Raw genomic sequence first — 144,179 nt, 5'->3', positions numbered from 1 at the left:
TAAAAAGAATAAAAAAAAACAAAAACCATCTGCAAAACATGAGCAGTATCTGAAAGCCATGTCCTTAAGAAATAAGGGAAAAGACCTGATGTGGATCTGACTCTTCAGTTGATCCATCTACTGTTCATCAGCCTCATCAGAATTTGTCTCAGCGGAAGAGTAGCCGTCAAGAAGTTATTCTTGAAGAAGGCAAACAGGGAAAAAGGCTAAAGTATGTCAAATTACAGAAGAACTGGAATGAAAGTCAGTGGAACAGGTCTTATGGTGTAGTGAATTAGAGCAGGGCAATATGACCAAAAATATTTATCACGATATACATTTGAAAATTTGTGATAACGATATAACTGACAATATAATTGACACTAGACAAAATACTTTACAACTCCACAATTTTATTAGTGCAAAAACCCCCAAAAAACCATCAATGTATTTTCACTTAAACAAGCAGCTGTTTTTTTTTTATGTGCATTAAAGTTATATAAAAATTTAACAGTGCAAATGCAAATTCCTTGCTGACAGTTTAACCAAAAGGCATTTCCAGTGGAAACTGACCGACATATCCTCAGCATAACCATGTATAATATCCACAAAACTTAAAAAGAGGTTATACACACCTAATACGGTAATATTATGTTGAAACACAGTATGTATCACTCCGCAAGGCTCCTGCCTACGATAGCCGTAATGCTCCGACAATCCATCAAGCGGCGCGGGTTCGTAGCTTAGCAAAGTCGTACTGAAACATTTGACAGATTTTCGAGCGCCGTGTAGCACATACAATCGTTTCGAGGTCAGTAAACACAACCAGAATTCATACATAAGGCATGAATAAGGCATTATAAAGGGCACTGTCGATTTTCAGAAAAATCAAAGGATTGATTTTAAGTGTGCCGTATTTTCCAAAAAACACGGTAATAACGACGGCCCGCTAGCATGCTCTACCAAAAATAGTGCTTTGTTGTGTATCTGATGGACGAAAGCTAAACCAGTTCCACACCACTGAAGTTGCAGCATTTTTACAAACCAATTCTGGTTCATCCGTTTCATTCAACGATCCGCTTTCGCCCTTCTTATTCTCCGTCGCCACCATGCTTTTTCCGCCATGTGCGTATGAAAACAAAGGCACTGCGCATGTGCGTTTTACCCATATTCTATCGCGATATTTCATTTTCTTATCATTGCCCAACAATATACCGGTATTACCGTGAACGGTATGATATGGCCCACCCCTATAGTGAATCCAAATTTTATTCACTAGCTGATGTCAGTATGCACAGAAGAGGTTAGGAAAAACGTGTCACAGCGTGTTGTATACCTATAAAGCAAGGCCTTTTCATGGTTTGGAGCTTCATTTCAGCCAGTGGTGTTGTAGATCCACTGTTGTTGTTGTAGATCTAAAAATTGACGAAAATATGAATTCAGAAAAGTTCAGACAGATTGATTCACCATGAAATACCGCCTGGAAAGTACCTGACTGGCAAAGGCTTCATTTTTGGTACAATAATTATCCCAAACACATTGCCAATGCGCTGCACAGCAAGAAGGTCCTGAGTTCAATTCCACCATCAGACCGGGGTCTTTCTGTGTGGAGTTTGCTTGTTCTCCCCGTGTTTCAGGTGGTTCCCTCCAGGTACTCCGGCTTCCTCCCACCGTCCAAAGACATGCAGTTTGTGGGGATAGGTTAACTGATTAATCTAAATTGCCCATGGGTGTGAATGTGAGCGCGAATGGTTGTCTGTCTCTGTGAGTTAGCCCTGCAAGAGACTGGCGACCTGTCCAGGGTGTACTCCGCCTCTCGCCCTATGACAGCTGGGATAGGCTCCAGACTCCCTGCAGCCCTGAAAAGGATAAGCAGAAGCGAATGAATGAATGAATGGATGGATATTGCCAATGCAGAGAAAGTTTGGACCCACATTCTGGACCTCAACATTACTAAGCAGTGTGGGATCATCTTGACAGAGGAAAGACTAAAAGGCAACTAGCATCCAAAGAAGAGCTCTAGAATGTCCTTTAAGAGGCCTGGAAAACAATTTCTGAAGACTGCTTAAAGAAAGCTTGAGAATTCAGTTTGTGTTGAAGGACAAAGGTGGTCATACTAAACACTGACCTTCAAGCTTGTTAAAATTGTGCAGATTCTGTTTTTGTCCTTCCATGTATGTTTGCATGTTTCAATACATCACACACATTTCCCAATTTCATAGCATAATACAAAGAAATACAGGTTAGCTCAAGAATATTTCACAGTACTGTACCTAAGCGACCAAAGACATATATCTATGTCTCTGGTAGTTTACACCATCGCTACTATTCACTGCTGCGTACCCTTTATTTATTCACCTTCAATAGTAGTCATTAGTGTGCAGTTTCATTCAGGCAGGCAGGCAGGCAGGCAAGCAGGCAGGCACTATATTGTTCCTGTGGGAAATTTAGGCAGGAATTATGATTGTTACCTTATGTAATAATGTAGATGCTTCTTTGAGAAACAAAAAGGGGATTTAAAACCACATCAAAGGAGGAAGTGAAGTGCAGTTCCTCAATGCAAGCAGAGAAAAATAGCATTAACAGCATTTATACTAAGCACTGAAAGGGTCTTTCCTCGCTGTTAATTAAATTTGTCAAGCTTGGTCTCCAGCCTGATAAATATAATAACACATTCAGGGGTATTAGGAAACCCTCAGTGCTTGCCGCTACTTTCCCCATTATCTGCTTCTGGCCTTCAAAGAGAGAGCTAGAGACAGAAACGGAAGGACTTTATGATAATGGCAGGAAGGAAGTAAGAAGGGAACATGGGAGGAAAGACAAAAGAGGTAGGGGATAAGACAAGCGCTTGCTGTGTCTTGTCTATAGTCCGATCTTATTTTAAGCTGGAATTACTTTTCATTAGCCCTCATCACAGACTTATTATTCGCTGGAAACCTGTCATTACCTCATTTCCACTCTTTCGCACATTTCTTTAACTACTCCAACACATGCACACATAAGCTTCCCATATCTTAATTAACGAGAAGGAATGTACGATCTCTCTCATGGGAGAATAAACACAAATAGCCTCTTCAGAAAAAGACGTGTCAGTGTCTAGCTTGTGTGGGAGCCACTGCACTAAAGAACATAAGGTGAGAAGGGATACGAAACAAGGCATTCAGTTTTATATATAGCATCATCACTCTAAGGAGAAGTAGTTTAGGAAACCATCTAAACAATATAGACAGGAAACACAGGCGATGCGAAGATACCAATAACCACAATCAAAGCCTCCCACGGTGATAAATAGCACCACATGAGTGCAATAATAGCGTTATCCAACACCTCCAAGCTTGGAAGTCACCAGTATCTGACAGTATTGAACCCTTGCACCTTCTCATTAAGAGCTCATCTCATGTTTCTATTTATGACACTTGCTGAAGTTAACTGTCACTCAGTCAGTCCCCTGCAGGAGCTACAAAATTTATGTTTAAGGGCAAATACACAGAGACACTGGAAAACAAGGGGATCAATAGGACAAATAATCAATAGTGAATGGTGGCTTGGAGATGGGTATCTAACTATCATTTCTTCACTTTCAGTTTAGTGCAGGAAAAAAACTCTATTAAATATTTTCATGTCTCTTTGGTTAGCTGAGACTTCGACTGAGCGCACCGTGCTGTATATGATCACCACATCATCTATGAATTTAAAGTTCATATTTCTCCAGGTACAGTATGCACATGATTAGCGTACACAATGTTCTAACAGCAACACGAAAAACTGTACTTCTCTGCACAGGACACTGGCTGTGTGTGAGTTGACAGCAGGTGAAAATCATGTTCAAGCATATCAATCTGAGCATTTCATTTTCGTCAAAGATTATTTGACGAAACAAACTCTAAAGTGAACAGACCAAAGACTGTGTTGTACTGATGGGTTAAACGGGCTTTTATCTCGCATTTCTCATAGAGGATTGTTTGCTGCAGGCAGCTCCAGTTGCACTGCAGAACCAGAGCCAAAGCTAGCCTTCGGCCATAATTACCTTTATCGTTTAAGCAAGGAGAGTCATCAAATATGAATGGGAAATTGGACAGAGCTGTACAAACAAAGCACGAGTGTGTTCATATTAAAAACATGTTTATAAATAGGAAAGCAGCCTTGCGAAAGGGAGAGAAAGAGGGAGATTAACGAGGTCAGAAATCACTTTGTACAGGAAAGCCAGTGGCCATAGTTACACTGGTTCACACTGTTTATTAGCGTGTTTCTCTGTGTGTGGTTTCTCTTCAACTTCATAACAGACAAGCATACTTGACAGTTTATTAAAATACACATCTTTTTAGAAAAAGAAAAAAAACAAAACAAAAAAAACACTGTTTCTCAAATCTCCATGGGTACCATTATAAGCCCAAATTGTATTTCCTTTGAGTAACCTTGCCACCATAGAAACAGACAGTGATAACAAAACATTATTAAAATTACACTTTCGGATTTGTCTTAATGCTCTTTTCATGCTCCAGGTGATCCAGGAGAGAAGAAAGACAACTGCTACCCTAAGTAAAAACCCTTAGTGATCCCTTATGTGTCAGGAGTATCAGAACAGCTGAGACGCACTTTCTCTAAACACCGCGTCTCTGTGGCTTTCAAACCCCAAAACACGCTGCGCTAGGGCTGGGTGATATGGCCCAAAATTCATATCTCGATATTCTTTAGCTGGATGGCGACATAGGATATATATCTCGATATTTTTTTAAACCCATAAAGTAAGAACAAAAAGAGAGTTCTTATCAAAGCTGTGTCCCGGATGTCACACAGGCACTTTTATTAACATACAGCATAGATGTATGTTAATATACATGTATACATGTATGTTAATATATCAAAAATTACTCAGAAATAAATAATCAGCATTTATTAAATAATAATGCTCCATGAATAAAATAAAACAATGTTGTTTTCGTGCATAACAAAAAGCTCACAATTGTGCAGGCAAAATGTAAACTAAAAAGATGCTGAGCATAATAACAAAGACAGATTTCACAGCTGCTCTGTTCCCATGTTCTACTGCATGACTGATAGCTTTGAGTTTGAAATCCGCTTCATAAGCATGTCTCTTAACAGGTGCCATTTTGGCCTCCTTATACATACACAATACGGTAATATTATGTTGAAGCACAGTATGTAATACTCCACGAGGGTCCTGACTACGGTAGCCGGGATGCTCCGACAATCCATCAAGCGGTGCGGCTTCGTAGCTTACCAAAGTCGTACTAAAACATTTTTTGACAGATTTCTGAGCGCCATATACAACATAAAATCGGTTCGAGGTCAGTAAGCACAACCAGAATTCATACAAAAGGCCCACTGGATTATAAGGTGCACTGTTGATTTTTGAGAAAATTTAAATATTTCAAGTGCGCCTTGTAGTCCGAAAAAAAAGAAAAGAAAAACGTTATATGAGTTTTGTAAGGTGTTTTGTTTCGGGGCAGGAGGCTGGGATACAGACTGCGAAGAGAGAGTTTCACACACTCTTAATTCTGCATTTTATGGCATTGTTGTAAATGGTGAAAATATTAGTAGTGCCCGAACCTTTAGTCGGAACGCTTTCCTGACAGAATACATTATTCTGCTGCTCGTCTGACACTTTGAATCCAAACCATCTCCAAATAATAGAAATAATAACGATAATCTCCAAATGTTTTCTTTTTACCGACCAGCTCCTCTTTGATAGCTTCCGTGTCCATCTTGTCACTGCCTGCAGGTGAAGCGATGGGGGAGGGGGAGTTGTGTTCAGTGAAGGAGAGAGGTGGTGCAGAGTAACGTTGGGTAAAGACAAAAGTGGACCACAGAGAGGCAAATTTGCAGCTCCATAAATATAATTATGACGCAACATAGACTATATCGATACAAACGATATTGTCACATCTTATACCTCAAATAAAAGTATATTGATATTTTTTAAAAACACCCAGTCCTACGCTGCCAATTCCGTGAGAGGGGAAAGACCATTTCTGAATTGAGAAGGGAGCCTAAGGGTACATCTTTCACCATCCATGCTGTGATTTCAGCCATTCCCCAACTCTCTGTCAATGGTACTTATACCCCTTGATCAATGATCAGTGGTCATGACAATTTGCATATTAAATATCAAGAAACTACCAGCCCATTGTCCGTCAATGGTGCTCATTATGCAAATGTACTGTTAATAAGGTTGGGGAAACCTGCAGTCATGGATGAGTGACGAAACATTTCTCCCACTGAAAACGTTACATCCAGATGAACAGAATCAACATTTGGGACACTTTCAGATTGTTTTTCTCATTCTCATTCTAATCTCTTCAATCATATCTAATCTAATCATTCCAATCATAAGCTGTGAAAAAGCTCCATGCAACAAGTCACAAAATTATAGAATAGAATAGAATAGAATAGAACATCTTTTCTGTCATCTTAATAGTACAAAAATTACTCACAACAGCCATAACATACTGTTTGAAAATGACATAAAACTACATAAAACAAATAAAAAGACAAAGTAACCATTCTCCCAAATAGCACAACCCATTATCGCACAGAGGACATTCATGTGGACACTGCAGCACTTAATGCTAATATAGATATGATGGCTTCCTGCTGTGTTGAGTTTCCCAGAAAATTTTGTTCCGACCACTTCACAGCAGGTGTCTACTTTGTGTATACCTGATGAACAATATGAGAACACACAATCTTATAAATGTAAAAAATAATCTGTAAGAAAAAAATAGATGCAATACAATATACAGCACAAATGATTAACTTGATTATCTGCATGTCTGCTTGTTTGATTTGGCAAAGATTTCATCCCAGTTGCTCTTCCTGACACAGCCCTCTGTATTAATCCGGGCTTAGGACTGACCCTAAGAGTACACTGGCTTGTGTCCCCACCGTTGCTGGCTTATACATTTATGTAAATATTTGGAACAATAACAGAATACCGTTACAACCTGTAGCTCTGTACTTGTAAGAACTTGGATACATCTGTGACTGCGTAATTTGTCCTTGCCAGAAAGGACATATAATGAGATGTTAAAGTGTCCACTGCAGTGCACAAACACAGTTAGTTATATAATTTAAATCACTTTCATAAAAGTGATATTTTGGCTCTGAGACTTATTTTAGATATTTTAGTAAAATCACACTACATTATAATCTATCACCCACAGAGAGTGATTCTGGGTAAGCAGATAAGAAGGAGCTATATTGTTTAGAAACAATCTAAACATTTTTATCTTAGCATCCAGAACAGGTTCTCACTGAAGGGGACCTTATCTCCTGGTCAGTTTTTTCCCTCCTGGCTGCAAGCAATTTTAAAGCTATTTGCTCCTATGCAAATCATCCAATTTGTTTATAATGCAGCAGTCATAGTGACAAGATGATTAACTATCACTTATTTAATTTCATTTAATTTATTTGTCAGTATTCCTAGCTTAAAGTTACTGCATTTATATATTTATGAATATAAATGCAAAACCTCTACTCTGTACATACAAGGTAGATTCTTGCTGTGAAAGGCTGACAAAAGATCACAATCATAAATCAAGTACGTTTTTATTCATTGAGTTACTGAACTTTCTAAACACACCTCAAAATCAGTGTATTAAGGTGGCCAAGAAAAACTCCAGCACCTAGAACTCTATAAAACATTTATTTATTTATTTTTTCCTTTTATGCTTTGGATTTTGCACAGATTTAAGAAAAGAGAAACCGTTTAATATGATATGTCTTAATTTGTGAGCTTTTTTATGTTTGGACATAACCACACCAGCTGCACGTTGTTTCCAGTCTTTAAGCTATGCCAGAGTCAGCAGCTCAGCATAAAGCTCCTGGCTCCAGGCCTTGGAAATATTGTTAGTTATCCCACAGTAATCAGGCCAAAATGTGACAGATGCACTACAGAGTTTTCCCAGTCCTCCTGATTACCCTTCTGCCAGTAACATTTGTCTGCTTTAGCTGGCTGAAATGCAAGCCAGCATAAAACAGAATGGGAACTTTCCTAAGATGAATAGGCCGTATTCAACTCCCCCAGTGAAAGTCAGTGATGTGTTCTATCTGGTCTGATGTTAGCTAGGGTTAATGTAATTTTAGTATTACTTAGACATGAGACACAAGGAGCAGATATAGTTTAGCAAAGATGAAAGGGGCATATCTCCCGGTTTAAAAGTGAAAGACATCAGAGAGCAGCATCAGTGATACCAATAACACCCCCAGGCTTCATTTCTTAATAACAAGTCTAATGAAGATGTATCTGTAGCATGTGTGTGGGTACAGGCACGCACTTTTATGTTTAACGAGTAGGAGTATTTCCAAGCACTTACTCTGATAAATTATCTCTATATAACATGCAAAAACGATCATGTCTACATTTGTAAGTTAATATCATATTGTCCGCGTTTACCAGCGTACCTGATATATGGCTTTGTGCGCTGTATGTAGTAAATATTTGATAATCTCCTGCATGTATAGCAGTCTAACTGACATAACACAACAAGTGTTATAGTATTCATTGTAAATTATAAGCTTCACTTTCACTCATATGCTCCCATAGTTATTCATTAACCATGCGAGAGACTATTAAAGCAATGTATTTGCAAACCATCTGATTAGACAACACAAACAAAGTAAATGTCACATCAGCTCCGTGGTTAAGGAACCTTAGCAGCTCTTAGGTTGACTGCTCATTAGTTTACTGCTAATGCATAAATCCTGCATAGCACTCTGACTCACAGGGTGCGCAGTGTAAACAAATATGTGAAAATCAGCAACGTAAACTCACACACGCAGAATACAAATCAAGCTACTTTATGTTTCTGCACCTGAAGCCGTTGCCTTCTCTTTCTCCATTTCTTGTTACATAGATGGATTACCAGTCCAAAACCAAAAACCCAAACAAGCAAACAAACAAAAAAGATTAATTAGGAACAAATGCAGATGTGCAAGAGGGAAGAATGCCAACGCACATGTTCTAAACAAACTTATGTGTTTACAGCTTGCACTTCCCTATTTTCAAAGACAAAGCCTACCTACGGGCATCCACTGACAATGGGTAAGGCAAGGAAGAAAATCCACAGATGTGAACAGACAACCAGTATACATCATTGGACTGTTCAGATTTGCCAATGGCTCTATGCACACAAAAGACTAGATTATAATACTGACGTGTTATAGTATATTTACATGCTCCAGATGGTTATTCATAAATAAATGACATTTAGAAAAAAAAGCATGCATGCTTGACAGAATGACTGAGCCGACAACCTCATTATTCACTTAGAAGAAAATGCAGAGAAAGCAGCAAAGCACAGGGAAATATAAACAGGAAGTAATTACCAGGGCAATAATTAAGAAAGCAAGACATCACACACTACTACTGTATGCATGATCTAAAGGTTAACAGGTATTTTGAACTTACACACCATAGTTATCACCATGCAGTATAGACAAGTCACACATTTCTGTGTATACAAACACACAGGCACACACACTCAGCTGAAGTAATCATTTGTAAGTGCTCATAACCCCCCCAGGGAGGAATATAACAGCTGATTAACCAGCTATCAGGCCCTATGAAGACCGACTGCTAATTTATGACAGCCATTACCACAGTCAGGTAGCCAATACACACATGCAGAGACACACAAACACACACACTGCTTGTACACATAAACAAACAATTGTTCACTAGACCTTCCTGTTATAAATAAAACTTTGATGGCGAAAGCAAAAATATACTTCAGTATGTTAGTGTCTTTGTTTTACACAGGATACAAAGTCTAAAAATATACCTTTAAAACAAGATTTATAAATCATATCATTCAGAAAACTCACATAATTCTATGCATAGTGACATAGTTTCTAATATAATAACAGATTCTACACTCAAGGGCCAGGACTGCACTATTTGCCTGATCTTATAAAAAAAACCCTATGTGCTAGATACAGCTCCTTCAACACATTTGTCACATACTACAAATCAGATTCTTTTTCAAATCAGATCAGGGTTACTTATATATGTGTGAATCATATCTGATCTCCTGTTTTATAGCAGCACGAGTCTGATCAGATATCACATGTGATTGTAATTTCTCAATTTTCTGTGCAAGCACATATTGTGGCAGCTTTTGACAGCTTTTGAGAGAAGTATTCTGCTTCTTTTATTCATTCAAGCTTTGTGAAGGAAAAAAAAATAATTTAGACTGTGGAAAAAAAATTATTATTTCACAGAAAGTAAGGCATATTTTCCAGGACGTAGGTATTCTTCTCTTTCTTTGTCAATCAAGAGAAAACTTCATGATCATAGCCTCAGAGGATTCAAGCTAAGATCCAAACCTCTTTCAATCCCCAGAGACACAGCAGATAAACAATTTTTTTAATGTAGAGCTGTGGAAAGGAATCTGCCAAACTGATGAAAAAAGAGAAGTGTCAAGAAAAAATTGCTTGTGCAGATATGAATTCCACATATCCATTTACTGATGATTTCATCTCTTCACAGTAACACTACAAATGAAGAAAATACAGACTGACTGTCACATTTTTCCTGATTTACAAAATTTCTTCAGTAACAAGGATAAGAATCACTAACACGCAGACAAGTCTACCACAGACCTTTCCTAGCCATAACAGATGAAATGTCTTTTTCTGTCTCGACCAATCACCTCACCCCACCAACTGAGTCGTATTCCACTGGCTGAAGAGAAGACTAAAGACTTCGAAACAAGCAAGATCTGAAGGTGGCTGCAATGATGGCTTGGAAGTGTGGTGTGATGTCTCTGTGTCATAGACTTCAAACACTTTATGATTGCAAAAGCAGTACGATGAGTGTTTAAGGTCAGGCCATCTGGCCAATTACTCGTAGAGCAAAACTTTGAGCATCCCCCACATACTTCTTTTATACTGACGTATGCACACAAATATCTGGCACAAGTATTCCTTATTTGCAGTAGCCTTTTTTTCAACCTCAGTGTACTGAAGCACAAAGCTCATAGAACAAAAACGCATTTTATGAATACACAAATATAAACAATATGGGCTGTGCTACCAGTAGTGAAGGATGCAATGGATTTGATCCTAAAAGAAATGATACAGAACTTTCAAATTTCTTTGAAAAAGTGAAAAACAATGACATATATTCACTTCTTAAAGATTTTGCTTGAAACACCAACACCCCTTTTACTGTAAGTGCACTGAGTTGTGTCTTTTAGTACTGCCGTGCTTTGTGGGGATAAATGAGATTTAAAAAGGGGGTGTTACCCCAGTTCGATCAGACCTCTGTTGTCACAAGCCTCCCACTGACAGGTAGGAAAAAATGAGTGCACTACTTTGTTGTGTGGCTCTTGACTTGGCTGACAAGCCTTTGGCATCAGCAGAACTACAGAAATTCAAGGCAGGTAAATGTACTCTGTGTACTCCATGTACTGTAAACATGCACTCAATATGCAATGCATGCTTGTGTGTATTTAATACTGTTGTTTCATTTTATTCTTTCTTCACTTTGGCATGCATAGAGGATGAATTTCATTTGCATTAATGACATAAATATTATGGTCTTTGGTTCACATTCATACAGTTTCTCTCATGCAAACATAAAGGGAGGGAAACCCAAAGGGTGTTGCAATACAAATTATTTGAATCTCCTTTTGGTACTAGAGGAAAATCATTAAAAATACAGAAAATACATGTGCTCTGTCACTGCTGTAGTTATATTCCAATTATGGAAAGCTGCAGAAGTTTTGCTTGTTTGTCAGACCGCTGAGAACAATCCTCTCGTGAATAACAGTCAGCTGGAAAAATCATACAGAACCACAAGTCTCGCTGCAGCTTTCAAAACAATTCAATAAAGCCCGGAGGGAAACTAACTATTGCAAAAGAAATTGGAAATTATAACAATTATTTCCTTGACATCACATGATATATTGAAAGAGCAAAAATACTGCAAAAACACCCTAAACGATGTGGACTTTGGCTACACCCGCAATTTCTTTCCCATGAAGTGTGCATTACTATGGCTAATAGTTCTTTCTTGTTTTTGATGTCTATGCGTCGTTCTTACAAGGGGTCAGGAAAAAATGTGATTCCCCAGACTGGATATTTCATTAAAACAGGAAGCTTTTAAATAATGTGGGCTAAAGATTGATGGCCACACCACATAACATATTTATTAAGATACAACTTTACCTTTTTTTCTACTGCAATTAGATTTGCAGCATTTTGGGGTATTTTATAAATACTGCACATATGCTTTAAGCCACTGGATGCTTACTGGTCATTTTTATACCCCTTCTATCCCAGTTTTTTGTATTTTTGAATACAAAAATAGTCTATTACAGCTTCTGCCTTTACTAATAGTGTCAGTTAAGTAGAAAGATAGACTTAATAAAGTGAAAGTCATGAGTAGAAATGTGCTGACATGTTCAGCTTGTGTCGCTGTGCTGAGTTGGGCGGGGGTCCCCTCATATTCAAGGCACTGGAAAGAATTTGGGTCAAAATAAAATGCGGTTTATTTGCAGTTTACTGTATGCATCAATTGTTTTGCATGAAATTGCATTAAATTGTTTTGAGAGGTATTTGCAGATAGTAAAATGAAGTTACCACAACAAACACTGGAAATCAAGTCCAGTTGGTTTTGATCACGGCATTGCTCGGATGTTTTTGTGTGCAGCTTGGATTCTCCGTCTTCATTTTGGCCAGCTTTTCATATACTTTTCATGTGACAGCAAAGGCACCTAAAGCGGTAATGCTGGTAGCAAATGTCACCTTTTTGTCACCATGGCTTACTTCTTTGGCTAACCTCCTGTAAGATCCGGCAATGGATTTTTATAGTAACACTCGTTCACTGTGTTCTCTCTCGCTACCAGCACTTAATCCCTGATTCATGACTTTGACTATGAACTTTTATCTATCCACCTCTCATAGTTTTCCTTCTCTGCATCTCCACTCATTTGTCTCTCTTTCTGCTGCTCACTCAGGCTTCTAATAACATTGTTCCACTGGGACTAGATAAGTGTGGCTGTTGTGATAAGGAGTTGGGAGAGGGAACGATGCAATCTGTCTCCATCTCCTCCCACTGTCACAGCAGTTCAGATCCACTAGTGGATAGGAACATCGGCTCTATTGATGTGCAGTACAGCATGGCTGGTATCTGTGATCTACAGCGGATGCAGTCTTTCATCGACACATACTTATGTTACTCCCTTGCTTAACCATTCACTGCTTCCATAACCATTTCTAACAGAGAAAGTTTAATTATGGAAATCTTGGTCGGCGAAACTTTTTCAAGGGTTTAATAGGTTAAATATTTATTGAATTATCCTTTTTCAAATGTATAATTTTGAGCTAACCTTGTATCTGCAGGGTGTGTAACACCTAATCCAAATCCATGTGATATTTTACCTTAATTTATTATTGCTCCAAGTCTGCCCAAGATACTCTGTTTGCATCCAAAGGCAAGGATGTGCATTTCCAAACCAAATTAGTTATTGATCGTGGTATGCTGATAGATTCAGCTACTTTTCAAGCATTAATGCCATTTATCTCAAAGAAACACTTTTTGTATGAAACTGCTTACACAATACGTGCACACACGTGCTTACACAAGCTGGGACACATTTTCCTCTCCTCATTAACTTATCTCTAGTGTAGCTGAAAAACAAGTAACATGAACCATATAAATTTAATTAGCGCTGAACACTTATAGCTTTGTCCAGCTCTAGCAGACAGTACAAACAAACAGCCAGATACTGTAAAGCATATAGAAACACGCTTAAAATAATCTTAAATGCTCCCTTACTTTTCCCACTGAGTCTGAGATCTTTAGACTGTGGTTTCTTTAAAAAAACAAAAACAAACAAACAAACAAAAAACCCACCAAAAGAGTATTTTCCAAAAAAGCCCTTGGGTTTCTTTTGATGTCCTATGAATTTTTTTGTGAAGCAATCTGTTATATCTATCTTAAAAAATGCATTTTTACTTGCTTATTTTTATAGGTGTAACATTTATTTGACTTATTTTGACTAATTAATATTAATCATTTCTTCTTTACTCATCATTTACCTTTCCTCAATCTGGTACAATAAGAGGTAGCTTATGAGCACATTCTTTGTTATGTTTTATTTACAAAAATACTGTACATCTCTGAGCACAACGTGAGCAAACGCTAAACAGGACAATATAACACGTGCCTGGCTTGCTAGCCATCAGCTTCTGATCTTTTAGTGCATGGCAAGCCTATATCTTCACTTCTACCAGTGAAAGGCATAAATTACTTGTGTGACCTGGTCTAAAATCTAACAGATGTTTGTGCACGTTAGAGATATTTCCCCTCCTTGTCGTGATCAGTGATCAGTGAGTCGTTACTCAAAAAAGTAATGTAATCCATAGAACACCTTTCTTTAAAGTAATGCATTAAGTACATTTCACTGTAAAATGACCTGAAAAACATTGTCTAATGTTTCATGATTACCATTTAACAATATAAACCTATAGAGGCTGCAGTCCCACACACCAAAACAAATCCATGTCCTAATGAGGACACACATGCCCTTTCTTTTGGTATTTAGTTATGAACACAAAGCTGACAGCACAAAGTAAAGGTGAAAACCAGCACAGGGAGACATCAAAGTGATCGCCGGAGTGATTCTACTGAAGAAACATAAACTGCCTGACTGCTCATCAGTTTGTTACCTGTTGAAGTTCAGGGCCTGGCTGCTGTGCTGGGGTTAGCATTCACTGGGGTCTGCTCACTCTGCGTTGTTGGCTAGCTTAGCGTTAGCATGCTGTCTTTTCAGATGGTTGCGAAAAGACGAAGTTGTGTTGAAATACAATGTAGTTTTTTCTGTCCTGGAGGCAGTTTCCACTTTTTTTGTAGAATAAAAATAAAAGATATTTCCACAGACTCCGTCACTATTTTCCTCCTCTGGCACACAAACTGAAATCAGCTGATTGCAGTACAAGTGCCGATAAGTGGGATACTTATCGGCAAGCAGCCTAACAATTCCAAGGAATTGAACTACTCTCCATTCCCATCCCTTCACAAAAAACAGTCAGTATTTAGCAGCCTAACCAGTGTATGCTAAGGCCTCACTATTTCTACTTTGAAGTATTCAGTATAGAAAAAGGGGGAATGTTATGGGTGAATTCATAATCATATAAGTTTAACAGTTCGTTATCTGGAGTATGTCTATCTGCGAACCAAGAAGTCAGACTCTTTGGATTTCCAGTTTCATAGCAGGCACTCAGGAGTCTTGTGATAGCAGTCACTTTTGACCAACCCAACCAAGTTTCTTCCATCAAGAAAATATGCTTTTTTGATTCCACAAGGGAAATTGTTGAAATTGAAAAAATAGGACAGTCTACAATAAACAACAAATAAACTATGCCTTATACTATATATATGAAAACAAAACAAAGAAAAGTAAAAATCAAGTTAGCTAAAAACAGTAAAAGTAAGACTGACATTGAATGTAAGGGAGAGGTGCAAACTTCATTAGTAATAATATTTACACTATAAATCTAAGAACAGACGCTTTCTGTAAAATAGGATTAATAGAAAGTGAAATGGATATTTTGATCAACATAAATTGTCTTAAAATATTTAGTGAAAAAATTAAATGTTTTACAGCAGAGTAATGGGATTTTGGGACATCTGTCCATGCTATCTGCTCGACTACATTTTTGTTTCCTCAGAGTTTCGTTGTCTGTTCTTCTTCTTTTTCTTTTCATCTTTCATTCTACCTTGAGTACCAGCTAGAAAGCGTTCTGCTCTGCTGAATTTCTTTTGAATGACCACATGGCACTCTACCACCTGCTCTCATTACTTCTATACTGATCTTATTTTGTCATTCGACATACTGTTATTATTTTATTTATTGGGGCCTAAAATTGAAGGGCATTGCAGATCAGAAATTTGATCCCCTGTTCCTGAAATGTGATATCAAGGGCTTGAAAATCTTGTCACCTATCTGACGACACCTGCTCCATAGATAATTGCTTTCAAACACACCAGTGTCCTGCTACACTTAAAGTCTCGTCCTAAAACACAAACAGACATGCACACGCACACACACAGACACTCACGTACAATTTCAGTCTTATAGTCACAGCAGGATTTTGTCAATCAACCAGATCACCAAGTAAACATACACATAGCTTTTTGTTTATTTTTCACTGTCATTTGTCTTTGAACCCATTTTTGTTTAGCTCCAGCTCATGCCTTTCTGCCTACCTCCTTTCTTTCTGGTACTTACATTTTCATCTCATCTCCTCTCCCTCACCACTTCAACTTGTTACTTCAGCTTTCTTAATTTGACACATGACTTCTCTTATCCACGCTTTGGTCCCCTTAACGTAACGTGTATGTGTCGCTGTAATTTGGACAGCAAACAAGTTGTCACTGAGAGAAAGACACTGGTGTAACTAATACAGGTCCAAGTGTCTAGGTGAGACATCGCAGTGACTGACATTGACCGTATTTACAGCAGTCATTCTCAGTCTTGACTTTGTTTTTTAAAATCTGAAGCTGTGCATACATCAAATAAAATGAAAAAGTTACTTTTTTTGTTTTACACTTCAGAAACAACAACAACAACAAAAAGTAAATGCAAACACAGTGCTGAATAAATATGTGAAAAAATTTAGTGCATTTTATTCCACTTTCACGGTTAAGAGGATTTGCTGCTTTGTCCAGATAGTCTACAGTAGGTTTATCAAAACATCTAAAAAGACATCTGCCTGCTGAAGTAAAGAAAAAACTGAGTACTACAAGTTTTTTCCTTTAAAAACCAAACCAAGAGATTGAAAGATGATAAAATATTACATCAGAAAAGTTTGGTTTTGATTCTGTTGGTATTCACATAGAATTATTTGGATTTTTGCAACAAAAAATATTATTGAAGACTTCGTATTCATTGTTATAAGAGCAAAATGGTGCAAGAAATTAAATTTAGGCTCAAACACATATTTTCCCTTATATTAGTGTAAAAAGAGAAAGATTACGACCTCCACTCAACACGGCTTTTTAAGTGCTCCAAGACAATATCACCGAGCAAGAGACGAGAAAAAAAAGACAATGTCTGTGAGGACTCTCCTGCTGATCTCAACATGAACCACTTCTTTTTATGTTTTTAAACTCCCTGGGTTATTCTGCTATTCTAAATTCTTGCTGCTCTAACTGTGTGTTTTATTTAGAGGAATTAATTTTGCTAAGTAAGATCTCATTTAAAATAATTCCTTTTATGATTGCGTGAAGAGATAATTAAAATAGCAAGGTGCTGTAATCTTTTATTTACAAATATTATTTATAATATTTAAATTAAAGTGTGCAAATGTAAGTCCAAACCAAACTCTAAAGTAAAATCACTTCAATGGGAATGTGTGCAAAACATTTTTTTTTCTTTCTGAGTTTAGGTTTTTTTTATTTATTTATTTGTTTTGATAAATGTATGTATAAATCATATCAAGGGAATTCAATTTCACACGCATTCTAAGCTTTAATCAGGCACAACCATCTCTAGGGTTTACAGAGAATGGACTCAAAATAAGAAAATATCCAGTGCGTGACAGTTCTCTGGGTGGAAATACCTTGTTGTTGCCAGGGGTCAGAGGAAAATAGCCCGCCTCTTTAGAACGATAGGAAAGAAACAGTAATCCAAATACTATACATGTAACAACCAAGGTATAAAGAACAGCATCACTGAACACATGTGTTGAACCTTGACATCACATCCATCCTTTTTCTGTGGGTATCTGGGTTTGGGTCATGGGGGCAGCAGTCCCAGCAGAGAAGCCCAGACTTCCTTCACCCCAGCAACCTCCTCCAGCTCATCCAGGGGGACTCTGAGACGCTCCCAAGCCAGCCCAGAGATATAATCTCTCCAGTGAGTACTGGCTGTGCCCTGGGGGCTTCTCCCAGTAGGACATGCCTTGAATACCTTACCTAGGAAGCATTCAGGAGGGATCCTAGTCAGATGACCGAACCACCTCAAATGGCTCCTTTCAATGTGGAGGAACAACAACTCTACTCTGATTCCCTATTGTATCAAAGAGCTCCTCACCCTATTTCCAAAGGAGACTTCAGCCACTCTTTGAAGGAAACTAATTTCTGCTGCTTGTATCTGTGACCTCATTCTTTTGGTCACTACCAAGAGCTCATAACCATGGGTGAGGGTATGAACACAGACAGACAGGTAAATTGACAGCTTCGCTTTTATGCTTAACTCTGTCTTTACCACAGCAGATTGATACAGCATCCACATCACATGAGATTGACATCGTCTGTCAGTCTCATGTTCCACTCTCACCTCACTCATGACAAGACTCTGACTCACTGCTGGTTATATGAACCAAGCTCACTCTATGGTTATACAGGGACTTAATGGCCTGTAATAATCTTAGTGAATCAGGTCCTACTGCCACCTGATTCACTAAGCACCAAGCCTTTATGTCCCTACCAGTGAGTTGTGGGCCACCAGAAACTCGCCCTTGGGACTCTACCCTGGGCCTGGTTCCAGGGTAGGACCCTGGTAACCCTATTCCAGACAGGGTGTGCTGGACCCTTGAATTGTTCTTCTGCATAATGGTTGTGTGAATCTTTGTCTGGCCTCACACCCAGGACCAATATGGTCCATGGAACACCCTAGGAGGGGCAAATTGCCCCTGGCAACATGGGTCCTAGGATCACTGGGATACACAAACCCCTCTACTGTGATAAGGTGTTAAATCATGGAGAGGCCTTTACTTTAATGAAAACTGACCATAATTTCTATGCCACAACATGTTCGTCCTCTATGGCCACAGTTTACACAACTACTAATGGCTTCTTCCAGCAGAATGATGCATCATGTCAAAAAGCTCAGTTAATCTCAAATTGGTTTCTTAAACATTACAGTGACTTCACTGTACTCAAATAGCCTACATAGTCACCAGATCTCAGTCCAATAGAGCAGTCATTCTCAAACTGTGGTACGTGTACCACTGGTGGTACGTGCCTCCCTATAGTGGTACGCAGGAAGTCTCCAAAAAAACAAAAACAATTTAAGATTAAATAATAATCCATGTTCTGATTGAGGGATTTCAAAAAATTTAAACGTACAGCTCTGCTATCACTTCTGACATAAATGAAGACAGAAAACTAAACAGCAGTGATGTTTGTAGGGTTACTGAAGTTTGGCTAGCTGGCATATAATGACATGCTACGTACATAGCTACACAGCTATGGTTAGCATAATATAAACAGTAAAGCTGGAAGATGAACGATAACTTTTTTCCACTCTATAAAAGTTAACGTGAGGGTTCCCACTGGCTAGAGACAAATGCAGTTGCATGGCAGGATCCTGTAAGTGGACCAAACTTCAGTCAGGAGAACAACTGAGATAATCTATCCACAATACGAGGTTAGTCATTAATATACTGCTGCATGGGCTGGACTGTAGTTACATCATAAGGTTTTAAAAACTGAGCTTTAAAATGTGCTATTGATGAATAGTGGTAATAAAAGCCAAGAGAGGCTGAAGTTGAATAGAGTCAGTGATCACTGACTGTTTTTAGGGGCTTGTTCAGATTAAATGGAACAAGATACAAAGCATTGAAACAAGTTAAAAACACAACAGCCTTAATAAACACAGATTAGTTTGGACCCGGAAGCATACATACGTCATCACTTAAAGACCAGATATCCCACCTGCTGTGAATGTTTTAATGCAGTACAGTTGTTATTATTATCACTTGTCACATCCTGTTTATGACAGTTAAAATAAATAACATTCACATAATAGAAATAAAATTGTCTCGTGTAAACTGTATATGGTGTTAAATAGTCCTATATTACTGTACTTTAATGTCGCTCATAAGAGTGGTACTTTAAGAGCCATATATTTTATGAGGTGATACTCATTGTGAAACGTTTGAGAACCACTGCAATAGAGCACCTTTGGGATGTGGTGGAACAAGAGATTCACATTATATATGAACTAATTAAAGTACTAATAAAGTAACTCTTCTACTTTCTCGTGAAGGATGTTTTGTTTATAATGCATATTATTGCTGTGAAGATCCTTTAAAATACACAGCATGCACTCAGAGGAAATCATGGAGTGTTTTAACAAACATACATGAGAAGCGGTTGATGATCTCATCTCAGTAGGCATACTAAGGTCAGACAGCACCCCAGAAACTTACTTTATGGTATCTAAACTGAAAGGACTGTAAGACATCTGTAGTGTAATCTGTGGAAGTTCCCCTTTTCTCACTTCTGATGTGATTCTAATTTAATATCCATCAACTGAAATTTTATACAACATTCATATGTTGTCTTGCAACATATGAAGCCATGACTTTCTATTCATGCTTTTGTCTGTTAGCACCTTTCTTTTTTGTTCTCTATCTTCCTCCTTTTATCTTTCTGACTGTTGTGGAAGATAGGAGATGGGTATGTACTTGCCTCTCAATCTAAGAGAGCCAGGATAGTGACTGCACCTTTGTGCTCCACGCTCCACATCAAAGTAGTACCCACACTCTAGCTTACGGGAAAACACAGGAGAGAACCATCTGGTTAGAAAATAAAAATAAAAACATAACCAAAAGGTCATTTGGCAGCCTTTCATTAATACAAATACAAACAGAGGGTCAGCACCACTGTACAGAATGGATAACCATGTGTACCTGTATGTTAATACACTGGATGACAAAAAGACAGAGCCTGCTGATCTGTAAACTCCTGAGTAATTAATAAGCCCACTGTGCATCACAGGGAAGTGAGAAGAATAGAAAGAAGCTAGAGGAGGAGAAGAAGGAGGGGCACCAATGAGAAAGCTGTGTTTAATTAGACTCATACAGAGGAGTGGCCATCCTGTTGGATCTGCCAGTCCTTTATGATCATTCTGCTTGAGAGAAGTACATGCAAATGAAAAGAACAGAAGAGGAAACAAGCGCCTTAAAAGCAGCAAGACTGGCTATTATAAGTTTTATGGGCACATTCACAACATCCTGGATTTAAAATTATTTCCCCCATATCATTGCATTTGCAAATTCATGTCGTTGCATTTGTAATGTCGTAATATTGCAAGCATATTTTATTGCGAGGTTTACAAATAACATTTTAAGATGGTGATAATCTAAACAAATAACAGCTGGAGAGCAGAAATATAGTGTGCAATGCATACACTTCCAGGTGATTAGCCGTGAGTTAAGGTCTGTATTGCTCTGATACAGGGCAGACAGAGCTCAGCATCCATCTGGCAGCCAAGCACACACAGATGGAAGGGGAGGGGGGGCCCTCTGAGGCTAAGGGACCGCCACTCCTGGATCTAGATGCCCTGGAGCTTTTTTATGAGGTGTGACTCGGAACTCACACCAAGGCACAGACTTCTCTTTCTCTGTCTATTCTTTATCTCCCTCCAGGTTGCAGTCATTCGCAACAGTGTGTGTCAGTTTATCAAAAGTAGTCTCCCTCCCTCTCATGTCCACATGCAGTTCAGATATCTCTCTATGCCCTATTCCAGAGAATTTATTTTTTAACCTTCTCTGGTGGGGAAAAACTGTAATTGTTATATCAGCTCCATTTCCAGACCTTTTCCCTTTTCCCTTCTAGTTTTGACATATGAGAAGAAAACAGAGGTGGAGAGTAAAGAGGCAAAGGAAATGAAGGACGATATGAAATAAAATAATATGTAAGGAAGGATTGTGATATCTTGGAAGAAAAGACTAAAGGAAAGTGAAGTAAAGATCTTGGAGGTAGGGTGGATGATCTGAGAGCAGCTCTTTTTTCCCTTTGTGTGTCCTGCTCAGTACTGACAGACTTGTTGATGCAACAGATTGGTATCACAGTCCGTCACCAGGGGAGACAGTGGCCACACTGCGTGACTGATAACAGAAACACCCTGTCACTGACACACCGAACTTTAGAATCATACACACTCAGTGATAGTTGTGTGCACGGAGATACACAAACACAGAGCGCACAAGAAGTTTGCAAGCTCTTGCCCTCAGAAGAGAAAAAAAATCCAAAATGACTTCAGGAGAGTGAAAGCAGGAGCGAGCAGGGAGCGGAGAGCAGCAGGAAGCGAATCAGAACGGGAGGTGTCAGAGGACAGTTACCTTGGCAACCGGGCCTCATGTGACAACTGCCTAATCAGTCGGTGGACATGGTGATTCTCCTGAGATGTATGCTCATTCTACCAGCGGATCAGTGGATCAGCTATTTCATAATAACTTTTTACAAAATCCCTTAAGAATCCCAGAGGCTTTTGACTCACACACTGGACACTGGATAAAAGTTTAAAATAATATAAAACTTTGTAAATAATATTTTGTTTAATCTGCTGGGAAAGAATGTGTTTAAATTAAAATTTAGTAGATAGGAAATGCTGTTAAATGGATTGCAAGATGTAGATGTGTAGTACACATGGGACATTTGATATGTTTTAGAGTCATAGCTCAGATTTTGTTTGTACCTCTGAAACGTTACCATTGCAACCACCACCACATCACACAGTTTGTTCATAATGGAATGGCACACCTATGTCTACATATGTGCACAGGGCATTTTTAGAAACTATGTAAAGTCAGAAGCTAAGAAGTAATCAACAATAGTTTTGTGTTCCTTAACATCACCACTTGTTATGTACCTTTCTCCAGCAGTATACGTGATTACAAACAGGTGGAAAGGGAACATAGGTGAAACTGGTGAGGTCCGAGATTGCATTGACAAATGAGGGGAAGAAACAGCAAGTAAAATCCAAATGATATATATAAATAACTATATATGATGAAGATTAAAACTAAAGATGAAGACAGCCACAGGGGAATGCAGGAGGCAGGAGAAAGGAGGAACTGGATAATAGTCAAATAATAGTAACAATAATAGATACAATACAAAAACACTCATTAGCAGACAAATAAATAAGCACAAAAGATGATGATCACAAAGTTGGGGATGACATTGATTTTTATTATTATTATTAAAAGTATTTATTTATTTGTTTGTTTGTTTGTTGTAATTGTTATCATCATTGCATTGCTTTAGATACCTTACTATGCATCTTGCGTGGGTATTTATTAACCATGCAAAAAATGCAATTTTATGCAAATGATCCAAATATCCCAGATGTCCAATATATATCTACAAAACTACAATTGAATGCTAAATGCAGATGGTTATCCTAGTTGGAACAATTTGGTTGTGCTCTGTATTCGAATAAAGCTCAAAATGAATTTATGTTGCAAATAAATATTGGATTGGAATTTTTATTTATTTGTTTGCTTCCATATTTTACTAATCATTTTTCAAAAATGATCTAACAAAAATGTAGCATTACTGTTTCTGACAACAAACAACAAAAAACTATATTGGTTGAATGGGCTACTAAATAGTATTAAACTACTTTTAATGAGTTTTGAATTCTATTTGATCGTTACATCACTTGTGTTCACAATAAAACAAAAAATGGAAAAAAAAAAACTAAATTAAAGATCTTCATAAATTATACTAATAGCTATTCATGCTAGATGGGATGGGGTGGGAAATGAAAGCAGTACATAAAACAGAGGTCAGTTGAAAACCATTAAAGCTACATTTTAATCTGAAAAGTGAACTCATACAGGCAGCATCATTATTGTGCAGCAACAGTCATTTGTGTTACTGATGCCTGTGTCATTTTGTGATGTGAAAGCCACCATCACCACATTCCCCAGTGAGCCATCCACTAGAAATCACTATCATCTCCTCAGCAGAAGTCGGAGGTCAATAGAACTTTTTGATTGCGACAGGGCCATAAAAGCTGACATCACAGCTACATAGAGAGAGACATTTAGATGTGCTTCTTTAAAATGAAGACAAAAAAACCATTCTAACAGTTGTGGCAACACAAAGGGTGACTAAGCCCAGATGCTTTCGGTTTTAGCACCACTTAGCCCTTCGGGGATTTTAATTTTGTAAAGTGAGGTCCTGATTTTTAGTGCTGTTGCTTATTGTAATGATTCTCCCCTGACATGGGGTGAGGCAGAGGTCAAACCCTTGAATGATAGCACAAAACACACACATGCAAGATCCATCACTAAAAAATAAATGCAGTTTTGCACCACTATGTGAGCGTGTTTGCATACAGAAGGTGTATATATAAGAAAGACGTGAAGAACAGCAAGCAGCTCATGGCTCTTTCCACCTGCTACATCTTTCTTCTGATAATATATCTTCTCCTGTCGGTCTCCCGCCACCGGCTTCCTTCCCAGTCTCCTCTTTTTCTGACATTGTGTCATTAGTAGATATCTGATAGCAAATTTAGTGCTACAGACAACACACACAACCAATGTGGCATCTCATGTGACATCCAATAAGCTCACAGCATCACCAATTAGGTGCTCGATGTCAAGCTCACTCATTATACTCTGCTGCTGCCTGCCCTGTTGCTAGTGGTGAATGTCATGCTCGTTAGTCAAACTTTTATAAAGCGTGTTTCAGGACATGGATTGAGCGTACCAAACTTTCATTTCAACCACCAGTGAGCTGTGCGATCAAACTAAGAAGGAACTGCCAGCCTCACAGCTCTGACCGTTTGGGTGGGGAGATGGGCTAAAATTTTTGCCCTTAGTCTTGATATATACCTTCCGTAAATTCTTAACCACATAATTTATAACAAAAAATGTTGTCTTTATTTTTCAAATAGAGGTGAAACTTTTTCTTCTATGTTATTCTGCACATACAGCAGTATAAAGGCTAAGCATTTATTCTTGCTGTTTTAAAGTATGCTTGTTGCAAATGGAAACCAAATTGATGGCAGGGAGACATTAATTTCAGACAAATATTTTAATCAACCAAAGACAAGACAAAGGGAGCTTTGAATGTAAAGACTTGGGGTCACAGTTGCACAGGATAGATTAAATATATTTCTATAACTCTGGCTCTTAATTGCTCAACAGTTGCAAAAATGTTCATTTTCTCTCTTCCCTACAATCAGATGAGGGTATCTCACAGTATCTCGCGTGTGTACGGTAAACTTAAAGCTAAGATAATGTTGGTGTTAATGTCAAGAGTGAAAACAGAATAGCGCTAAACCACTGGGAACAAGTTTTTTTCTTTTTCTTTTCTTACTTTTTTCTTTTCTTTTTTTGGTGCTAATCCATTGAGAGCTGGACCGTTGATCAGCCGACATCATTATCCCAAAAGCAGTGATTTTCAGCAACTCTGCGGTGTTGCTTACTCGGCTCCAAAGATTTGATGTGAACAGCACTGACCATTTATCCACTCCCCTACCACCTACACTATCCTAATTAGGAATTCTGGTGTGTGGACATTTGTTTTTTGGGTTCCTCTTGTGTTATTTTCCTGGCAGTAAAACAGTTATAGCAGTATGGCGATCTGTTCAGGTGAAGGAAATACTAGTCGGCTTCCTCTGCTTAGAAGGGGAATCAGCCTAAACGAAATGACACATATTAAGGTACTGAATTAATTACTATAAGTTACTTGGTATGAACACTGAAGTGTTTGCATGTATGTGAAGTGCTTGTTTTTACACGCTTCCCTCTGAAGGAGTGCTTCTCATTGTGGTAACTTGCAGCACCCAGGGTGTGCAAAAATGTACTGCCATTTCAGCAAAGATGAAAGATACATTATATGTACTGCCAGTGATGTTTTAGAGGTCAGTTGCTGTTTTGGGAAACACAATGTCAGACCCAGGCAACCTAGACAAGGATTATCAAGCCCCAACATGCACCTCGGCAGCATTAGTGCACCCCTCTTTAGCTACTGCCATCTACAAGCTATCTCTGCTGCTGTCCTTGTTCACCTAATGACTGTTTTTGTTTTCAAAGGCTCAAACACTGCCCAGCGGTTTGTAGGCTCCATAGAAAAAGTGACCTGTGGACCTTGTGCAGACCTCAATGGGACAGCAGAATGCTTGCCAAACCTCTTTTCAGCATTCAAACATTATTTATGATCAAGGCTTATGGTTATGCTTTTTAGTCATAACACCAGCACAAATGACCATCTCCCAGGCCCTAATTTTTAAGATGTGTTCAAATACCCCCCCACATACACACACACCCCTCCCTTTTTAGTTAGGTAATATCCTAAATAGCTTGTTTTTCTTGTTTATTTCATTTTATGTGCAGAGGATCTCTTTGCCAGATGTAGATTTTTGTTCCTTTCTGCCTTTTATGTTGTGATGGAAGTAGTGTGGAAGGTTGGTGGTTTGACCTGTGACTCCTCCAGTCCATATATTGTGTGTGTGAATGGAGCTTGTAGTGGGGTTGTCAGTAAGAGTGGGAACACTTTTTGTTCCCCAAACCCAAAAAAGCTGAAGAACCTCCTGCAGAACCATGCTACTAGCACAGCTAAAAATCTAACCTATCACTAAAGCTCACTCATTAGCACTTTAAACACTGCTGGGACTGCGAAGCTGCCAGGCAACCAGCTAAGATGGCAAGAAGTTGCTCTTCTCAGTGAGGGGTTGCTTCCTGTCTGGTCCCCTGCTGTTGCCTGTTCACAAGGGCACCTATGTTTCAGCTCGCTGCTAACAGAGATGTTCATATCACAGCAGTTCTCAGGAGCTACCGCAAGTCTTCTTCTACACAGGCTTTAGTTTGTTCATTTTATGTACTTTTAAAACATTCACACATCATCATCACCCTGTATTTACAAAATAACTCTGATACCAGTGCTGTAAATATAACACTTTCATGATGTCTGGGTATGGAGTTCATTTAATTGGGCTTCTTCTATTAAATTATTCATGTTATCTGTTTTTGTGTCCTTTATCACTCATTTTTCTCACACTCCAAGATCCATCACTTTACAGATTAGAAAGTGGTTTGAGGTATTTAACAGAAAACTATGAAACATGCCATTAAGTTCCACCACCAAAGCTTTATAGTTATCTGCACCATGAACGCAAGCCAGTGATTCGAAAGAAAGCAGGACAGTCAGATGCTTTTACTTTATTATTTGTAGTATAGTATAATCAGGTGGAGGCAATACTCAGCTCCAGCACATCCAAATTAACCTACTTTGTTCTATTATGTATTCATCAGCTTGGCTTGCTCATTAAATCAAGTCCATGATCATTCCCGCCCATTTAACCCCTGCTGCTCACCAGATCCAAAAAAGTTTTGTAATGATGAATTTCCTGAATCATTGTTACACATACTCTACTTTTTTCATCATCTGACACTTTGCTAAATGTAACTTGTGGTTTGCATTGATTTCTTGTCTTACTTTTGCTCACACAAAATTTCACCTTAGCTGGGAACTGGATGAAATAACTATTGCACAGAAAAAAAATCAATATTTCCACTTCCTACTTTTACTTGTTATCACTTAATGTTCCTGTACTGTGAATGAGTTGAGAAACTGAATCACATTAACCTGATGTAGTTACAAATGTCTGCAAAATGGTAAAATATAAACGCAAACAGGTGGTAACAAATTAAAGGGAAAAAAAAAACACTTAGCATAGCATAACCACTGTATCCCCTCACTCTTTAGTTCGGGTTTCCCCTTAGTCTGTTACTTATCTGGAGATGCCGTGTCTGAAATATGTCATTTGTTCTGCAAATACTGGAACACTGTAATACCTTACACCTGCCCATTTTTCAGCATCAAACTCCACCACTGTAGCTTCTGCAATTTCAGTCAAACCTCTGTGCTGCAGTGAATCATACAGTAAATGTGCTATATAAGCAATACACACTATCAAAGCTGTAGGCACAGATGACTGTTTTACATTACATTAACATGCAACCTGGCGAATGATCCCTGAAAGACAGAATGTGAACAGCACGGTCGCCTTTGATGAGCTGTCAGATTAGGGATTATCAGGGAGCCCCATTAAAACTCACAGCACTGTTCCACTTTCTGCTCCCCTATCAGCTCTTTGCAAAACCTGTCAGAGAGATGGAGAGACTACCAAGAGTATCAGAAAGAGGGCAAAAAAGGGGCTGATACGAGTGAGAGGGGGGGAGTTAGAGCAAGGCAATTACAAAGAGGCAGGAGGAGAAAAGTGCAGCAATAGGAAAAGATCGCAGAGTGAAAAGGAGGGAAGGATTGCTGATAACTAGCATGTTATCAGCCTTGATTTACAGAGTTGTGTAGGTTATTCAGCACTCTGTGTTTTAAGCTTAAATAAATACAGTAAAGATCTCACCGCTGGTACATTTCAACACTGCCCTCTACAGGCTGGAATTTGAAGTTGATATTATATATATATATATATATATATATATATATATATATATATATATATATATATATATATATATGTATAAGTTGGGAAATATGAGTGGATTTTGCATACTGCAGTAATATTCAGCTCTACAACAGCTCTCTCGCAAGGACAAACTCTTTAATGTGACAAATATTCATAGTGTTCACTGACCTCAGCTGACCTCAACCCCAACTACTGCATACTTCTGGATTCAATTTAAACACCTTAACTGGAACAGGCGAAAAGTAGTTTACAACACTGCTGACCAAAGGTAAACTGCTGGAATGGAAAAACTGTCCTTGAGCCAAAGTTTTATTTTGTAGTGGGAAAAAGTCATCAGACCTCATTTTAACCATTTAACTGAAGGTTCAACACAAGACAAAGAGTACGATATTTTGTAATAAAAACAATATTCTACTAAATAAAAGTTTATCACTATGTTATATTACATTCTGTTATCAGTCATTTAAAAGGTGTTTGTCGTGATTGTGCTTAATATAGAGAAACATGTGCACAACGGTGTGCCTCACATCACTCTATCTAGTGTTTATTTACCTGTCATAACTTAGCTGAATGGCTGCCATCTTGGGTAAAAAATAAAAGATGTTGGGAATGTGCCGAAAGTCTCTGTCACTTCGTGGAAGCTGAAATCACAGGTACAAGTGAAAACCAAGAAACTTGTACTGTATTCTCAATGGGACGACTTACCTCACTAGTCTTGCGCCATATCAGAAGAAGATTTTCTTCTTCTTCTTCTTTTTTAACTAAAAAATTCTAAGAGTAAAAAACTTGTTTGGCCTTACATCCCCAAAGGATTAACAAAAACCAGCCAGTGGTTAGTGATTAACATGACTTGAAACGTTTACACCTTAAAACAATGTTTTACTGCCCCCTAGTGGGTTAGGATTATAACCGCATTTGACGCTCACATCAGCCTGTCAGCCTCTGCTAGTGACAATAAGCACAGTAGCTAGTATATCTTTGCACTGCCATAATTTCAACAGCGATGACAGTGCTCAAGAAGGAATTGTCTGATCTCTAATTTGCTTGAAATTAGTTGCAAATGAGCTTGCCAAGACTGCAATAGATGTCAGAATTACTGCTTTTCAATTATCACCTTCATTACTTTGCCATCAACTGCTCATTCATTATGTATTCTGACAGAGTTGAGCTGCTCAGCCATGTCCATCATCCTGCAGTCAGACTGATACAGAGCTGAGCTTCAACAGCATGGAACAGCCCCCAGCCCAGTGATGCTGTCTACACCAGCAGCCAGTGTGGAGAGATACCGAAAAGCCCACAGTGCATTTGTAATTTACCGCCTATTTTACGCCATTCTAAATAAACTAAAGAGCCTTTTATGTCCAACTGTGCTGTCCCTGAAACTAATCACTTTAAAATAATTCACCCATACTTAGAAATCCTTGATGGATTCAGCTCTGTGGGGAATATTTAAAGAGCTACGGTTTGTTTATGTCTTTTATAAAATGTGTGTTTAGACTTTGTGTGTTTTCATTTGTATGGGTGTACTGATTCATTAGACGTTTCCTTTTATGTGAATGACAGGATCGTGTCCAGATGCTCCTCCAACGCCATTCCACATGCAAAAGCCGTATGACAATTTAATTTAATATTACAAGGACAATTTCATTTACATTTTGTACCAATTTCATAGTTAATATCTAGGTCTTGAATTAAAAAACATGATGTCAACAGATAAGTGGTTGTGTATTTGATTTAATGGTGCTTCCTTTAGTAAAGTGAATGATGTCATGTGCAGTGTGACACCATGTAATTTGATCATTCCAAAGCTTAGAACTGAACTACATCACCAGTCAAGCTTAAGTTCTGTGCCTATAGTTTATTAGTGGAGACTTAAAAAAACCCCAGCCACAATTACTCTTAATCTTAAAACCCCCAACACAATTATATGAGCATCTTTCCTTCCTTTTCTTTTATTTGTATTTTTTTTCATATGGGCACCCCTTGTTATGTTCTTGGTCCCCCAGAAATGCCCTAGGTGAATGAATGACAGAATTACAAGCTAAAAAAAAAAAGAATGCAAAAAACATAATGTGTCAATAATGCTTTGTGCCTTTGTTGAGGGCACACAAGCACATCCATGAATGTGACTCAGAGATACACATCTAGTTAAGTTTTTTTTTTTTCAGGTTTGGGATATACTTTTTTCATACTTAAAACAATTTAACACTGATAGTTAGTGTGTGTTATTCACAGTATCATCTAAGGAAATGCAGCCCTGAAGCTTTGATGTCAAGTCTTCAAGATGCACCCATAAATATGTCTCCTAAGCACATAAGTTGCACTAGTTAATATGACATCCAAGTTATAGTACCAACCACAGTGACACCTCTAATAAAACCTTCATCCTTAAAGTGTCTTTAGAGGCAACACTTATTATAACAGGAGTTGTGTGTTTGTGCTTTTGATTGGTTTGTCCATCAGGAGACCTAAAGGAGCCACAGTGGAGGATCATTAATTTGACGTGCTTCTTGCTGCCACAGGCCATAACTAATGAGTCATATTTCCAAACAGGTTGCTGAGGCTTCTCTATTTCAAAATGCAATGTTTGCAACACTTCTCCATTTGGGCACCTGACTTTACCAACGTGTAATTTGGCAACTTTACACTCGTTCCAGAAAAGTCTTAGCATTTTTCACTGTGAAGCAGTCTGTTAATCAGTCAAGCAGTGCTGTCCTATTAGTTCCTATGAGAATTCACAGCATATCATTTACCCTCACCACTAACCCAATCCATCCTTTTTTGCATAAATGAGATACATGACTCTGGTTTGAAATCACTCTGTGGTCACGGGGCTGTGGTTCTGTCTGAAAATTCACACTCCAGACTGAAGTATAGGAGTACAGGACTGAGTTTAAAAGGTTATTCTCCAACTTTAAATTGGCCATAGAGAAACCTGGTGGTCAGTATGACACCAGATAATGGCAGTATTAATAAGGAAGAGGAGAAATATCTCCATTGTTCTTTACAACCTACTGACTGTCTGCACTCCCGCAGATAGGGCTCAAAGAGAACCAAGAGGAAATACAATATGAGATATTCATCCACATCTGCCAATAATGGAAAAAAACAAAAAACAAATTATAAATGATATTTTCTAACATAAGGCCCTTCTGTTTATTTAGGACTACAATTGCAACTAATTTCTATTCAATAAATGCAGCTGCCCTGTCTGCACCTTTAACAATTAATCTTAATCTTTTCATTAAAATGTCACTACAGTAAACGAAGAAAGGAAGACTTGCGCTCCCTCCTGACTTCACTTACTCATAATCTGTCAGGATTTTGAAGGGTTTAGTTGTGTTGTTTCAGAGTACGTTAGGCAGATCCCAGGGGTTAAAGAAATTAAAAAGCGAAGCTACAACAGGCCTGAAGGCTGTAGTGTTTTGTTTTTCTCTGCTGTAGGAGAACAGAGGAAATCTGCTCACCACCCTAGGTGCATGTTGTTTTGTTTTCTTCTTCTGGGCCAGTACAGTTCTTGAGAACCTGGATGCTGTACACGCACTGCCCCAGCTGAATGGATGATCTGGGGCTGTTCATTCATTATCCATGCTCTCTCTATCTCAGAGAAAAAATTCTTTGGGGAACACCTGGATTGGTGTCTTGGAATATCAATACGGACTACAAATTACTCAACGTTAACTTTGAAAAGTGCCTTCCAGCAAAGTTTGCATCTCTTAGGTCCCCTGCTGCTTATAGTACATTAAAGATGGATGTTGCCAACGTGATATCATTGCATCGATTTATGCAATACAGTGAATCTTTGATGATACAAGACAACCTCTCCATTTTCCACATGTAAACACAGAAACCGAGTCTCTGCAAACATCTACCCTGAAAGATGTTCTCAATGACCTTGTCATGTATTCTGGATTACAACCCAAAATGCAGACTCTAAAAAAACTGGCAGCCACCAGTGTTATCCCCCAGCCTCGTAGTTGTTACACCTATGGTGTGAATTTCAAAATCCTATGTCGCCTCGTTCTCTAGTTGTTGCATTCACAAAGTTTTAAGAAAACTTGACCTCTGACCTTGGTGTCAAGGTCAACAGAATTTGAACTCACCTCAGATTTTTAGTACATGCACTTATGGTATAACTTTAAAAATTCTAGCTGCCTTCCTTCTTGAGTTGTCGTATTCGCAAGATTTTCAGAATAGCAAGAAACAGAAATGCAAAAGTAGTAGGAAAACATGAGGAACACAAGACAACCGATACACAAATAGTCTGACAAAGGGCGTTGGCAGGCCTATATATACACACCGATACAATGATGGCTAGACTTTTGACCAATCAACGGTCTCCTTCACTGTAGACTTGTAGGCTAATGACATCTAATAAAAACTGCAAAAAACAAGACACTAGAAATAAATGACAATCAAAATAAAACAGGACGCCACTAAACAGGGAATCAATAAGACTTGACAAGAAAGAGGATGACAGAGGGAAGGCAAGACTAATAAATCAAAACATAAAGAATCCAATAATAATAACTGTAAATATACTGACTGAAACTAGAATAAAATATCAAGAAACTGATAATACTAGAATAAATACTGGTATACACAGAACCTCAAGTAAACTAGACATAAATCGGAAAACTACAAACAGTAACCTAACTGAGGAAGCAGTACAAGGAAACAATCCTGAAACCAAAAACCTTCCTATATTTGCATAAACCATGACCAACTTAAAATGCTGTTTACATATCTACAAAAAGCCAAAATGCATGGAAAAGGCTGCATTTGCCAAAATACTCTTGCAGGTGTGGACAGGGTCTAAAACAGCCTTTCATAAGACGCTATAATCATGTTTATTTCCAATCTGAAATATGACCATTTTAGCATGAGAGTCTATGGGTACTGACTTTTGCAGCCTGCCCCAAGTGGTCATCCAAAGAACTACAGTTGTTGGCACTCAAGCATTGGCTTCATTTGTTTTACAGTCAAATCTCTCTTAAATTAAAAAGCTGTTAATTCATGAAGCTAAAGCCAAGATTAACTCATTTTACCATAAAGAGTAGAAGCGGCTCTAACATTGGTAACTTGGTATTTAGCCGGCAACTAAAGTATTCCTTAGGTAGATCTCTCTGTGAAAACCGGTGATGCAAAAAAACCCAAAACAAATTCCGAACTGGAAATACACTTAAACATTTATTTTTATATTTTAAAGAAAGGTATAAAAAATTGTGACCAAACCATGCAGAAAGTAACTCCCAACAGAATTCATACAGAAACACAAACTCAACATTGGGGTACACACAGCTTTGATGTTGTACAATGAGTTTCACAGTTTGTTGACTCTATTTGAGTTTATTAGACTTTCCTATTTGTTGTATCAGTGCCAAAGCCTCGTGGCAACAAGTTCCAGTTTAAAGTCCTTTGGGAGGACACAGTAACCTTTGTGCTTTATAGAATTATTATTTTCTCATTAACTTCAGTGTCAACAATGCTGAAAGCCGTATAATGAGAAGCTTTTAATCAAGTGTGTCGGAGGGATGGTTTGTGTTTGCTCATTCTTGTAGAAGCAGAATTGATTGAAAAGCTGTAAGATGGCATTTAGCTTCACTGGGAATCATCTAAATCGCCAGGAAAAAGGTCACACAACAAAAATAGCCTTTACTGATAGGTAAAATCAATTATATTAAGGCAACAGCAACATTGAGACAGACAAGTAGGCTGTGTGAGTCAGTGTATAATTGTGGATTTAGCTACAGGTCTTTGGTTTTAAAAAAAAGCATAGTACAAATAAGTAAAGAAGACAAGAAATGAAAATAATACATTTCAAAAATGGCTGTCGCTTCCTTTGGGTGGATCACTGGGCTTCACTTCCTCTGATCTGGAGCTCTGCCGAAACAAACACACATAATGTAAATACAGGGATTTTTCTTAATGGTAAAAATGACCTGAAATGTGCTCAAATAAAACATATCAGCGGGTTTTGAGCTCCTGCTTGGAATAATTTCAAAAGAGACTCATGCTGGAGATAAATTTTCAGTGCTACTTCTGTTAAAGAAAAGATCTGAGATTTTCTGAAAAATATATTCGTGCATTCCTACTAAGAGGTAGTATACAGCTGACATCACTCATGCCTGGACATTAAATATGAAGCCAAACAGCAGCCAGTGAACCTACCTTGACATTAAAATTGGAAATAGTTTAAACCATATAAAGAATTAAGTGTTTTCCTAACTTTGGGACCATCCTTGGCAATAGCTTGACACAGATAAGTAAATGGGTGAATTTCTGTTCTTTTTAACTGAAGCACTTATTCTTGAATCTAAACCCAGTTAACTTAGACAGGTTGGGCTATTACTCTACCTTGGACTTGAATAACAGGTTGATGACACCCTTTGAGCGTCTATCTGCTGTTCGGTCAGAGGTTGCACACACAGACATGCTCTTACTATCCCTCCTGGCTCTGGAGGACTCCATCTCCTCAGCCCCTCCTGCCACTGACAAGGACAGGCCTAGAGAGAAAGAGGGAGAGGGAAAAAAACCGAATGTAGTGTTTGTGTCCTCGTGATTACAATTTTACAGCAGATCTCGCACTGTAGCCAGGCGATTTTTTGTGACTAATTGGGCTCCCGCAGCTGTTCTGCCGATGACCTGTGTGCCCTAGCAACACTGGGGGCCTGTGAGTGCTGTATCTTCAGTGAGGCAGTGTAGCTTGTAGTAGTGTATTAACACTGCAGTGAGTGCTGTCTCAGCTGATTCAGTGAAGGCAGGAGGCCAGCGAAGCATCAGTAAATTGTGGCCTGATTCACCATAGTGCAAGGATGTGTAAATACAACAATCAGATATAAACCAGATGCAACTATTACATACTTCTGAGAAAATACAACATTCAAACTGATTTGCTGCCTTATATCAGAGTGTGTCTTAGGGCAAGTTGTTACTGTGCATTCCCCAGCATTCCCTTTTTCTATTGCACGCCATAGCATGCCAAGGTATTTCTCCTATCATGACCTTGCTTGTGCTCTTTTTTCTTTGAGTCAGCTTTCCAGAGCAGGAAAAATGCAGCACTTCCTCTTAGGTCATGATTTTTTGATTTTGTGGTCTTTGTGCACCTCAGTCACAGTAATTCCATCACACCAGGTGGGTTTGTGTGTCACCTGTGATGGCAGGCAGGGATCTTGAGTTGGCATTGGTCAGCGCCACATTTACTTCATTTGGCTCAGACAAGTTGGTGTCACTGCGGAACTCCTGTTTCTTGGACAGCTAGAGGGAGACAAAGATCACAGAAAACTCAGACTACACTTCACAGAAACAGAGTGTTTTATTACTTAAACATGTCTTTACATGCAACCTTCCCCTCTTTTCTGTCTTTGTACCTTTTTCTCACATTTTCCCCACATTGCTATCCATCATCACTGATTCTCACCCGTTTGCATTCCAGTGTACTGGTCCGTTCTCTTTCCTCTGTGATGAAGATCATGCTGCTCCTTTTCTTTTTCTTCTTACTCTTCCTCATTTTGACCTCTGCATCACCCACTGTCATCACGCTCCCCTCCTCACCTATACTAACACTGCCACTGGAGCGTGGCAGGGTGGCAGAGCTCCAGGAGTTTGGAGACTCAGGAGGAATGTCCCTGGGAGGAGGCAGGAAGGTTTAGATTAGACATTCAAAGGAAATCTAAGCTTGTTATCATATTTGTGTGACGCTTTTTCCGTAAGACTTCATGTATACAGCTTAAAATGAGTGTTATCGTGGGGTTCTCGTGACACAGTAGGGCTTCGAAAATGTGCATGTTACCTGTCTGCATGTGTCTTGGTTGGCGTCCCACACTCGGATCCCTGCAGTGAGGAAATCGAGATGACGGACTGACGAAATGATCGCAGCATGGAGCGTGGACGAGTAGACTTTCTCTCATCCAAGTCCGGCTGGAAAGAGAGAAAGACAAATGTGAACAATATGTAGATTAGCCGAAAAAGATATCGTAGAAAAAGTGACATCTCTAAAAACAAAAAGAACAAGAAAAAAGTAAAACTGAGTCTAATCACTCTTAAAATGGAGTATCATCACTCTGCTCCAGTTTTGTTTAATTTCTCCTGAAAGGCAGTGCCAATTACAAGTTAATGACAACATTTGCCCCCGTTAAAACCATCCAAACCCTGTTCTGGTTGCAGAGAAATTTAAAAGGTACAAATCCCACATCAACACTCTTCTCACAGCGTTTTCTGAGGACTTTGATCTTTAAATTCGCTTGGGTCAGCTAATTTGCAGCTTAATTAGCCCTACACTGCTCTACCACAGCAGCTCCATGTCCAGCTTTGCAGAAAAAAAGATATTCTGGATTACGGAAGCATCATATTTTAGTAGAAAAGTTAGGATTTTCCTACATTTTTCTTTCAGCTTACCAACTCTCTCACGCCGTACTCCTTCTCCACTTTCTTTTTCAGCTGTTTGAAACACTCCTCCATGCGCTCATGGAAAGGACGCAAGTCCTCTGTTACTCTCTTCCCATGGAGGGAGATTCCTCCACCTAATAATGGGATCTGGAAATAAAAATGTCATGGTGTCAGCAGAAAAACACACACACACACACACACACATATATAAAAGTAATGACTATATATGTTGTGTACATGTATTTGAGAATGTGTATTAAGTACCTGCCATGCGATGAGGTCCTTGAGGCGAACCAGCTTATCTCTGTCCTCCTGGTGCTGCTGGGTGTACTCTTCAGTAAAGAAGGCCTGATACAGAGGAAATATTATATAACACTCATTTAAAATATGATAAAAGTCGGTTGCTATTTCGCCAGCTAGCAAAAATGGCAATTTACTATCATCCTATGTGGAATATTACAATACTGAATGGTGTGTGTGGAGGCACTTAAATGATAGTCAGATAAGTACATTTCATTTAATGTCATTTGGACTGCAGAAATTGACTTTGATTATATTCAGTGAGCCTCAGGAGGTGATAAAGAGTTTCTTCTTAATGGATTTAAGTTCATCATGAGAGACGAGTCTTGCATGAGAGCATTTCTTAAGCTCTGATATCTGTTAAAGGACTTACTTTGTTACGGTGAATCTCCGTCCTTTTTGCAACCCCTATTTGGCTGTACATGGTATTTGTTACAATAGATGGCAATAAAAATTCAATATAACAGCTTTATGCAGTGGTTCTCAAACCTTTCCTCTCAATCTGATTTAATGAAAAACAATGTGTATCTAAAAGCACTTAATTGCTACATTTCAAATATTTAAAGTTTAAATATTTAAATTTAAAATTCAAAAAAAATTTTTTGTCGACATCCTAAGCTAAGTACTGAAGTTGTATTACAGCGAGGTTTTCTAAAAGAACTAAAAGCAATAAAAAAAGTTTACTTAATATTTAATAAGAAACATCTGTAGAGATCAAACTCTTTTCCAGGCGAAGTCTTTAAAGACTGCTTTGTTTCAGAGTCACGAAAGAAAAAGAAGACTCAAACAAATATGTGGTTCGCTTTTGTTATATTTTGAACACATATCCATTTCCTTTAGTCTGCCACAAAATATCAAAATCTGGCTTTATGCTCACAGTAAATGTGACTGTGCTTATTACTTTCAGTTGGCTTTTGATGATAGCTAATTGTGACTTCAAAATATTGAACACAAAAGGTATTTACTGAACTTAAATTTTGTATTAAACTAATACAAAATGCAGGACTGATTCTTTTTCTTTTTTTTTTTGAAACAAACACGTGTTTAACAAAACACATGCACCTCATCCAGTTATCCAAGGTTTCCTGCAGGTACTAGTTTCTCATTTTAGAAATCCTGGTTTAAGCTAAAGTACTTTGTTTCCCCAAAAGGTTACCACAGCAGATGGATCTGTATGTTTGGCACATATTTTTATGCTAGATGTCCTTCCTGATGAAACCTTCCAATGTAGCCAGGGTTGGAATCAGGTCTAAGGCCACACTAGCTTGTGACCTCCTGAGGCTGGGATCTTCTGTGTGTAAGGTGAAGGTGTTAACCACTACACACAATTTGTAAATGCAACTTTTTTTGCCAGCTGGTGAGCCTCTGCCCCTCCTACTTCTGAGAAACTCACTAACAAACTCTTTTTAAGCTCAGTCATGTTACTGGCTTGTTGAAAATTAACCTAATTAGTTACAAAATAATCCTCCATCTGTTTCAGGGTCTGTTTCTGTTTACTCTTCCAGCCTTTTGTTCCCACCGCTCCAAAGTTTTTGAGATGTGTTATTGCCATTAAGTTCAAAATGAGTTAATTTTAAAAAATTAAATGACAAAAGTTTTCAGAATCACGGCTTTCTGTTGTTGTTTTTTTTTTTTAATTTTATACAGCGTCCCAACCTTTTTGGAACTGGGTTTATAATATTAGTGATGATCTTTGAGAGTTTACCTTTTCATATTTCGCAAAGCCACCCATGACAGCTGGGTCAACGATGCCGTTGAGCAGCATGGAGAGAGGATTGATAGGAAGGCTCCAGTCAGACTGGTATTGGTTAATCATCGTTAAAATCTTCTCATTTGTTGACTCCATGGTCTCTATGGCATTCTCCAAAGGAGACAAGGTAGTCTGGAAAGGGAGGCAGACACATAGTAAGAGTAGAAGAAAAAGGAATGAAGGTGGATGGATGGATGGAGAGTTTTCAGATTGGATGTGGGAGACGTATAATAAAACTTTTAAAAATGAAACACAAAAAACCCCCTGTAATCAGTGGTGTTGAAGTGTGAAACGCATTGCACTGGAGATAATAACTTACAGCAAACATACAAGTCAAACATGGAGAACAAACATGGCCCTGTAGACTTACATGCTTCATGTCAGTTGCCTCAAACCAGCGCAGGATCCCAGGCAGCTTATAGACAGTGGTAAAGGTTGTGCGCTCAATCCACATGGACTAAAATAAAAACAAAAAAAAGTATAAAAACAGAGAAGCTGTCAGATAAATCTGTACCACTTGTGAATACTCTGATATCATATCTTGCATTGAAGCCTGAAATCTTAACAGACACTTGCTGCACAATCTCATTTATTCTAATCTAATCATACACCACAGTAATACCTGAATCTGATGCTGCATCTCAAGAGCTCATCTGAAACCTTTAAACACAAGCCTCAGCATATGAAAAATCCTGCCTTTGAATAAAATCCTATTATTTTATATATTAGAAACTCGCAGTTTCAGACTGATAACAGTTCTAGTACAAAAGTCCCTGAAGTGCTTTCATGGTCCCTGTGGTCACACATTTCATTTTAAAGACATAACTCACAGCAAACTCATTGTTTGGGTCCACGGGTCCTTTCCTCACAGGTCTGGAATAGTGAAAGCGCTGCACATAGTTGGACTTATAGAAGCTGAAGAGGAAAGAAATGAGTCAAACAAAGACAACAGACAAAATCATGCAAAAGGAGGCACAATATACATTAGGTGTACATATTTAAAACCTCCAGTTCATTTTTAAGCACTAGCTTGAATGGCACTAACTTGATGATCTGGTCAGGAACGGGTTTGTTCTTCAGGCGAGGAGGGATTTCGAGGACTGGCTGCACTGTGAAACACTGGATATCTGTTTCAGACTGCTCAGAAATAAACATAAGGGATAGATTCTCAGTATCTCTGTGAGTGTACAAACTCATAGTGGAGGGATGTGTTCATGCAGAAGTGCATCAAAAGGAACAGGACAAGTAAACTAAAATGAAATTTTAGTTTGCTACACACAGATCTGATGGTTGGTTAAGATTTACTGTGGTTCTGGGCAAAAAGGTCCCTGGATATTTAGTACTTTCAAATGTGTTCAGTGACCCAAATACTTAATAATCCCGAAGGTGCTGCATGTGAATATTTTATGACTTCTATGCTAGTGTGCTGGTGAACACTGTAGACCATGCAGAATATAAAAATTTTCTTCGTTCAATATGCATCTCCATATGACTGTAAATGAATAAGTGTGTAATGCTGCTTGAAGGATACACTGAAGTGGAGAGTTCTTGATATCGTCCCCTGGCATGGTGGTTGTGTTGAGACGCACAGCGCTGGGGAACTGGCTCATCAGCTGGTTCTGGAAGTCCTCTCTGCGCTCATACTCCTTACCACGGTGGATAAACACCTTGTTCTGAAGCCAGGGGAAATAAACCAGTGTTAATACTGATAATAAAGATTAAAACCCAGCTTATCTTCACAGGAAAGTTCTTTGCCTATTTAAATGTCCTTAAATAGGGCAGAGTCCACCTAGGAATGGCAGACACTGAAATTCTCTCAAAGACTCAAAAGTTGTACCTGATCACCTTTGACTGCCCTCTTATAAGCTGAGTACTCACTTTGTCTTACTCCTTACCACAGCAGATTAACACACATAATCATAGCAGAAGCAATAATCATTGCAAAATTATATTTCTGCAGCCTGTTGCAATCAGCACATCCAAAATGTTTCCGGAGGGTATCGTGTCCCACTCTGCTAGATACCTGCTGGTGCGTTTAAAAAAAAACAAACTGTAAACAGCTAAGCTTAACTGCCAATAACGTTTTGTTTTTTGTTTTTAATGGAAGACAGTTAGGATTTTGTAAATGGTGTGAATTCCTTAATATCTACTTTATGAGTGTTTCTGGTAATAATTTGAAGTATTCTCTAACTGAACTGTGACACACAGCAAAATACAAACCCTGAGGAATGGAGGGTAGCCCTGTCCATAGTAGCCCACTGCAAAGTAGTCTGGTTTAGGCCTCAAGATCTTCATAATATTTTCATAGAACTTGGCTTGTTTTTCCTGTAGAGACACAGAAGGAAACAGAGGATGTGTCCAAGGGAGACTTTCAGATGTGCACTTTGGGCAGTTTAATCAGCTCATGCCAATGACAAAGCTACCCTCAGCAGAATGCCGGGCCTGTGAGGGTGATAGATGTAGTGAAAAAAAAAAGCACACCCCATCCAAGGGCAATGTCTGTCATTTATATAACCACATAAATTCAGCATTAGCTGAGAGAGCTTCTGCTGCAGTCATATAAAGAGAGGGAGAGATTTTTCAATTGTTGGGAAATGTGTGATTCTCTTCGGGGAGTGGAAGGAGTTATTTGAGTGAAGGGGAGATAGAGGAGAAGGTGGTGCTAAACCAAAAGTTAGTACATGGGAGAACCACTTCTTCTGTTGTGCAGAGGCAAGAGATGAAAGAAACAGAAGTGTGATTGAGACGACAAAGTGAGGGCCAGGAGGACTTTGAAGTAGCTGAAGACTGCTAATGAAGAATATATGAATTTTGGGGTCATATATTTATGACACACCATAAGCTCAAAAAAAGCTTGATTTAAAGGAGTATTTGACATGCCGAGTAAGCTTTAAAAATAGCTGTTAATGTTTGAGGGTACGGACAATGTCACAATATATGTAGAGGCAGTGTTGGGGAGTAACGGAATACATGTACCGCCATTACGCATTTAAAATACAAAATATGAGTAACCGTATTCCGTTACAGTTACCGTTTAAAAAGGTGGTATTCAGAATACAGTTACTTTGCTGAAATAAAGGGATTACACGGCGGTATTTTCCTGTTTCATATGTTCGGCTATGCCCTCTCTATTTTTGGTTTCCACGCCCCAAACAAAACAACCATTAAGAAGCTCTAATGCCTGTGTCTCAATCTCGCGGCCCATTTCACCTCTACTTGCGGCCCACATAATGATGTGAAGAAATATTTTAAAAAATTATTCACAAAAATGATTTAATATGAATGCAATAGGCAGAGTGTTACAGGCATAGCCCTAAAGAATGTAGCTTCATGGGCAGTGTAGTCTGTGCTGCAGGGAGAATGGACTGCCATACCCGTTATGTGTCTGTGAGCGAGGGAGGGAGAAAAAGGAGTCGAAAAGTACGAGTTGTCACCGACCAGAAACGGGAGATGGAAGCATGTAAATATAATAATAACCACTGCAGCCAAAAAGAGTGCCTGACGAGCCCAGTTGTAAGTAAGCTATTAAGACTCAACTGTACACTGTGTTCGTGTTTTCCTCCGAAACAATAAGTTCTGTTGGAGCAGCCTTTCAACGCCTCTCTCTGTCTCTCGCTAGCAAAGTTGACCCAGACAACAAAGTAAAGCTAGTTTTCGGCTACAAGCCTGACACGAACCCGATGTATTAGCCGGAGGTCCCTTTACTACGGTTTGGAGCCGCGGACCTGTTTTATATACGCGTGAAACAGTTTTCTATACGAGATCGCTGCAAAAAGTGCAGCCTTACCTAATGTCCACCCTACTGTTACTCATTTTATATTAAGATTTAAAAATCTAATCGGTATTGGTATGGCGAGTAACCTTCAGTAAAAGTAATAAATCACACAGCAATAGTACATTCATGTAGTTGTAAAAAGCATGATAATATATTAAGTAATCCAAAGTATTCAGAATACGTTACTCTCATTGAGTAACGTAACAGAATACGTTACAAAATACATTCTGGGGCATGTATTCTGTAATCTGTAGTGGAATACATTTTAAAAGTAACCTTCCCAACACTGTTCAGAGGTTAAACTTATTACTGTGTGCAATTTAGAATTTAGATATGGGATGCTGGACAGTTTACAAAGATTTAATTTCAAATTATTTTTAAACTGTAATATGATATGCCAAGCACCAAAGTAAATTACTGGATGACAGTACATATTTATTATATTATAGGATGGCACTCCCTTAATCAAAGACGTGATAAATAGCCTGAATTCTCTTTCTTTCTTTCAAACACCACCTTAAACCTCCCAAACATCTAAAACATCTATAAAAGGGAAAGGGGAAAAACATGCAATCATGAATGCTACACAGAAGACATGAACCCCTGTGATTGTAATGTATTACCAGTCTCTTGCTGAGCAGCTCGTAGTCAAAGATCTCATTTTCGTACTGCTCTGCAAGTTCCTTACACAGAGTGATGGCCTCTTCCCACATCTAAGCACACAAAGGAAAGAAACAGAAGTGTCCTTCATTACACCATCTGCTAATAAATCGGGCACAGCTGTCGTGGTGGGAATTCATATCATGAAAATGTCTGTGTCCAAGTCTCTGTGGAGTGGAAGGAAGTCTCTATCTCAGCTTCAGAGAACATGAGACACTCGGGGAGAATACAAAATGAATGTGACACTAACATACAGCACAGTGATCATGTGTGGTTGAAGGATATCTGTTTTGATATCTCCGATATCCTCGAGTGAAGCAAATAAGAAAAAGAAGATAAAAACGAACAACAACACACGGATTTTCATTAATGCAACTGAGCGCTAATTAGCACTCAATTAATCACTCAATATCGGCACAGCTAAGCAAATTCTGACATCCTCTGAAACAATACCGACCTTGCCCTTGTCAAAGTAATCAATGATTGTATCGTAGAGAGTTTCTTTGAGCTGTCGCTGCGTTTGGGAGCCGTGGAACTCAAACTGACTGCACATGTCATCTGACCACTGCAACAGAGACAGAGAGAGAGGAAAGAGATACGGAAGAAAAGACAAAGATAAAAACAAAATGAGATATTTCCGAAGGGAGGCCCAACTTGATATTGCTGAAACAAAAGAAAAACTTTGCCTTCAGGACTACTCTAATTTCTGCTGTGCCATTTATCACAGAGGAACAAAGGGAGAAGAAGTACTTAAAGCTTACAGTTTCATTGTTGTAATAAATCAATATTAGTCCTAAGCGGAGCATGTGCAAAAACAGCAGCGGAGTGCCCATTTATTATATAAATGAGACAACTGTTTATCTTCTATTACATAAATTACACAGAATTAAATTTAGAAAAAAAAACAGTACATCATGATTTTTAAAACTGTCTAATCTGCTTAGGATAGCAAAGATTATAGCATGCTGTGTGTTCCAGCCTGTTGTTTCCAGTAGTGTGACCGGAATGACAGGACTGACCCTGCAGATAAATGGAGATTATAAAAAATGTTAAATAGAGTTCAGCTGCTTTGATGTAATGAGACACACAGAGGAGATGACGAGCAGGAGATGCTCAAATTCATGTGTCTCATAAAAGAGTTGAAGCGACATAAGAGGTCAAACAGACTCAGACTCATACATGCACATCCTCACATCCTCACACACACACACACACACACACACACACACACACACACACACACACACACACACACTGGGCAAATGCACGGCATCAATCACCATAGCGATGTAGCTGCAGTAGATGACGCAATGCCATAAACTAAACTCGGCGCTTCATCATTTGGAGGCCAGCGACGTAGCAACCGTTTATCAGCTAATGCAAAACTGTCTCAGTTGTGGCAAGTGATTAAGAAGAACAAGACACTGGGGCCAGCATTAAGCAACGATATGTGTCTTCATATGCGTGCATGTGACTGTTTGCCCCACCTTGAGCAGACGAGAGTGGAGCAGCAGTGTGTACGCCGCCTCTGTGTAGTTTTCACACTCCAGGTGAAGGTCCCTCAACTTGTAAAGGTACCTGAGCACACACAAGTACAAGAAAAAAGAAAAAAAAAGAAGGCACACTCTTTAAACAAGAGAATTAAACCTTATTCCACTAGATGCCACTGTTGGGCAACCTGAAGACCTGAAAAGGAAGCATTAGCCCCTCTTTCTCTCTCTTTTCTCTCACTCTCTAACCCACAAACACACTGATAGATACCCTGAAATATGTACTAAGCTTAGCAAAAGGTCATTTAACACTCATGCACACACACACACACACACACACACACACACACACGCAAAAGAGCACAATTTAGCATATGTCTTATAATGGTCTGACAGATGCTTGTAGGCCTATAATGTCTTATAGGCCTGACAAGGAGAAAAATGAGATTACTTCTTGTCACCTGGAGGACCGCCTTTTACTGCTACCGCTTTTAGTTTTGATCTGTTTTGTTGTATCTATATCTTGCATCTGTCAAGACAAAATTTCTCCACAAGGCCAGAGGCTGGACTTTGTTGCTAAAGCACTGATGACAAAGCAGGAAAAGAAATGTTTTCTGGATGCTTTTAAATGAACAGTCCCATATCTGCTTGCAAAGTAAGGTGTTGGCTCACAGGACAACTGCTTATTTTGTCTGGCTAAATGTTGACAGTCTCACTTTCCTTGTTTTTTATTCTTTTTTTATGTCACACCTGCTATTTCCTTCCTCACACTTTCAGATATAACAATTTTCTGGTTGGAAATGTATCTGGCTGTAAGTTGTTTATGACAGTCCAGTCATTGGATGTGAAATCAAACAGAAAAGGGAACAAAAAAACAGAAAAGTTTCAGTCCAAGTCATTTGCAACTTACATTAATTACTCAATCTGTTTGACTATTATTTTAGAGTCGTGTTCATCTCATTTGTTCTCTGGCATCCTGTTTTTCACTTTCTCTAGTTTCACTTTACTCGCACGTTTCAAAACTGAAAGGGTTTTGATGAGCCAAATTTAGCAGTAGGCATCCTTTTTATTCTTCTATACTCGGTTTTGTTTGATACAAATAAGTAAGTTTCATCTTGTTGTTTGCACCTGGAATAGAACAATATAAGAAGTGTCCTATTTCCATAATACAGGTTATGGAAGGTTATGAGTGTATAGCAGTATCTTCATGCTGTAAAAAAAAAAACCTGTAAAATATCAATAGGACATCAACATTTCTATTCTATTACAAAGGGAATGGATGCATTGCTCACAGCTCCTATGTGGTAGAATTGTCTAGCTGTCTCACATTCTTATGAGACAGCTACACAAAGAAAAAGAAATTACAGAAAGCTACAAGCTTCAGTGACTAGTATGTAGCACATATGGCGAATAGCACTACGTGTATGTATAGCAGAATGAAACTTGGCGAAGGGAGCAGATTCAGTTTTCAACGTACTGCATTTAGAGAAAAAGACATTATCATATGCACCAGGGATGCAAACCAAAACAGCCAGATGAGTCCAGTGCAGTTTATTTTCATATTTTCTTTCATAGGATTCTGAAATGATGACAGAGTTTAAATCTAAAGCTTGATCATGTGCTTCATCATTGTGGCTGATTTGGGTTGTACGCAGCAGCACAAAGGGAATTTTAATTAGTTTTGGGTTTCATTATCCATTGTTATGTAAGCGCACCATTACATTGTGACTAATTATATAACATTGTGTCTATTTGCATTAAAATATATTTGTTGGCTGACACCAATAAACCAGCCAGCTAAATGTTACTGTATTATCCACAGAGCTGACAAGGCAGTTGATCAACCACTGACTTTCACTCACATTCACACATACGGATAACTAATTTGTCTAAAAGCCATACTCAGAAGTGCACTGCGGGACCTGACTAGATCTGTACTTCCTCTCCTCCTCTCTTTCCTGTCTGTCCCGCTCATTCTCTCGCTCTCTTACAAATGGTTCTGTCTCTCCCTGTCTCTCCACCTCTCCCTCCCTCACACTCATCATGTCTCTCTCTCCCTCCAGTCAGGCCGAGCTGATCCTGTGGATTTTGACATTAATTCAGTGGAACTCATATAATCCCTTGTCAGATTATAGAGCCACACACACACACAGACACACACACACGAACGCATGCACAGACATGCACAGCATGCATACAACACAGACATGCACCATTTAAGTCAAATCCAGCAAGTAAATACCTGATATACATCGCTTCACGATTGATGTCCTTGTAAAAGTTCTGCAAAGACAGAAGGAGGGGTTGGTTAGTGTAGTTTCTGTGTGTATGTATGCCTATGTTCGCATGCATATGCATATATAACTGATAGAGGTTTTGAAACTCTATGCTATATATTCTACGTTTATATTATACTATATTATACACCATAACATGCTGTATCACACTATACTATCCAATAATATGTGCTATACTACTCTATACTATACTTTACACTACACTACAACACAACACTATACCACATTATGCTACATTACACTATCCTATTTTATACTATACTACAGTACTATACTATAATACTGATTGCTTGTGCTTTAATGTGAGAGCGTGTGTGTTTTCAAGTGTGCTAGATAAACTGCACAAACTCCCAGTTTAATTAAGTTTAATGATATCTACAGTGAACAGAGGAGTGGAACGAACTGATGTAACCTCACCTCCCATCACTAGCACAGGCCAATACACACAACAGCACCAACAGACACATACACATAATCACAAATGTGACAAATTATAGTCAATTTTTCCACAGTATACCATCTAACCATTTTATATTGTCAAGGGTAAGATTTATTATTTATTGGACAATGAATTTTAAATTTAGGGAGCTAACTTGTTTATATAGGGTGCCCATCAAGAAGACAAGTAAAGATTTGCAGCAGTCCACCTGTCTTTTAAATCTATAGCAACACAACTTTCAGTAGAACTACAGCATCACTTTCTATGGATCTTTCATAGAGAACAATACAGCAACTGAGAGTTGTTTAAAAAAAATCTACACATATGTATGCCTAGTATATTGTAGATATAGTGTACAGTATGTGTACTGAGTTGATATCTGTAACAACGAAAAAGAAAAATGAAACCAAAATGATATACTGCAAACCTTTTGAGAGTACTTCTTAATATGTTCAAATAAGTTTGTTTTGTTTTGATAGTTCATCTGCATGAAGGAGCAGAATAAATATGCGTGTGATTGCGCCTGTGTGTATAATTCCTTAGTGAAGTTAGCCTGGGGGGTACGGATAGGGGAGAGCACTAGTGCCTGCTTGTGGGCAGAGAGGATTTTTTTCAGCTGGCCAAATGAATGAAACAGAATAGCTAATGGGCAACTGCCACAGGCTACAAACTAAACACTCCTGCCATGTACCAGCAGCCTCCACCTTGGGTGTGGGGGATAAAGCATTATTATACATTATTATTCAAACACAGATGCATCCATCTGTCGAATTATGATTTTTTAAATGTTTGCATCTTGGAAATGAAAGGAAAAGAAAGAGTCTTGCTGAGGTATCATACGATTTAATCTGGCGTGGAGAAGATCATATGGTGGGTAGATGGCATCCATTACTAAACCTAAGAATACCGTGGGGGAGAATCTGATTAGGAGATCACATAAGAGAAAGGACGTGGAACAGACAGGAGCTGATGCAACCCAATGCAAACAGTAGGAGACCAGACAAGGAGATGAATCTTCGCCTTTAGATCAATCAGCACCCAAATTAAATGGGGAAAAAGAAATAGAAAGGCCTTGGCACATAAGACAAGAAATAAAATCAGTGTTTCATAATAAACTCTTCATTAGATTGGCTGCTTTGGATTCTATATAAAACAAAGTTTCACATTATATTAGTCTTTCAATTACTAATGGATTTATTGGTGTTGATGTGCGTACATCTAAGATCAGCAACTCTTTGCTATGAGACACTACACCAACAAGGTACTGTATATTACAAGAATCACAAGGTAAGTAGCAATAAATGCTAATCCATGATGACACAAACATATCACATTTAGACACTAGAAAGCTTATGATGATGATGCTAACAAGACTTTCAAGCGCTGGCAACTTTGCCAGCTGATTTCAGAGAAGGTGGTTCTTACCAGAAGATTGACTGTGCAGCTCATGCGGTTGTTGCGGCTGTCATCGCTCATCACGGTGCGGTAGTCAAGGAGACGAATGAGGAGCCCCTTCACCAAGGAGACAAAGTGCTGCACCTGTGGCCTCAGCGTGGGTTTCTCAGCAGCACAGTCCAGCAATCTGGCAGACATGCTTCCACAAGTTAATCATCAGAGACCTCTGAGAGGGTTTTACCTTGTTATTCTGGGTTATTCAGTTTGTCTATTAATGTACTGGCAGAAGACCAGAGCCAAGTGTGAAATGCTGCTCATGAGAGTTAGCAGGAAATGGATTGTGTATAGTGAAAAAAATGTACAATACTTACATGCTCTCCAGTAGCTGCATGTAGCGTTCATCTCCTCCACCACCCTCCACCTCATGGTCCAACTTCAGAATGATCTCATTCTCAAACTGCCGAAGATTTTATTATTATTTTTTTAAAGTAACTATTATATTCTATTGTATTCTATTCTTAATATACAAACATCCTTAGAAGGCAGACAGATAACAAATTACAAAGCTCTGGAGCGTCATCATATGCTCATATCACATCTTTTATTCTTTTTATCAATTGTTTTTCAGGCTTTCTCTTTCAGAGTAAACATCAAACAACTTTGCATCACTATCTACTGAGTCATCAGATTCCCTCTCCCTGCCTACCTAATGAGTGATCTTTGTTTGTCCTTTTGTATTTAAAACAAAGAATAAGTGTTTGCTTGGGTAACACCTCACAATAGTGCTATGTGCATACAGTCCAAGTAACAGGGCAAAATATTTTCTGTACCAGAACAAAAGGACATTTATCACTCAGAGCTTGATTAATAGCATAAAAAACAGCACTGAAAATGGGGAAAGCAAAGAGTGGGACAAAAGGTAGATGAAGAAGCAAAAGACGGGAGCAACAGAAGTGGAAATCAATTATGCATGCAAGCATAATTAAGGTGTCTCTTTTACTTTTATCTGCTGCATTACAGGAAATCAATGCGGGAGCACAATGTGTATGTGCCACAGTTATAGATTTTCTATTTGATCTGTTTTCCTTGTCTCTTTTTTTAATTTTAGCATGTATTCACAGATACAAATGCATCAAAGTCTGTCTTCAGGTTATTAATTTCACAATCCATTAATGCAATATATAAGATTTATTTAAGTGTTTTTTGTATCACGATTACTTTTTAAATGGCTCGACTGTCTTAAGTTTAGTATGTATACTAATTGCTTGTGTTCCTATATGTGTGTACCTTGCTGAAGTTTCCAAAACGTGCATGTTCACAGGTGATCATGTCAAAGAAGATGGGAATAGTGGCCCTTCTCAGCTCTTCCTCAGGGATCAAAGTCATCTCCAGGATGGGACCCACCATGCCGGGGATGAAACAGATTTTATGACTGCCTGAAAAAACACACACATAGAAATAAACACACGTAATTGCACGTATCTGCAGACACAGCATTTTTCACTTACCCTGAGGTAACACTACAGGTTTCTGTCTGGCAAATACAAGAAGTATTTTTCTTCTACAGTAAGAGCTTTAGCTCTGTGCAGGATATAACCCTACTCTTCTGTACACATCACAGAAAACTGTGATATTTTTAGTGCACTGATATATTCAGATTGATGTCTGTCAGTGTGAAACACTGCTGACTCATGAACCTTTCTATCCACAGTTTATGAAGAAGAAAAACTACACATTACAGTACAGTTCTTACCTAGTTTATACCAGATGTCACGGATTGCAAAGCCAATAAGCCTTCTCATATCTCCATATCTGGAATTCAGAGTGTGGGACAATAAGGAAGGAAAAATACACAGAAAGAGAAAAAAGAAGACATTAGAATGTTAGTTTGGAAGCAGTGTCCTAATCAATACTGTTATTACTGAGTGGAAAAGATAATGCTCACCTACTCTTACTCAACTTGATCTAAATTAAATGCCTATCTACAGGTAACACACACTTTTAATAGGTAGTGGAGTCTATACAGCAAACGAAGAATCCAAAATAGACCACAAATCAGTGGGGAGAGTAGGTGTGGTAAATTGGGAAATTAAATAGCTCTTCTCTCACTTGGCCAGAATCTTGTTCCTCTTGGTTGGGGAGAAATGCTGAAGCTGCAGGGACTCCTGGGTAATAAAAGCAACTGCCAAGTGGAAGTAGTTATTCCACAACTAGACAGTGAGGAAGCGTGAGGAAGGGAGGGGATGCAGAGAAAGATAGCGTTAAAGGGGATTCAGACACAATAAGAAGGATGGCATCAATATGAGACAAAGCTCGGAAATATTGCACATAAAAATACAGTTACCTGGACTTCAAAGTCATCGTTATTAAGGAACTTTTCTTTCATAGTGTCAGCATATGTATTGATGGCTCTTAGGAACACCCTAATGAACAGATATAAAAAAATAAATAAAAAAGACATGTCAATGAAGTAAACTTTGCTGTGGCTGTGTTTGATCAAGCTGAATGTTAAAAAAGGAGAATACGAGTAAAAAAAGAATAAAAGGATGGGATTCTTTAAAAAAACCACAATGCAGCTTATTTTTTGTTTATCAAAGAATTCAGCTCTAGAGCTTAAAGCCACAGCTTTAAACTGTTATTCCAGACAAAAAAATGCAATATCGCATTCAATTCAAATCTTCTGTCACAGTGATAGATCATGATTGCAAGTTAACAAAGTGTGCAGGTGTATTGGCGCGATATGGCCTTATGGATTTCTAAAGTTAAGTAGCAAAACTACTCTCAGGCTCCCTCTGCTTCAACACTGTCTATCTATCACCATTATACAGAGCCAAATGCCATTCCTTCTTATTCCCCCTCCTTCTTTCATTTTCTTTTAAGTAGGCTTTTCTTTCTATATCTGCACATCTTCATTCTAACCCCGGTCTGCAGACTCCTTATCAAACTGCCTTTTCCTGTACCTCATTTTCAATTTTTCCTATTTGCCTTTTCGTCTGACACAGCTTTAGCCTCCCTTTAGCTTACATCACAAAAAACACTGATAGCTTTCACTCCATCGGCTCACACACAGTCATATTTGTCACATCAGCCGTTTTCATCATCGCAGCCTTGATCCCAGCTTTCCTATCGCTAACTTATCCCTGTGTGGGTTCATGTGGATGAACCAGTCGACTGTTGATGTCGACTTTTTAAATGCATAAGCCATAGCTCATGGGCAAACACATGTGGAACCATGCAAGAGAAGACTTTCAAACTGGTTCTGTGCATGTGTGTGTACATATTTGCAATATGTTACCTGTTCTGTACCATGATCATGGCCATCCAGTCAGACGGATACACATGTTTCCCAATCAAGTCCTTGAAAAGGAGGAAGGACTCCATTAGGAAGTCCTGCAATAGAAGAAGACAAGAAGAACAAGAGACAAATGAGAATATAGAACTGTACTACACAGCAATATGCAAAGTCTTGAGCCACCCTTCATTTATACTTTGATAGGAAAATGAGACATTTTGCTGCTGCACAAAAATGACAGATATAGCAAAAATGATACAAATTAAAACTTATATGTCCAAACAGGTAATAATTAACTTAATTTCTTTTTTTTTTATTTGTCAGAAGGTTCAATAAACACTCCAGTTTAAAAAAATCCAGTTTTCTGCCATCTGCGGATATGTGTGTGAGACACTTACCACTAGATCAGTAGTTCCACTGAAGGTTTCGATGTATGTAGAATAGTGTCGATCATCCATCTGACTTAGAATAGCTGTCATGCAGGCAACAACCCTCGACTACAGAGGTAAAGTGTGTAAAAAGAGAAAGAAAGAAAGAGATAACCCATTACTCTTAGCCTGAGAGCTACACATCTTAAGCCGTAAACTGAATCATCCATCCATACATCCATCTATTTTCTAAACCACTTATCCATTTCAGCTTTTGCTTGGGGGCTGGAGACTATTCCAGTTTCATAAGGAGGGGTGTGTTACTGTACACCCAGAACAGGTCAGCAATCTATTGCAGGGTGCTTTTGAGTCACTTAAGGTTATCCATACTGCACCAAGTCTGAGGCATAGCTAAACAGAAATTAAACTGTCTGCATCAACAGCTCATTATTACCATGGAATTTTCAGATTATCATAATCACTATAACCAAACCCAACCATTGCCAGGAAGGCTGGCAGTGTCTGTAGTTTCTAAATTACATTCTATAATTTACATCGTGGCACACTGCCACAAGGTGAGATTAAAAAGAAATACCTTCTGAATTACTCGATCACTCCAAATAACAAATACAGAACTAAACCGCTCAGACTTTCTGATAACAACAAATGAGAAAAGGTACAATGAACTTCAGTAAAAATTCATTTTAACATAGTTCATCTGATTTACTTGTTGAAAAGATAAAGAGACGACAACCTTTCAAACATCAACAAACGCAAGAAGAAAAAAAAAGCAGTTCAGACAAAAGTTCAGTGATGTGGTCAACCTTAATATCACCACAAAGGGGCTTTATAGTGTGATAACATGTGATGTTGTCTAAAAATCGTTAAGCAAAAACAAAACAGAGTTTGAATGTTTCATGTTTGTGAGTTTTTTTTTAAATAAACTCATCAGTTCATGCACTTAACTTGAAATATAGCCCAAGCTGAGTACACATAGACACACGCTGAGTTTAGTATTAGCAAGCATCAGCGATAGAAGATAGAAAGAGTCCTGAGACAGAGCAGGTGGAAGAAGGAGCTGCGACTTCTGTGAGAAAGACAGACATGAAAGATGAGGCTAGGCATGAAAAAGAAAAAAAAAGTTTTACCCAAGTTAGCTTTAAATCTGTGTGAAAAGTACTTATACTGAGGAAAAACTCTCTCGAGCTGGATTAGAGCAGAAAATTCATGGAAAATTTAGAGCAGATCTTTCCACATCCAGAGGCTGAGAGGGGGAAGGCACTGAGAATGGTAATGGTCAATGAAGGTGAGGAAAACAGAGAAAAAAAATACAGAAACTGATCTGCATCGACTTGAAGAAAACATGAATAATTACTGGCATGAAAGAAAATGTGAATTTATTTTAAGGTTTGGGCATATTATATATGTTCCTAAAGGCGTTGAAATCTTTGCTGATTTAGTCAAATCTTGTCAATCTACACTCTTCCTCCTTCATGTTCTCCACCAGCTGGACTACTGTTGCATTTTCAATCATTTTAGTTCTTGATTTCATCGACTCTGTTTGCCAGGTTCAATTTTACTTCTTCAAGTTGTCTGTAAATAAATCCTCACTCCACATAATCATCACACCACTGAGCCTCAAAAGGGCCAGAACATTTTTAAACACTGGTAAACACTAATATGTTTTACCTTATATGCCCTTGTTTTGTTACACTACATATAGATTATTTTATGATCCTCTATTCTTCTGCTGCTACACTGAGTTCAGTAAACATTCAGAACAGGTATTTCTGCCACCGGGGTTTGTGAGAAATTATCCTTCGGAGTTGGTGGCAGAAAAGGAGACACGAGACAGAGATTAAGGATGATGGATGACTAATTGAAGATGAAAGATGAATGGCATCTAATGCGATGACAGCTTTAATTTGATCAAAAGTGGCAGGGTTTGTGTTTGTGCTTGCCTGCATTCTAATAAGCAACGATACTTTTTCAGTCATGTATGCAAACAAAACTTAAAAGTTCATTAAAAGTTCATTAAAACATAGCTGCGAGCAGCAATGAAGGGGGCAAGCGGTTCAGCAGGGCACAGTCACCATGGCAACTTAATGTGATCGTGTTAGAAACGTGACTTTAAGCACTCATAGGAGAGAGACAGTCTTCACAATGGGGTCCCGAGTCTTACGTTTGGATGTAATAGCTCTGAGCATTGCTGAGATATGACCTTACTACCACATTTGTAAACTTGCTGCTGATTTCAGTTGACTGTGACTGATTATTGCCTTTAAATAATAATCAAAAAATCTAAAAAATATGTCAACTTTGGTTATCATGGGTTTAGGGCTTATCAGTGACAACTTTGTGGAAAACGTCAAAAACATTTTCATAAAAATCAAACATCTCGGCATAAGCCACAAAGTTCAGCAGTACTTCATTTGTTAAAAAGTCATCCACATGTTTTAAACTTTGCAACTTTAAACCAGTGGCAGTGCAGGCGTGGTCAACAATGCGAGGGATGTTTTTTATTAAGCTGGTTGTTTTTCAGCTCCTGATAGCAGCAATGCTGGTGACAGATGTGTAAGAAATGCAAGGACAGAGACGCCGAAGCTGCCAAATGATCAAACCATTCTTCCATTGTGTTAGTCTGTTATGTGCTGCAAAACTGGATCACCTGTCAAACCGACTACATGATAATCTTCTGCTATTTGAGATGATGCGATAGTCTTTTTATTTACTTGCAATATTGTTCCTTAAACAGTAAAATACAACACAGCTGTGCTAGAGCACGTACATTTCAATTTCAAAGTAGAGAAACAAAAAATAAATGAATAAAAATCTGCAACTTTGTGTGATCCTACAACACTTTGCAAGTGAATTATTCTTGAATATATAGGATTGATTTTTATACACAACTTGATTACAGTAAATCAGTATCACCTTTTATATTATCTGTTAATGCTTATACATGACGACACAAAGTAAATGTGAGTAAAAAAGCAGTACACATACAGTCAGGTCCATAAATATTGGGACATCAACACAATTCTAACATTTTTGGCTCTATACACAACCACAATGGATTCCAAATGAAACGAACAAGATGTGCTTTAACTGCAGACTGCCAGCTTTTATTTGAGGGTATTTACATCCAAATCAGGTGAACAGTATAGGAATTATGACAGTTTGTATATGTGCCTCCCACTTCTTAAGGGAACAAAAGTAATGGGACAATTGGCTTCTCAGCTGTTCCATGGCCAGGTGTGTGTTATTCCCTCATTACCCCAATTACAATGAACAAATAAAAGGTCCAGAGTTCATTTCAAGTGTGCTGTTTGCTTTTTGAACCTGTTGCTGTCAACTGCCAGGATGAGATCCAAAGAGCTGTCACTACCAGTGAAGCAAGCCATCATTAGGCTGAAAAAAACAAAACAAACCCATCAGAGAGATTGCAAAAACATCAGGCGTGGCCAAAACAACTGTTTAGAACATTCCCAAAAAGAAGGAACGCACTGGTGAGCTCAGCAACACCAAAAAATTAGGAAGACCACGGGACACAACTGTGGTGGATGACCAAAGAATCCTTTCCCTGGTGAAGAAAACACCCTTCACAACAGTTGGCCAGATCAAGAACACTCTCTAGGAGGCAGGTGTATGTGCGTCAGAGTCAACAATCAAGAGAAGACTCCACCAGTGTGAATACAGAGGGTTCACCACAAGATGTAAACCTTTGGTGAGCCCCAAAAACAGGCAGGCCAGATTAGAGTTTGCCAAACGACATCTAAAAAAGCTGTCGCAGTTCTGGAACAACATCCTATGGACAGATGAGACCAACATCAACTTGTACCAGAGTGATGGGAAGAGAAGAGTATGGAGAAGGAAAGGAACTGCCCATGATCCTAAGCATACCACCTCATCAGTGAAGCACTGGGGTGGAAGTGTCATGGCGTGGGCATGTATGGCTGCCAGTGGAACTGGTTCTCTTGTATTTATTGATGATGTGACTGCTGACAAAAGCAGCACAATGAATTCTGAAGTGTTTCGGGCAATATTATCTGCTCATATTCAGACAAATGCTTCAAAACTCATTGGACGGCGCTTCACAGTGCAGGTGGACAACGACCCAAAGCATACTGCAAAAGCAACCAAAGAGTTTTTGAAGGGAAAGAAGTGGACTGTTTTGCAATGGCCAAGTCAATCACCTGACCTGTATCCGTTTGAGCATGTATTTCACTTGCTGAAGACAAAACTGAAGGGAAAATGCCCCAAGAACAAGCAGGAACTGAAGACTGTTGCAGTAGAGGCCTGGCAGAGCATCACCAGGGATGAAACCCGGCGTCTGGTGATGTCTATGTGTTCCAGACTTCAGGCTGTGATTGACTGTAAAGGATTTGCAACCAAGTATTAAAAAATGAATGTTTGATTTATGGTTCTTATTCTGTCCCATTACTTTTGGTCCCTCAAGAAGTGGGAGGCACATTTGCAAACTGTTGTAATTCCTACACCGTTCACCTGATTTGGATGTAAATACCCTCAAATAAAAGCTGACACTCTGCAGTTAAAGCATGTCTTGTTCGTTTCATTTGGAATCCATTGTGGTGGTGTATGGAGCCAAAAATGTTAGAATTGTGTCGATGTCCCAATATTTATGGACCTGACTGTAGTTTGTGGTCCCATAAGGAGGTGCAGCATTTATTCATCACAGCACTTGATAAAAGGCTTCTGCGGGTTACACATGTGTTTCCTCACTCTCAGCCCTTTTAAAAGCTCTCTCTCTCCTCAAGATGCAATTAAGGACTTGAAAGATCGTTCATTGTGACAAAGGAGAAACAATTTAGGGTCTTGGGAGGGGAGAGGACTTGAGGATGCATAAGTTAGCATAATTAAAAGCACCCTCAGAATCCAGGGACTGTCCCTGAACGCTGTGCCACATTTCTAAACTTTTAACATGCAGTCCTTGGGGTTGCCAATAGACTCTAAAGGCAGGAGGAGAAGAAGAAGAAAGGAATGAAAGATGAAATAAAAAGCATACATATGATGGGTGCCTACAGAGCTTAGTCGCTAATAAATATCTTACTGAGAATGTATGTTCTTGAATGTGCGTGTGTGTGTCTATGTGTGTGTGTGTTTGTGTGTTAGTGCTCAGGGTATAACTACCCCCATCCTCCACCCAACCGTCTGCACTATAGTGACACCAGAGACCCCATCACCATACTTCCTTCTTTAATCTCGCTTCCCTTCTTTCACATTTCTCTTTCCTCTTATGTCTCCCTCTTAAAAGTGCTGGGAGATCAGTTTAGTGTGACACCTAAGTACAGAGTAAGTGCTGGAAGAAACACTTAAATGAGGAAACAATGATTAGTTTGTGCTTAAATAACAACTTATCTGTCACTAAAATTAACTCCTGTCATTGAAAGTAAACCTTAGTATGAGAAAACACTGTTATTGACAGCAGTGGCAAGTCTTTAAATTATGCATATATAGTAATATATGTAATTTAGTAGGAAACTCTCCCCAATGGTGGTAAAAACCAACAGACAGGATCAAGAAGCACAATTAACTCTATTTTTTTTCACCCCTCACTCTTCCTTTTTTGCCTCCTTAGAGTGCACTGCCTGATCAGTAATAGGATTAGGAACACACACACACATTTACTCAGGAAAACTACTCAACAGCTCATACATTTTTGGTTTAGTGTTCACTGTGCTGGTGTATATGTGGATGTTACTGTTTTGAAGTGTAGGTCACGTGTCATATTGCCCTACTTCACTCTAATTGGTGTTCTCTGAGGGGCAGTGCTCTCAATCTCCTTTAACGCCATCTAAACACGACACAAATGCTCAAAGGGCCAAATATCTAGCCATCAAATGCTCCTGCGTCCTCACACATGAATGTGTTTCATCAACACATTGTTGCATGCAAAGACGCATGGAAGGTATATTTTTGTTGTGTATAATAATAAAACTGCAGACAATCACACTGTGTATGACAGAGAGAGAGCTCAGGGCTTGTTGAGGCAAAGGCCTTACACAACAGCTAAAAGATTACTGGCAAAACATGGCACAGACTTTGCCAAGGTCTGAGATTTCACTCCCTTCCTCCTGCATCCTTTGCTTTCCTTTAATATGTCTATCCATTCTCTCATTCTGGCCACTGCTGTTGGTAACAAATTCACAGCTGTAATTTCCGAGTTGCTTCCAAATGACAGTTACCTGACAAAGCAGTTTGTATCCTGATAACTTTCACTGCATATCATCTGCTGGCTGATAATGTGTTGCTGTCATTACTGTGGTGACAGCGTCAAACGAAATGTTTTTACTGATAGTGATAGCAGCGATAGATCTCAGTCAGCATTCATCCACTCAACAACAGATGATATGAGGCCGTCTAAAACGAGAAGATAAGATTTACACTCTCAAATTACTAGTTTGAAATAGTAATTGAACCCAGATGTTACACCTGCTTACAGCTTTCAGTTTCAAACTGAAATTCTATTGTTTCTTGAGCCATAATTAGCAGAAAAAAGTGTGAAACATGAAATTTTTGTGTGGAATTCCAGCCACCAAATGACAGAATTCCTGGTTGGTCCATTGTAAAGCCAAAATATAAACAGAATACAAGTAGGATTTAATGGATATATGTTTTATGTTATTATTATTTGTAACTAATTTATGCTTGCAGAGATGTATGGAGATGTGTGTTTCGCGTCCATGATTGCTAACCAAACTAATCTAATACACCAAAAAAGAGGGAACCTTTTTTCTTAAACATAGCAAAAAATTTTGAATAACAGGATTTCACCACAACATTCACATTTACAAATGTAGTCCAGGCTTGTATCTTAGGTCTATTTTTACAAGTCTCTTCTCTGAGCCTAAATTCCTGCTACTTTCATTTTACAGATCAGCAAGATCCATATGAGTGTCCCCAAAGCAGGAGAGTTAAGTGCATTTATGGACATACCGTAGTACAACACTGGTAACTTTATCACTACAAATGACGAATTACCTCTGATATGGAGACAGAACTGTTACACTGGAAGGAAAATTACACAGTATACTTTTCTACCCTTCAGCTGGTAGACTGGCACTTGTGTTAGATATTTGCCATATAGAGAAGCTAGCATCTCAGATTGTAGCGTCAACCCTGTGATTAAGGCAAGAATACAGAGTAAGACACAGCTGCCAAGGTGTTATCATTTGGTGCTGTTGCTAATTTGACGTTATCGCCTACAAAACACCGTAATTGAGAAATCTCAAAATGCATTAGCATGACATTTGAATGTCCTTAAAATTATGTTTCATGTGGTAGATGGCAGATGACAAAATCATAAACTAGTAATCTAAGGCCAGCTGTCCTCTCTCAGAAGACAGCTGGCAAAAAGAAAGACAGATTGTTCAATAGACTGAGGCAATGCATTTAACAACAAACTTTATTTTGAAAAAAAAAAGTTAAAATATTCTTCCAGTTTCTGTTGGACTGCTTTACCTTACCTAAAGCCTTAGAATCAAACAGAATAATGAAAATAGGAACACAGTGAACAATAACTAGAAAAGTATGGAAATGACCATTAAATTGTAAACTGACTCAATTAAGCCTTCATCACAGCCACCCTAGTGAGCACACTGTTGTATCTATATCATTAGATCAGCATTATCAAGTAACTATATTATTATATTAGTAACCCCTGCCATCAGCCCCTGTCCATATTCTCACTGATAGTGGTAGCTGTAAGCTGCAATCCCAACTTAATTGCTCATATTTTTTTGAGCCTGGGCTTTTCTGTCTTATAAATGTTACATAGACTCTATGACAGTGAGTTTGAATTTTGTTTAAAGTTCATTATGCCCACGAGATGCCCAGCAGGATAAACAGTGGAACGACGATGGATGCAATTAAATATAATTAACATATCATTAATTTTAAATTAAGACAGAGAATTAAAGCATTAACTGTGACAGTCCCAATTTAAATGCTTAAGGTTTTAGGGTTTAATCTTTACACGAGTAGCTGTTTCTGACATTGACAGAACTGCCAATCAATAGTGTGGAACAGGGAATCAAGCAGTGTACTAAGTACACACTGATCTACGTCCATATTTTCACCTTTAACAGTGCAAATAACCAAGATATATACATATAGACACTAGCCTAGACTAGTGGATGACTATCCACTGGAAGTCATCTGGAGTTTCAATTTAAAACTCAGGGCACACGATAAGAACAATCCATTCAAATGACTCCACATCAGGTCCAATGATGCCTTTCACAGCAGTCTATATCCCGTTTGTGCTCTCCTCACCAATCTCCCCCTTTACCCTCCTCTGTGGTTCCTTTTGTGACATCCCCCTAAATGGGAAGTCATTACGTTGCTCTCAAGTGTGATTTTTCATCATCCTTTTATTTAAATAGAACATCTAAAAAACACATTCTCACTGGACGATTGCAGCACTCCTTACTGTACTCCCTCACAGCGACATGCTTAATACTGACCTCCTTGTTACACACAAATACATGCAGACACATTTTTCCAACACCTGTGGGCTGAGGTGAAATGTAGAGAGGTGGTGGGTGGGGAGACTGTTGGAGGTGGTTGGGGAAGGGGGGGGGGGGGGGTGGTGGTGACAAAAGAGATGGATTGTGTGCAGCAGTAATTAGAGCTGTTGTGTTTAAGGATGGATTGGTTGCATGTTTGTCTGACTCAGAGCAACAGAGAGAGGTAGCGTGAGTGTCTATCTGTGTGCATTACAACCTGCACGCCTGTTGACTGTTCAGAAAACAGATCAATGTGTCCTCAGCCCATTTCCTACTCATGTAAAAAGAGCCAGAATCAGTTAACGCAAGTAGGGAAGAGTGAGAGGAGGGGAGGTCAAGGGAAAATGAATGAAGAGCAGAAAAAAAATGCAGTGAAATAAAACATTTACAGGCTTAAAAAGAGGACAGGTTTTTGTTTTCTCAAGCTCACACACCATACACTCTCATACCCCTTCTCATCTTCCACTCCCAAATCAAATTACCACGACCTCTAAGCTCTGGCACAACTATCTCATGATTTATGGCCCTCGCATGTTTCCGTGCACACGTGTAATATTTTTTAAAAGCCTTCATGTGTTGAACTGCGGTGACTGCTGCTTATGCAATGTGCATAATTACATTTATATTTGTCACACTCACATACACACACCATTTACCTCATCACACCAGAGGTCAATTGAAACACAACACAAGGTGAGTCAACCACTTTGCAGTGGTGCATACATCACCAGTTATTTTCAGATGGGGGAGGGGTCAGGAGGGACATTTATATGGACACTGCATCAAACAGCCGCTCAGGGAACACACAAACTCGCAGCGTTTTAAAGAAATATTCAAAACATTTCACTGACAATCACTGCTTAGAATGGAGAATCAAGCTCGACATTGCATTATGTTATTGTACAAGCATTACATTTGTAAATTCCCTGCAGCTTTATTTCTTAACTGCTAACAGCCTAACAAATGTTTATCCTAATGAAACCGTACAAGATCAATCCCTAAACCTGAATTCTAAATCTGAAAGCTGCCAGTAAAAGATGTGAAAAATGGTAAAACATTCTTGTCTTCCTTGATGCACGACAAAAGAAGAAATTAATTTATACACGCACACATGCACACACACGCACACACACAATTCCTGGAAGGCTCAAAAGACAAAGCATTCATCATTAAGCATAATTTAAACCCGATGTCATATGGTGTTTAATCTTACTTTCTTTTCATTTTATCTAATTGCCTTATTTGCCACAAGAAAGAAAGCAGTGTCATTCTCAGCTCATATGAATGGGAGCAGGGGAAGAAAGACAATAAGCTTAAAGGAGGATGAGTGGTGGGACAGCCAAATACAGAGCATGAGGGGAGTATGAAAAATGAGGATGAAAGAACACTAAAGAATGGCATGAAGAGGAGAAAGTGGGGCAAAGAAGGGAGAGGACAGTGACCAAATACTGTAGCTCAAATAGAAGAGTGAGGTGAAACTACAAGGAGAAAACGAAAGATAATCAAAACAGAGGGAAAGAGAAAGTGAGTTAGCAAGGCAATGCTAGACTTTATTCTCACAGAAAAGCAAAGATATAAATAAAGTGAGTGGTAGAAGCACGAGTGTGTGCTTCTGTGTGTTCACGCATGTGTGTTTGTTTGTGTCCTGGCTCGACTCCCGGGAGCACACTGCCAAAGTTTCACTGGGTGTACTACTGTGCCAGGGTCAATGTAGGCACATAGACAAACATAGACACAAAATTCAGGGCATGGCATCAGATTTGTCACCAATATATAAAATGTAAAAGAAAAAAAAAAGCGAGTCATGACACTGGATGACTTAACAAATGAATGAGAATATTTGAGAAGCACATGAGAGCTAAAGAGAAGCAGGTAGAAATATTGATCAGGGAAAGAGGGAGAGAGAGGAGTGTATGTGTTTGTGTGTGTGTGAAAAAGAGAGGGAGAGAGGAAGAGAGAGAGAGAGAGAGAGAGAGGGAGGGAGGATCACTGGGCTCCGCGAGCATACGAGGATCAGCAGCAACAGAATGAGACGGAGAGAGAGATAGAGTGGTAAAGAATCGGAGGACAGCTCTACTGAGCACTAAAGGACTACCACACACGAGTGATACACACACAGAACAAGGGCAAGACAGAAGCATGCGGACCAAAGGGGATGATAAGAAAAGGTAAGTGACTAAGAAAGCAAGAGCAAAGACATTTGTTAAAAAATAACACTGAGTGTATATGTAGTTAAGTGTGTGTGTGTGTGCGTGTGTGCATAGGGGAGTGATAGCATAAAAGCCTAACATGTTTTCTTCTCGCGCTGTTATGGCCATCTGAGAAATGTTTCTGGTCTGATAGCCCAAGGCAAATACTTTATTTTTCAAAGATGCTCATTCAAGATTTAAGACTCTGGCAAAGGTTTTGAATGAAGGTAACTGTGATTTTATGGAAGGAGGCACCAGAGAGCTAACTGGAGTGCAGGAACAAAATCCATAGGTTAAACCTCTGGGCTACATAGATAAACATACAAACAAACAATCCAAAAACACACAAATTTTGGCTTGGTGGATGTCTCATTCCTTACAGACTCAGTTCTCTGCTAAAAGTGTATTTATATATCAGACGGTCTATCTGTTTTATGGAAACCTTATAAGTGTATTTTCGCAAAAAAGGAAGAAAAAAGTAGTATGATCACTGCATTAGTATCGACAGCAGATACGCTGTGTGTGTGTGTGTGTGTGTGTGTGTGGCAGGTGAGTAATCCCATCCATCTGTCACAGTAGGATTTGATTCACATGAATACGTCTGTGTATGCTTAAGTGAGTGTGTTTCATAATGCAATATTAATTACAAGTTTTCCTTTAACAACGATTCCGAACATTCCTGTGTGTTTATGGGAATACGTGTGTGTCTTTGCTGCCCGACTAATATTAAAAGCCTCTGAACCAATCATCAGGACAGCTAGTGTAGCTTTAATGTGGGATTATAAAGCAATAACCCTTCTCTTTATACACTAATGCTGACCTCATGCATCTGTGTTTGTGTGTATGTGTGCGTTTGTATTAGAACGATCAAATGTGTATACAGACATCTCAAACTGAGACAGTGTGGATTTATGTGACCTGTGTGCAAAATTTATATAACCTCATAAGTTAGAACATAAATCAGGATCACAATCTGTGCATTTATGTGTGTGTGTGTGTGTATGTGTTACACTATCACACAGTCCAGTCTTTCACTTGCACAAACACATCAACAAGTTGAAAAATGAAAAGAAAAATAATGTTGTTTCTAGTCCTACAGCGACATGTCTACAGGGCTACAGCAAAATAACCACACTTGTTGAATAAATTTATTAAATTTATATTACTCGCTTTTACTGCTGTGTGGGATGTTTAGCCAAAAACAGTTAATTGTACTCTGTTGTGAGTCATTATTGTTGCTGTAGAAGGGAATCTGTTTTTAGTATGACTTTCTTGACTGCTTGCACAATATTTGAACTCTTCCTCCCTCTATGTATGCTGTGTTTCCTCTGCCGTCAGCTACTGCACAACCCTAAACAAGAGTCATTCCAGCTAACAAGGTGTTCTTTTCATCAAATGGTGCTCCTTTCTTTCTCCACACATGCCTTCGATAACTGCAGACAAACAGCTCAATTTGAACTTCATCTGTCTTCGGTACTTCCTTCCAAATTGAGACTGACTTATTCAGATGTTATTTTGCATACTTAAGATGCTGAATTTGTGGTGAGATTGAAGGACGTTTTCCCTGTTTTGCCTCCTCTACATGGGTATTGTTTGTGCATCATTGCTGCATATTGAAACAGTGCATTTCTACTCCGGCACCTTCCTGTAGGCCTTTTGTTGCCATGTGTTGGTTTTGCTTTTCCTTTTAGCCCAGCATGTACAGATTTATAAAAAAAAAGTTTTCTTGATTTCTACAAATTTTGCATTTTCATTACCGCTATTTCAGAAAGTGGAATTTTCAAGCTGGTAGTTTTTTTTGTTTTTTTTTTAAGTATCATTTATAGCCTTTCTCTTCTCAGTGTGCTTCGTTTTTAGAAAAGAGTTTTTGTCAATATTCATACATGTATTACTATTCTAACATCATTACTCACTGACATTGGAATGCACTTGTTTAACCTAAGTTAAACACCTTAAGTAAAACTTCTCTTAAAAAAGGCCCTATTCACCTAAATGAAATAATAAATATGTCAAAGACAAGCTGGGACTCTTTTGGGTCTTTTATGAAGGGCCAAAAGCCAATGCTTAAAGGAAAGAGGCACATTGGGTTTGTAAACAGCATTCAAACTCATAACTAAAAGTAAAATGTAATTTTTCAGATCACCAGTCAGTTCCTTAAACAAGCCCACTGTTACCATGAAATCTGAAATAGAGGATCAATGAATCAAGAATGAATCAAGCTGTGGACTCCCAATGATGATTCTTTCTATTGAGTCAATTAAAGTCTAATGAACCGCTGATGCTATGAAACCTTAAAAGCACAAAGATGACCAAGCACACATGACAGAACAGCATATTATCAGTTTGTGAAAAGTTCATAAGCAGAAAAAAAAACCCTGAAAACCACATCCCTATTTGAAGAAAACCCAATTTTTATCTCTGTTTTCTGCAGCGGTTGCACTCAGTTCTTCTCACTTTAACATAATATGCAATATTTTCAGGAGTGTCCAAATTTTAGCATGCCACTTTACAAAGAGCCTGTCGTGGTTATTAGGAATGCACCAGAATATTGCTTAGGCTTTTCTCTGCTCTCGTTCTGGGAAAAATAATAATGAATAGCTGATGTGTGAAGGCAGGAATTTGATTCAGGACTAATGAAATCTTTCTCAAAGATTCTTGAATATTTTCAACAATGTGCTTTATGAATTCATATTCTTTATTTACATATAAACATGTTTTCTTCGCATATGTCTAGGCCTGATTTGTTTGTAACACTCCTGAGTTGGACTTCATTTATTTGGTAATAGCTTCTAACTTGTATAGACTTATACAGAAAGTAATTTATGTGTCTAGTAGTAAATGCACAAATACAGGTTCACATATTGGAAACAACTTTAGTACAGGAAGTACATCTACAATTATACACTGGGAAAACTTAATCAGTAGGTTATAGCTTTAGACTACATTGACTTTTATCACATTCAGTGTCTGCAGGGTGACAAATAATGGAAAGAAAGAAATAAAGGTTCAGTCAGTCGACAGGAAGACAGAAAGAGGAATCCAAAGAAGTATGTACTGACATGCACACGTGAAGTTATATGTGTGTGTGTCTGTGCGTCTGTCAGTGCATCCGCGCGTGCATGTCAGTGACACTTTAGCCGCTCTGCTAACCAGACACACTGTGAACAAGTGATGAGAAAGAGATGAGATGCGGTGAAAGACAAAAGGACACGAAAGTCAGAATGGTGGGAAGATGGATGTGTGAAAGGGAGCGAGGGCAGCAGGGGCAACAGGATGAAGAGATGAGAGGAGGAGGAATAGATTGGGGGTTAATGATGGAGATATTGGATGGGACGTGCAGGCAGGATGAGTGATATCGAAGAGAAGAGAAGAATGAGATGATAAAAAGAGTACAAAGACAAAAGGTAGTAATCAGGATGACGACAGGTGACCAAGGGGAAAAGAAAGGTGACTGGAGAAAAAAATGCTCAGAGAGAGAGAAGAGTACACAGTAAAAGCAAAAACGTAAACCTCTGACGATATCACACCCTATTAGCTACACTGATAAGATTTTTATGTAGTAGTGCATCTGCAGCGTCTCCTCTAACTCAAACACTTTGTTTTCCCCTCTTAGCTGACTCGGTCTAGTTTTCCACTCTATCGTGTTTATCTCCTATTATTAAGTATTTGGTGCTAAATATCTCATAAATATGCCGTTTTCCTTTGGTTTCTCTGCCCCGCTGCTCAACCAGCAAACATTACTCCAGCAAACAACAAAACAAATGAATTAAATCGCCAGATGGATTTGTCAATAATGTGCTCTTGGTCTGTAATGTATTGCAGCCCTTTTCTTATTATAGGTTCCTAACAGGTTATAAATAAGCTTACAGCATTAAAACCGAATTGACTTTTTTTTCCTCAGGGGTCTTTCTGACTGGAAAAGAACATTGCTTTGAATTATTTCCTATTTGTTGCCACATACACGAGGAGTAGGGGCTGAAAGGGCAACAAGTTTTTAATAAAATCCATTGTTATGAGATCAGTTTTGTTTTTCCCACTTTGTGTCGTCGTGCCTTTTGATTGGGGTTGCACCACGACCAAAGGTAGACATGTTTAAACATCGATACGAACCCTTTCTTTCCTCTACTGGAGGGAGTCCCTGAGAAGGAAAAAAAGACTGTAATGACTTACAGTGTCTGTTTACAGTGTTCATGCACTGAACAGACTAAAACCCTTCAGATTTACTTTCAATTAGTGACATTGTTTGCCTTATCTGAGTTTCTTCTTAGACAGACGCACGGGCAAGTCTGCCTCTCAGTTCTCTGTTTAATTTATTTTCTGCTTCTGCTTAATTTATGCATCTCTGATTCCAAACATGCAGAAACAAAAACACACACACACACAAACGCAAAGTACATATACACAGAGTTTGTCCGACGTAAATTTTTCATGAACATTCAGTACACAGGGCGCCGCAGAGCATTTTCCATTTTCCTGTTGTTTGTGAAATGGTTGGGATTTGAGTGTGTCTATAAACCCCCAATTAAGTCCTCTGTTGCATCTTTTTTGTGTTGCTTGGAGAGCAACAGTGACCACAGTTTGCACTGCATACCTTTAAGAGGAACCTGAGTATCTCAGTTACTCTCTCATTAATATTACGCACAATCTTCCCAAAACAATTCTTCACTTAGACCCTTACTTGCTGGCTTAGTGAAATGTTTGGCTTTTTGTGTATGAACATTAGCCTTTTGTGACTTCCCTCTTTCCAGTTGAGATGCTAATTTATGGGCACTGTTCCTAAAAAATACAGCTGCTCTCAATTAAAATGCAGAATGACAACGGCTGCAGAATCAGCTGTGTATATGTCCTTTTTTATTTTGATGATTAATACCGGATTCATTTTTCTATGAGTTACCGGAAGAAGTGTTATACTGGGACACTTAACAATGGTGAAATCACTAATTAAAAATGCAAACGAACACAAAGAGACACAGTATGTATATCAGCATATTGAATTTGAGGCTGACTTCACATTTTGAAAACTACAGACAAACAACATGGAATTACACGCATATATAAACAGAAAATATATAGGGTACTGTGCATCAAACGGTATTGTCACAAAGCTAAAGAGGAGTCCTGCAACAGACACCCCCCACTGAGCACTGATCTCAGCATCATGGAGTCAGCCTGGGATTAAACGAGGAGACAGAACACAGTAAGACAGCCCAAATCCACAGATGAACTGTGGCAAATTCTCTAGGATGCTTGGAACAAGCTAACTGCTTTGAAAAATGTGAACCAATGAGAACTGGTGTGGTTTCAGAGACAAGGGCGCTCGTACTAAATATTGATTGTTTTTTTTTCCCCATCTCCTGCATTTTGAAGAAAGTTAACTGAAAAAAAAAATAATATTGTGGCAAAGTAATAAAAGCAATGCAAGATACTGAACGAACTTATATTTTTATATTACAATTCTTTGAGGGGAGCTTAGTATCTTGCTTGATAGCTTGTCTGCTTGTTGTAGCAAAGAGTCAGAGAGATGGTCTTACAAGGTGCTCAAATATTTAAATGGCAGGTGTGGCAATCCTATCTCCTGCAGTTATCCCATAAAAAAATGCCTCTGCACAGTGTTTTATTTGATTTATACGTGCGAAAATATTAAATGTCTAAAAAGTATCTTCCTATCCAATATAACAGTTGTAAGAAATGGACAGAAATTATTTCTCATAAAGGTCTCTGATAGAATAAAACTTGCAGGAGGCAGAAAAAGAAGAAGAAAGAAGATGCAGCTCTCACCTCACTGTTCTAAGTCCCTCCCACCAGACATAGGGCGTCCACACTAAATAGCAGGTGTTTCACATGGAATAGAAATAGGATAATGCTGACTTTTAAGCTTCATGTGACATTTAGAACCCACTCTTCCAGCTGAAAGTCCTGCGCCTAACCCACTGCAGAGCTACATCTTACAATGTTGCTCTTTGTTCGACTTTATACTACGCCTGTTCTTGTCTGAACAGATCTGTGATCAACCAAAGTCTCTCTCTGAGGAGTAGATTTGTTAAAATCCTGAAAACAAAGCTAACAGAAAGTGAAGGAGTCTGTTTCCTCTCAGACACTTTGAATTACAATATGCTGAAAGGTTATTATAGATTTTTCTTCCAGTGGCACCAAAAACACATTGCCTACCATTTAAGTTTCAAAGACATGTTAAATCTGAGGTGTAAGATTAGAAAGGTGACGTTTGGCAATATATAAAAGAGAAATGTTTTTGTTGCCTTGAACCCAGACAACAGTGGCTGGAGGGAAAAAAGCCTAATGAACTGCACAAAATGCACTGTGTGCCCTGTCTCAAAGGGCCAATAAAGTGCTGCGTTTGTTCTGTTCTGGTGGTGAGTGGGTGAGAGATAGTAACTGAAAGGGGTGGTGTGATTACAGAGCAGTAAAGCAACTCTCAGTCTCCCTAAAAATGCTTGCACACTCATACACACACACACACACACACACACACACACACACACAGGGCCTGTCAATCGGCAGTTGAAAAATGAGACTCACCTTGAAACGACAGGGGACTCGATTCGCTGGAGCATTCAGCGCTCTGTTACCACTGCAAAGGCGTGGGTGCGCACTCATTCACAGACACATGTAAAAAACATGCAGGGCATCGCTGAGACTGCCTGTGTCGTAGACAATTCTTTAAAAGCTCAAACCCACCGATTGGCAAATTAAACTCATTGAATGTATAAACAGATTTCATAAAAGGCTGCGCCCTGTCAAGAAACTCCCTGCGGTGTTGAAAGGCTGTGTGTGTTTGTATGGTCTGTGTGCGTGATGACAGATGCTCAAGCACACTTGCGGTGTTCATTGATTACTGGCAAGCAATGTGTGTGGCATCCCAGATCTTTTTTTCTTTCTTTCCTTTAATGTTTGTCTCTTCACACATCCTCCTCCTTCTCCTCCAGTCTTCTGTTTTTACTTTTATCTTTTAAAAAAGTCATTCAGATTATGAAAGGAGAAACTGATTGGAGATTTAAAGCAACTATAGAAAATTAGGCCTTCACATCTCTTGCGCTGACCCACACATACAAATGCTCACACGAGTCCTTCATCTTGTCCACAGTTCTGCTAATACATCTGTTCTCTCGCTGTCATCCACTGGCCACCTGTCAGCCCTGCCTGTGCCGGCGTCTACCCTGTTATCCTCTCCAGTTGCCTCCCCTTTATCCCCCAGCTGACAATGTTTCCTCCCTTTCTCCTCCCCGTTTATTTTGCACAGCCAGAGGTGAAATGTTGGTGAGAGACTACGTTTATATATAAAGAACAAAGAGGAGGCAAGACAAGCACAGAGAAAATCAAAGGTTGCATGACAGAGATGGAAGAGAGGGTGCTGAGTGGGAAAGTGTGACAACAAACACAGCAAGTGATGAAAGAGGGATGTGAGGTTAGTGCTATCCTTTAAGATTTAAAAGAGGGGAAAGTGATTGAGAAAAGAGAGGGGTAGAGAGCCTGAGATAGACAGGGGTGTGAGCTGGATTTCTGAGGATATAGTGTCACTTTCTGCCTGACATCATGCAGGTCAGGGGTGAAGAGTCAGACTTCAAAAAGGAACACACACAAAATGATGAAAGTAAGAAAGAAAGAAAAAAAGAAAGCAAGAAACTTGCAGCAGGTGCTCTGCTGTCTGATGAGGCTGCTGATGGAAAGGCAAGTCAGCTGCAGTGGAATTACCTTTTGTTCACTCAGTCTGAATCCCAAGACAAGCTGCTTGACAGCTCTTATACACAATCAAACACACAAATGGGGACATATGCATGCACATATGCATCCTTTTTCTCTTTCTTTTTTTTTTGCACACACAAACACCGGCTAGCTCTCTTCTTCTTGCTTTCCCTCTCCATCTGTTTCTCACCACAGAAATGCCATCGTCATCTGCAATTTGTTTGTGGAAACAACAAATCTCATTCCTTTCCTCATTCACCCAGTCGCTGCATTGTATATAAAAAGGAACGCATGAAATATAAGTTAAAGCTTCTGTCGTCCACTCCAGGACAGTGATTACCACAGTTAGCAGAGTAAACAATAATAAGCAGTCTGGCTGTCAATAATGCGAGACAATGTCACACTCCACAAGCCAAACACACTGTCAAGATATTTATATAAGTAGGAGCAATATGTCACTGAAACAGAAATCCTTTGATCTTTAATGCCTTATGCAGAAACCTTACATTTCAAAGCACCACTGTCACTGAAGCTCTCAAGCAATGCAGAGCACTGTGTGACACTTATTGTTTTCTCAACTATGTCTAGAAAGTTTCAGACGCAGGATGCAGGCTGAACAGTCTAAATTTAAACTGTTCCTTGTTCAGCACTTCAGCTCATGGGCAGGCCCACCAACATCAGTATTAATATTTAATTTTTTTAAATGAAAACTGAAAACTGAAAAGAGTCTGACAACCTTAATTACACTTGCTGTCAGGGAAAAAGGGGGGGGGAAGGCTAAGATGTCAATTTTTATTCTCCTTGTGCAGTCAAAACAGCATGGGGTATTATGCTTAGGTCATGACAGGCCATTGGTATGAGTGAATGGGTACATGCCTCTCATTCTGAATACATATGAAATATTAGAGTAGCAGTCAGGCTCACCGCAGTTAGGATGTGTTACCTGTCCACTGGTGAGCACATATTTTTACCTGCTACAGTGCCAGAGCTGACAAGCTGTTTTAAAACTTCTCAAAACCCTGAGAAAGAATTCTTTACAATAATGAAACAATAGAAGATTTTGTTTGTTTGTAATCTCATGGGTTCTTACACTATTAGGTGAACATGGCTATAGGTGATTTATTTCGCTCTCCCTATATATATATATCTTGTAGTTTTCCCACACTTGACCATATACAGCAAGCATCTGTGTGACATGTTGCACCAGCTGGTGTAAACTAAGCCATTCATCTTCCCAATGTGTGTTTGATTATGTGTGTGTGTCTGTGTGTGTGTATGCAGCCAGCTTTTACACCCCACATTGGCTGAATAGAGTGACAACATTGTTTGTGAAGATAGAAGATAGAAGAAAAAAAAAATACTGACGAAGACACAAAGATTTCAGCCTAGATACACACACAAGCCTAATTTCATGGACAAATTACCTGGCACCAGCTGCATACCAGCTTTGTGTGCGGCAGTGAGGGATCAAAGGTGGACGGTGACTGACTTTTTAAACACAGGTGGACAAAAAGAAATTTTCTACAATATATGAGCTGGATCTGCAACAAGTCTAAAATGTATTGTTGCTTGAGTTCTGTGCAGACAGCAAATGCACTGCACTGCCAGTTATCCTCAAGAGCCGAACTGTGTGTAATTACATTAGCTCAAATTAGCATAGCTCCATTAGCTAAAACGAAATATACCAGACAAATGTGACTGCATCCACTTTTCCATGCTCTTAAATATAGTACCAGTTGGGTAAGTTATTTAAATAACGCTCTTTTTTCTTCCTTTTTCTTTTTGATGTGCCCTGCCCATATTTCCTGCAATAGCCCAAACTCCTGATATGGAAAAAAAGTAAATATAATAGAATTCTGGCCCAGTTTCATCAGCTAATCGCAGTGACACAGTGCACCACTGAATTACACTGAGTCAGTGATCTGAAATGATTAAGACTAAATGGCTAATTTTGCTTCTCTCCCAATCAATCCAAAAATTTTAGACTAAGCAAAATAACACAAAACAAAGATAAGACTTTAACATAATTTAGTCATGGATTAACATTAAATTTCCTGCCTTTAAAAAGATCAAGTAGAAAAACATTTAAAATAGACAGAAGGGCACAAAGTCTGTCTAGGTTACTAGACAAAAAAAAAACACATTAAACATGGAACAATGCTATAGAGTTCATCACAAAATTATTAAATTATCTTAACTCATTTGAAAGGTTTCCAAACTGCTTTTATGACAAATGATAACAAATGATTAGTTATAAGTCTACAAACTATTATGGAATGTAAGGAAAACATCATTTTAAATGTGTTGTACTGTTTGATCACTTAATAAAAGAATTAAGGAACATTTTTAAATTGACAGGATCTATAGCTCCTGTGATTTGTATGCAACTCCCAACTCTATAGAGAAAAATGCAATTGCCCATAACCTACCCTGAACATATTCTATAGTCTTTTCATTCTCCTTGATGGGATTTAAAGTTTTGCCACTGTTACTCTCACCCACCTGCTAGGGTAATAAGAACTTGATAGACCTATATTGATCTGGTCAGTGTGTGCTCTCAGTCGAGGTCGAAGCTTTTACACGGTGCTTTACGTGCCTAATGTCTATGTCTTCTTGCCAGTCTGACTATTTCTTGCCAGTTTCTCTTGTTTCTACCTTTGTTTCTATCATTCATTGCCTTTATTTCTTTCCTCTCTCCAGAACAAACCAGCAATGCCCAGAAAAGCAATCCAACTCATCATCTGCGGGCCTCTGGTTGGAAACTGAGAAAAGCTTTGACAGTGACATCCAATCGGAAGTAGCTCAAGTAATAAGAAGATCATTAATGGAAGAAAGTTGAGAGTCTACAGCTTTATTGGATATTGAATTCCTGTCTCCAGCTCCCTAAAAACTCTTTCACATAAATTAATTTGGGTAAACAAGAGCTGGAAACATCTTGGATTGCGCTTAGATCTAATCTTGCTGGCGGCTGATGTCACTGCTTGCCTCCATCCCTTTCAGCTCCTCAGGGGGCTGAGCAAGCCTGCAGAGGAGTATGGGCAGGAGGGTGGCTGACCCAACAAATCCAGTCCCCGCACTGGGAGTTCCCCTGGCGGGGGGGCGATGGGGCCCACTGTGCAGTGTCGGGGTGCAGACATCTCCCAGACTTCGGACTCTCCCCTCCATCAAACGCCACAGCAGCCAACCAACCAACACGCCTCGGCTCCTCACCATGGCAACAGACAAAACAACAACAACAGCAGAGGCAGGGGGAGTTATCAGAAGTGACAGCAACAGTCTGCCGGTGTCAAAAGAGACATCTCAAAACGAGATCAACAGCCTGACACAGGACGACATGGGGTCACAGGGATCAGGGAGTGGAGTTTACTGCCAGATCAAAAACATACGGACAAACCCAAAGGACACGAGAGGTAAAAGGACAGCTCGGTACACAAATGGCAGTGTGGTAGCCTCTGATGTGGTGGGAGGGGTTTGCAGTGAAGCCACAGAAGGTAAGGAGCCAGCCCAAGAGAGGAGAAGGGTGCAGTCTCTACGAGGGGAGGGTCATCGCACGGTGTTAAAGACAGGAAGCGTTTGTACAACTGTGCACGCCACCCCACCTCGGCCCTGCAGAGTAATGACGACTTCTCCGCCTCGCCTTTGTGGGACATGTGGGAGGAGACGATCTCAGATTTCGCCCTGCACCGGTGCATGCCGCAGGAGGGCAGTTAATCAAATAACAGCTAGCCAGACTTTACCTAATCCGCCACGGAAACCGCCTGTGGCTCCCAATCAGTCAAGAAAAGACTCTTCTGCTATGAACTCCCAGTCTTGCACCAAAAAAACAGACACAGCCAACACACAGCAACACACATCAGTAAAGACTACTCAATTATCACAGCTGTCGCACACTATACCAAAAGCGCACAGTTCACACTCAAACCACGCAACACACACTCAGAACAAACCCAAAGATTCACAGCAGCACACGAGGCCACACTCTGCAGAATTTACCTCTTACAAGGACTCCTCCACGCAGACAACGGATACACAAAGTAACACAGATAGGACCACAGCTGACATGCATACACAACAAACACACACGCCAACTTTAGAGGTGATAAAGTCACACTCAAATGACGAACGCAGTCAAGTTGTGGCTCATGGCCAACGCATTGATGAAGAGTCACATCAGAACACAGTAGCCCGTATTGCTTTGAAGTCTCCAGCTCCTTCCTGTCACAGTAACTCAAAATCTAGCACCACCCCACCTCTTCCACCAAAAAATTGTCCTTTATCCACTCAGTCCAAACCAGCCACATCTGTAGCGCAAAACGAAACCCAGGAGACCACAAACGTACCGAAACGATCCTTAGAACGGATCAAACTCAAGGACTACACAAATCAGAAGAGCAAATCATTCGATGACCACACTCTGCCTTGTAAGACTCATATGAAAGCACAATGCAATGGGGCACCGGGAGGACTTCTGGACGGACATGCAGTACAAGCACCACGTGGATTGGAGAAGCAGCTGCAGAGTGTGGAGGAGAACCTGCTGTCCAATCAGGAGAAGATAAAGGTGCTTCTCAACGTGATTCAAGACTTGGAGAAGAGCAAAGCCTTCAGTGAAGGGTGAGAGAAGGGACTTAGGAAGGAAAATAACTTGAAGAAGGGGAAATAGGGGAATGGAAGAAGGTAAGAAGGAAAGGAAGATAATAATCTGAGAATAAAGTGTGAAATGAAGAAACATAGATGTCAAGACGGAATGAAAAAGGGAGTGATAAAAAGAGATAACACATGTAAAAGGAGTGGTAGAGGTATTCACTGCGTGAGCAAATGTTTAAGCAAGAGGGAGGTAATAAAGATGAGAAAGAGAGGTAGAAGAGAGGGTGTACTATGAGTGAAAGAGATTAATAACAGAGTATATTTAAGTTTTTATAGCTGGCAGGCTTCCAAGACAGTATATTAGATTTTTAAATGCCACCGGTGTGGAGATCCAATGTGTGTACACATGTTTGGAGAGAGTTGATACCTACCAGCAGGAGGTCAGCGTTGGCTTTCTTGCATTTCCTTTGAGTTTGAGAGCATGTAGCCCCAAACAGACACCATTTCTAAGCAAACAGAACTAATCAGTTACTCTTTCTCTCCCCTGCTAAATCTTTGATTCTTAATTTCCTCCTCCCTGGCCACATGTTCTTCCTCTTCCCTCCACACATAACAGCTGGTCTTTCAAAAATCCCCCTCTTCTCAACTGCTTCTTAACCGGCTTTCAGTAACTTATCCCTCTCTTCACCATCAGCCTCACACCTTTCTTTGGTGCATTTTTAATTAATACCTTCCCACTCCTTATCTTTCTTTACACACTTCACCGTAAAGTATGAATCATATCTTCAACTAACAACTGTGAATCACTCCTGTGCCTTCTCATCTTCCCCCCTTCTCCTCTCCCAACAACCTTTCCATCACTCTTCCCTGCTGTCAGATCTTTGCTGTCACACTGTTTTGTTTTGCTTCCTATTCTTCACCTCTTCACCACCCTCTTCCATTTCACCATTAAGTTAAAGTCCGCACCTTTTTTTCCCACCCATAACCATTACCTCTCAACTATCCTAAAACTGATGATTCTCCATCATCACCTAAACTCCCTGTGTACATGGTTTATTCTCTCCCATGCCTCCTTCTTTTTGTCCAGGGTTAACAGAGGTCTCTGGCTGCAGTCTAATCCCTATCAGATTACCTTGCAATTAATCTTTAAGCTGCACAATAAGACACATAAAATCAGTGTTCCAGCTGTCTTACCCCATCTTTGTTGCTGTATAATATGCATTCATGCTTCTGTTGTGTGTAAAGGCTTTTTTGGGAGGATGCCCATGTATCATGCTAAGAGTGAGAGAAAAACAGACTGAAAGTCAGACAGAAGAGAGAGGGTGAAACATAGCTATTGAAAGATAGGAAGACATTAAAAGAATGAGCATTAAGAGAAGCAGCAAGTAATAGAGGGACTGCATGAATCTGGTGCTGTGCCAGAAATGAAAGGACTCTAAGTGGGCTGCTGTGATAAAAGTGTCGGCTGAGCTAAAATGTTGTCGCTGTGCTCAGCTCCTTGTCTCGTTTCTTTCCTGAAGCAAAAACTTGTCTTCTCATGCTGTTGTTGTCGTCTTTGATAAAGACTGGTGGGGGAGAAAAATGATGCCAGTTACACAGTCTCACTCCATGTAATTAAAATGTCAATTTTATTGACATAAATCAGTTACTCTTTTCTCTAAACGGTTCAACTGAAGGCCAGCCAAAATACCTTGGCAAAATAAAGTATTTTAATTGGGAGGCAGGCAGTACAGTCTAACAGATTTTTTAAAATTCCAGCTTATTTTCTAACATGTAAACAGTGTCCTTGGCTCTGTAGTCTCTTTAGTCTTGTTCAGCCTTGATGCAGTTGGCATGTGTACTCTGCTGTTCAAACTAGCTGTCTAAAATGAAAGACAATAAGCTTACTTTCACTATGCCTCTAATTTAAGCTAATAATATCTGTGCCATGTGACGTGTGGCTCAAAACTTGATGTACCAAGACAGTTGCTGCAAATATTTTTTTTTTCCTGCATAGAATAGTAAACAGGCAGGTACTCAACCATTGGGGCAATCCTGGTAATGTCCTGAATAGTGTTACTGGGGCACATTGTATGCACTAAACATCACAACTATTTTGTGCCCTTTGACAACACGTAGACAGCATGTCTGTTGTTGCTGCACTGGGTACGTGTCCATGGAAAGAGAAATAACAATTCTGACACCAGCGTGACACCGCCACGAAAAGCCCAGCCTGCTGTTTGTGCAAAATGTTCTTTCCCTATTACAAAAATGAATATTGTTGAAGCTTGGCAGGATTTCTTTTCTTTTTTTGTTGAAGTAGCTTATCTAAAAATCATATATGCTAATGATTAAAGCAATCGTAAATATATCAGAGTGGTTTTCTTAAGCGGATTATAACAAACAACGCATGCACTGTATGCCTACATAGAATTTTGTTTAGATCATTACCAATCAAAACAGTACAGCAAAAATTAAAAACCACACGTGTAACTGCCATCAGCATTCACGGCTCTGTTCAGTCAAACTGCTTTCATGTGTGTAAATGTTTTACATTTGTTGTTTCTGCAGTCGCAGCTCATACAGAACTGGTCAGGACATAAACAACTGCCCCACCTGCCAAAAGACAGCCTGCATCATCTACAGGTAACCTAATAAAGATAATGAGCTTACTGTATTATATAACACACCAATGACAACTAATTCTTACCTGGAGCTTTAGAAATATCCATGAAACTTCTGTAAAACTGCATGCCTCTCGTAGGATGCAATTTCCCATTGTTATTTCTTCGGCCTTTCCAGGTTTTTATCACTTATTCAGCTTTTTTTGTTTCATTACCCTTTCTTCCTGACACCCTGCTGTCGCTGCCCTTTTCTTCCACTCTGATTATTGTACCACTCATACAATACACTATTATAAGGAAAAAGAGACTAAGAGTGATTCCTCTTATAAATATTAAAATTAATACTTGCTGTACTTTGCAGATTAGTAAAAGATGCTCTACCAAGGGAGGATATTTACACATAAAAGAATGTTCTGTGCAAACAAGGATATTAATTCAACATCTAAATAATCAGTCCACTTATCTCTTGTTTGACTGACCTAAATAACTAACTGCATTCTTAGATCCTCAGCAACTTACAGAACTGCACTGCCTCTTATCACATACTGTACTTTAATCCTCCTGTTAGCTCCGCATATTCCTTCTCTCTCTCACAAATGTTCACATAAACATTTCCATTACATGCCACTAAAATCTCTGTCATTTCTTCTTTTTTTAAACAAACTCCTGTCTACATCTGTGCCTCATTCTGTCTGTCAATCGCCAAAGCTCTAATCACCTCAGTGTGCCCCACTTTCACCCTCTACTCTTTCTCTGCACTGCTCACATAAGCTGGAAATGTAGGTTGCATGTAGCTTCATGGATAAAACTAAAAGAAAAGAAGTATTTACAGACCAAAGCTAGGCTTGAAGTTAATTCTGCTTGTTTACAATCACATACAAATCTCCCTCGCAGGCCTCGAGGGGATAAAGACAAGTTTTGCAGGGTCTTTACCTCTTCAGTTCTCTTTAACTCTCAAAGCTACTTGCCTCAAAGCAGCCCCACCTCTGCATCTCGCTCTTGTTTTAACTTTCCATTTCTTTGTCAGTTCATCTCTTCTTTGCATCCAGTTTTCTGTTTCCCCTCATCTCATTTTTTGTTCCCTTGATCCTAATTAACACAGCAAAATCCTTATCCCTTTAAGTAGCAATGAGCACCAAGGGAGAAAGCTGCCACATGGCAACATGCTCATCCATATCCACACATATATACACACACATAGATTTCCACCACTACTTTACATAGTGAGACAAATGCACTTATATGCAAGCTCCTTTGTTCAGACAGTAAAGAATCATCTTCCACGTTGTGGAATATCTTAAATGGGGACTGCTTTTAAGAGAAAACAAGGCATTTGACTTTAGCCTTGCAAAACACTGACAGTAATTATACAACAGCCTGATTAACTACTGCAAATGCTTTAATGACAAGACAACCTGCATTATGCAACAATTCACTTAAGCAGAAAAACATAAACACTTCCAAAAATGATTTTGAACTGTTTGACTAAATAAGCACTTTCAGAAGCATTTCCACGCAGACTGTGAAAACTTGATGGAAGACAAGCAAAACAACTGAACGTGCTAAACCTAGATATTAGTGGTTTATGAAATTAGTAGAAAATTAGTGTTTACAGAACAAAACGTACTATTATCTTCTTGTACTACAAATAGACCCCCTCAGTAGTCTAGTAGCATACATTGCACAAAGAAACGTGTCATTACATAGTTATACAATGTCTAACATTAGCCAGACATGGAAGTCTTCAAAATGTGAGGCTTTCGAATATTTTGGGGAGATACTTTACATGACCTGGAACAATCCTGGTCTCTGGTGTATGCACTTCTCACATCATTATAGTCCACCTTTCTCTCTTCTCAGCTTCTAAGATTTTCTCGCCTGCTCTACTTTCTTATTGTCTTAATTGCACACATGCAAATACAAACATGATAATTAATCCAGCACAAAGGGAAATCAGCTTTCATTTGATTCATGTGCGTACACATTTCAAACAAAAAAAAAAAGAATATATTTCATGCTATTTATTAAATATGTTAATGACCTGGACTGAAAGGCAGATTCTCCAGCCTAGTCATTTTTCTTCTCATGCCAGTATGAGTTTGTTTCAAAAACAGGGGTGGAAAAAAAGAAAATCAGCATCTTTATTGTGACATACACAAACAGAAGTCACAACTACACGAGCTCTGTTTGTTTGATTGGACAATAATGGCCTTATCAAAACCCTAGAGGACTCTGGGTAAAGAGGAGTGGAGATGGCATAAGAGACACCCAGGCAGAGGATGAATTACGTGTGGGACTAAAACATTCATCCTAATGATCTGTGGTGAAAAAAAGAGCTTTTGACGTGGGCTGACTGCCTGAAGATGTTTTGCCATCGTCTGTTCTAATTAATCTTTACAATGAGAGACAAGAGGGAGAGGAACTTCTGACAGCTCCTCTGTTTTTCCTCCCAAAGCTTAAACAGCTGAAACAAGCAGAACAAAACACATATGCGCACCTAGAAACTAAAAGTATTCTAATATACACACAAGTCTCAAATTGAAACTGATGTATTAAGCAAACAAACCAAAACTTTAGCCCTGATCTCCACATGTTACACCTCATTTTAAAAACATAATAAAGGTTTTGGGTTTAGCTGTGTCTCGCAGGGATGAAAGACGCAGTCATACATGCACGTAAAAAGATGCTGAAGGTGACACCTTACACAACGAATTAAGAATAGCAGCTTTCCCAGCTGTGCAGTAATCCCACGAAAAATAGTAAGGGAGTGAAGTAGGTATGGGTAGAGAGAGGTAGAGAGCTATACTGAGGTTTTGAGACAAGGGGAGTTATAGAGAGACCTGACATAGAAAAAGGTTTAGTTTCTAAAACAAGACAGACTGTACAGTAAGTGGATGTGGGGCAGGTGCCATCCTTTATCTTTCTTTATATGTATGCTGTGTGGCTTTGTTTGTGTATATGTGTCTCGGTAGATCTTCTTTATCAATTATTCATGCAGCCATCTCCATTCCTCTGTGCCCACCCGAGCTTTTACTTTCTCCTATATTCACTCATTCCGTCTCTCCCTCCATCACTGCGCACTTTCTCGGATAGCCAAGACCTTGCTGCCCTCCCCTCTTCATATCTCTAGTGGCACTCATCTTGTCCTTCTTTACTTCCCTGTCTTTTTTTTGTTTCCTCTTTTACTATGCAGTGCCCTCTCTGCCCTGTTTTATTAAAGGTCGCCTTTCTTTCATTCAGCCATCCTTCGATCTCCCCGAAGATTCTGTCTCTTTCCTTTCTTCTTTCATAAGTCTCTGCATGTTTCTCTTTTACTCTCACTCAGCCATGGGCTTTTGAGGAAGATGTATGGAGATGGCAGGGGAGCACGTCTGTGTTTGTATATTATATGTTTTTGAGTGTGTGTGTGTGTGTGTGTGTGTGCGCGCGCATGTCTGTGTGTCTGTTTGCTGGCATACAAAAAGAGGGAAGGACTGGTAATTGTCTCCGATCTCCCTGCCTCATCATGTGCCTCATTAACTCCAGATGCCAGACCCTATGTAGCTCCACCCATATAATCCAGCTCAGCACACACACACACACACACACACACACACACACACACACACACACACACACAAAGTTACCAAATGGAGGGAGAAACTCAGAGTCTGCTACACTATGACCTGCAGCGATGGGCACTTCAGAGAGATGGTGAGGGAAAAAGAGCACAAGCGAGATGAGGGGTGGAGGGGGAATGGGAGCATAGAAGAAGTAAGCCACGAGGGTCTGCTTTGAACATAGAAGAGTAAAAAAGTTCCTCCATTGCTCCTTCTTTTAGCTCCTCCATTGTGCAAATGCTCTTCTTCTTTCCTACTCTCTTTTTCGTTCTCCTCCCACTCCTCTCATCTCACCAGCCTGTGATCTGCTGGTGCATGAGTGCAAAAGAATACTATAGATGTGAAAAGAGTACTGAGCTGAGACCCGTGTGAAAGAGTGTGTGGGCTGATGGTGCGTACACCAAAACTAAGAACATATGAGTTTAAACCTCCATAAAAACTGCATTATGGACAGTATTTAAGGTGTTGTCAGCATTTCTTGATGTCACTAGGTCACCTTAGCTTAGCTTTCTCTAAACCCCTCTCTTTCTAATCTCTCTTTCTGCCCAGTAGACTTCCTCTTGTTTTACACAGCTGTTCACCATCTCCCTTTAACCCCTACATTTACGGTATTCTCTTTTTGTGAGAAAGGAACTGAATTTAAAAACAAAAATCTGGCTTGGTTCACATTAGCTCAGTCTCTAAATCATGCTTATAATGTTTCTCTCTCATCTTTGTCTCCTTCCTCTTCAACTGCCTTCTCTATTTCTCTCTCTCCTCCAGTGTGGAGCATGATTTTAGACAGCAGGAGGGACGTTTCCAGGGGGTTATAGAGGCCCTAGAGGGGGAATATGATGTGCCTGCACCAACTCTGACCAAGCCGACGCCAGCCCCGACATCCTCCAGTCGCCCCAGTACCAAGGCACGGGTTAAGAAACTGCGCAAGAAGTGTTTCTGGTGGCTCTAAGCTCTAAGAGCTGGAAAAGCCACAACTGCCCTTCTGGGCAGCAGGTGCAGGAGCGGATTATATTTCAGGGGACCCAAAATGTTGCGGAGTAAAGCATGTGGGTGTGCACTGAGCTTAAGTTTAAATTCAGAAGGTGATCTTTTCTGAGCAGAAAACATGGCCTGTGAATGGCACATTTTCCACAGTAACCAATCCTGAGCCCTGTACACCGGTGACCAGGTAGAAAAAAAAAGGAAATGTGATAAAGAGGGAGAAGAGGACAAAAGAGGCTGTTAAACTTTCTTGACTGCTTGGGAGGAAGAAGGTGAAATCTGCAGAAACCAGTATTTGCTGGCTAATTTGAGATTACGTTTCGCCTGACAGTGAGGACAGTGTTTTTCAATAATAAATCTGCTGCAGACAGATGAAGCATTGTCACTCTGGATATCAGACAGCATACAGTTTGTCACTTGGCTGAGTGGCTATCAACAGATGGACAGATGTACGAGCTGGGAATGAATCGTTATAACAGTTTTGGATAAATTACAGCAATAAGCAGGGGAATGTAGATGAATGTGAAAAACAAAGGAATATAAAAATTAATTTGAATGCTATGTTTTTGGATGGCTGGACAGACAAAATTTGAATGTAGCAACAACTGAAGCACTTGAAGGATATCATGGGAAAACAAGCTAATGAACTGTCTGGACACACAGCTTGCTCACTGAGTCATCAGGATTTCTCAGAGAAAGTACAGATTTTATTAAGAATACATTAAGAGACAATATGATACACAGCTGATTGAAGACTGACAGCCTTTGTCAGATAATTAAAATTTCTGTCAACCCTGAGTGACAGAGTAATCGATTCTCTCCTTTATTATCATCCAAAATGGAAGTGTTTTGCTGCAGTCTCAATTGTGTTTCAAGGATCTTTACACACGTGTGCATTCGAATGCATGCACTTAGTGGCATTGACAAGTGGGCATCAGTTTACACATACAGCATACTCACTGAAATACAAACAACTGATTCCTCTCTCACACAGTAAACACATTTGTGAACCAGTGCAAACTAAGAACAGACCTGTCAATCCATTTTTAATGACTGGCCTGTTTAAATGTTGAGTATCAATATACAATGTATACAGTAGGCACCAATGAATCGTTGTTTTTCAAAATTTACCATTGCACAAATTGTGCAGGTGAGTGCTGTGTTGGTACAACACAATGTGAAGCTTTAGAGTGAGAACAGGAAGATAACCAGAAAAATTAATAAAAAAATCTCCTTCTTAATACCAACAGCACACTTCAACTTAGTCATGTAAAATATATCAGACAATCATTTCAATATCTATATAGGTGTTCTGTAGCATTCAGGCCACACTTGCCCTCCTAATCAACAAATATTAGTGCTAAAAACTTTAATTTTAGGTTAACAAAATATACAAAATGAGTCACTAAGGGTGAAGAGTTTTTTCCCAAAGGGAAACAATATATTTGTAAAAGCATAGCACAACTGGTAGATAAACACAGAAATTTTCACAAACAGCATTCATCTGGACATTAATTTTGTACACACAGACACACACACACAGAGCATTCACACACTGCTTTGTTCACAGCAGTTTAGAGCTTAACAACTGATCTCACAAGGGCGTCCTTCAACTGCTTATGGCTGTACAGTTGCCACCAAATACAATCCTGGATGATACTACACTTAGTAATTAACCAGTTTATGCGCGAAATGCCCTGTCCCTGCATTTTCTTAAGCTTTCCCATGACAGTGTGTGAGCCCTCACGATCCCTCTTGTATGTGCAATAAAATTGTGTATTTTAAACAAAATACTCTGCTGTCAACATATTTTGTGTTTCAAAAACAAACTGAATACCATAGCAGAGTAAATTAAGGTGCTTTCTTGCAAATCCTTTTTGATAAACATGGTATCAGCAGGGAAAATATGATAAGGACGCAAGACAGAAGGTTTTGATGAGTCCACCATATGTCCTACTTGTAAAGTACTTACAATCAGAGTGTGCTCTCGACCCATGGTGATGACTGTCTGGTTGATGACCCGTAGCAGAGATACCACAATGTCTTGGATATGTTGGAAGGTGTCCCCCTGATAGAAAGTCAGAGTATAGGTGTATGGTGGAGGGGAAAGAGAAGCACAGAGAGAGAGATATGGAGAAAAACACAGAGATACACAGGAGATTGTTAGATTTTCTCAGATCAAAACAAAAAAGAAAAAAAAAGAAATACACAGACAGATGCAGAGCAGCTCCTGCCCTTTTCAAACATTATTCACTCAGGCATAACTTTAGTACTACTTGTGGGGATACCCCAGAACTTCTTCTCTACAAAACTTAAGATTACTTGAGCATTTTATCTGTGTAGGTGTTCTGCCCTTGAATTAACTATGCTCAGCGTGAAAACAGCCAGAATTGCAGAGTACAAATCATGGCTATGGTTCTGAATGCACGGCGGACCAAACACTTAAAGAAAGAGAAAAAAAGTTTTCTGAATTTAAAACTTAAAGTCTTTTAACTTTTCTGAAATGCCTCACCAGGACATTTACTTAATCATCCTCAGTGTAGATGAATGAACTGCAAAAGGATTTTTGACACGTGAATGTAGACTTTTTCAGTGCAAACCTACTTTCCTATTCCTATATTTCCATTCCCTTTGAAGCCACTCCCCTGCCATGTTTCTTTTTCTTTTATCCTTCCAGAATTAAACAAAGGGGATAAAATGTTTTTAACAGTCGATCTCTGTGCCCAGACCTGTTCAGGTCAGATGACTGTTTAAACCTTAGAGAAAGTCTGCAGGTTTAAAGAACAAAAAGCTCAAAGCCTAAATATTAAACTGACTCGATTCAAAGTGTCACAGTAATGTCAGCTCTCCTTTAATTGGTCTTGTTCCTACTTTATTCGGTGGACTAACTGCAGCTGGACTTGCAGGGTCATTTCTGAGCTTGAAAAATAATATTACTTAACTTAAACACAGCCTTACAGTGAAAAATTTCCATCTATACATATTATCATAAAAGCACTTCAGATAGCACAAATTATTCAACTCTCAGTGTACATTTTACTTTATATACACTTCATGAAATATATACATTTTGGAGGGTGATTTTTAATGATGAGTGCAACCTCTACAGCTAAAAAAAAAATGAAGTAGCAAAAACTGCAGTGCAACTCGAGGCTTTCTCCAAAAGGGAGTCAATCCCCATAGACTCCCAGTCAAACTTTGCAGCATTAAAAAGAATATTTACAGCCTGAAAAAAACATAAAAAAAATAAGTTTGGGCCTCTATGGATATTTCCTCCTTCACACCAACTCTGAGTGGGGTCATTTTTTAAAAACTCATCCACCTGGATAACTGAGTTAGGGGCGCGGTTGTGTTGATTGACAGACGTTCTTGACACAAGCAGCTGGAGTCGAATGGCATTTGCTAAGTCTCATTCACTAGTTCAAGTGTGTGTGTGTGTGTGTGTGTGTGTGTGTGTGTGTGTGTGTGTGTGTGTGTGTATGTGTGTATGCGTGTATAGCTTGCTGCGCTTTCCAGATTCTCCCATAAGCTTGCTTTAATGAGTAAAACTATGCCCATCTATTACTGTGTACAGAAAAAAACCCTTCAGACTGCAAGTTAAGAGAAATGCAATCCAAACAGGAAAAAGGCATCTCTTGAAAGCATATGTGTATATGTAAAATATCTAATCTCATTATGGATCCAGTGCATGTGCACAGGGAAAAAAGAAAAACAGGGACACACACAAGCACACTCTGCTAAAGGCGGTCAATGGACGCTGACTCAGACTTGCCTGGGGGTAGTAACTCACCAATGAAGCATCGGCTACATTCAGACAGACCTTAGTACTAATACTGCAGGGTGCATCTGTGTGTGTGTGTTTTTGAGCCCTTGTTAGTCCCAGTGTGTGTTTATTTTGTGTGCATATTCCTGTATGAGGCGTTCAGCAAAGCATGAAAAGAAGAGGGAGGGTACAAAAATAACAGAGGAAGGTAAAAAAAATTAAATAAGTCAGGTTCAAAGTTTTATCAGTACAGCTGTGTGCATGTGCAATGGCCTAATGGCAGCAGGGTCTGATGAGAATCAGGTAGATATGATTGTATCACATGAAATGCGCTGACTCACAGCCAGAGGACACAGACAAAATAAACAACTGTCTAAATGTGTGTATGTCATCTTGCATACTATTTCCATCTACCTCACACACACTCATATAGTAAAGCTGAGGCGCAGCTGTGGATCCTAAATAAGTTTAAATCTTTTTAGCTCACTGTAGGTATTTTGGTCCCCTGGAAAGGGTTTCTCAGAACAGGAAGCTGAAAGATGAGAGTCACAAATGCTCCCTTCTTCTTCTAAAGTTTCATTTCTGTTTATCTCCAACTGTAGCCAGCTGGTTTATCATCTCCCCGAGCAACTAGATATAAACTGAAAACACTGATTTGCCATTATAGAACAGAAAAAAAGCAACATTATCATATACAAAAGTTACTTGTGAATACATTCAATGCAAACTCTTCCAGAGATATGAGCATATGTCTATCGTGACATCTTCTCTTCTATCTCCACTCCTCAACCTGTATTTCTCCCCCTCTCTTTGGTTCGAAGACATCTGTTGTGTGACAATTTAATCAGGTACCACCCAGAGCGAGGAAGACAGAAGGGTGAAAAACAAAGGAGACAGGGAGCAGAAAAGTAGAGAGAAGGAGGCAAAACCCATCTCCTATCACCTCTTCCTCCTCTACTTCTGTTGTTTTTCTTAGATCTTGCACCTGTTTTCTGTCTCCTATGACTATTTTTTTCATTGTAAAACACGGTTGCCACATTATCGATGAAATCACTGTGTGTTTAGTTGTTAATCCTCTGTTTTCATATTGTTTGTTCAGCCTCTCTGCATGCCCATAAACAGTGCTCAGCCTCAAACAATTACGTCACTCTATAGCAAACTTTTTTGTCCTTGTGTAGTTTGATGGAAAAACGCTATGAAGCTGTGCGTCACTGGCTTTGTGATCCGGACAAGACCGAATTTCAACTTGTCATGTCCTTTCAACACTCTGTCACCACCTGCATTTGTTTTCATATCTCAACCACCGCAAATTCATCTCATCAAATTCACTCCACTCCACTTCATTCATTAACTCGCTCTCTTCTCTCACTATCTGTCTTCCACTGGCACATGCTTCATTAGCGCATCCAAATAAATAGAGCCAAAAAAGGCATACCTTCACTTCAAAGACTCAGCATGCTGTCAACAACTTGCAGAAGCAATTAAAAAGCCTTGAGCTAGATGCTGGTGATCTATTTGTTTTACATTTATGTATGTGTGTGTGCGTCTGCGTGTTTATACAGTATTAGATGTTGAACTAAAGAGCTAACTGCATTTTGTTTCAACATACAAACATGCAGCAACATGTGCGAGCCAAAATCAAATAAATTCTAATTGGTCAAGGCTAGCTTCATTGCACGAGAGGATGACTGGAGACAAAACAGCTTACGGTTTTTCTGTAGATTCAACTGGGATGAAACAGAGCTCCGAGCTAGTTTCAATTCATCCAATTAGCGAGGAGATCCAGTAAAAAGAGACAAAGGAAATTTCGTCTAATTTGTGGACTGGATCATTTTTACACTCACATTTCTGCAAAGATGATGGAGGTAAGATAGACGTATTTTCCGACAAAATGATACCCCGTAGGTTCAGTGTCTCATCAGATTCTGCTGAACGGTCTGCTTGGCCTAAAACAATCTTTACTATAAATGAAGACTGTACATTTCTACCTGACCTTTCACCTTTCGATATATGTTTATTGTCTCTACATAAACTCTGGAGTTACTGATGGTTCCAAAGATTAGGTCAAGTCACTTGAGTGAAATAAGGATCTGATTTTTGTTTCCCACTGACATTTGATTGTATCTGTGGGAAACTGGGACTGCTGTTATGAAGGGTAATTATTGCTACAGCATATTCACTACAAGTACACAGAAATCATCAAAATGAAAGAGACAAGAAAACAGGGAAGCGAGTGGCAACGTAGAGAGATTGGGCAGAAAAAGCTCTGTAATGGCTTGTGGCTGTGGGACTTGGCTGTATACGAAGTCACACAGAACAACAAGTGTGGAAAAAGACCAGCTGCATAAAGATTAAATGAACTGTACCCTTAATCCTCTCCACAAGTGAGAGATGATCAGCGTTTTATATAAATGGTTGCGTTGTGTCTCACCACATTGTTCCTGCTGAGGACCTCGAGGATGTTGTTGAGGAGCTCCAAACTGTTTTTCCTCTCATCGTGTGGGCCGTCAGCCATCGTGACCAGTGCCCCACTCAGCTCCCGCAACATCAGGGGTAACAACACATCACGGCATTCTGTAGGAACAAAAGGCAAAGAGGATACGTTTTATAAGTAAGAGCACAACACTAAACACGGTGGCCAAAGACAGATAGTTTAAAGCAACAGAAAACATTAAGGAAAATCAGCATAATGCAGATAAAATTTAGTCCTTTGGGGTTTTAAACTGTTTGCATTTATATATATCAAAAGACAGACCATAAAAATTTACTTCAGTGTTATTCCTCTCTGAAAAACCAATCAAACCTTTTACATCAATCGGTGCGGCACCTGTGGAGACTGCTGCAGCCACACAGCAATGAGTAATGATGCCACTGGACCGTGGAGAAGAAATTCAAACCTCAACCCAGACTGAACAGTGGAGTGATATCAATCAAGTGTCGATTTACAGTTCAATGCACTGCTTTGTTAGATACACAGTCAACACATCAATCACCGAGCTATTATTTTCTCTTTCCCATTTTTCTGACAAATCCAAATCTTTGATTACAAATACAATGGAATGAATTAAACACATTAAATTTACCAACATTTGAGCAGCAAGAGCGTTAAAACAGTCACTAGTCTTATAACAGTATGCACTCACATCTGTGCCTAATCATACATCTCTCGCAGCTCTTTTCTGGCAGTTGTCCAAAGTCATTTTGGGATTTATAGGGAACTACAAAAGTAGCAATGTATTGCAGTGGAAAGTGAAGCAAAAAGAAATGTGAATAGATAAAACAAGCTTTTACTACACTTAACAAAGCAGTAAACAACACATTTTCTTGAAATCTATTAGTCTAAGATTATTCAAGGATACAATTATTCAGTAAACTTGGTGGGTTTTTGTCCTGCTAGAAAATACAAATTTTCTGCCTTTTGATGTTTTATTGGTGAGGCCAATGGCAGGACCAAGAATGCTGTAACAGATAAATACAAGTACTGACTATTAAAGGATCAAACCAGTTATTTCCCATGAGCAACCAGCCACATTTTTCTATCAGGATTACACAGAAACTAAAAGACCAACTTTCTTGAAACCTGACAGAAAGAAAGAAGAAAGGCCAAAGTGAGAAGACATGAAATTCTAGTGTGAATTTGGACCATGTTCTTTACAGACTGCACAGCCTCTTTTAGAGTAATAGAAGACAGACTTTAAAATTTAATTCCTGCTTTTCAATGAATTTGCAAAGATTTTACTGAATTAAATAGTAAGGTGATTCACCTTAAAATTCTTTGCTATGCCTTGGAAAACTTGCTTTTACTACACACAGGTATGCAGATAAGAACCTTGTATGGAAATATATTGTCTACATTCAACTTCTTTTAAGCTCTCAGAGCTGCTATTGTGGAGTGCCTAGAGACCAACTGTAGCATTAAGTCTTTGTAATGTCAAGGGTGAAGTAACAGGAAAATGAACTTAACTTGGGAGTTTCTCACTGTGAGACAATGTTGCTGAACCTTGCCATTTAGTACCTAAATGAAGAAGTTCTGTAGTCTGAGCTTTACGTCACCATATGAATGACAGACCTAAAATTATTTAGAGATCATGAGGCAAGTTTACCTGAAGTAATTTGAAAAAGCAAAAAAAAAAAAACAACCCAACTTTTATTATGCAAAAGTTATGAGGAGGAAGTAATGAGTCTCAAGTTCCTAAGTTGAATTTGATAGTGTACCAAAGTGAACTGAAACCAAAAAAGAACCATTTCCATTAATAATGAAATCCATCCATCCATTTTATTAACTGCTTATTCTGCATAGGGTCACGAGGGGGGCTGATCCTATCTCAGCTGACAAAGGGCAAAAAGCAATAGTTAAGGTGATAATGAAATGCCTGTCCATAATAGAAGCTGGACCCACACAGGTCATCAGCAGAAATGACTGGAAAGGTTCCTCTAAGGAGGACATCCTTCAGGAATTCACCTTTAATACTTTTTGAAGCCAGTAAAAGTTAGGCAAACCACCTTGTAGTCAGAGTTAAATAAATGTTTAACCATTAATTGCCGGTATTTAAGAAAACTGCCACCCTACTGGAATCTAACATTAACTGATCCTATCTATTTTTCTGCTTAAATACTTTGACCTCACCCTTTCTTGTCTTTTCTGCATCCATCTTTTTGCCCCCCACCACCTCCACTCCATCCCTCTCTTTGTAGCTGCAGGTAGACAGAGCCCATTAAAAGCTCATTTGGGCTGATGCTCGTTAGTTCCATTAATAACTGAGCTAAGCCTTATAGGCCTGCTGAGTGGATCCTCATCCCAACACTCACTTTATCACACAAACATGAAGAGAGGAAGGGGAATCAAAAAGGGAAAATGCATGCGTCACTGAATGCCCTCAATGACTCAAAGACGGAGGGAGGAGACTCCAGCCAAGAGTATTGTTGCTGTGCATCACTATATTCGAATGTGCCAAAACATTTAATATTTAAATCAGTGAATATGTAAAAATATTTGAACAAATAGATTTAATTTTTGAATCTGAAAGGAGATCTGCAGCTGTGTAAAGCATTTAATGAATAAATGAATAACATTTGCACAAATAATTTCCAGTGTGTGAGTGCATTAAGACAATCTGCATAAAGGTTTGGAGATGCAGAGCAGAGTTTTGCAGTTACAAATCAGTCTGTTTGTGGCTAAAAGAGTTCAGAAAAAGCTTGTGTCACAAAAAATGAAACAGGATGGCCTAACGGCTTGTGTTGGCTTTTAGAAAGGTGGAGGATGGTGGTTTAGATTCTGTAAGCATTGCATTTTAGCAACCCTGCTAAATCTGTTTAATCCATCAAAGCAGAAACTCATCATCTTTGTCCTTTCAGACAGCGAAAACAATGAGTTGTGTTTTATAGCAGAAAGGTTGTGTGATCTGGCTTGGGAATTAATCCATCTGCCTTCTGGCTTGGATCTAACATTAAGCCAGTGGACCTGTGCACTTTACTCCCTGGTGAAATAACCCCAAAGCCACCTGCTGCTTTATTGATCTAACAAATGAACCCAGTTGATATTTTGGGTGAAACATATTCTCAGGAGAGAACGTGAAATGGCAAGAAGAACCTGACCCTTGTGCTGCAGTAATATACCCAGAATTTGAGCAGTGCATAACTAATAAAGTCTATCTCTGTTTAAATAACTAACAACTGCAGCTCATACTTGTAGCCAAAAAAAAAGATGGTGCAGCGATTAATACTGTCACACAGGAGAAAGGTTCTGGGTTCAAATCTTGGAGTTTTCATGCTCTCCCTGTGGTTGCCTGGGGTTTGTCTGGGTGGTCTGGTTTCCTCTCAAAGTCCAAAGACATGCAATGCATGCTAGGTTAACTGTTGATTCCAACTTAACAGTCTTGGATGTGATGTGATGTGATGTAGATAAAGTGGTAAGTGTTGTTTTTAGTGTAGAGTGCTTGGATTGTATCTATTATTATAGGATATACTGTACAATATAAAGTGCCTAGAGGTGACTGTTGTTGTGTTTTGGCACTATATAAATAAAATTGAATTGTATTGAATTGAACTGAATTGAATTGAATTGAATTGAACTGAGTGGCCAATAAGAACATAAAAGCACTGCACAGCCCATTTTCAGTGTACAAATACAAAAGCTGGAAAAAAGGAGAAGGAAAGAAAGAGTCAAAGTAAGAGTCAGGTTGAAAAGCTTCACAAATTTGAAAAAGTTGGACTGAAAATCACTATTCTTAAGTTCAGTTCAGTGTATAACTACTACTACTACTAAGCACTTGTGAACATCTTAAGTTCTGTATATAACACTTTATATTCAGCCAAGTATTTTAAAATTTACCCCAAGCTGAAAAGAAATATAGCCTTTTGAAATAAGATGGTTCTTTTTGATACACCCTGAACAAAATCTGCAAAACCTATGCTGAGCTCATGTATGTAGAGCCATTTCAGTCAGCAGCTATGTCCCATCTTAAAATTCATAAAACTGATAAATAAGAGTACCATAATAGCTTGCTCTTCTGTGGCATCCTTTGATAGATCTGTGAGTGACAATTGTCTGTTTTTATTTTACTTTCTTTTCAAATCACGTATAGAACTTTTTAATGCAAGCATATAAATGAAGTACACGCTGCCTTAGTTATGGTCCTTCAGACTGTGTGCCTGATAGTCTTCAATCACCGATGCAGAACAGTGCCTTTAACTTTGCAGGTATTTCTTTTTTACCTTGCTTGGCCTGGAATAACATCAGGAATGTTAATATCTGCTGCCTCTGTCTGAACGGCAGCTCTCTCAGAGACTTCTTTGAACTGCATTTTGGTCCTCGGGGCCTCCATTCTTGTAAGAACATCAGTGACCATGGGGTGCAGCTCCAGGTCTAGGCCATTCTTTAACAGGGCATTTAAAATAATGGCTATTTTCTGTTAAAAAACACTTTGTCTAGGTTTCTGACCTTATACTCCGACCCTGAAGGAAAAAGTGTCTTCATACCTACAAAACCTTAATTTTACGCTAATGAGGCTCAGATTGGTGGTACAATCAAACATCATGGAACATTCCGGTCTTTATTCTAAGTTTTATTTAAGCTACCTGATATTTTTAGTGGATAAAGTTTCTTGGCAAAAAAAAAACAAAGGCCTCAAGAGTCTATGACTATGACTTTTCCTTTTTTGTCATTTGTCTTCTATTATCATTGGTCTTAGAGTACTTTTCTACCATAATACAGTTTCTCCAGCAAAGTGTCTTAATTCAGTTTATTCCACTTCAAACTGTAGCTGTGTCACTACTGTTTGTAATCAATTAATTATAAACCAATCATCCAGTCTGTCTTGTTGCCAGCTCTGTATTTCATTTAATCAATAGAAATACAGTACTGTGCAATTCTGAGCCTTTAGGGACTGTAAGTACATCTTTACATCTTTGTAGCTATCACAATGCGTTTAACTGCTCCCAAATCCATTTTGCTGCATGACAACAACTAAACATATTGCCAAAGCTGATGGGAACTGTCCTCAAACACACAAGAAGGACAATGAGTTCTGTAACAGATGCTATGCCTCATCTCAGCAACATGTAGTCAGTCATGGATTACGCAATACAAAAGCATATAAGACAACTCAAACCCACAGACCAACAGTGGTGGGTTTTCTTGAAACAAACTACGTGCTACCTAAAAAACTGTGTCCAACTTGGGAAGTAAATAAAAAAATGTATAAATGCAAGACTTTACAAACTATTTAGTAGACTATTTTCAAGAAGGATTTGTGTTAGGAATGAGGAAGAAAAGGCAAAAGAGAAACAGAGAGAAAAAAAGTTGATTTCGTACTGAATCAGCGAGACTACAATGACTAAAACTAACATTGGTAAATGCAACAATGCTTGCACTTTAAAAACACACCTGTTATTTTACATTCAAGTGTCCTGTATGATTTAGTCGCATGTTGTAGCCTACAGTCCAACAACGCAATAAATCAATTCAGCCATGCTGTGGAAGAGAACTTTCCCAACAGGCACTGACAAACAAATGGAAATCAGGGTCTTGCGGCAAACACGGAGATGAATTTTAACCTTTTTCTAGCTTATTCATTCCTGTATCCTGTATGATTTAGTTGCATGTTGTAAGTTGTAGCCTACAGTGCAACAATGCAATAAATCAGTTCCACCATGCTGTGGACGAGAGTCTCGCCAGCAGACACTGACAAACAAATGGAAATCAAGGTCTTGCAGCAAACATTGAGATGAATTTTAACCTTTTTCTAGCCATCACACAAACCCATACACACAGGTGCTGCAGCACGACACGCAACATATTCCAAGCACACACCAGCACAGCTTCAAGTACTCATCTATATTCAATTCAAAATTTCTATTTATTCTAGCTGTAATCTCAGGCTTTGATTATTAATACCAATGGATGCCTGTGTGCCCAAGTGTGAATTGTCCTTTGTATGTATGGTTTGGTCCTTCACGACTATTTGATGTGTAAGCGCTTGAATGTCTTTGTGCCTGTGTGAAAGGGTGGTTATGTGTTTGCATTACCAAGTTTGTGAGAGCATACAAGCACCCGTGCTGGCATGCCACCACACGGAAAGCAGCTTCGATGGCTCAGCAGCCAGCTCATCCTTTCTCTTTTCCATTTTTCTCATTTGACAGTCAAACACAATAAACTATCGCACATGATAATGAGATGCCGTATAAGTTTCCAAGAAGCATGTAAATCAGAGTTTCCCTTCTCCTACTCTCGATCCTCTTTTTCTTTCCTCCTCTGGTTGTTGTACTGTGCTTGCAGGAAGATAGAGCGATAGAAAAGACGATAATGAGGTTTGGGGGCCCAACGACAAGTAAATCTTGCGAGCTGATAGGGGGCTGGGACGCGGCCAACTGTCTTCTCGCTTGGTGATGACTAAATGTCTCTCTCGTGTCACTATGGGTGTTTCCTCTCATCCACTCTCCCTCCATCCTTCATTTGTATTCCACCCTCCTTCATCACTTTTCTTCTACTCCATCTTTAAACCCCATTTTGAATTTACAGCTGTACATTTTCGTTGAGCGTATTTACGCTGTGCCTGTCTGTCCACACTTCCCTGTTTTTAATTACTGCCTCAATACACTGTGTTAGTAAAATATATTTGACGTGCATGATTTAAAAAAGCTTTAAAAAAATCTATCTCAAAATGGTTTAGTAGGACAGAATAAAAAAAAGAGGTGCATAAGATTGCCTTGACTGTGTGAATGAGTGCTCTCCCAAAATTACAGGCCAATAAGTTACAGATGATAAAGCACACTAGTGAGTGATGGTGATACACAGTGGTGAAGATGCCTGCAACTACAATTTTTTACTGTGATTTCTGCTATGAGGCTGATATAAATCGCCCCAGAAAAAATGCTGTCAGAAAACCCAAAGTGCACAATCTCTCAGTAAAAGGGGTTTTCTTGAATATAATGACTATTCTTCAGGGTTTTCTCCAATTATACAGAACATATACACATAAAGATATCCCACTATAGCAAAAAAGTCTTATTACACCAAGTATATGTTGGTATTTGCTGATTTGTCCAAAAAGAAATGGGCATTTTTGTCATGTTTACCTGAAAAACAAAAACTTGCACAAAGTACAAGGATGCCATATACTAGATATTATCATGAGTTAATGCTTTGCGTGCTGTTTTGGGTTGCTGCTTTTATTTATTTATCCCTCTATTTCACACAGTCTGTTATTTTTCTCGTTCTTTCCACCTGTCTTAGTCACCCTCTATGAGTCACAGACTAATTGCCACCACTCAACTCTGCCTTCCTCCTCTGTTCCATGTTCAATGTGACTATTAAATTGACTGACCAATTACTCTCTTGATAGCATTAGTTGCTACACCATTTTGATCAATTTAACCAAAACAGATCAATGTAGATGAATGCCTTGTGGTCAACCACCTCACTGCTTTGACTGATGGGCAGATTTATTCCCAGTGCCCTCTAATCAGAGAGTAATACATCACAAAGCTGCTGGCTCGAGCTAAGCCTATATCTGATCTTGGTTTTTAAATCCTGCTTTGTATTTGTTCAGATTGAATTACACGGCAAGCGCTTATGCTCAAGCCATAAATCTATATTCATATTACAGCATATTATTATAGTTTATCCAATTTACTCTAACGTTGCAATTCTTTGTCATAGTATCTTCAATGGCATCCACTTCTGCAGTTATCACTGATGCTATACAATAGCCCACAACTTCAATAGGGATCATTCAGTCTTAAATACTCCCAGAAACCTTCGAAATTTGGAAGGTTAGCAGTAAAGTGGAAACCCAATGATTTACAATACAATACTGCTCTGTCAGGTTCTCATCTGTAGTTAACAGTAACGCATGCTCACACAATGAATTATTAGTGTTCACAGAGTGTGTCCCTCTCCTGCCCTTGTATGCATTCAGTTTCCACTGAGATTATCCCACAGACATAAGCATCAGAATATAAATGAGGCAGAGGGAGCCCTTGAGACAGAGGCATTTCCCAAAATGATTGAACTCCTTTCATTTTGCTCCATTAAATGTCATCCATCCCTTTTTTCCATGTGTCTCATTCACAAATTACCAACCGACAGCAGCTACCTCTTTCCCTGTCATTAACCTTTTGAACCATCAACCCAAGGCTCTACAATGACCACAGCTATTCTGGGTCAGCATGTATAACAACAGTCAAAAATGGCTTGGCAGATGGCTCCTGCTCTCAAAAAGCCCAGCACACATATTTATCCACACACAGGCCACTCCTTCAGTTTACAAATCCAGTTTACATTGCTAATTCTCTACAGGCTTGACCGTCAGTCTTCGCTGGTTGGTTGCGGGCATTATCGCATTGCATTTAAAGTAAGCCGTGACACGAGACTTAATGTGATGTAGCAAAAGCTAATTTAACGTAACGCAGCATAAAATAATGCATTAGCGCATGATACAGGAGAAGAGAAGAGAAGAGAAGAGAAGAGAAGAGAAGAGAAGAGAAGAGAAGAGAAGAGAAGAGAAGAGAAATGCTGCAAACAAACACTTCATCTCATAAGAAGCAGAACAGAGAACAGTGCTTAGAGACAGCCTGAGGGGACGGCAATATGACTATTATGTTTTTTTAATGTTGGCATGTCTTAATATATCTATGTAACTACGGACAAAGCATATGGAATCATTGGGGATTACTGGACCACCAAGCAAACTGTTTAAAAAAAAATCAGTGTACTCACACACCTTAAGCTGCTGTAAGCCTGTGAAATTTAAAAATTTAAGCTCAAACAGCTGTTTTGATAATGAAAGAAAGGCAGCTTTTTCTGGTGCATTCAAACACTGGCTCACTTGCAGGTTAATCCTGTTACGTATATCTTATATAATCTTTTCACTACTGCTTTTAAATAAGACAGAGTTGTAGCCAGATCCTTCTTGGTCCCCTGACAACTTTGTCACTCAAACCCCTCTTAGAAACCAGAAGTATGAAACCACATTCAGTTATAACTGAGGCCTAATGTGACCTGTCCTTAATGCTGATTGACAGAGAGTGTAGGAACAACTGAGATCACTCAGCACTGATTAAACCCTGACGATAATAACTGTACAGTACATCACTCTTCCATATTCATCAAGCTCTGACATGCATCCGTTAAGTAATCACAGCAGGAGAAATATAGACACGGGTGTGAACATTGCCAACAATACTGTATAATGCATGGTAGTATAATACAAGCAATTTATGTAATGAGATTCCTGCCATTTGTAGAGATTGATACATTAAAATTAAAGAATGTATCATTTCAGGCACCATAGCACAGACAGCTTTCTGATTTTTTGCACTATGGGTTATTTTTATACCCAGCTGTAACTGTTCTTCGTAGATGGCCATTACACTCAAATATATGGGCTTAATTTAATCTGTTTAATATATACTACAATATGAATGACATAACTTGTTTCAAGCTGTGCAGACAGGAGCTGGAGAAAGCTGGAGAAATGAAGGTTTGGCTGAGAAAAAACGTGAAGGTTAGTGGACGGAATAAAGGACTTTGACCAGCTTTGGGAAATGAGTGGGCAAACAAAATGACAGACTCATCCCCCTGTCCCTCTGCTCTTTGCTCTCCCTGATCTCTCATTGTTTTTGTTTTTTTTCCTTTATCAGTGCTGATGCTCTCAATCTGTCACAGCGATTGCCTCATGGCATAATAATTTGACTAAATTGAGCCATAATGCGCCTTGTAAATTTAATTTTGTCTCAAAACCAGATTAACCCATATGACAGGATGCACATGTCTATCTATGCGCGTCTGCCAGCACGGGTATGTGCGCATTGTGCATGTTTGTGTGTGGATACACTATGTGCTTGCCAAGACCCTTAATCCCAGGAGCGTATGCTGAATAAATCAGAGGAGTATTTCTGAGTGGGAGAAAAAAAATCCCTATCCCTTCAAACACTGCCCATAGATTCAAAGAGTTAAGCACACATGGACAGACAACATCAGCAAGTTGAACACAATCGCACAACTAGATCTACACACAAGTATGCGTGTTCCTTTACAACCAGGACTGGAGAAAAATGAATACATGTGACCATCTGACTGGTCTTCATCATAAATAATGCACTCTGCTGGATGCTTTATTTCTGCATTTAGCAGAATAAATGCAGAATACAAAAACAGTGCATAAAAGTATTTTAAGTATTTCAGTATGGTAGTTAAAAACTTAATATAACTAGACTTAGAGCAAAAAGTAATGAAATGTTTGATCAATTGTTTCTCTGTTACAACAATGATTCTTCGTAATAAATCTTCTACTTGTGTAAAGCTTGTGTTTTTTCCATGAAGTGCTCCCACGTTTGTAAGAAGAATCCATTTGTGGGTTGAACAGCAGAGTAGAGTATGTGGGTTGTGCCCATGATAAACTTGCCAAATCTTCCTTGCCAATGCCAAACAGCTTATTCTGTGACCAACACAAGCGCATTGGCTGACTTGCGACAGATGAAGAATGGGATACCATCCCACTGCAGTGTGCACTGGTGACCAGCATGATGGAGAGGTGCCAGGCTGTTGTTGCCATCTATGCTTCTTCCAAGTGCTATTGGGGTCCCCCGTTTGTTAAATTAATAAACTGTTACATTTTCAATATTGTTTCTTCAGACTTCAATCATCCGACTGAATAAACAACACCAAACAAGAGTCCTGTTTGGTGGGTCTGCTGCTCAACCCACAAATGCATTTTTCTTACCAGTGTGGGACCATTTAAAGGAAAATAAACAACAGTATAAGACTTATTACCAAGAAACATTTTACAGCAAATAAATTATTGACCAAACACAAATTTCCTTTCTTTTTGTGCTAAATTTAAAACATACTTGCATTCCAGATTTTATGTTTTATAGTCAAATAAGGACTAACAATACAATATATAATAAAAATATAAACCTCATCAGACTGGTCATTTCCACTAAGTGTCAAACATGAACAAGAACTGATCTCCTGTCACATTCATACACTCACACACCCGCCATCCTTTCCCATCATCTGACCACTCTTACACTGAAGTGGTGTCAGCGGTGTGACATTTTTCCCTGGAGAGTGAGGTAGGTAGGTTTGCTCAGACAGGTGGGATTATTAAATATGTATTGCAGCGCAGTGATAGGACACCACGGGCCATTAGGTATTATAAATATATAATTCAGCTCAGCTACATATTTCAGCGTCCTGGATAAATGGCACACTAGCATACAAGCCTCCTTATTAGCATCCCAATGCTAAAATGCATCTCAATTAGACTGAGTGTCAGGTCTCATTTGGCGAGGCAGGGATCGAGATGGAAAGGGCCAGTGTATAAATGACAGAATAAATGAAAGCGTTGTGCCAAAATATGGACGAAAAGAAAGCAGCAGGGGAAAAAGATATCACTGACCAACAGTTTGCAGATTTGCTGATAGATTGATTGTGAGCTGGGCTTAAACTTTAATCAATTCTGGACTGTTTAATAGCAACACAAGTGAAGTTACTGGTCTCACTAACTCTTTTTTCATTTTTATACTCTCCTAAACCCATTTTTTTCTTGACACTACCATTCACCTGTGCGCTTAACTCTTTTTTTCAACAAGCCATATCTCCTCCCTATTCCTCTGTCATCCATCTTTACCATTCTTTAGCTATCCTTCTCTGCCTGACCATCCTTTAGCAATAATCATGTCACCCTCTATCCTTTCTTTCTAGTCAGCTTGTTAAATGCTCCTCTTATCGTCCTGCTCCTTGAAAAATCTCTTCCTCGACCTTTCCTTTTAACTAGCCTCTCCACTACCTCTGCCTAGGTCCATCTCAACGTCATCCAGCTAAACAGACATTTGCAGTTTAGAAAACATGGCAGTAGTTAGAGAACTTTGTATGGCACAATTGATAGTATTTGGTCCCTCAAAAACTTAGCTCTTTTTCTCTGTATCACACTTTCTGTTTTCCTCCCCATCATGCCCCTACACTGTCTTTGCTTTCACTTTGATCGCTTGTGTGACTCTGAGCATGTTGACAGCAAGCCAGAGGGCCAAACCTGTCACATCATCCCCTGGGGAATCAATCATCTAACCCAGGATCAATACCAAAGAACCATATCCTCAACTGAATACCGACTCAGCTGACAGCAACGGACTATTCAAAAACAACATTCAAAGCAGTCCACACAACCACTTAGCATACACCACTGCACAAACACAGATTTGCAAACACACTCACACTCAGACACAGTCTCAGCTACTCTGAAACCAATGCATACAAATATATTTGCAGGTTGTGTATGAGAATGCTTCAGAGCACACAGGGAGCAATGTTCGTGATTCAAATACGTCTTTCCCAGCATGTCATCTAGCTTTTCTCAGTGTCACTAAGACTGATATCAGTTTCAAACTCACTCACTCACTGTCTGCCTCCAATTAATCAGTTTTTACTGCAGAGGTCTGATTATGGACCCATTTATTGAGTCTATATTATACAGCAGCACAACATAGGATCACTCTATCCATCATCGAGCAGACCTCTGTAGGGGAATTTACCACTTATCAGCCCACTACAAGCAAATTAGACAGACATAATAGGGCTGAGCAGAGGCAGGGGGTTGAATGAGGCTGGTGCACAGTATGCGATCATCGATGTGTGGTGCACTTTAAAGGAACAATACTGATAAAATGATGTGTCCCCGGTAGGCATTTAAAATCTGGTGAAAATCATTTACGAATAGAGAAGTAATTGGGTAAAAAGTGACACATTAATGACAGTGACACTGCAGAGTTCTGTAAGGGCTTCCAGTTTTATCAGCTACAAACATACAATATCACTTTTCCTTTAGCAGACAGCTGACATCGCCCGTGACATTAATATGTCTAGGACTCATCTTTCTCTCTATTCAGCACCAACACCTAGTGAGCTGTGAACAGTCAACTCATTTCAGTTTGCAATATAGCTTTTGGACATTGGAGGTTCATTGGAATGTCAAAACCAAAATCCCCTCACATCGCACACCAGCCTCAAGATAATTTTAATGTCTGTGAGACTGACTTGAAGTGACCTTTACCATCAGTGTATAAATACATAAATCGGTGCCACTTGTGCTGATTGTAATAAGATGGTATCTGACTCGTGTCCATTGCGCTGATTGCAATGTTAGTGTAGGTGAGCTTAGCAGGACTAAAATCATATGTTATAATATCAGCATCAAACAGCTACATCGTTTCTTTGATCTCAACAGAAAATAGGCCACACAGAGAAGACTACCTGACAAGGTAAACACAAAAATAAATCCTAACTAAGGCAGCTGATGATTTTAAGTTAGGCTTATTCTTTCATTTTGAAATCTATTGACAAAGAAATTCAGTCAGTTTGATGTAACTAAAAAATGGCTTCACCAGAACATGTGTCTTTATTGCAGTAAACCGAATAAATGCTCACAAACCCATTATGTCCTTTACCGTTTGGCTAATGCTTTTAATCTAAGTGCTTTACTGGATTGTCCCACAGGAAATGGAACATTACCCTTTCTGTATTACTGTGCTAAAACCTTTAGTGCAAAGAGCATCCTCACTGGCCATAAAGTACAGTAGAAGCAGTCCGGTACAGTTGCTGAGCTAGAATTACTTACTGTATAATAGACCGTTTAACTTGATCACTACTGTTAAGTAAGAAGCAACGAATGCTTAATAGGATTTTGAAGGATTTCACTCAGAATGTATATGTGTATTTGTGATTTGCTCTTTACCCAGCATGAAGTCTGCTGTTTGTTAGTAACTCAGTGCTGAAAACTGTTAATGGAAAAAATGATGCACCTTGTCTCTGGAAGAGCTGGCTGCTGACAATTTCAGTCATAGAGGCCACCTTCTGTTTCTGGAGTTTCTCAGGAGGAATGCAGGAGTAAAAGTCATGCAGCAACTGACTGCGGAGAGAAAATGACACAGAGGAAAATGAATAATCATAAAAGATTATCACATGGGGAACAGCAACTGGACACACAAAATATTCAGAAATTATATTTTTCCACATTTTATACATCTCACCAAGCATTACTAATTCACACAATGTAACTGCTTCAAAGATCAAAAGCGAAACCATCCCTGGTTTAGACACCTCACCTTTAACATACAAAATATGCAACCACTAGAAGCAGCAGTTGTATCACAGGGAAGAGCAGTGTATGCCGCATGGAAAACAAATGAGCTAAAGTCTGCACACATCTTAATGAAGACATGGGTTTGACTTATCCTCTGCCCCAAATTCAATTTTGGAATAATTAAATGGGCTGGTTGCAAGCCCTGACGCCACTTAGAAAGATTGAACGCTCAGAACATGGCAAACCCTCGGTCTCAATTTTTTGTCTGTATCTCACTTTGTCTCTGTCTCCTTGAATTATGCCACACAGGCTGCTGCAGCACTTTCAATAATGGCATAAAAGAAGAAAATGCAAACCTTCTGCTCCCAAACTAAACATAACACAAAGGTCCGTGTGACTTTTGATGTCCCCCAAGCTGGCACAGGAGCAGGCTCGAGTACAGAGATCAGTGAAGTCCACTAATCATCTGGGCTGAATCTAATTAAAATCCAAAATGTCACTATATACTCTGTGGACATCCTGCAGATACCCTGAGTGACAAAACACATCCTTAGCAGACAATGTCTTCACTAGTACCACTGCACAGATCACACTACAGGTGAGTTTACAAGGTGTAGAAATGTAACTATACAGGACACGAGACAAAGCTTTGATGTCCACCTCGAGCAGCGTAATTGTAATTCACATGGCCTGCTTGTGGAAACTCTGCTCGAGGCGATCCTGATCAAGAATGCAAAGGGGACTTTACTTTCAAGTTCAGATGGCTGCGATATGTTTGTGGATATGTGTGTAAAGAAGTGGACAAGACAAAATATAAAGGGTGAGTGAAGGGGTTTGGGATTGGGAGATAAAAAAAGGAAATGAATGACAAAAGACAGAATATGATAATATATGCCCTGACTTTTAACTCTGCCTCAACACTCATCTTTGTGTGTGAGGCAGGTGTTTAAGGTAGCACCTCTGTGACACTGTGTTGACATCGAGCCACTAGAGGGACTGAACTGGCAGATGCAGACAGTCCACAAGCTCAGACACGGACACACGAAACCCCACAGGTCACAGAAAGGTGAAAAGACAATATATGAGGATGGGAAGGTTTAAAAACTGAATGTGGCAAGACAAGAAAACATACTAACTGGTGAAGTATGCACACTGATGCTGTTTCTGGAGCTAAGCAGTAGATTGTATGTTTCAGTTGGGTCAAGGAAAGGTTATGCCAGGCTTTCTAAGTCATTTTGTTCTTCAGGACTCTGAGAATAAAAGAGAAGGGTTTCAAATGGCTTTTGTTTGATGGTTCTGGTAAAATTGTCATTTCACTCAGGGGCACATAGAGGACAAGCAGAGTGTGTTGGAGTGTTTGTCCTTGTGTCCACGTCAGTTTGATGGGATTTTTATCACCTGATAAAGGAGGTAAGGTTTAACCACGATGGAATATGGGAGGAAATAGAAGAATAAGGGTCACTGAATAAAGCCAAGTGGAAAACTTGAGGTGAAAACGCTCATATATCCTCTCTGTAGGTGTGACCGAATAAGACCAAAGATAAAGTGCTAGTGTGTGCATGTCTCTATGTTTGTGAGTTTAAGGATAAGCTTACCTGAGAAGCTTGGCATCAAATACTTTCTCCACATCTTGCAGGACTGTTGGCAGGTACTTCAGAGCAGCAACCTAACAACACACACACGCACACACACAACACGCAACAAGTAAATAGTGTTAAATTACTGTCTTGAAACCCTGTGCAAGGTGACTTTGCCATCAAACAGGCATTCTCCACATGTGTTTAAAGGGGGTGTTTCATTTTTCACTGGGCTCTTGTCTTTCTACCTAACTTTTTCTGATGTTTTCTGTTTGTATGTCTGTGTACATGTAGGCACAGAGAATAAGAGGAAAACACTAAGCAGCAGAATACTGATGCAGTCAAAAACAGACTTAGAGATCACATTTGAGAAGTGGGAGCATGAGGCGAAGGTGAGACATAGTGAGACAGGACATCTAGCAAAACAGAAGAAGTGGAAAAAGGGTTCGGATAAAGATGAAAAGTATATAAAAACAATGTAATGAGGTGCACTAGGTTGTGAAGCGTGGATGCAGGGTGAGTGTATGTGATTACCCTGAGCAACAGTGTGGTGGTGTAGTCTGTTCTCATCAGATTGTTGATTGACTCAAAAAGCCTCCTCAGCGACTCCTCAAACTCTGCCTGCTCCTTCCCCTCGTACAGCCTAGAAGCGCAGAAAAACGTGAAAAGAGAAGACGGGAGACAGTGTCGGTAATTACAGAGGAATATGAATAGTGAACAGGCTATAAAAGAAACAATACGGATTAAAACAGCAGAAAATAAACAAGTGTAGTAAATAACCAATGAGAGTGAGAAAGGTTAAAAAGGGAAAAAAAAGACACAATGAGTCTCATTTATAATTGATACATATGCATACTGATACATATATCAGTTTGTACTATAAATGATTAATTCGACAAACAGAGACTGATGGATAATTATTTCAAGGTTTTATTCACAATATTTTATGTTATTCTATTTTATTTCTCTTTGCAAACCAATAGATCCCCTTGCATAAGCAGCTGAGACACGCACTTCTAGAAGTAATATGATCACAAGAGGTCAGGTCATGTGCAGCTCATTCATAGGTCATTCATAAGGATGCGTGCCATAGTCAGACGTTTCAAAGAGGAATGTTGTCCTCTACTAAATAATGCCTGCTGTACTTGAACGATTTTTCTATAAACGGACTGGAGTACTTTTCTACTCTGAATGAGCACTCAAAGCCTCATTCACCCAGCCACACACACATACACTATCTAAACCTAATCACCTTATCCAACATTCACACACACTCTTCACACACACTCTTCAGTAAATGCATAAGGGAAAGTCAGGGGGCAGTGTGATGCCCAGAAGCAAAATGGAAGAACTGGGAATCAGACCTTCAACCTTCTAAACAGTAGACAACCTGCTTTACCTCCTGAGCCAAAGCCAAACTAAAAAATCAGCCCAAATTAATTTAGTGGGTTAAAAAAGTCCACATCTCCTCAAATCCTAAATCTACTGTTATTGCAGCTCCACAACAACCTTAGTCCTTAAGTAGCCAATTTTATACCGCTGATAAGTTTTACTGGCTTTCCTAAAAACAACCAGTGTTTCTCTTCACAGTTTAAACTGATTCCAGGCTTGTAATGAAAGGTTTGTTAAGTTATCTTCATCTTTTCCGTGCTGCCATTCTTTATATGAAATCAAAGTCACTTAGCACAGAGTGACACTGCATCTGAATTTTTGTGATTTTCTGGAAATGGGGCATCAACTAAACTGGCTACAGTTCCTTGTATCTTCTTTCTGTAACAGGAGTGCACTTTAAACCCTAAGTCAATGTTTTCTTTAGCATACGAAGCTGTAAAACCCACAAAAAACTGCCTAGGTAATTACACAGCAAAGCAATATCTTTGATTTAATGTCCTATATTCAATTATAGTAATGGAGAAAAAACAATGCAGCATTACACTAACAAAATGAAGCCAGTTTTTGCAACTGAACACTGATAAGCACTGACTGTTGTAACTACAGCATCCTGTCACAAGAAAAGGCTGGCTGACTGTGTTGCTTCTAACATCCCCTCAGGTCTACGGGCTCGCGCATTAGCAAACTTTATTGCCATCCATCTCTCCACCCATTTCCTGCCTCCTTCTCCTCACTGTGTTTGAGCGATTCAATTGCACTGTGCAGTTTTTAATTACAATGGAAGTTATGAGTGCTGGGGGGAAGGATTAGCATGTGGCACACAGCAAATTTAGCATGTGGAGGGATGGATTAGGCAGTAACACACAGAGGTATTATCACTGGGCTCTTTGCAGAGTACAGTTATGATTACACACGCATTGTCCTGCTAATCCACCAGCCCTGTCTGTGCGTAAGTATTTCTGTGTGTGTGGGGGTGTGTATGTGTGTGTCTGTGCACACCTGCGTGGGTGTTATCTACAGTTGATGTGTTAGTGCTGCTATGCTAATACTGGATTGTGCACTCATACCACAAATATGCACTTCTCCTGCATTTTACACAATAGATAATCACTTTACTCTTAACCTAAATTTTATTTGCTCACGAAGCGTACACTAACACAAAATTATGTAAATTTAAAAAAGGAGTGAGTGGCAGAGAAAAAGTCTGATTAAAAGAGGGGCTGAAGAGCAACTCAGCTGCAGATACTGTAGTTGTAAAAAATAATGTCTTCAAGGCACCAGTAAACATGATATATGAATTTCTAATCATAAATATCTCCCTGTTCTGATTCATAATTTTAATCGGCTTCCCTGGAGTCGAAGTGCTCAATGCTGCAATATTTTGACTGAAATGAGAATAACCAAAACCTCTAAGATGCATCACCAATGAGCGTAACTGTGAAAAATCCTCTGATTATTGTTTGGTCTGTAACGCTTGAAATTTTTCAATCTGATCGATGGAACAGAGTCCCAAGGTACGCATCAATGTGACCCTGAATTTTAGTTGGGAACTATTTTTCCTGTAATTAGTCTTTTACTGTCAAAGTACTATCCTTTTTCGCCTGCTTTTATATTAAATAATAAGATGTGTTAACAATAAGATAACAAAATTCAAAAGCTCAGACACAGACTTGTTTCACAGCAACCATTTTCAGGTGAACTGGTAAGTAAACACAGGTGTTACTAATGACATTAATTTAGATGCAGAGGATTAATGTGATTAGTAACACCTGTGTTTACCTTCTTTGTAATATAAAAACGGCTGCTGTGAAACAAATCTATTGTCATAACTAGAAAACACTGAGCTCATAATAAAATGATCATCTAATAATTTTTTATCGCATTAATAAGAATAAGTCTTCATATTAGAAAACATTCTTTTTCATGTGATATAATTACATGCAGTTTACTTGAGGTGAACATATTAAAGAGGACTGTGAGAGTGATTAACTAGACACCAGAGAAATTAAAAGCTTGAAGCTTGAAGGACAAAAAGAAGCAAAATTTAGAATTGCTTGCCTTACATATTTCTGAAGTACACATTACACATTCATAATAGATTTTGTATGAACACGAAGCTGGTTTGACAACCTAATAAATCTTCAATGCCACCTATTTAACTATTAATGACTGCTAGTCTTCATGGTGACGGTGATGAAGCCTTACAGATGCATCTACAGCACGGTGGCTCCCCTGAATATGTGATTTTCTCTCTGCGTGACAAGGCCTTAGAGTAGAGAAGAAATCTGATGTGAAAACTTTAGATGCAGAGGAAGCTGAAACTGTCAGCAGCAGGTAGTTGGGAGACAAAGAGACAGAAAAGGAGAGAGAGAAGCCGAGAAGAAGAGTGAGACTTATCGCTTTAGAAACACCCAGGGGATGCTGGTGACTGAAGCTCAGTCAGTCTAGGACCAGTGATGAGATAATGTCATGCACACACAAAAGCATCTACTTAGAAGAATGCTTAAATGTCTGCTTAAAATGTCTGTGTGAACACACATGCACATACATAAACACAAAGAAAAGCACAAAAAGACAAACCTGCAGAAAAATCTGAACTCACTGACAGAGAAATCTGCCATTTTCTAATTCTATCATTCTGAGACGCTGGATCTTGCCAATTTTTTATAATAGCATTTTGTAATACCTTGCTAAATAGGCATATGTATCTCCATTTTTATTTGTAGACTGTATATTAAAATGGGCATAGTTTCAGGTTCTAAAAATACTCGTGACCGCCAGTGCTGACCCTCAGCTTCCTAGTACACGCACCAATGGTATCAAAATCCTATGTCGCCTCGTTTTCAAGTTATCACCTTCACAAGACTTTCAGAAAACTTGATCTTTAACCTTAAGATCAAGGTCACTGAGATTCAAACTGATCTGAGATTTTTAGTAGATGCAGCTATTGTATTAATTTGAAAATCATAGGTAACGTCCTTCTTGAGTTATTGCATTCACAAGATTTTCAGAAAACCTGACCTCTGAACTTGACTTTGAGGTCAATGACATTGTTGTGACATTGTTGTAACTCTCGGTGAACTCTGACCTTGAAGTCGTGGTCACTAAGATTCAAACTTATTCAAGATTTACTAGCTCCACTTAATTTTAAGGTCTTATTGTTGCCTCATTCTCAAGCTCTCACATTCACAAACTTAGATTTCCATCTTCTAAAAACCTGGGCATCCAGATCATAATGGGCAAGGTATACCAATATAATTTCATGAGAATGCTGGAACAAACAAAATCTGACCTTAAAAGTTTGATGGACTTGCCCTTGTCCCCAACTGGCAGAGTAAACTCAGTATAATCAATTTATTACCCAAATGTATTTATCTCTTCCCATTTCCAGTTTCTCATCAAATAAACAAACAATCAAAAGCCCCTGATGCCCTTTAGAAGATTAAAAAGACAGACTGTCACTGACCAGGTGGTGCGCGCGCGCACACACACACACACACACACACACATATACACACACACATCCCCTCAAAACTAATTTCTATAAACATTCATACAGAATTCTACAGGGTTGTGTCCTATGTACCTACATCCAATGGCATCAACACAAAGTCACTCAAGTCACCCACAGGCAGGGAACATCATGTTTCTGGATCATCTGTCTGATCTCTCAGCAACAACTTTTTCACTAGTTATAAATGGTGTTTACACTCGTCATATGGTGCAGCCCTGGGCTCAGCACAGTGGGTGTCTCTCTTGCTGGAACTTTTCTGGCCATGTTGGCTGCCCATTCAGCAGTCCTGCCCTGACAGGTTTGGAGGCCTATCTCCCCCCACCACTTCCCCTGCCGGTGGCGGACGCCCTCAGACATAGGTGCGTTGGTGGTTCTTTGTGTCCGGGGATGGGCGCCCAGGTACACACCAGCTCACTCCTTGGCGGCTGCTTATCGGGGCCTGGAGCCTGGGGCTCCCTCGGGCCACTTCGGGGATGGGGTGCCCTCGGCCTCTCGGCCTGGGGCTCGGTCACTCAGGCGCAGCTGGCTGCCGGCGGAGCTCACGGGCACGTCACTGCAACCCCCCCTGGCTTCTGCTCCGCGGCTGCTGAGTGACCCCTCATCTGGGACTCTCCTCAGCTCTTTCTGGGATAGTGGCGCGGCTGCCCCTCTGTTGGTCTTCCTTGGTCTCTTGTGTTCTGGGGGCCTCTGGATGTCTGGAGTTTCGATCTCCTCCATACCTGCTTCATGCCCTGGAGGACGGGGCAGTGGCTCCCCACGCCCTCTAGCAGATCATTACATGAAGGAACCTTTTAAAAAAACAAGCGCGTCCATGCTCACAGGTGTACACACAGGTGATCACACACACAAACTACACCCTTTTTGGCTCCTACCTCAAAGCACACTGTGCGCTGTCGATCTCACGTGCTGCACAATAATGTTTAATATTTAGTATTTACTGTCATATTCCCATATATCATTGTGATGTTGTTTATTCTATTACTCTCGTTTTCTTCTGCTTGCTTTCTTTTTTCTTTCTCAACAGGTGATCCAGGTGATCGATATATGTATTTTTTGTCTGCTTATTCTGTTGGTTTTTGTTTTTTGCCCTTTTTCCCCGTCCCTCTTCTCAGTTTTTTTCTTTCCCTCTTTCTTTCTCCCCTTTCTTTCCCCTAGTCAAGTCTGTCCCGTATTCAGCAAGTGAAAATAAAATAAACAATAAAAGGTGAATCAAATGGACCATTACGGCAAGGCTGGGATGGTCCATTTGGTAAAGTAAATCCGTTGGGCATCTTTCTTCGCCTTTAGACAATAATTCTGATGGCAAAAGAACCAAACGGGACAGGTTAAAAAAAAAAAAAAAAGAAAAAAAAAAAAAAGAATGCTGGAACAAACAAAATCTGACCTTAAAAGTTTGATGGACTTGCCCTTGTCCCCAACTGGCAGAGTAAACTCAGTATAATCAATTTATTACCCAAATGTATTTATCTCTTCCCATTTCCAGTTTCTCATCAAATAAACAAACAATCAAAAGCCCCTGATTAGGGATGGGTATCGTTTAGGTTTTATCCGATACCGGTGCCAAACCGGTACTTTTGAAACGGTGCCGGTGCTTAAACGGTGCTCAAACCAGTGCTTAAAGAATGGAGAACACAAAATTGGTCCAAAAACCTGTCATGTTTAGCTGTTTTTTTTTGTAAAAAGATAACAATGTAAGCCTTTTCTTCAGCTATAGGGCATATATGGTATCACTCTTGGCTGGAAGCAGTGCTTAAACAATGGAAAAAACACAAACTTTGTCCAAAAACCTCTCATGTTTAACTGTTTTCGACTTTTTCTTTGGTCATTTTAGCCTTTTTGGCCAGGGTGAAGGGAGTATCTGCCATCAAACAAGAAGACAGCCGCATGTAACTACAACGGTGTTTGCTAATTCACCTTACATGCATCAATTTAATAACGTGGTTAGCCTACTCAACGTAAATTAAACACGAACAACATTAAGCTACTCACGCAGAGAATTAAGCTACTCACTGCCATCATCATCCGTCATCATTTCTGCTACGCTGACAGGGCTAGGGGCCAGGACTCTCCTCTTCGAGTTTTTGGGGGATGTTGCTAACTCCAGGTCCGATAACAGGCACCACACCCGCAGTAGATGTGCTCGGTGTGAGGTCTCGCAGCAAGCTATCAAATACGGTGCATTTCTCGGCTTTAAAAAAAAACCGCTATGTGTCGCCAGGTGTTTCATCGGATTCGAGGTGTTACCTCCTTTGACAGTATCACAGTATCACCTTAAAGCACTTGTTGCAGGCAGCCGAGTTTGCATATTTTGCTGTGAAGTACAGCCAGACTTTTGACCGCTTCGTCTTGGGCATTTTTAATCTGTAGCTCTGCTCTAAAAGAACGTACGTACCTGGGCCCGCCTACTATCCTCGGAAACGTAAAATGATTGGCTAGAATTGGCTCAGGAAAAAAAAAAAAGCACCGAAATAAAGCACCGAAATGTGCGCTGCTTTTCGGTCTGGTTACTACCGTTTATGTCAGAACCGGTGCCATCATGACACCGGACACCGGTACCCATCCCTACCCCTGATGCCCTTTAGAAGATTAAAAAGACAGACTGTCACTGACCAGGTGGTGTGCGCGCGCACACACACACACACACACACACACACATCCCCTCAAAACTAATTTCTATAAACATTCATACAGAATTCTACAGGGTTGTGTCCTATGTACCTACATCCAATGGCATCAACACAAAGTCACTCAAGTCACCCACAGGCAGGGAACATCATGTTTCTGGATCATCTGTCTGATCTCTCAGCAACAACTTTTTCACTAGTTATAAATGGTGTTTACACTCGTCATATGGTGCAGCCCTGGGCTCAGCACAGTGGGTGTCTCTCTTGCTGGAACTTTTCTGGCCATGTTGGCTGCCCATTCAGCAGTCCTGCCCTGACATTAGCTAGATCATTTGGTTGCTGCACTTCATCATCAATGCTTATTAGCACCTTTAGTGCTGTAATCAGCAGGCCTTTCTCACAGAGCTGTCAAAAACAATTACTTTGGCAATGCAGAGTCACTGGGTTCTGTGTGTGTTCAAGAATCTCTATTTGCATTGTCGTGGATCCAAAAACAAAACAGAAAAAAACAGTACTCACTGCGAGTAGAGCATGCGTGAACGAACGATAAACTTGAAGATATACTCGAGGGCTTTGAGGGTTCGGAGTATAGGCTCACACTGTTCTCCTCGACTGGACACATCTAGATACCTCTTCAACACCGACATCAGCTTTCTGGGGAAGAAAGATACGGGGGGAAAAAAATCAGGAAGGAGGTGCAGGATGGGGAGAAAGGAGACAATCAAAATCATTCAGACAAAATTGTCATTCCTTTTCTGATGTTGCACAGGTTGGAAAGTTAATCACCAACTCCATTTTTCACTTCCATAGAGCAGAAAGACGGAGTGCAATAGAGTGAGAGCAAAAGAACCAGAGAGAAAAACTGACAGAGAGGTGGCTGTGGAAAAATAGCAAAATAGTATTTCACACCTCAACAGATGTACCTTTCACACAGCTCACAGACATTTTTATTTGCCCTCAGATGCATGGTGAAGAAATCATTCTCCAACACATGCACACCCTGCAGGCGTCTTTAGACACACACATAAATATTCTGCTGTGCCAACGCAGTTGGAGAGAGGTTTGGGTAGCACAGAGTTCAGTCTAAGTTTACAACCTACCAGAATCTTCCTCTTTAACCTTCCTGTGTCGCAATATTATACAACACTAGAACATTTGTACAGTAGCTATATAGCCTTTTGGTTTTGTGATAACTCAATTTCCATGAAGTGGCAACAGCAGATCGCTCCCTAAGAACGACCACTTTAAAACTACACAATCCTCTTAAACAATAAAAGTCCTTTTAAAACTTGACTCCAATCTGGCCTCACTGCCATTAGAGTGGACTTGAAAATATTTCCAATGTAATTACTAGTCAGTGATCCCTAGTTTTGTTTTGGTGCAGTAGCTTAAAGGCAAGTACAGGAGGATTTATTCCTTCTGAGAGCAGTTTAAAATATGGTGAGAGCAAGTTAGACAGTTTTACATAATAGCCTCTGGGCTGACAGGCGATAAGCTGCAGTGACCCTCTTAGAGGGTGAATACCAACATACTAACTGGAGAGGGATGGAGTTATGATAGAGGCACATATGAAACGATAGAGTGAAAAAAAGAAAGCAAAGCAGTGAGGAGGAAGAAAGTTGTGAGGATAATTGGGCAGGGAATGCTAAGAGGTGGAACAGTGGGAGGAAGTGAGAAAAGATGCAGGATGAATAGAAGTCAAGCGTATCTTCAGACATGTTCGTAATTTTCTAGTGGATGCTTTGGCACTGTAAACAAATGTGTTTTAAAGTGAAAGCAAAGTGAAATTAGAGGTGAGGGAAATAACCATCTTGTCCACCAAGGTGAACCCAGTGTACAGGCACCAGGGAAATACAAGTATAGCCATCCCTGTCTACTGCCTCGGAAATCCAGAGTGGAAATCAGCCTTCCATCCCTTATCAAGGGGAAACTGATTTCAGAGCCTCAGCTAGGGGACCCTGTTTCTCGACTTCACAGACTAATATGGGCTCCTTCCCCTCCATACAGGTGATGTTCCATGTCCCTATAGCCAGATTTGTCAAGCAGGGATTGGACGATCAGAGGGATCACCAGGGCCTCTGCCCAGAAACACTAAGGACGTTTTCTTTGTCTGAAGTGGAAATGCTGATAATTAGTCTATTTTCATCTATTATGAGTGTACAGTTTTTGTGTTTGCGTGCTGCAAAATAAACTCAATGAATACACCATGTATAAGACCACTTCATTATAACGTGATATTTTGCCGGACATGCTGGAATGTGATATTCTCATCAGTCCTACGTGTCGCTGCCTCATTTACAGCATCTTTTAAATAAGAGTGGCATTTCCTATTTTATTCTTAAATGCGTGACATTTTACAGTGATTATGTGAAATATAAACTCATTTACCTCAGATTAATATGATTACATAAGGGGTTTTCATCACCATATTTATTTCTATTGTCATTATACAAGTAAACAAAAACCCACACCATCGGCCTCTGGCTGCATCCTGTCACTCAGCACCGTTCAGACAAAAGCTCACATTTCCTGGAGAAGCCTGTCTCTATTTGCTGAGCTCTTGTTGTCATGTGTCACTGTGAGCTGTTGAGACCAGGGATCTGACTAACCAAGAGTGAAGTTATTAATCACTGCACCATGCGGTTTATATTCAATTCACCAAATCATTCAGCAACTTCCTTTGCTGCTCCAGTAAATGGGATGTGCTGTTGAAAAGTGTATCTTACTCTTTCAGGAGTGACATGACAGTAAGAGGCTTCTGATAATGGAAATAACCTACTTGTAAGCCAGCGTAGCACTGAAATGTTGCTTGATGTAGGCCTCCAGCACTGTGTTGAAGTGCTGGAATTTTCTGTCAGCGATGAGCCCGATGATGTATATCTGCCAGACATAGTAAGAGAAGAGAGACTATGAGAGTTTGTTAAACGCTTACAAAGCAGTAAAACATTTAAAAGGCAGATGAGAATTTTTGAATGATCATCTGACAGTCGTGTTTATTTGGGAAAAGATGGACGGGTAGATACAAAGATGTCAAGACCCGTTGAACGCAGAGATAGCCTGTCAAGATATCTGCTACATGTGTTGACAACGCATGCATGCAAAGTCAGACTCACAAAAACCACACACTCACCAAGGCATCAAACACAAGAATGTCATAGTCATCAGTCTGAGAGTGTTCCATCATAATGTTGAACAAGGCATCCAGAGTGTCCTGCAGAAACTACATACACATGTACAGAAAAAAAAAGAGAGAAGCAGTCAAAGTACACACACGCTAGTCTACACACTTATTGAATGGCACACTTGTATTCACACCACTGACCTTGACCACCTCCTCTCCATCAATGATTTTTAGCTTCTCCAAGTTTTCTTTGAGGAGCTCAGGTCGAGTCCTCCACTTGAGCAGACCCAAAAGCCCCACTACACAGACGAGAAAACAAAGGATTTTTGATGTTCAGGTGGAAGTTGAGGTTACTCAACTATAATGTAAATGCCATCTCAATTAACAGCATAATTAAAAAAGAGAGAGATTCTCCTTGGTATTGCGCAGAATGCAGTTTTAATTTCATGTGAAATATAGTAAGCTGATTTTTCCTGCGCTGCATTAAAATTAGAGTTGAAACAATAAATGATTTAATTAGTTACACTAATTAACTGACAGCATTGAAGTTCAGCAATTTGCTGTTTTCCCTGTTTTAAACCACTGTAAATGTAATCAACCGGGTTTTAAATATACAATAATAAACATAAAGTTTATGCTTCCTGGGCAATATACATTTAATTCTAGAGTCTCAAGTTCATCTCCATCTGCCAACAAAGTGGAGATTTGTCAAGTAATGATTGTTATATGGACAGTGTCCATCCCTCTGGGACTTTCAAATCCACAGTCTGTGTCATTAATTCTGCTTCAGTTTGACACGGGGCAGATTTCCATGTCTCTGTAGTGCTGCCCACGTAAGGCTCACTGCTTTCCCTGTCCGGTAATTTCTGACTCACCGGGCCAAGCCGCACATCTGGTGGGTGGCCCTGAACAACATTGTGTGCATGCATGCTTAAAAGCCTTTGTGTGTGTAAGTGTGTGCATGTGTGTGTCTGTGTGCACGTGGTACAGGTGATTAATACAGCAGGATAATGTTCATTATAGTGATGGACTGGCTTCCTCAGTAACAGCTGTTGAACTCCACCTGTCTCTGATGCACCTTACTGTCTGGGGTGTACGTGCTTTTTGCATTAGATGTAGATGTGCAGTTCACTCTGTGTGTGTGTGTGTGTGTGTGTGTGTGTGTGTGTGTGTGTGTGTGTGTCTGGCCTGTGGGGCTGCCTGAGTGTGTAGGACAAAATGATGACATTCCCTGCTAATAAAATCCATGTATATACACAGCCTGCCCTCCATCCCTTGCTTATTATTCCATGACCACAAAACATATAGTCTAATTAAGATTCTGTTGACTCACAATTAATTGGTTAGAGGTTGTCTTTCCTCTAATTTGACCTCACCTCAACTTTTAACCCTAAACCTAAAAATAACACAGTCTTAGCACGTTAGTAAAATGTTGATTGCATTTCACCACAAGTTTGTTGTTTTCTAGGGAAACATGTGAATCCAGCTCAATACATGAGGCCACATCCGACCAGTATTTCTTACAGACTTGTAAGGAGTGGATTTGTCCTCTACTAATTTCACAGCCAACCGATGATTCATTGTCTTTGCCTGGCCTTATTAGTCTGTTGAAAGAAGTTGTTAATTAATGGGTTTTTTTTTTTTGGATGTGTCAGGCTTGATTTCAAGCACCCTCCTCCACATAAAGGTCTGCTTTTGACCTTTTGTCATCTATTGTGTTTTCATGGCTGTTTCTGTGTAAAAATCGTTTGCCCTGCCAAGCCTCTAGCTTGCTAACGTCGCCACAATATCACGCTTGCACGTACCATTTTGGGTGAGTTTAGTGGAGCAGACCAGGGTGGAGATGGTGAAGCTGTCTCTAGAGCTCACAGACAGGCCTCCTCCTCCCCCAGACACGCTGCTTGAGCTGCGGCTCAGTGTGGACATCTTGTGGGGGTCACTGTGATGGCTGCGGGTTGAGGGCAAAGACAAGTAGGAGTTCACGTCTTCCATGCGCTTGCTGTCACCCTAAAAGCACAAAGTCATTTTTAACAAAATGCTGTGGATACCATTAGTGCAACAAAATTGTTAAAGATGGCATAGATGTATGGAAATTGTCTCAGCTTACAAGACACCTTGATGTAAATGAAAAACTGATCGATTTGATACTTTTGTAAGATTTGTAAAGAGTAATCCTATGTTATGCCTAAGCCTTATTTACTTGTGCCTTAATTTTTGTGAACTCATAGTTTTGGATACAGCTGTGTCAGACAAGTTAGAAAGATAGAAGCTTTGACAAAAACAGAACACCGTTAATTTGTCACATCAACATCAACGGTTCTTCTAGGTTGATTGCTTCAGGGTGGCAGGTAGTGGGTAGTGGTAGCAGTGGGACAGCTCTGGCACGGCAGAGGTGAGGGCATCAGTGAATGTCATATTTTCAACTCAGCACCCTCAACTCTGTCCTCATTAATGCCACATCAGTAAATAATGAGTGAGTGGCTGGAAAAATTGGAGAGTAAGAGAGTGAAGCCATGAGCGGAGCAGAGATCGAGAGGAATGCAGGGATAACGAGAGATAATCGAGAAAGAGGGCACAGAGGGACCATCCATTTGGTCTTTGAGTGAATCACGAGTAATTAATCTTCATTGGGTTTGGCATTTAATCAATATGGGGATTCAATCTTAGCTTGGGCTCATTTGGCAGGAAATCTATTTGGCTTCACTCAACCTGTCTGGGTGGCCATAACCTCTTATCTATACTCGCTACATGTTTAGGTCAGTTTTGATGATTGTTGCATTTAAACATACATTGTTAGATGTTTTTCTGGTGCAAACATCTTTCAAACTTATTTGTAGATTATCTACCAGACAGTATTTTCGACAAATAGCTGTGCACATTTTCACCACTTTCGTTTGACCTTCATATTGTAAACATAAATTAATCATGAAAGGATCATTCTTTGTTTGTTATTATGTGTTCGTAGGTCTATATGCGCTATTCTCTAAACTGGAAAACGAGGATGGTGGCATTTCCTTTTGAGAGGATACTGAGTCCATTCATTAGTTCGTCTTTCTTTATCCAAAAGTTCTGCCGCTGGTTCTGACCTTGAAGACCACAAGTTCATGCAGCCCATCCTGCAGAACAGTCCCATCCTCCTTCATTAGACGCACAAAAGCCATAGCGAAGTTCTTCTCACTCTTATCCTTGGCTGCAAATGAAGGAGAACGATAAGTAAACAAAACTAGAAATGGCCAGGGGAAAAACACATCAGGGAAATAGAGAAAGGGCGGAAGGAGTTTGAGAATTCACACGCAGAAAAAAGAAAAAGTGCTCATTTGTTTAATCAAGTATGCGTAATGATGCCTTGGCTCATTTTCCAAATAGGTTAGACTCATTCTGTCCTTTCAGTGTCACATTATACTCAGGGGATCAGAGAGGAGGAGTTAAGAGTGATGATCTAATGAAGAATGCAGACAAGTAGAGAGAGACAGAGGGTGATACTTACACTCCTGGGAAGAGCGATGTCTGAACATAAAGCGTAAATGAATTCTGTGCATTTCTTCCAGGGGGACTGCCACCTGGAGGATATCTCACGTTATTGTAGAATATAATAAAACTGATATCCTAAAGACATACTGACAGTATGATGTGATTTTTTGCCTTGAAAGTTAGAAATCCCGAATGCAAATGCATTATATCAAGACAACGGAACGAAGAGACTAGTAGATAAGGAAATAAAACGCACACACCTTAAACGTCTCCATCCAGCGGGGCTGTTTGACTTGGTAGTAGATGACAGATCTATACTCACTGACTGCCTTATCCCCTGCTCCCAGACAGATGGAGTTCTAGGAAAAAGAGAGGTAAAGAAAAATACGCCTCACAGTGACTGTGAAGAATTTATGTTTGTGTGTGCATCCATGTATGCCTAAGATGGATTTGCCTTCTGGGATAAATCCGTATCCATTTGCCCTGACTATGAGAGGGTGAGTAAGTGTTTCATCAGTGCTGTGCTTGCTCAATGACCTACACCACCTCAATCATTTAATACACAACATATACTTTTGCACCCGCACACTTTATCTATACCCTAGACACACACAAACCAATCACAGTTCATAGAAATCCCTCTCCTCTTTGAATTCACTGATATGCTCTGTCCCTGTTATTTCACATTTCCTCACCTGTATGACTTTGCCCTCCTCATCACAGACCCACATGATGACCTCCACGTTTTTCTGGGTTGTCTTGTTGTATTTGTCGAAGTCTCCGCCCTGTAAGGTGAGGTAGATGTCATTGCGAACATCTCCAGGCATAATGATCTCTGGGAAGCCAAGCTTCCGGGCTACCACGGTGCTGCGGTCCACGAGGTGAGGGTATTCCTTCCGAATCTGCACGATGTCCCCCACCAGAGCCTTCATGGTGACCCACAGCCCTATGGATAAGAGAATGAAGAAGACTGTGTATTAGAGATGGAGGAAGAGAAAGTACTACTAAAAAAAAGAAAAAAAGAAAGATGTGATACTGACTTTATATACGTTTTTTCCTTATACATATTATTCTTCTGCACTACATAAAGCGTGATAAGTTGTGGTTGTGTTGGTTAACAGACACTAGGAAGAGGCTTTTCAAGCTTATATCTAGTCACATTTCTAGTTAAAGCCATGAGATTTATATTTTGTGTAGAGCTGCCATGGGTATGCTTTGTTGGGAACCCTGAAGCACATATGAAGTAAATCTGAGCAGGTCTCAGGTGACCAGCCCCGTCCTCAGTTGCCTCACTTCTTTCGCTGGCTCCATTCTCTACTGCAAGACCGGGCCCAGGCTCAAACCCAAACCCAGCTCCAAGCCCAGCTTTGTGGCAGCTGTGGCTAGAAGATCAGTGGATTCGCCAGCTTCTCCAGTCTGCGTACTGAAGTATGTTTGGGCAAGACACTGAACCCAGAGTTGCCTCTGATGCATCAGAGTGTGAGTTTGTGTGAAAATGGTATAGAAAAAAAGTTCTTTGAATGTATGTGAATGAGCACTGTAGCAAAAAGTGGTTTGAGCACACAGTTAGAGTAAGGGTACGCACTATATACCAGTCAGTTTATGGTATCATAAAACTTTTTATGCTTATTCTTCAAGCATACATGCGTTTCTGTAAAATGCAACAGACCAGAAAGAGAAAGATGCACAGATAAGATTTGGCCTGCAGGACCCTCTATCATATAAAACAACCTGTGTAAAAACAGTGTATTTTAATGGACACGAGCATAAACTGAATATTTTAAAGAACTTTGCAAGACCAAACCTTAGCAAATTTAAGAGCGTTTACATGTACATACAGGCACCACTCAAGTCTTCTTTAAACGAGGGATCGCAAAACGAGTGTTCATTTATTTCTCTGTGGGAATGTAAATTCAAATGGAAGCCAAATAAATGAAAATAACTTCAAGGACCTGTAGTATTAAAACTGAATTTTAAAAAAACCTTAAGATGTTTTCAGGACCAACAGAAACCCTGAAACATGAGGCCTGAGGGCTGAACTTAATGCATGCTTTGTTTTATGTAAAAGGTTACTGTTTATTTATGGGAAACATGATATTAAAATGAACTGAGGATGTGCTGGCATTGCAGACAAGACTGCAATAAATGCTTGAAAATTGCTGTGTCCCATTTAGGAAATGGGAGCAAAGGAGGAAAAGAAAAGATGGAGGTATTATTATTATCGACAGAATTTACTTCTAAAGAAAATGGACTCTCAGAGGGTTTCAGAGAAATTAGGTGAAAAAGCAAAGAAAAGGAATGGGGAATCAAAAGGGAAAAAAGAGGTGAGCTATTTTAGGGAAATACATAGGTGGTGAAATCTAGACTGTGTTACAAACCCACATTTTCAAGGCTAACCACAGACCTACAGGGAAAACACTCAATGTGTTGTGTGTGTGTGTGTGTGTGTGTGTGTGTGTGTGTCTGGGCAGTAGAAAAAGCACCTAAAAGTGAGAGGAAGGAGAGATTAGGGGTGAGTAATGTTAAGAGCAGGCATCTGGTTGCCTCAAGTGTTCCTTCCATATCTGCTTGTTCAAGTGCTCCTTTCATTTTCCAGGTTATGCCCAGGGCCTTCAGGAGCGAGAGGAGGATAAAAGCTGAGCGATATGACAGTGCAGTCGGATATGTGGGGTTACTCTATATGGAACAAGACAGTGTCACCCATAGGGGTTGTCAAAGTCAGCCATAAACATGAGGTAGTGAGCAGCAAGACTGGAGTCTGGTCAGGGAGAAATGGAGGTTAAGTAAAATGAAAACACCAGCTCAAGGGTGGGTGCCATACATCAGGATAATGTCCTTCATTCTCCACCCTAGTGCAAAGAAAAGAGGCGAGGATGCAATGAAGAACTGCCATTTTATCTGACCACAAATGACTGGAGCATATACAGTCCAGTGGGAACCTTCAGTGCGTGCAGGACTTTTGCAAGAACTGCCACATGTCTAGGAACAAAGAACAAAGCCTGGGATTGCAAAACTGTACCTTGGCCACCACTGTCTCCTCGTGATGTTGTCACTTTGTTCAGTAAGGTGTGGAGAAAGTCATTTTCTGCAACTACCCTGGAGCCAAACATACAAACACAAAGAAAACATTCATATGCAGAAAATTACAGTACTGTTTTCTTAATTTTATGGGTAATAGATTTTCAGGTTTTTAATTGCTAAGAAAAGGTCAGAGAGAGGTGGAGTGGAAAAAAAGAAACAAGAAACAGGACATACGGGAAAAAGGGGATGAAATACTGCTTCTCTTCATCGCATTCAATCTTCCCTTTGATGATATCACTGATGTCCATCACTGCCAAGAAGAGAAAACAAATGTGTCTGTGATCACAGAATCAAAAAAGTACTAGGTTGTAATCCGTACTGAGGTTTCACATTAGCAAAACACCACATTAGAAAGACTGGCCTCCTCATTGCTCGTTGTGAAGTTACATGAGGATATAGGCAACTTAGAAGTGAGATTCTCAGAAGCCAAAAGTGTAAAAAATAAAGGGCTTTACGGTCACCATCAACATTTTAGCTTTGTACAAAGGATAGCTCCCAGGTGTAAATATGTTCAATAACACCTGCAACAGCACAAGCAGAAGCTGAGAGGTGAAGCAAAACAATGTTGACCTTTAGAGAACACAAGTAAAAATGATTGAAGCACCTAACAAAAGTCATTATTGATGGTAAAACTGGTGGAATTTGGTACTGAAATGAGACGTGTTAGCTTTTTCTCCTGTGAATCGGATGAAAGCTTCTGTTGACCCTCAACATTAATCAAAAAGACATGCTCAGTTACCTCGAGGTCACCAGTATGCTCACAAAGCATTTACAAAGCTACTTTTTTTGAAAAAGGGTTTTAACCCTGCACTTTTTAAATTCACAGACTTGCAGTCTTCTTCACTGCCTTCAAATTATGCAACAGTGTGTTTCCTGTTCACTATATACGATGACTAGTGTTCAATATATCTGTTCATTAGTGCAAAAGTGTGTCATAATTTGGTACATGTAACAAAACTGTAAAATAAACATTGCTTATCGCTGAACTAGCAAACACTGACAATGAAGATTGCCTATGTACTTTTTCCACCCCTTGATCACTAGGGCTAGAAATTTAGTAGCACGTTGGAAAAAAAAACCTCTGCATTGTCTCTTCATGACTTACCTGCCACCCCAAAAGGCCTCCTCAGGCCCTGAGTAAACTTCTTGTTGATTGCTTCTTTCAGGTCCATCCTGCCTACTCTTACAATCTGACAGATCAAATAAATCTTCTCTCTGCTCAGGTCTTTGTTTCCCAAGTCCTGTTGAACAAAGACATAAAAAAATTGTGCATGAAATAAATTCAGAAATCAGGAATAAAGAAACAAAAAAAGAAAATGCTATGTAATCTTCTGAAAAGAAATAGGTCACCTATTTCATCTCTCCACAGCTAAGAACAGTGTGACATTGCCCTCGTGTGGTCACTTACTGTAAAGACAACCTTCAGGTTGTTGAGCATGTCAATCTCTTTAGGAAAACCTTTGCTGCCCCAGCGTACTAAGTAGTTCTCACTGTACAAAGAAGGGTAAAGAGTTACAAATAAATAAATACACAAATAAATAAACATTTTTAAATTAATTTTACATTTTAGCAAGCAACCACATATAGATTATCTCATCGTTCATAATTAAATTTGTAGACATACTCTACTAGCCAAAATGAAACTGTGCACTGCAGCCTGACTGATGCACATGATTCACAATGAAAACGGTTTCAGTGAAACTTAAGCTCAAATCTTTGATCCCCTTGCAAACAGCTGTAACTACTAAATCTACCCTGTGTAGCTACATAAACATGTAAGAGACACTTTAAGGGAGGAGAATAGAAAAGCGGACCCCAAGAAAACGTGTGGGTGCAGTAAGGCTAAAAAAAATTAGAAAAACCTAATATCTTTCTAAAATATTGAACCCTACTGTTCTTCACTTTTTTCAGGGAGATGTGGATAAACATACCTCCGCGAAAAAAATGGTTATCAAAGAAAATAGTAAATTATTTAAGCACATAAGAAAAGATGAGACAGAAGTGAATCAGAGATCACAGCCAATGGCAAGAAAATACAAAAGAGTAGCTGTGGACAATATATGTTATAAGAATAAGATGACAGACTTGGGTCTATCTTAATACTTTCAGCTTCTGTGGCTGAGACATAGATATAGCCAGTATGACAGTGAGTGACAGGGCTTAACGTCAGCACTGTCAGGCACCACACAGTGCTGCCACTCAGTATGTGCGGCCCTATAATTTGTAGTTTCTGTATATTTATTTTTGGCATGCCGTTGTTCACATTTAACAGGGCTTAGCAATAGAAGAGAAACAATGGAGAGGTATACAGACACAAGAAGAACTAGAAAAAAGGTTTTGCATATATGTTTTATACAGCAGAACGATTGAGGTAAGGTTAAAAAAAAACAACAACAACAACGACATCTAAACAAACAAGGGATGTAATTTTTTAGCTGGAACTATGATGTTAATTTCCAAAGAAGAATCAATTACATAAGAAAAAAAATCACCTTATCTTTCAGTCTGTATGTTTATGATTTAACACAAAATAAAAAGTCACTTCCTTTCAGTGACACTGAAAAATATATAAGACCTGCAATAACTTTACTTCACAATGTGAAGCCAAATCTTCCTGAGTGTCTAATCCACCTGACAGGAACAGATGTCTGAAACACCTTTAGCGAATAAGGTAAGGAAAGAGAAGTGACACCTGATGATGGTTTGCTTATTGGGATCATAGAGGGACATGAAGAGCTCTGAGTCCTCTCCAATGCGACAGACAAAGTTCCTCACAAAGACGTAGAGGCTGTGGGTGGGGGAGGACTGGATCCGTGCTGAGATCCCGCTGTGGTCTGTCTGGATGTTGGACTGCGTGAGAGGAAATTAATTTTAGGAGATAACTACTGATGACGATTTAACAGGATAAAATTCCAACCAAAAGTGTTCATTTTGGCAAGGGTCTGATAAATGTGTTTGGCTGCTCTAATGTTTTATAATTCGTGGTTACTTATTCTAAAATGCACCAGCTGCAGCTGCAGATTGTGGGTTTGTGCGGGAAATGGAAATCACTGAGTAAGAAAATCATCAGAAATGCATTCTGTCAATGAACTGAGTCAAGGCTGAAATGAAAAATTGGCTGGATGGAGTTGAAGTGAAGTTAAGCCAATTTGTAAGGAAGTGAATTCTTAATTAGTCCAAGCTAGCACACATGACTGGGAAGTAAAATGTATTATTTAAGGACTTTTTCATAAGGATTAAGTTTTATTTTACTAATTTATTATTTTTTTAAAAAGTAATAAAGTCGTTTTTCTACTCGTGTTTAGTTCAGGGTAACTTTTACGTGTACTTGTATTACCCCAATAATGGGGTAGAAGTTACTCCAGAAAAAAAACTCCCTGGTTGTTGCTTCCAAGCTGAAAAAAACAACACTGTTGTGACTGTGACATCACATTCACCCTTGGAAAACATTTTCTATATGGCCCTCTCCTTCCTACAGTTTGTTATATACCTGCTCCTCTTTGATGCGTTCATTGATCTTGGCTGTGGCCTCCTCATGGGCCCGAAATAGACTGATGACGTTGGCTCGCTCTGGGTCCAAGATGTTCCCGTCGTCATCTCGAACAACCTGGTCCAATTCAAGGATCCTGGTGTGGGGAGTAATAGAGGGAAGATTGATACAAGGTGAACAAGGATGAGGGAAGAGCAACACAGGAACACAGCAAGGGGTATGGACTGGGAGGCAAAGGAATAGAGATCATAAGACAAAGTTATCAGGAAAAGAACAGAAAGATGTTCAAAGGAGATCAAACTAACATGAACTATACAGTCAGTCTGACAAAAAATCTGGTTGGTTGATTAAGCTTTAAACAATGAGAAAGTATAAACATGTTTAAATATTAATGCAGGCATACTTGTTGCCATAGTCAATCTTGGAAGTAACTTTCTGCTTTAGCTCCTTGAATTCATCACTAGGCAGGGTGCCAGACAGGAGCTGAGAACGCCACTCCATCAGTTCCCACATCAGCCTCTGGACCTGTTTGACACGTGCCTCTTTATTGGCCTGGAGAGGTAAATAAATGATGTTAGATTCAGGCGCACAAACACACACACACACGAGTACAAAAAGTGGCTCACTGTTTAATTCATACCACAAATAGCTGCTTCCATATGCTTCCCCACTCCCTCAACGTAGTGGTCACCTCCTTCACCAAGGGCATCTCTGCAGACAACACCACTTCCTCATCTCTGTCATAGTATAAGTAATGGAAAACGGAACAAATTAAAAAAAAACTTTTACAGACAGTTAAAGATGCCTTATTTTTGGTACTGTTATTTTTTATTTTTATTTTACATACCCTCGTTTTTCAATTATGACTTCCTTAACTTGAACAAAACTGACTGGAAACACTCCCTGGAATACATGTAGAGGAGATGAATGAGGAAACGATAAGTGGTGATAGCTTGGAATATTCTTTTCCACAAGAAAGAATAAGAAAAGTAAAACTCTCACATGAATAAATCTGGCTGACCGCTTAAATGTGCTTTAAAGCTTTCTGTTAATGTAAATTTTCACTGATATTATGCTTGTGTAGGCTCTTACCTGTTGCGCTTTGTTCCTAGACAAGCAGCCTCTGTACCAACCTGAAAGACAAAGTGGCATCTTACTATCAAGACAGGAAATCAGGATAGCGTAGACTCTCTAATTGGAACAACATCACCGCCTTAAGGGAGTCAGCTCCATAATTTTGTGGAGATGGAGCTGGACTCCCTTAAAATGGTATCAGAGAGGGGGATGTTGTCCAACATTAGGACAATACCTCTGACCCACTCCATGACGTGCTGGCCAGTCACAAGAGGATGTTCTGTGAGAGACTGAGATTTCCCAAATGCACCATGGAACGACACAGGAAATCATTCCTACCCGTGGCCATCTCCCTGTACAAGTCCTCCATCTAATGCACAGTACACAGTGCAATAATTACACCGTTTTGCACATGCTCTACAGTGAAAATAACAAATAACAAGTTTTGCAGTTTAGAGTAAAATGTCAATCATATATATTTCACCTCTGCAATATTCTGGATATTTATAATTGAGCTATTTGTACATATTGGAGCTATTTCTTATATTTTGTAAAATTTGTGATATATTGTATTATTTAATTTAGTTCTTAATTTAGTCTGTTACTGTTATTGTCTTGGAGCAACTGTAACCACATAATTTCCCTAAGGATTAATAAAGTACTCTGATTCTGGAAGTTACAGCAATGTAATAGTTATACTCACTGGTCACTTTGTTAAGTACACCAGTTCAATTGCTTGTTACCGCAAATATTTAATCAGCCAATCACATATCAGCAACTCAGTGCCTTTACATGTTCAAGACAACCTTAAGAAGTTCAAACAGAGTTTCAGACTGGGGGAGAAAAGGCGACTGAAGGGACTCTGAACGAGGCACTGTTGTTACAGCCAGGCTCGCTGGTCTGCCAGCTAAGAACTAAGGCTATAATGTGGTTGAGCACGCCAAAATTGGATGGTAGAAAACTGGAAAAAACATTGCCCGGTCTGATGAGTCTTGATTTCTGCTGCAATATTTAAATAGTAGGGTCTGACTTTGGTGTAAACAACATGTAAGCATGGAACCATCCGGCCTTGTATAAACAGTTCAGACAGGTGGTGGTGTAATGGTGTTGGCGGTATCGTGTTGGCACAGTTTGGACTCCTTAGTACCAGTTTAGCATTTTTTTATCTGAATATTGCTACCGACCATGCTCATCCTTTTATAGCCAGAGTGTACCCATCTTCTGATGGCCTCTAATGGCTGTTTCTGTGTGACAAAGCCCAAATCATCTGGCTAATTTCATAGACACCAAATCTCCATCCAGCCTTTGAGATTTGCATCAAGAAGATTCACTCTGCACCAACTGTGTTATGCTATCATGTGAACATGGACCAAAATTTCTGACGAATGTTTCCAGCACATTGTTGCATCTATGCCAGGAAGAATTCAGGCAATGCTGAAGGCTAAACGGGGCTTAAACCCAGTACAAAGGTGTACCTAAAAAGTAGCAGCTGAGCGTACATATTATTGTATTTTAAATGTATTTATCATGTTTATACTCCATAAAACATGAGATACAGATAAACGTCTAACTCTCAAAAATGTAACATTTACAAAAACACGAACAAAATATACTTACTAACATGCAGTTTTTCAATACCAAATAATTTCAAAGGTTTACACATCTATGTATAAAGTATCTGAACCACACTGACAAACCGGATTATTTAACAACATCTTACCTTCGCAAACCTCTTGGATGTGGACAGTTTCGCCCACCTCCAGGGAAAGGTGCTTCTCATTTTGGCCAACAAAGTTCCACTTTACTAAAAAAGAAGAAAAAAAATAAGTGAATAAAATAAATATATACATAAATATATTGAATATATAAATAAGGTTATTGTTACAATGGAAAAATAAACTTGAACACAAACACTAAGTGTGCAGTGGCAAGCCTCGGTTACAGGAAGATTTTAGTACACACGGTAAGCTAGCTTGATTAGTGACGTCACACGTTATAAGATTTAAAAAAAAAGGCTAACCAGTAAAAAAAACCAAGTAGCAGTAAAACACAATAGCAGATGGCGACTAAGTAGCTTAAGGTAAATATAAATAGGTAGTCCAAATAAGTTAAAATTAGTGTATCCAGATGCTGGCCAGCTGCAAACGGTGGCACACACGAGTAGGCAGGCAACGGAACAGGTTAAGGAGCAACGCCTTTCTTCAGTGGGCCTCAGGTTGGGTTTATGCGATAGTAAGCAGCATTTCTTTAGGTTTTGGGCTGTTGATAATCCGGAGATCTGGAGCAATTTAAAGACGTTAGTAGGGTCTTTTTCTGCTTTCTGTCTTTTCTTTAATGACTGTATCAGTCAAAATGATCAGATTTAGGAAACAGTGAAAGCAGCAGTGAGTAGCGACATGGGTTGCAGCCAAAGACGAGTTGCACGGCAGAGGAAAAGTGTGCAGAGCACCGACAGCTACAGAGTCTATCATTCCTCTTTGTGCAACAGTTCAGAGGTTTGCTCTCCTCCATTTGAGCTTAAAGATGGTTTGCCCTCAAGAAGAACTGCAGCTACAAAATGCCTGCTAATGAAATTCTGACTGTGCAAAAACAAACAAACTAAAAAGCCAGACTATTTCTAGACCGATACTTAAACTGATAGAAAAGGAAAAGGAAGCTTATTTGTGCGCACTTCGTGAGACTAAATTGTCAACATTTTTTTTTTTGCATCAGACTTTTCTACTGTATTCAAACTTGAGACTTCCTTCTTCCCCCACTTCCTGTGTTGTAGTCTTACACAGACCAGGAAGATATTTATACTAGATACAATAAACAATATTTTCTTTGAGTAAGTATATTACAAAGTGCTTTAAAATGACTTTTTAACCCACACCCACCATCAGCATCAGTCTCGTGCTATAAGTAGATGAACTACTCAGGTGAAAAAACCCTACATGGTCTATCTTTTTGCAAGTAGGTTAAATGATAAATCAATGCAGTGGCTGCAACAGACCAGTGAACCTCAGTTAATAAAGTCTGTATTAGGAGGCAGAAATCTGTGTCTTTTCCAAGTGTGTGACTGCACTGCATATCTAATGGCAACACACACTGATTAGCTCCGCCATATTAAACCCACATACATAACAGATAAACTGCACACTGTACTTGCCCATTCTAGGATTTGCTCCTAGCCAAAACCAGGCTTTCACTTTCAAAAATTAAAATTTTTAAGGACTGTTTATCTTTTAGCTTCCGTATTTATGTGCTGCATGCTATGCAATTTGTAGAGATTGCCTACTTGCAGCTGCTTATTTCTCCATCTTTGCTTGTGATTTTATCCCTCACAAACCACTGCAGAACCACTTCAGTGCAAATAAACTATAATTAGCGTAGTTGCACTGAAGTTAAATGATGAATAAGATTTCAGGATCTCAGTTCTTTGGAGGGATTAAAGCTGATGTCTAAAGCTCTTTGAGGCCTTTGGCACCTGCCTACATCCGCCAAGCAGGAAGTGATGGGAATCTATTTTTCTCATTTCTATTCATTCGCTGTATAGGCTAGCATCATACCATAACAGAAAGGCACCATAAAAACTGGATGTGCCTGCACATACTCACACAAAGATACATACAAACAAGCACATGTTGACTTACCTACACCATACCGCTCTCTTGTGGTTTTCGTCCAAGGAGCCATGATTGTGTGTAATCCTTTACCTACTTTATACTTTTGTCTTTAGAAATCTCCTAGTTTGTCCGTCCACCTTAACTTCTCATTTCTGCATTTTGTTAACGTTAAATGAAAGCAATAAGCCCATCCCCCTTTGCCTCTCTTCCCCTTCTGTCTCTTCTCTCTTCCTGCCTTCAGGCGGTTAAGAGGAAGTGGGTGAGTACAACAAGGTGGAGTCCTACAGCACCCGCAGGCTTTTGCAGCGTGCGATGTCTCTTATTTTCCTCATTTAGATTCGGCGTGCCTTCATTATTCAAAGTAAAGCGTCAGTAACACATGATGACAGTTACAGAAGGGTTAGAGTCGAGAGGATGTCTGAGTGTCCAGCCGGGCCTATACGTGCACATTTTTTGTTGCTATTTTTTTTTTAAGATCTTTTCATGTTTTCATATCTGAAAAATGTAGGTTGTCTGCTTTCTCACAGTAGCATCTAGCTGTCGAACCGTTGATGACTTAAACCATTATTCAGCCATCTTGCACATAACATACTCTGACTTTTCCCTTTGTGGATCACCATTTGAGCTTGTGAAATCAAATGTTATAGAAGGCAAAGCATCAGAGGATATGGCTTGATGCTGTGTTCTATTACAGATAATTTGAGCTCCCCCCTCCTCCTCGATCTACAACCAGAAAGGTAAAAGTGGAGAAAATGCTATAACAATCCAAATGGCTAGGCAAGCACTACAATACTAATGCTAATCTTTAACAATTTTATGTTGCATAGGGACAATGTGTTAAAAGCTGCCTGGGTTTTTTCTTGCATGAGACATCAAATCACACTCTGTTTTTTTATATGAATTTTGCTGCTCATTAAAATTGATTTGAAAAGACTAAAAAATGTCTGTAATAACCCAGAGGCCACGTCATCAAGCCCTGCCTGGCTAGCTCTCCATACCTCATTAATGGTTAATTTAATATGCATGTGAATACAGTGAAAAGGAGCTAATGATCACATTCCAGCAGCATGAAGCAAAAATTATACTGACTTTGGCAGTCACTAAAAAACTTTGTAATGTTTGCAATGTTAGCTGAAAGACACATAAAAGACTGCATGTATAGCAACCGCAGCAATTTTGTCTCTTTAATCGGGAACATTCCTGCAGCTCTATATACTTTCTAAACTGAAACTGCACTAGTACCTCAAAAAACAGCGAGAGATGTGAAGTGACGCAGATGTTAACTGGGTCCTGAATTGCTGGTTTTAAAAATCTTATATAAAACTAATATTCCAGTTGTGGACTGAAAAAAAACACTCCTTAAATAAACACGTATTTACCCTGTACCTCCCACAGATTATGTTGCCTTGGTAACCATTAGCTTTCCATTCCTGACAGCATCCTTTACACAGCAATTGGCAACAAGCATCCATAATTGATGAGACCTTTTTTTAATATTATTGATCGCTCTCTTGACATTAATTATAACCTACACTCTTAGAATAGTAAATAGTAACTTTTCAGAGACCAGTGGGAAGTAATTAATATCCAAACGATCCATTTATAAACCAATAATCATCCTCCAGTCTTTATGAACTTCATCATCAGTATGACAGTCCCAAAGCAATCAACCCCCCCCCCCCCCCTTTTTTTTTTAAAAGTACCCTATAAATAGAAACTCAAAACTTCAAACCATTTTCAACTGGTTGATGATTATCCTTACAGCTTTTCTTCTGTCATAGTCCCTATTAGGTGAAATATGGATGACTCAGGGATTAGGTTCTTCTGGACATCTTCACAAGACAAAGGACCAATCAAAATACTCTATGTGAGTATTACTTTTTGGACAGCCAATGTAGAGCTCACAATATAAAAGGCCGATTGGCAGGTTGGGTCTCAACCAATAAGGCTATGGCTGTCAGGTTTTGACAGCCTCAACCAATGATGCTGTCAAAACCTGACAGACACATCAAAAACTGATCTATCATCAGCATATCATTGTTATTGTGGGTGATGTGTTTTACTTTTGTTATGATGGTGATTTTAGAGGCTTACTCACGCCGCACATTTAAAATTAGCCATGTCTGAAATGATCCTTGAAAATGAAATAGTATTCTTTACTAAAGTGAGGACATAAAGGGATTTTGGGTACTTCACAAGTGATAGCCAATGTCTACAATCCATAGACTGTAAATGAAAGGTAGAGCTACTCTTGCTTTGTCCATTGGGGCGTTGTGTTGAGAAGCTTCAAGTGTAAAGTTTTTGCCCTTACCAACTTGGTCATTTGAAACTTAATGAAACTGAATGTGGCAAGAATTGAACTAACCAAGAAATCACCCGGTACTCATAGGCTGCTTGTCAATATATCATCCTGTTTGACTCTAGTGGGGACCAGGATTTACCACATTAATGTTTTTTGCAGTGTGACTTTAACATACTTATCACATGTCCCTTTATAGGCCACCCATTTTTTTAAGTTTTTGATTTTTACATTTCAAATCATGGTCATTTAAGTCACCGTATACCTCTGTTCACAGAGGTTTATAGACCACGGCACCTAACCTTAAGTCATAAGAGTCACCTGCTGGTAACCTTAGAAAACAATGCGGGTTTGAGGCACTTCTGCATTTGCTTCACTTCTCAGGACCTGAAGTATACATTTTATATAGTCTGTGTTATAATGTAGGTGAGATCATTTGTACCACTCCTTGTGACTCTCAAGTAACATCATTTGAAGTTGCAAATCAGGACATCATTACAAAACACAATCACAAGTAAATCTAAATTCCTGGTAGCGGTTTATCATAATAACATGACAGAGTTTCACAGCAAGGCGTTCATGCATATTTACCACAGCTCCTCAGCTGTTAAACATATAGATAAATTGGGTGCATTGGAGTAGCCAGCTAAGTTAACATTTGCAGTATATCAAAAACTGTTATTTATAAGAATAAAAGCGATAGAAAGAAATCACATAAAAAAAAACCTGTATGGATGGGTCAAAAAGAAAATCCAGAAGAGGGGGCTAGAGCTCTTAAATGGTTTGTTTGTTTGGTTTTTTCAAATATTTCCTTATATCTTATCAGTAAGAAGTATTTGCTTCCTCCTGCTCCTTTCTGAACGGGAAATGGTCAGCTTTTTGGTTTTTGGTTTTCCTTGTGAGTAGAAAGGCTTCCAGCAATTTTGTGTTTATTTGTTTTTGTATGTAATAACACTTGTTACTTACATGTTCGAAATAAAGATTTGGCTGATTGATTGACTGATCAGTATATATTGTTTTCTGAACATAGCGTTGACGTAGACTAGACACTACACACGCTGGTCACTTTATTAGTTATACCTTGCTAGTAGTTTTGGCTTCGTCATGGCTCTATAGATTCAACAATGTGCCGGAAACATTCCTCAGACATTTTGATCCATATTGACATGATAGCATCACACAGTTACTGCAGACTTTTCTCCATGAGGAAAATCTGCATGATGCAAATCTCAAAGCTGCCCTATTGGACTGATCTAATGACTATGGAGGCCATTTGAGTACAGTGAACTCTTTGTTAATATTACTCTTAGTTAATATATGATGGCATGCAGATACTTGCTCAGTAGTAGGAAAATAAAGACATCCCACAGGTTGTTATTCACTCTCAAAACATGCCTATTTTCTTCTCATCCCTGTGATGCGTTCAAGGTGCACATGTGATGATGTTTCAGCACTAAAGAAGACGGTGAGCATAAAAAGTAATTGTTTTTAAAGTAGGAGGTTTCAAATGCAATTTCAAATTCTTTCCAAGTAGCTCAACAAATCCAAATCAAATGCACACAAACGTTTCTGTGTAGTTTGACATAAAGTGTGTCAGCTAGCTAAAAGTATATTTCCTTGGGCGAGCAAACAAACAATGTGCAAGCCTGAGAGATGGAGAAAGAATGAGTACAGAAGAGGAAGATGAGAGACTATTTTCAAAGGTAAGCAGTGCTCAGCAAGTGCCATTTACAGCACATGACCCTTAGTCTGGTTTGTTGGGTCATGTGACTCATGGGTGGAAAATACGAATTCTTGCCAGCTGGCTGTCATCAGGGGCTGATTGTGACTCAGTGTATATGAAGAGCCAACCTTGTTTCTTTCTCTGTCCTCACATGGTAAGGAGGCTCTCTGACTGATGCACTTCAGCTCTTATAGTCACCCAACAAAGTATATATTGCAGCACTAATTTACTTCTCTTTTTGTTTCCATCTCCTGTAAATAAAATAGGTAATGCATATCCTACTTGTATAGAATCCCTCTTTTGTCACACGCTAGAGTCCCTTATAACAAAGTGGGTGCTAATACCAACTACCAAGGACTAAGTTGCAGGCAGGTTTGGAGGGAGATCACCACCTGTTGGTGGTTGCTTTTGGAGGTGTTTCTATTTGGCCTGGGTCTGTTAGTGGAGTAATGGTAAATTTGACGTGTTCTGTAGAATGCCCTTGTGTGAGGCAGTTGTTGGTTGGGCTGCATGGTTGGCTTGCTGTCAGGTTATTTTGGGATGGTATCGATAGTAGAGGAGTTTCTCTAGATTAACTTTCCCTGCAGGGATAAGCAACTCGGTCAGCTTGTGGGCTAGTTGGCTTGCTGTTTTATATTATTTTCTGCAGAACCTGATTAAGACCTTGCGTCACTTTCCTGTCTAGGTGAACAACAGCATAGTTGGAATTTTAAATGATGCAAGTGGGTTTTGTGTTTTAAGTATATGTCATGGGATGAAGACTAGGGTTGAGAGGCAGTTAGCTGGGTGGGGGGATGTTTCAGCTTGGCATTATTGAGTGGTATGTCCTGTTTTGTACTGTGGTAGCAAATAACTAGTAGCAAAGTCAGTGCTAGTAGCTTTTATTCAGGTTGAAATGATGGCTACAGTAGCAGAGTCTGTGGATTATCTAAGTGAGGCGATTTTGGATAAATGTAAAAGAGAACAGTGTTGAAGATTGTTGTACGTTTTAATCTTTATAGACAGGCTTTTAAGGATGCTTTACTGACTGCTTTAACAGCTGAGTTGGATTTAACAAAACTATTAGTTGAAACAGTCTAGTGTTTCAAAGCATGATGATATGGTTACTGAAGAAGGCGTGATGGGGTCGCCAGTGCAGGCTTGAGTAAGTTCTACTTTAAGTTTTGGTGACTTGACTTTTGAACAGAGAAGTAGCTCAGTCTAGTACTGGCTTTAGTCCAAATGACTTGGGTTTTGGTCACAATGTTTGAGGAGTGCCAGTCTTGGTAGCCGGGGATCAGTCCGCCAGGGCCTCCGCTCCTGGCTGCCGCCCGGCACACGATGCACCCGTCCTCTTCGGCACCTCCTGCGGGTGGTGGGCCTGGGGGAGGATGGGCCCATGTCCCCTTTTTGGGCTGTGCCCGGCCGGGCCCCATGGACTAAGGCCCGGCCACCAGACGCTCGCCCTCGGGCACCCTCCCCGGGCCTGGCTCCAGGGATGGGCCCACTCTGGGTCGGGGATGAGTTCCTGCCCCAAGTGGAGGAGTTCAAGTATCTCGGGGTCTTGTTCGCGAGTGATGGGAGAAGGGAGCCGGAGATCGACAGACGGATTGGTGCGGCCGCAGTGGTGCGGCCGCAGTGCTGCGGACGCTGCACCGGTCCGTCGTGGTGAAGAGAGAGCTGAGTGTAAAAGTGAAGCTCTCAATTTACCGGTCGATCTACGTCCCTACCCTCACCTATGGCCACGAACTGTGGGTAGTGACCGAAAGAACGAGATCGCGGATACAAGAGGCGGAAATGAGCTTCCTCCGAAGGGTGGCTGGCCTCTCCCTTAGAGATAGGGTGAGAAGTTCAGCCATCCGGGAGGGGCTCAGAGTAGAGCCGCTGCTCCTCCACATCGAAAGGAGCCAGCTGAGGTGGTTCGGGTATCTGACAAGGATGCCTCCTGGGCGCCTCCTGGGTGAGGTGTTCTGGTCATGCCCCACTGGGAGGAGGCCCCGGGGCAGACCCAGGACACGCTGGAGAGATTATATCTCTTGACTGGCCTGGCAATGCCTTGGTGTTCCTCCGGATAAGCTGGAGGAGGTGGCTGGGGAGAGGGAGGTCTGGGCTTCTCTGCTTAGCCTGCTGCCCCCGCGACCCGGCCCCGGATAAAGCGGAAGAAGATGGATGGATGGATGTTTGAAGAGTGTTACAGCAGGACAGGGGTCTTCTGGTCCTACTGGATTTAAAAACTAGTCTACATATCTGGTCAAGATTAAAACTGGTGGCTTCTGAAACAAAAATGAAATGCCTTTATGGACTGCATGCTGAATAATGTCTTTAGCCTAGGGGATCAAGTGTTGACCCTTTGCCTCTTGTTAATTCGCCTTTACAAGGAAATGTGTGCTCCTACTATTTTCACCAGTTTGTAGAACTGAACTACATCATTTCTACCCCAGGGAACTGCTTCGATCCAGTTGGGAGTAGTTGGAGAGGTCTTAGAGAAATCTAAAGGTTTCGAACAGGGTTGTCTTAAGTGTCTTTGAATAATCTTGATTTTAATTTTAGGACATATAGAATAGCATAGCCCTTCCCTTCTAAAATAATCTAGAAAGGATGGGCTATGCTCAATTATTACACTGCATTGTTGTTCGATGTTCCCACCCACTTTGACACCACATGCTAGAGAAATTGCATCCTTTATCACACCAGCTGAATTATTTTCAGTTACAGTTATGCCATTTGGGTTGAGAAATGCTCCTGCCACATTCCAGTGCCAGACGAACTGCATCGTTTCTGGTTTGGAAGGGTGTGCTGTATTGATATGATGTAGTTTTATATAGCAACACCTGTCAAGATCATCTTAGGTGCATCCAGGCTTTGTTCGATCATCTAGTTAAGGCAAATGTTAGAATGAGTCTTGCCAAATGTGAATTTTCTAAGGCCACCTATTTGGTTAAGGTGGTTGAACAAGAGAACGCACATCCCTTCAGAGCCAAAGTGGAGGCTCTTGAGTTCCTTCCTACCACTACTAAGAGACAATGTCAGTGATGTCTTGGAATGGAGTTTTACCATGAGTTTTTAAAAAATTCTCTTCTGTGGTTCCTCTAACTCAGCGGTCCCCAACCTTTTTTGCGCCACGGACCGGTTTATGTCTGACAATATTTTCACGGACCGGCCTTTAAGGTGTCGCGGATAAATACAACAAAATAAAACTAGTACCAGTACCGAAAAAAAGAAGATTTATTCATAACACACGTGAAAAGACCCAGAAAAACCGAGTTAACGATAAAAAGGATAACCAAATAATGCTGAAAACCGATAAAAACCCTGAAAACCATACATTTCACAACTGAGCCTCAACTCTCGCGGCCCGGTACCAAACTACTCACGGACCGGTACTGGTCCGAGGCCCGGGGGTTGGGGACCGCTGCTCTAACTAATGTAACTCCCAAAGTTAAGTTCTAGTGGTCAGATCACTGTCAAAAAGCCTTTGAGGACATCAAGGCTCTTCTTGCTTCTGCTTCAGTACTTGCGGGGTCATCTTATCACAGTTTCACGAAACTAACTGTAACTTATTAAGTAATTATCTTCTCCACGTTCCACTGCTACACCAAATCAGCTCGAGTAGTCCAGCCATTCTTGTCCGATGTCAACATGGCATTTAAATCCAGAAAACTGCAGCTCACTGGATATTTTCTCTTTTTGGGTCATTATCTGTAAACCCTATAAACCCTAGTGTTGGTTGTGTGGTAAATTCCTAGTACATCTGCAGATCTGTTGTTTCACCTCATGGATAGTCTGATATTTCAGAAACCAGCAGCCATCCGAACTTCAGTGTCACTTTAATCACTTTTCTTTCTCATCCTCATGCTCTGAACTTCAGTAGGTCATCCTGACCATGTCTAAATCCCTAAAATTGCTGCCACATGGTTAGATATTTGCGACAGCGAGGAATTGCACAGGTGCACCAAATAAAGTAGCCAATGAGTGTATGGGGTTTCACTGCCAACTACCTTTCGCATAATTTCTGCCAGCTTAAATAGTTTATTTTATTATTTTATTTCTCTAACTTGCTGTGAAAGCACTGGAGCTAAAAGGCCCAATAAGAGGCATCCATCCACAGCCTTATTTTAATATGCATCACAAACAGAGCCATTGGCAGTCCTAACTCAGAACTGACTCCGAGTTAGGAATGCCAGTCAGGCATTCGCCACCATCTACGAAATACCAGAAGGTTCTCTAGAAATCTTGTTGTTATGGAAACATGGTGTGAGACTGAGACATCCTATCGATATAACACTGAAAGAAAGGTGAAATATTAGAAATTGCCACCTAGAAATGACTGACAACATTTGTGTACACAAAAAAGGTCAATGAGAGAAAAATAGATATACAAAGTGAGAAGGAGAGAGAGAAAATGGATGACAAAAGATATGTTATCTCATAGTTTTGTAGTGGAAATAAACTGGAACTCAAGGAGGAGGAAAATAAGGTAGGGCTTAAAGGTGTACAGCATGGAATAAAAAAGAGATGCAACAGAGATTAACTGATGTACAGCTGAAGGAATAAAAAGAAGCAGCAGGCAGAGGGAGCCTCTCTAACAGGAAGAGAAAGCACAAAACGAGACAAAGGGAGATTGAATTCTGTCCCAGCTATGATACGAGCTAGGCCACGGGTACTGAGACGTAGCCAAAGACCAAGAGAGATGAGATAGATAAAGAAAGCGGAGTCAAAAAAAGGAACACAGTATGAAAAGAGAAGTGACAATGACTTTTGATTGTTCAGACTGAAGTTTGGAAGATAAATTAGCATTGGAAAAGAGATCGAAGCCACACTAGAAGCCAAAGCATGTGAAAAATATGCACAAAGGCTGACTAAAAAGCTGCGCCAGAAATAGGAAGATTGATTTAGAAATCTCTCTGACCCAGTGGGTCACTGACATCACTCCAGCCCATCTGGTTCCAATTCTCAGAGATTTACTCAAAAGCTATCCCCATGTGAGGCTTTAAAGATTATTTAAATAATTAAACTGTTTATAAAGTTTATAAAGCAGAAGAATTTAGATCAGTAAAAAATATTAAGGCAAGAAACGACACAAGCGCAAATCCCATGCCTTCCTGTATGTGTCTCTCAACCCATACTGGACTTATTGGGCATTCCATTAAGGCTGAATACAACAGGTTGCCTAATTTATTCAGGTAATATTGGCCAGTCTGTATCAAACTGTTGAGGAGAATCTTCTTTGTTCTGGCATATGGCACATACAATTTATAAGATGTGACAAGAGAATGGCAGTGTCATTAAAATAATTTCAAAAGCAAATTACCCTGAGGAGTTGAGTATGAGCTGACAACAATAGGAGACGCACAGAGAGCAAAGGGAAAAGAGAGAGAGAGAGAGGAATGGAGCTGTGCGAGGACTTGCTACTCCCTTCCTCTTTCTCTCTTCTCTTTCCCACACACACTTACACACTCGTTACGCACACAAATGCACACACTTCATGAGCAAGACTGTGGTTTGCTCTGGGAGCAGAGCAGTGTAACGAGGGCAGTCATTACAGATGAGGAGAAGAAGCGCTGAGGTGAGTGATAGTTTCCTAATTTATACTTGCAGTTTAATATGTCTTCAAATTTAAATGAGCTAGGTGTGAAAACACGGCGAATGCTGTAGCCAGGCAGCATAATCAAGCTTGAGTTAATATTTGATCTGCACTGTCTTACTTGAGTGCTTTTCAGCAGCCAAGCAAGAATGCTAATTAATAAAAAAAAAAAAGTTAAATCCATTTAAGATTGGTCAAATAGGTGATGAAACCATATTTAATTGACAGCACAGTCAGTACAAATTCAATTTAAGTCTCTTTTTATGTTCTGATGGCAGATTTTATTTATAGTTTATTGCATTTAAATGCAAAGATGAGGAGAAAAAAAAGTATAGAAACAGTACGTATGTAGGCAGTGATGTGGTCATGAATAGAAATTGTCAGATGTCAGAGGTTTGCAGCTGTGTAGAATTCCGCTGGGCCACTTCTGAGCCTGATGTGAACATGTAAACTAGGCACAAAGACAAATATACAAAGAGGTCATGTAATCAGTTCTGAATATGAGGAAGTGAGATTATTCTTTGTGTGATAATTTCTCTTTTACACTTTGAAGGTCTGTGTTTTAACTTTACCCTTCCCCTTTTATATATGAAAACAGTGTGAATTTCTATTATAAAACCTTAAAGGCAGGGCTAAAACGGCAAGTAGATCAGCACAGAGAGGTGGCAGAGTAGCTATGACTTTTTTGGCTACTTAAATTACAACAAGACATAACAAATATGTCTGCGTTACATATTAGCATGTATGAGTAGTTTATTACTGTGCATTGTCCTATTATCCATAAAGTCTTCCTGGAGTTGCTGATAAACAAAATATAATGATTTTATCCCTTAAACTGTGGGAGTACTGGGAAATAAAATCTAATTAAAATCAAAATAATGACATTCCTGATTCTATTTTTTCAAATTAGTGATTTCCAGAAGGTTACATTTGGTATTTATAGGCATTGAATATTGGCTATATCTAATAATAGTATTTTGTTGTAAATCACTTTGTACATAAGAGATTACTGAGACAATCTGGCTTTTAACTGTTGCACTGGTTTTATTGATTTTTATGGAGTTAAGGAAGGACTAGCTATGCTCTTTCAGCCATTGTGCAGTCACGTCTAATGATACCCACTTTGTTTTAAAACACCATTGCTGTTTCTTGGAGAAACATGCAATATCATACATTTAAAGCAAGATATACAAACTCTGACATAAGCTGGCCTATATAAAATTAAAGTGTGCAGTTATTCAAATAAAGGTCGCCACATACATAGCTCAAACTGGATGTTACACCTAAGTGAGCAAAGAATGAGAAACGGTTACAAGAATAGCAAGAGGATGTGGTTTAGTGTCATGACATGGTCACTGCATCTTATTTGCTGCTCAGCAGTTCAGAAGTTCCCTTTCAAATGTGCTGCTGGTAACTGTATGAACTGTATGAACTGTATACCAGCTGATAACAGTTGTGTGCAGATTTGGTCTTTAAAAAAGAAAAAAAAAGTCTGTGTGTGTGTGCCCACATTACACACCATTATTTCTGTAAAGGACTCTATATGGCTGCAATGATAACATGACAGATGTGATGTGGTAAGGTCAAGCATGACATATTGAGGGCAATCAATCACCCCCATGTGACCCAAACTTGCATTTGTGTGTTTGTGTGTGTGTGTGTGTGTGTGGGTGGGTGTGCGTGTACCACAGCAAAGCATGCTGTTAGTGTCTATGCATATTTTATGTGTCTGATCCCCATGTCTGTCTGCAGTCGTGTCTGTCGCAGTGTGTTTCATTTCCATGCTTCATCAGGATTCCACAGCTTTCCTTCACTGGTTAGAATACACAACAGCTAGCCTACCAAGCACCCCACACCAAAGGACAGAAACAAAGGCAAGCAGGAAGACAAATGTGAACACATACACACAGACAAACACGCACGCACATTCACAACAAAGCAGACAGCCACAGATTGCTTTGCAAAAACAGAGGAAGTCAGTGAGCCAAGTACTTGATACCCAATTAAACTGTATTAAGACGAATTAAAGATTTGTATTCCTGATTGTATTATGTTTCTCTAATGGACGATGTATGCACATGGACCACGAGTTACTTTCAACATCAGTAGTCCTCTTTAGCACTAGACAAATGTTTAGTGATGTGATGATAGTTGAAAAAAAATGACGTTTTCAGAATCGCAACAGCTGCCATACAGTCTAATCTTCTTTTTGCTGTTGAATAATTTAACCACTTAGCTGCTGTCCAATCATAATCAAACAAATATGTTACTCAAAAATGCATGAATTCACAGCAAAACAAGAGATTTGATTCAGCGCACAATCTCAGGCCATCATACTTCCTGAAACATAAATGAACGTATAGCTGAGTTATTCCTTGGATCCATGACTAGTCGGTAGCAACCAATCTGAAAAGGCAATTTCACCCCTTGCAATTCAGCAGGGGGTGAAATTACCTTTTGGAGTCAGTTGAGAGGGTAGATTAATCTAAACATATTCAAAAGACATTACATTGCATTTATCACAATAGATGTGATTACTTTGATTACCTATTGGGATGATGAGGAGCATCCGTTTATTATTGGTTTATTTCTAAAAAGACGCATCTGGCGAGCAAAAAAAAAAAAAGAGGTCAGAGGATGAACACTTGGTATTTGGAGAATATCACAATTTAGGCAGAGAGTCCCAGCTGAGAGATAAATAACTCCATTACTCATCCCAGAGCTTAGACCATGTCTGGTAAAGAGCCACTGTTCTAAGTACTTTTCTGCCTGCCTTTCATCCTTATACCCAAATTGGACTCTTTTCACAAGACCGCTTGCTGAGTAAAGAAAGGTCTGGGTGAGACAGGATGAAGCCTCTTCAGCTCATTTATATCTCCCTACATTGAGAAGACAAAGAAAGGAAAATATTCCTGCAATTAACAGTTAATCACTTTATATTTCATCTCTCTTAAGTCCTCAAAATACTGGGCGTCACCTTATTAAACACAGGAAGAACTCTTAAAGTGCTGTTTTCATATCCACAAACCCATGCGACCCTTTTCCTCAACACCTGAAAACATTTTTTTTAAAAGTGTTGTTTTGCAAGAAACTTCTGAGGATAGTGCAGCCTTTTATATCCTGTGGAAAACAAAATACTCAGCAGTCATTACAGTCCATTACGGTCCTCAAAATCCATTACCAAGACATATGTTTTGGGTCATGTTAGTGTGTCAGTGCAGACCTACATGTGCATGCATGAATGTGTGTTATTATATAGTGCATACAGCTGCAGTAGCACTCACCATTGCTTTCCATTAGGGACAACTAATGAGTGGTTTGTGAAAGAAAACAGATGGTCAGTAATAAAGTGTCTAAATGAGGGATTTTTAAAAAATATATAACTTTTTTTTTTTCATTTTTACACATCATTGCATTCTGTTTCCCAGCATTAAGGTGAATGACATTGACTGACTTTATTTTTTACTATCTACACAGACTAATGGTGACATAATACCAATGAAAGACAAATGTACGTGGGTCATTTGCATCTTGTGCTAAATAAATTATATGTTTACTATAAGTGACTGGTCAAGGATGTATAATAATATAATTTTTAAAATTAAAACACAAATGTTTATGCAAAGATAAACACAGGAAGCAAGCATAGTTACGTTCTCACACATGCACTGTGACATGGGAAGTTGGACTAATGCACTGAGCTCAGAGCAAGTAAGAAAAGCACACGCATACATAGCGTATATATACATTTTCTGTATGGTATGCTCAAGGTTGTGATAAAGCTGCCTTTGTTTAAAAAATGACTGTAAGGCCTGTGTTGAAAGCAAGCCAAATCTCTTCCTAGCTCTCTGCAAGAAAATGTGCATGAGAGACAAAGTGAGTGACACATTTTGATGATGAAAACAGGTGAAATTTGGGGTCTGTCTGTTGTTCTGTGAGACATAAAGGCTCGTGCATTTAGGAAATGCACTTCATGCGTTAGTGGCTCTGTTATCGGTGTTTGCTCTGGATGTAGCTCAGTGCTGAGTAAGTCATAGAAATGTGCAGATTAGAAGAGTTCAAAGATTACAGATTTGGTGCTGGTTTCTGTGGAACCAGATTTAATTAAAACATTTCTTTTCATTATGTCGTGTAATTTTCTTTCTTCCTGTCTTGATTTGAAGCCATCGGCCCCGAGTCTCAGCATCTTTATCTAACGTGATAAGCAAGTGGCACTGAACCAAGTCTGGCAAATCTCCCATTATCCATTACAGTGTTAGAAAACAGAGAGGCAAACATTACCCACCACCTACTGACGCAACCACATTTAATAGACACACATTGCCCACACACAATCTCTCTTACCTATCTAGTAGTGGTTTTCCACATTCCACCAGGCACCCATTAAAAGCGTAAGCCGACATGTCATTAGTGTTCTCAGAGTACAAATACCGCTCTGTAAATCTGTAAACAAGGTCTATGTAGAAAACAAAGCATTAAAGTGTGGATGTAAAGCTTTGAATAATTCTTCATTCAAGGTTGTTATTTGTTAAGTGGTTTTGAACAGTAGTTTTCCAAGCTTTCTGAAGGTCATTCGAAATTTCTTCTTTGACAATTAGTTGTTGATTCACTCATTTCAGTCCAGTCCCTGTCCATTTTCAGAGGAAAGCTTTTATGTTGTTTTGTTTATTTGACCCCTTAACACTGACCGATGAATTATTTAAGCATAAAAAGGCACCTAACTCAAGGGATGAACCAACGTTGGGTCTATTCATAACAGACTACTTAGCAATG

General features: G+C 39.5%; 2 protein-coding genes across 2 annotated transcripts; one reads left to right on the top strand and one right to left on the bottom strand.

Annotated features, from left to right (window-relative positions):
* Nucleotides 1-33,418: 33,418 nt before the first annotated feature.
* On the bottom strand, nucleotides 33,419-129,977 carry LOC134644335 (dedicator of cytokinesis protein 2). The gene is made up of 51 exons (XM_063497309.1): nucleotides 129,849-129,977; nucleotides 127,937-128,020; nucleotides 126,235-126,275; nucleotides 125,990-126,045; nucleotides 125,783-125,879; nucleotides 125,546-125,694; nucleotides 125,143-125,278; nucleotides 124,345-124,502; nucleotides 123,061-123,142; nucleotides 122,758-122,893; nucleotides 121,827-121,902; nucleotides 121,591-121,667; nucleotides 119,267-119,517; nucleotides 118,832-118,930; nucleotides 118,588-118,660; nucleotides 118,187-118,290; nucleotides 116,906-117,107; nucleotides 115,302-115,399; nucleotides 115,110-115,199; nucleotides 114,759-114,859; nucleotides 112,499-112,633; nucleotides 104,984-105,092; nucleotides 104,468-104,538; nucleotides 102,592-102,698; nucleotides 88,721-88,863; nucleotides 84,499-84,594; nucleotides 52,372-52,470; nucleotides 51,977-52,071; nucleotides 51,026-51,104; nucleotides 50,791-50,891; nucleotides 50,435-50,493; nucleotides 49,969-50,117; nucleotides 49,053-49,138; nucleotides 48,712-48,868; nucleotides 46,793-46,833; nucleotides 44,548-44,638; nucleotides 43,518-43,625; nucleotides 43,024-43,113; nucleotides 40,846-40,950; nucleotides 40,157-40,298; nucleotides 39,671-39,752; nucleotides 39,456-39,540; nucleotides 38,996-39,082; nucleotides 38,581-38,757; nucleotides 36,840-36,923; nucleotides 36,585-36,722; nucleotides 35,980-36,107; nucleotides 35,608-35,815; nucleotides 35,339-35,444; nucleotides 34,545-34,693; nucleotides 33,419-34,070 (listed from the first exon to the last, which is right to left on the bottom strand). The coding sequence occupies exons 1-51, from the start codon at nucleotides 129,889-129,891 to the stop codon at nucleotides 34,008-34,010; spliced, it is 5,523 nt and encodes a 1,840-aa protein (XP_063353379.1). The 5' UTR covers nucleotides 129,892-129,977; the 3' UTR covers nucleotides 33,419-34,007.
* LOC134644344 (protein INSYN2B) lies at nucleotides 62,875-84,319 on the top strand. The gene is made up of 4 exons (XM_063497320.1): nucleotides 62,875-63,037; nucleotides 73,460-75,373; nucleotides 77,897-77,971; nucleotides 82,311-84,319. Exons 2-4 carry the CDS (start codon nucleotides 73,794-73,796, stop codon nucleotides 82,492-82,494), a joined length of 1,839 nt encoding a protein of 612 aa, XP_063353390.1. The 5' UTR covers nucleotides 62,875-63,037; nucleotides 73,460-73,793; the 3' UTR covers nucleotides 82,495-84,319.
* Nucleotides 129,978-144,179: the final 14,202 nt, after the last annotated feature.

The sequence above is a fragment of the Pelmatolapia mariae genome, linkage group LG2 (genome assembly GCF_036321145.2).
Source record: "Pelmatolapia mariae isolate MD_Pm_ZW linkage group LG2, Pm_UMD_F_2, whole genome shotgun sequence".
Classification (NCBI taxonomy): domain Eukaryota; kingdom Metazoa; phylum Chordata; class Actinopteri; order Cichliformes; family Cichlidae; genus Pelmatolapia; species Pelmatolapia mariae.
Note: the sequence above shows the minus strand (reverse complement) of the source record. Positions and strands in the feature narration are given on the sequence as shown.

Coding starts and splice junctions, on each gene's coding strand:
- LOC134644335 (XM_063497309.1), bottom strand. CDS start 129,891: ATGGCTCCTTGGACGAAAACCACAAGAGAGCGGTATGGTGTAG. Junction 121,903..122,757: donor GAGGCCTTTTGGGGTGGCAG/GTAAGTCATGAA, acceptor TCTTCTTGGCAG/TGATGGACATCAGTGATATC. Junction 35,816..35,979: donor ACCAAGACACATGCAGACAG/GTAACATGCACA, acceptor GCCTCCTCCCAG/GGACATTCCTCCTGAGTCTC.
- LOC134644344 (XM_063497320.1), top strand. CDS start 73,794: ATGGGCAGGAGGGTGGCTGACCCAACAAATCCAGTCCCCGCACTGGGA. Junction 75,374..77,896: donor AGCAAAGCCTTCAGTGAAGG/GTGAGAGAAGGG, acceptor TTGTTTCTGCAG/TCGCAGCTCATACAGAACTG. Junction 77,972..82,310: donor ACAGCCTGCATCATCTACAG/GTAACCTAATAA, acceptor TCTCTCCTCCAG/TGTGGAGCATGATTTTAGAC.